Genomic DNA, 144,179 nt, shown 5'->3' on the forward strand with positions numbered 1-144,179 from the left:
TGTGTGGCGCACGTTAAATGTCAAAGCAGCACCGCCCTGATATGGCCCTTCGTGGTCGGCTGGGCGTTAAGCAAACAAACTGGTTATGAAAGCACAGTTCACTGCATTGCCCACACTCTCCCTGTTGTTACTGCAAATGGTATGTTCACTATTGTTCTTGAAGCCTTGGGTAGTAAGTTGACGTGACTTTTTTGTTACACTGAAATATGTTAAACAAGATTTGTTGTTGTTGCAGTTGGCAAACTGATGGAGTTGCACGGGGACGGCGGCGGTAGCACCACCACCGGCGGAAAGTTCACATCAGAGTCAGGCGAGAAGGTCGACAGGCCTGAAGGTTACGAACCCCCAGTGATGGAAAATGTCTAAAGACTATTAGCCACCATGTGAAAAAAGTTACTGGGAATAAAAGAAAGAGTGAATGAAGCAGTGTTTAGCCTTGCTGTCTTTCATGTGATATGGAACCTGGTCTGGAGAGTGCATGGTTCCTGTGCTTTTTATATTTAGTCAAGTTTTGACTAAATATTTTAACATCGAGGGGGAATCGAAACGAGGGTCGTGGTGTATGTGCGTCTGTCTGTCTGTCTGTGTGTGTGTGTGTGTAGAGCGATTCAGACTAAACTACTGGACCGATCTTTATGAAATTTGACATGAGAGTTCCTGGGTATGAAATCCCCGAACTTTTTTTTGATAAATGTCTTTGATGACGTCATATCCGGCTTTTCGTGAAAGTTGAGGCGGCACTGTCACGCCCTCATTTTTCAACCAAATTGGTTCAAATTTTGGTCAAGTAATCTTCGACGAAGCCCGGGGTTCGGTATTGCATTTCAGCTTGGTGGCTTAAAAATTAATTAATGATTTTGGTCATTAAAAATCTGAAAATTGTAAAAAAAAATAAAAATTTATAAAACGATCCAAATTTACGTTTATCTTATTCTCCATCATTTGCTGATTCCAAAAACATATAAATATGTTATATTCGGATTAAAAACAAGCTCTGAAAATTAAATATATAAAAATTATTATCAAAATTAAATTGTCCAAATCAATTTAAAAACACTTTCATCTTATTCCTTGTCGGTTTCTGATTCCAAAAACATATAGATATGATATGTTTGGATTAAAAACACGCTCAGAAAGTTAAAACAAAGAGAGGTACAGAAAAGCGTGCTATCCTTCTTAGCGCAACTACTACCCCGCTCTTCTTGTCAATTTCACTGCCTTTGCCATGAGCGGTGGACTGACGATGCTACGAGTATACGGTCTTGCTGAAAAATGGCATTGCGTTCAGTTTCATTCTGTGAGTTCGACAGCTACTTGACTAAATATTGTATTTTCGCCTTACGCGACTTGTTTTGATTTGAAACCGATTTAACCCTCACCATGGGCTAAGAACTATACGATTTGTGGCAAGTTGAAAGAAATTGAAGCCAATTTAACCTTCACCATGGACTAAGAACTATACGATTTGTAGCAAGTTGAAAGAAATTGAAGCCGATTTAACCTTCACCGTGGGCTAAGAACTATACGATTTGTGGCAAGTTGAAAGAAATTGTCTGACCTGGTGGAAGGAAATGCCGCATCATTCACTTTGCAACATGATTGCAAACTTATCGGTTTGTTAAAATTAGCATTCACTATTCTTCACCATAACAACTGCACACAGCAGTCAACCAGATCACAGGGTCAATGAATGAAACTGTCAACATTCTTACTACACAATCTCAGCAGAATTGGCTATAAACAGACCTGCTAACCCTTCTGGTACTTTGAGTAGCAATTTACTTCTTTTTTTTTCAGCGTAGCATTGCGTAAAATGTATCCGCAAATCCCCATATAGGCAATTTCGTGCAAGAATATATACATTTTAAAACGGTTAATTTAGAATAGAAAAAAAACTAGCCAATAATAGAGGGTGTCTGCTGTGCCACATTTTAGTGTGGACAATGTTTTATGACACGAATTATGACCGCTACATGTTCAAGGGTCAGAAGCACGTACCAGGACTCTCAAGAAAGCAAAATGTTGCATGCTTTGTTTGAGTGTAGCAATTCTAAGCTTGACGTAACAGTGTAGACCGGCACGGTTGGCCAAGTGTTCAGGCGTCCGCCTCGTGATGGGAGGTCGTGGGTTCGAACCCCGGCAGGGTCATACCTAAGACTTTAAAATTGGCCATCAAGTGGCTGCTCCACCTGGCGTCGGGCATTATGGGGTTAGTGCTAGGACTGGTTGGTCCGGTGTCAGAATAATGTGACTGGGTGAGACATGAAGCCTGTGCTGCGACTTCTGTCTTGTGTGTGGCGCACGTTAAATGTCAAAGCTGCACCGCCCTGATATGGCCCTTCGTGGTCGGCTGGGCGTTAAGCAAACAAACGTAACAGTGTAGCTATTTGATTAAAGCGTAGCATGCTAGGCGTAACGGTTTGCAGCTCTGTATAAACAACAAACGCTCTCATACACGCACAGAAGACATTTCTCAATAGCTTGCACATGATCAATGACAACAGTTGATCTTGCATAGGACTTTTATTACTATGTGATGTCAATTGTGAACGGACTTCAGCACAACATGGAAGGAAAGCATTTTCAACTTGTCTAGGTGAAGTCAATCATGGCGATCAATCGGACCCACAACGTAAATGTCACAACACTAGAAGCTTGCACACAAGGAGTAATGAACCAGGTAAAATTACTCGCCTTAAAATAATGGTACAGCATGTTGGCTTCAGCCTGCACTAGACGGGTCAAACCGTTTGCGTACTCTGATGCCAACAAAACGATAGCTACAGCAAGACACACCAACTTCACTGAAGATAGCCTGCTTTGCATTTGGGATACATGCTTATGGAAATAACAAGAATAACATAATCTGTTTACGCATAACAATAATGTTCTAGGTTGGACATGAAAATGAGCCAAACTTTGTTTCACACTCCTGGAACAGGACGACTGAACCAAATCGGTTTTGTCAAGTTTTCACTACTGTATTGCAAAAAAGGTGTGCCACATACTAAAAGAGATTTAGAAAAATAACTTGCCTTAAACTGATAGCATTAAAAATGAATCTTTGTTGTACATAAAAAGAAACAAAGGGTTCTGCAGTTAAAACCAAATGCTAAGGTCTTACGGTGGAATGGAAAAGCAGAAAACACAGTGACACAGAAACATCGCAGTTAGAAACAACACCCAGAGACATTAGAGGTACAAACACAGCACTACAAGGCACATGTGAAATTTCCTGGGCTCAGTGACAAAAAGAAATGATTTGACCAATGAATATTACACATCTGCTGCACTGACGGACACAAATTGCTTGAACCATCTTTTTGTAAGATAATGAAACTTTGATAACTTAAATCTGTGTCGCATCTGTCAATATAACACTTACCTCGACAGTACTATTCTTGCACATTATCTATTATAGGCCGAAAAAATTGGACAAAACGCTGAGTGGGTACAATTATCTCCCATAACCATGCGCCACCGTGGATCCCAAGCACTGTCCGAGTGCTTCCCCCTTACAGGATGTAGGTGGCGCGTCCTTTTTCTTTTTTCGCGCGTGTCAGACCGGCTGTGTTTCTGCTACGCTCCCGGATTATTTTGGACTAAGAGGCTCCTTTTCTGTGTGGACTATCACCTGTTGGATTATTGTGTGTTATTCCACTTCTGGCTTGAGGCTACGTTGTGTTTCCTTCAACTTGTGCCTCCGTTTTTGTGTGGCGGACTCGGCGTGCCTCCCGTCCTACTTCGTGGTGACCGGTCGTCTGCTTCTCGTTTCGCCGCATTCACTTGAGTATTGACCTAAATTTTCTTTGAATTTTGTTAATTCTCGGTCTTTAAGGGTACGTACAGGGCGAGGTAGGATGTCTCGTCCTGTTTTGGGCTCTGGTTCTACGGAACCAGAGTCTGCCGGGGGCAACCCTTCTCCGGGCGCCCAGCGTCATGTTTTACGCACGGAGAAGGGGATCTTTCGGCGCTCCGACTCTCCCTCCCCAAACGCTTTGCGTTTGCGGCGAGGGAGGGCGGAGAAAGCCTGTTTGAGCAAGCTCAATGCGAGCTTGCTCAAACAGGCTGGGCTTGAGCCTGGGACTTCGGGCGGGGCTGCGCCGTCGAAGGTTCGGGGAAGTTCGAGGGGAAAGAAAAAGCTTCTTTCTCCTTCTCCTTCAGTGGAACAGGCTTCCCCCCCTTCGACGCCGTTGTCCGGCCCTCAGTCTCAGGCTTCAGCTCCTCCCGGTTTCGAGCCTGGGGGGAAGGTTTCCTTCTCCCCCCTGGCTCGAATCCGGGGGCAGGTCGATTCCCAACCCTCTTTGGGGGTTGGTGAATCCGATCTAGGGGCTACTGGAGAGACTCAGGTTTTGACAGCCAACGGCCATACCACGTTGAAAACACCGGTTCTCGTCCGACCACCGAAGTTAAGCAACGTCGGGCCCGGTTAGTACTTGGATGGGTGACCGCCTGGGAACACCGGGTGCAGTTGGCATTAAAATCTTTCTTTTTCCGGTGCCTCTCCTGTGCCCTCCTCGGTTTCCACCGCTGTGGAAGCCAGGAGGGACACGGGTCCTCCTCTGAACTCCCTCGCTGGGTCGTCTGCTGCTGTTTTGACAGTAGTTTCGGCCTCCTGGGGGGGGAGATCGGAGGAGATGACGGGGTCTCTGAATTCCCTCCCCGCTGGGGTTGGGATGCGAATTGACCCCGTTCAGGGCGGTCCTGTGGGGGCAGGGGTTTCAGGCTTCGTGCCTACGACCACTGCTACTACGGTTCCCTCTGACGTCCGTGTGACTGGTGGCTGTCCCTCTTGAAACGCTCCGGCCGACTAGTTACTGGACGTGGAGGTGTTCGACAGAACGTGGTACTTCTGTCGAATGGTCAGGGCGACGGGAACATTGTTTCTGTTGCTCAGACCGACACCTCCGACCGGACCGTCTTGACCCCACGCCATTCCTTAGCGTCTGGTGTTCGGGTGACGGATGGTCCGGACCAAGGGTCCGGAACGTTCCAGGCTTACGGGTCGGGATCGAACCGGACCCACGGGTCCCGACTGGACTTGACCTCCGGGTTTGGTCCGGACGGGACCCATGGTACGGGACCGTACCGGACCTTAGGGTCCGGTGCGGGACAGTACCTCTGGCCCTTGCCGGACCCCCCGGACCTACGGGTCCGGATGGTACGGTACGGGACCAGTGTTTCGGTCGGGACCGGACCACCCGACCACCTCTGTTGGTCTGGGTGGTCTGGCACCGAACCGGAACACACCGGACCTACGGGTCCGGAGGGTACGGTACCGGACCAGTGGTCCGGTCGGGACCGGACCACTCGACCACCTCTGTTGGTCCGGGTGGTCTGGCACCGAACCGGACCATGCCGGACCTACGGGTCCGGATGGTACGGTATGTCCACGTCCGGACCGAGCCACCCGAACACTTCTGTGGGTACGGATGGTTCGGTACCGAACGGGACCTCCGGATGGTACGGGACCGGACCGAATCTACGGGTTCGGATGGTCCGGTACCGGACCACCCGACCACCTCTGTTGGTCCGGATGGTCTGTCACCGAACCGGACCATACCGGACCACCGGACCTACGGGTCCGGATGGTACGGTAGGTCCACGTCCGGACCGAACACTTCAGTGGGTACGGATGGTAAGGTGCCGTACGGGACCTCCGGATGGTATGGGACAGGACCGGAACACCGGACCACCCTACCGGATCGGTCCGGACCACCCGACCACCTCTGTTGGTCCGGATGGTCTGGCACCGAACCGGACCTACGGGTCCGGATGGTACGGTATGTCCACGTCCGGACCGAGCCACCCGAACACTTCTGTGGGTACGGGTGGTTCGGTGCCGAACGGGACCTCCGGATGGTGCGGGACCGGACCGGACCTACGGGTCCGGATGGTCCGGTGCTGGACCGGTGGTCCGGTCCGGACCGGACCACCCGACCACCTCTGTTGGTCCGGATGGTCTGGCACCGAACCGGACCATACCGGACTTACGGGTCCGGATGGTACGGTGTGTCCACGTCCGGACCGAGCCACCCGAACACTTCTGTGGGTACGGATGGTTCGGTACCGAACGGGACCTCCGGATGGTACGGGACCGGACCGGAACACCGGACCGGAACACCGGACCACCCTACCGGACCGGTCCGGACCACCCGACCACCTCTGTTGGTCCGGATGGTCTGGCACCGAACCGGACCTACGGGTCCGGATGGTACGGTACGTACGTCCACGCCCGGACCGAACCACCCGAACACTTCTGTGCGTACGGATGGTTCGGTGCCGAACAGGACCTCCGGATGGTACCGGACCTACGGGTCCGGACCTACGGGTCCGGATGGTCCGGTGCGGGACCACCCGACCACCTCTGTTGGTCTGGATGGTCTGGCACCGAACCGGACCATACCGGACCACCGGACCTACGGGTCCGGATGGTACGGTATGTCCACGTCCGGACCTAACCACCCGAACACTTCGTTGGGTACGATGGTTCGGTGCTGAACGGGACCTCCGGATGGTACGGCACCGGACCGGACCACCCTACCGGACCGGATCGGCACCCCCGACCGGACCGGACCATTTCTTTTCTGATCAGACCCCATGGGTTCCTGTTCAGTCTATAAATGGCGGGAGTTCGTTGGCTGGGCTGACCCAACAGTCGCAGGGTTGTTGTTTTTCTCCCCCTTCGGCTGCTGGAGACGTTTCGTCTTTGGGGCAGGGGTCTTCGCGGCCTCTTGCTTCTGTGGGCGTTTCTTCACAGCCTGCTTCATCGCTTTCGGCTCTTCCCCCTCAAGCTCCCTACACTCCTGCTTTTGAGGAGTTGTCGGGAAGTGAAGAGGAGAGTGAGTCGGAGGACGATAGGGAGGAGGATCAGGGTCGCCCTGAGGTTAACACTGAACCTCTACCCTTGCCGGTTTCTGATGGAACTTCCGAAGCTATGCTTCGTACTTTCCAACAGTACATGACAGACATCACGCGGCGTCTTGACGTCACGGATGCCTCTCTTAAGCGTCTGTCGTCTAGTGTTGACACACAGGACGTGGACCCGGGGTCTGAGGACGAGAGGCAGGAGGCTCGTCCTCGCACAGCTAGAAGGACGTTTGAACAGTTTCAGGACGTCCTTCCCTGAGACGCCCTCTCGTCCTTTGAGTCCGCTTCGGCCCGGGCGCGGGAGGCTCACGCCGCGTCTGCCGGCGGCTCGTTTTATGAACGATCCGACCGCCGGCAATTCGCGTTCCACCCTAGTCTAAGTGCCACGGTGGAAGCGGCAGCACATCGCCTGAGGAGTACAGATTCACGTGCAAACGCGACCTATGTTCCTCGGGAGGACGCGGGTTCAGTGCCATGCTTTCCTTTGGGAGGCGCACCTCCACTGTTTCCTCGTGTCCAATCTGTTTCGTCCCTCCCTTTTCCCTTTGACTCTCGAACTCTCCCTTTCCAGACTTCGAGTGTTTAGGGTGGGGCTGACGGTGATGTGTTCGTTGGGGAGGTGCCTTCGGTCAAGAAGGTGGAACTGAGCTCTGCTTCGTTCCACAATCTTGAGGCCACCGTTTCGTCCACAGTCGAGGCCCAATCACAGGCCTTGACATGGATGAGCACGCTGTCCACACTGTTGGACCCTCCCAATCGGGCAGAGTCCGATTCCACTCGGGTCCTTGACACGGTTCGAGTGGATCGGGCTTTGCATGCCGTGCGATCGTGCGTGACGTCTGCGGCAGAATTGGCCATTGGAACACGGGTCCACTTTATTGGCCCTGTTCCGTGATCATTTTCTGCCTACTTCTATAGTGCCTCCGGATATGAGGAAGAGTCTGAGGAACACGTTTCCTCAGCCTTCTTCCCTCTTTCATCCGGACACTGTTCGTTCTGTGGTGGAGTCCACACGCCAGAGGAACACTGATTCTCTGATGGTTGGCCTCGCTGCTTCGGCGACGGCGGCGGGGAGTAAGAGAAGTGCTACAGTCACCTCCAGCTCCCAGCCTCAGAAGAAGAAGAAGAAGCCAGTTTCACTGCCTCCTTCTTCCTCCTCTTAGGCGCCTGTTGCGTTCCCAAGCAAGACGAAGGGTGCTCAGACAGGTAAGGGGAAGCAGCACCACCAGGGGGGGTGGTCGCAAGCCTGCGCCTGCCCGCCAGCAGAATTTTCAGTGAGTCCCGGCCCTACGTTGACGCCCCCTCAAGTTGCCCCTCTTTCGTCCGGCGGTTCCCTTTTTTCGGGCCCGCGGCATGTGGGGCAGACTGGTCTCCAACCAGTTTTTCTTGAGGGTGGTGTGGTCGGGGTTTTCTCTACCGCTGTCGTCACAACCTCCATTGTCCGCTCTACCTTGGACGTTCCCCCCTCCTCGAGAGCCTGCCAGATGGCAGGCTCTTCAGGACGAGGTGAACTCGTTGGTCGAGAAGAAGGCGGTCTACCCCCTTTCTCAGCCTTCTCTGGGGTTCTGCTCCCGCCTGTTCACCGTCCCCAAAAAGGACGGCCGGTTCAGGCCGGTGTTGGACCTCTCCACCTTGAACTTGTACCTTCACAGGTGCAAGTTCAAGATGGAAACCCCTTCGTCGGTCCGGTTGGCCATCCGGCCAAACGATTGGGCCATGTCTGGGACCTCCAGGATGCTTACTTCCACATCCTGGTGGCCCCGGGGTACCGACATCTGCTCCGGTTCGTTTGGGAGGGCACGGTGTTCGAGTTTCGGGCCCTCCCATTCGGCCTGTCCTTGGCCCCTCTGATTTTCAACGGGGACAACAACACCACATGCTTAGCTTACCTTCGCCACCAGGGGGGCACCAATTCTCGGTCCCTCTCCCTGTTGGCGGAGGAGATTCTGCTCTGGTGCCAGACCAATCAGGTCCGGATGTCAGTCCAGTTCGTTCCGGGGAAACTGAACGCCCTGGCCGACATTCTCAGTCGGGGCGATCAGGTTCTCTCCACAGAATGGACCATCGCTCACAACGTTCTACAGCGTCTGTGGGCAAGGTGGGACCGTCCTCTGATCGATCTGTTCGTAACTCGATTCAGCGCTCGGCTTCCCAGGTACGTCAGCCCCTTTCGAGACATGAATGCGTTCCACTTGGACGCATTCACTCTCTTGTGGAGGCTCCTCGATGCTTACGCCTATCCCCCGACATCTCTGATTCCGAGGGTGCTGGCAAAATATCTGCAGGAACGACCAAGACTGATTTTGGTCGCGCCTTACTGGCCAACAGCTCCGTGGTTTCCAGATCTTCGCGGTCTCACCCACGTAGACCCTCTACCTCTGGATCTGGACGGGGGAGGTCTGCTCCAGCCTCGATCATGCCTCCCTCATCCACGTCCAGAGAGTCTGTGCTTGACCGCATGGCTCTTGTGCGCTCCATACTGCTTGCACTAGGATTGCACAAGAGTTCAGTAGAGTTTTCCTTGAACGCTAAGAGGCGATCAACTAATCAGCTCTACGACTTACGCTGGAGAGCTTGGGCCACCTTCGCCTTGTCCAAGGGGATAAAGCCGCTTTATCCCTCAACACAGGACTTGGCCAACTTCCTGGTGGAAGTGTATCAAAAGAAGAGTCTTTCTTCTAAGACTCTTCTTGGATACAGATCTGCCATCGCTTCCACGATTGCGGCCGCTACTGGTCGCAGAACTGAACACTTGATCAGGTCCTCCCTCATCGCTAATGTCCTTTCGGGTATTAGCAATGCAGCGGTGTCTAAACCTCTGGTTTCATTTCCCAAGGGGGATGTCTTTCTGGTCCTCAAACTCCTGCGTAGCAATGAGTTTGAACCCCTGGCAGGCATCAGTATCAAGTTGCTGATTTTTAAGACTAATTGTTCCTCATCGCTTTAGCCACTTGCCGTAGACTCAGTGGTATTCAAGCTTTGAGTGGCCTGGACTTTGACATTGAGTTCACCACACAGCAGTGGTTGCTAGCATGGTCACGTCAGTCTAAGGTATGTTTCTTGGGTATATTTTCTTTTACGGTAGTACTGTTCGAAAATTGCCTGGGTATCTTAATCCTTGGATTTAAGTGATTTTGATTAAGGAGTTTAATACTCTACATATCACCCTCACACCACTCTGGTATTCTGTGCAAGAATAGTACTGTCGAGGTAAGTGTTATATTGACTGTAAGGCTTCTTTTTAAGCCTACTGTCTATATGATACTTACCGAGACAGTACTATTAGAGTTTCCCTCCCGCCTCCCCTCTTGATATGTTATGGGCTTTTTGAGGGTCTGCAGCTCATAAAGAAAGAGGACGCGCCACCTACATCCTGTAAGGGGGAAGCACTCGGACAGTGCTTGGGATCCACGGTGGCGCATGGTTATGGGAGATAATTGTACCCACTCAGCGTTTTGTCCAATTTTTTCGGCCTATAATAGATAATGTGCAAGAATAGTACTGTCTCGGTAAGTATCATATAGACAGTAGGCTTAAAAAGAAGCCTTACAGTTTTCTTCATAGAACCAGCGTCATCTCCACAGATTGACATCTTACACCAGGAAGCATATCGCTAAAGCATTTCTCTAGCATAACTAGTGCAGTCACACAGGACTAGTTAGCCGAAGCGTTCTCTGAACCTATTCAAATATCTTCGTTTTTTGTGGCATCAATTTTGTTCTTCCTTAGAATGCAAATTCTTCCATTCTTTCATAACAAACTGCCTGACAACACAGAGCAGAATCACAAACACCCTACTTTCCACCCCCTACCTCCTCACAATTAAAAAAACACAAAACAATGCTCAAACATTTTTTGCAAAGAAACAAACGTAAAAAATATTACATTAAATAAAAAAACAAAAGATTCATGTGCACAAATCTATTCACTTTCAGTCCTTTTCACATCCCGAATTTGATAAAAAAAAAAAAAACTTGTCTGATTCAACTTTCTGTGCAGACTCTGGTGTGTACAAAAAGACACTCCTAGTTGTACATGCATCACATGTTAAACATTTTGTCTGGTGGTTTAAAAAGAAAACATGCACGCACACAAAATAGAACAAGTCGCGTAAGGCGAAAATACAACATTTAGTCAAGTAGCTGTCGAACTCACAGAATGAAACTGAACGCAATGCAACGCAGCAAGACCGTATACTCGTAGCATCGTCAGTCCACCGCGCACGGCAAAGGCAGTGAAATTGACAAGAAGAGTGGGGTAGTACTTGCGCTGAGAAGGATAGCACGCTTTTCTGTACCTCTCTTCGTTTTAACTTTCTGAGCGTGTTTTTAATCCAAACATATCATACCTATATGTTTTTGGAATCAGGAACCGACAAGGAATAAGATGAAGGTGTTTTAAAATTGATTTGGACAATTTAATTTTGATAATAATTTTTATATTTTTAATTTTCAGAGCTTGTTTTTAATCCAAATATAACATTTATATATTTTTGGAATCAGAAAATGATAAAGAATAAGATGTACGTAAATTTGGATCGTTTTATAAAAAAAATATTTTTTTTACAATTTTCAGATTTTTAATGACCAAACTCACTCATTAGTTTTTAAGCCACCAAGCTGAAATGCAATACCAAACCCCGGCCTTCGTCGAAGATTACTTGACCAAAATTTCAACCAATTTGGTTGAAAAATGAGAGCGTGACAGTGCCGCCTCAACTTTCACGAAAAGCCGGATATGACGTCATCAAAGACATTTATCAAAAAAATGAAAAAAACGTATGGGGATTTCATACCCAGGAACTCTCATGTCAAATTTCATAAAGATCGGTCCAGTAGTTTAGTCTGAATCGCTCTACACACACACACAGACAGACACACACAGACACATACACCACGACCCTCGTCTCGATTCCCCCCTGTACGTTAAAATATTTAGTCAAAACTTGACTAAATATAAAAACAATAACATAAGTAGCTCTGTATTATGGCAGTTAGCCTTTCACAGGAAAAGCAACCAGAGTTTCTATGAGTTCTGCATAACATCACATGACCGTACAAAGGGCACACAATATCCATAACACAATTTCTTCATAGATGCTAAGGACTGAATATATAAAATGCCAAAAACTTTTCTCTGCATATGACAAGCACTTTAAAACAGCTTAGACTGGGCCATTTTTGTTGAAATTTCAGGGGAGTGAACTGAACTTTTACAATGTGTTGCCATGTTGTGATTTTTTTACTGTCAGCATTGTGGAACAAATATTCAGCAGGTTTTGATAAGCACCCCCAAAAAATGAATAGTATAATCTAACAAACAGTAATGCATCAGTATTAACAAAATATGACAAATGTTCAAGATAAAGCAGAGAGAAGAAACACGATTCACTGATCTATATTTTAACTCTACAAAAGTGAATGTGAGGATTAAGTAAAATTATGTGACCTACGAAACTTATACACAGTGGTGCAAGGATATTATTCGCATGAAAAAACATTCAGAACATTTGTCACATGTATTAACAACATAACTGAACACAAATTGTCTCTTGTTGACCAGTAATACAAACAGAAAATCTTGGAGAAAGCGGACAAAATCATAAGAAGCAGGGGCTGCACAAACCATGCATAAATTATGCACTGGTTTGTGACTAGATCATGCAGATATGTTGGTGAAATACAGCCATAAAGAACCATGAGAAGGCTAACATTTGTCCGAGATCAACCAAAAAACTGTACGGATTTTCGATGTGACTAAAAGCCTGATAAAGGACTTGCAACTCATGTAAATACACAAACTATGATTCACAAATTTATAGTAATAAAGCATTTCTTTCTTCAGTCTTACATGTCGGCAAAGTTAACAGTTTGAAAATACAGATGAATTTTGTTTTCAAAAACTAAGAGATGACCCAGTAAAGAAAACGATTAGCAGTAAAAACAAAGTTACTGTTATGATCATACTGCAGCCATACCGAATTTACATAGAAATCAAATAAATCTGTCCATGTTTAAATGTCATGACAGTTGTGTAATGCCCGAAAAATCTGCATCAACTTCAGAACGGAGTTTTAAAGAAGAAAAGACTTGACCATGTTCTAGTTCTCCACATAAAGCAGTTACTTCAAAGATTAACAAAATTACTTGCATCTCCGTTAACACCATCCCTTCTGCTGATCAAAGACAATCCCGATATCTTTACCAATGCTTTGTTCAAACTGTTATTAACCTGAATCTCTCACAAAAATTCATGCCTTATCCCAAAATGTAGAAAACTGATAGATCAGCTAAGGAAGATTTAAAATAGTGTCGGATAAAACGATTTGATTAACACATTTGGAAGACCTCGACAAAAAGAAGCAATAAGGGCTGCATCATAAAGCAAGCTCATCATTTCTTATTCTGTTTTTACAACCGACTCCTCGTCAGACAGCACCAATGTTGAAACCAATCTTTTCACTGTGACATTTCCAAAAGTCTTTCACTAGTAATTATAACTAATCAAGAAACAAAATCATCAAATATGCAAAATTATCCATTTTCACTCATACAACAGAAATACATGCGAATGGAACAATGAGGTATGAAGTCAATCCCAAATGAACAGAGGTAAGACATTTGAATCACAAGCGCAGACATATTCCAATGAGCACAGCAGACTGTGAGCAATTATGCCATCTACAGAAAAAGTTCATCAAATACAAAGCTTTCGAACTTGACAGACAATGACCACACACACCTTTCTGAAACATTCACGATGCAACGCAGTAACCATTAATGTACAAGATATGAACTACATGTATTGAACTCCTTATGTTTTGCAAGGTATAAAGATATTTCCTTTTCAATTCAAATTTATATAACTTTATGTGCATTCTACTGCACGCACTCTTCACAAAAGCATCACAATCGTCATTCAAAACTAAAAGAGTCTGGCTACTGTACTCATTAGAAGACTCCATTCACATGCATCAAACAAAACTGACAAGTTTTGCACATCAATTAGCTGCTTGAGGAAAGCCAGGCAGTGGACACATTGCAGCCACAACTTTTCCTGTATTTGTGTGCATAGACTTGAATAGTGTAACGATTTCTCCTTTCACTCTCTGTATGACAAAAATACTTCACCAGACACCATTAGCTATCACTACATTAGTACCAAAATACTTTCTGCTAGAGGCATTCATTCTTTCTACAAGCAATTTCAACAAGAACATCGGCTTAGTTGAGTGGCAGAATATACTTTCAACCCTGACATTTACAAAGTGCAGGATTTAGAGGACTACATAACCAAAATAAAACCACAACATATACATTTCTACTAAACTTCCACCTAACAGTAAGTGGTGACTACAGCCCATGATACTTATGAAAAGAATGCCACATAAACTCTCAACAGCAGCATTTTCTGCCTATAAGAATATTTTAGATGAATGCTAAAAACAAAATCATCCAATACACTACAGCATATGGATAAAGTTTGGTACCACATTGTATTGGTATAGGGGCCTGTATGGGACCAAACACAACCGAGCGTAAGATCGATGAAATGTAAATGTTTCAGAAAAGTCAGGCTACAGTTTCCCACAAAAGTTAGTCGGAGATCACTTTCGAAATACATGGACAAGCAACTGGTAGGTTTACAATGGACAGTTTGGCTGACTTTCGAATCAGTGAAAAAAACTGCAACACATGTACAAAGCTAGAAACTGATAAAATGAAACTGAAACTTACTGATTCACTATCTGCAGTTTTCACCCCTGCAGTTTGTGTGCGATATTAGCAATGGAATAACAGCATACAAAGTATGTTAGTACAATAAACTAGGGTCAGAATATAAAAGCTGCTATATAAAAGCAGTCATCAGAGATAGCTGAAGGGGCTGTGATGGTTTCATTACCATGGGTGTATTTTACAATGGCATAAGCCTAGCACTGAACAGGTAACCAATGAAAGAACTTTTAATCTTTATTGTTATTTATCTTTAAGAGAACCATTTTGCCTGCATTTAAGCCTAAACAAAAGTCAAATCTAACGTGTCATGGTTAACAATGCCCAGCAGTTGTAGAACAACATTAAGTTCAGGATAAACCATGCATGGTTCTGAATAAACAAACAATTCTGCAAAGAAACCCATCAGTGACATCAGAGTGTTAAACCAGTGAGTCAAGCTGGAGAGGAATGGGGTGAAGAGTGAATGGGACTACAGATGAGAATGTTACAAGCCTTATTTTAAATTTAATGCCATTGTTACAAAACAAATTAAACAAATCTTTATTATCTGCTCTGATTTGGACAACTTTCACAAATGTTCAAATAAACTTATTCTTCTTCCATCTGTTTTTTTTCTTCTTCTCCATAGCATATATACAAAAATTACCTGTTTCTTTGTACACTCTTTATAAAATAAAACATACATAAACTGATTATTTAGCATAGTTTTCTCAAACTGAATACATCAATGCAGCTTTGGAATTTGTACACTCTTAATTTATAAATTAAAACATATATAAAGAGATTTGTTTAACATAGTGTACTCGAACTGAATTTGTCGGTGCAACTTTGAAATTTTCTGCATGCATATAACACATTTTTCCCTACTCATTTTCTTCACAGGTAAAACACATATAAGCATGAAAAGTGCTTGTTTGTCCTTTCTGAATAATATACCACCCACACAAAAAATTTCAAAAAAGAAGAAGAAACAAAACATTTTAAACAAGCAATCACAAAAGTAAACTTTGGCAAAAGCGATTCTGGACAAGCTGAGCTAAGCATCTAGTCAGGACATTTTCTCCTCAAAGCGTTCCAGTGCATAGCAGAATCACAGGCACACACCACCATGGCAGGTTTCTTCACTACAACCAATCCCTGCGGGGTCAACTGCTGACGTAGCCCTCATCGTAATACAACACTGAGTGCTCCAGAGACAGCGCGGCTAGTTCCTTCAAGAACTCCTCAAGCAGTAGGGCGCAGTAAACGGCGTTCCACTCCTTGAGGAACTCCTCCGGGCTGTCTGAGGTGTCTTGCCGTCGGCTGTTGATGAAGCGATAGCCCACACCCCCCCCAACCTGTACCTTCTGCAACTGCTGCCCTCTGCCTCGCTGACCCCCTGGTTTTTGTTTGGGCGACCGCCGGAACAGGTCTGCCAGCGACAGCTTTTTCTTCTCTGAAAGAGGACAATAAAACCATACAGTTCAAGGTACTGAGGTCAAAGAAGGAGGTATAAGCAGTCAGTCTGATTCAACTTTTGCAACCAAAGAAACTGGCTTGTAAGAGACAAATGTCTGAGGTTCCCAGTACCTTCTGTTCAAGCAAACAGCAAAGCAGACTTTCTCGTGTGATCATGTTAGCCACCTGCTACCCAGTTAATAGACGATTTTCGAGAATAACTCTGTCGGATTTGCATGGATTCTAAAAGAATGAGTACCCTTGCATTTGCACAGACAAACATTGCCATGTGCTTCCTCTGCATGCGTTTGAGACGCGCCCTCTCGCTAGTGACTGGCATTTTGTCCATCAGTCCATCAGTAGGCTACATGTAGTGTATTTGTTGTTTTAGTGATAATGTGTATACACATTTAGGGCTGTTTTTCAGTATTAATAACATGTTCTGTTTGATTAAGGGTATTCAGCTGGTATTTCCTTGTTTTTACTACCTATTTTATTCATGTTTTTATTACTTAATTAGTGGAAGAATCTGTTGTAATGTATGTTTGATGGTGTATGCTTTTAATCAAGCGTTGCTGACTATGAATGTAGATGTAAATGCTTGTATAACTGTGTTTGAATTTTAAATGTGTCAAGCGCAGAGCATAATTGTAAAGTTATGATGTTGCGCTATATAAATGCTCATTTATTATTATTATTATTATTAACCTCACATGGGAAATAATGTCACATGGGGGAACTTTCCCATGTGACATTACAGGCCAGTCACTAGCAAGAGGGCGTGTCTCAAACAGGTGTACAGGAAGCACATGGCAATGTTTGTCCACGCAAATGCAAGGGTACTCACTCTTTCACAACCCATATAAACGTGACAGAGTTATTTCCGGAATTCGTCTATTAGCACCAACTTTAACTTCAAATGAAAAATGTGTTGTGTAAATTATGTATCTGGTGAAGGAAAATTGTCCGTGAAAAACTGATTCACTAAATCTGACCAGTGTATAAGTATAACCCTCTTTCTGTAATCTCCACGATTCATTTGGTACAAACATGGAAATTACCAGTAAAGTTCACAAACTAATGACAACAAGGACTGTGACACAGACAACAAAGAGAACAGACAGCTGGATCATTACCTGAAGGCATCTCGCTCATAGTGGCTGCTCGGGGCTTGCTGAATTGTCCGCCAAAAAAATCGGCGGTGGGTGGGGCCTGGGAGGGAAAAAGCAGAGTGTCTTCCCTCATCTTCAGGTTCAGCCTGGCCTTCGGGATGAGAACACTGAAGTTGCGAGTTGTCACTGCGTAGTTGTCTACTTTCTGCCGCACTGACGATAAAACCTGCTCACAAGAAGAGATTTTCAAGGTTACCGCACTTTTTCAGAACAGACAATGCACAACATAATAAACCTACCATGGTATCTGTAACATGAGGCTCCTAATTGAGTGGAACACTCCTTTTGAAACTGCCAAAAATCTGAGAAAATCAAGACTTAAACTTGAAATAGTTTTGGAATGGAGGTGAATTTACAAAGGTTATGAGCAGAAAAATATATTAAAAAAATATATAACAAGAAGGGCAAAGCCCATACGACTCACATGCTTGACCTTGACCTTTACATGACCTTGACCTTCAGGGTCAAGGTCAAATAACTAAACCTAGCAATGACATACACTAAGAACTGCTTTACACATTTTTCCTACCAAAATACATGTGACCTTGACCCAAGGTCAAGGTCATCCAAGGTCATGCAACACAAAGCTGTTAATTCAAGACATAGGAAGTACAATGGTGCTTATTGGCTCTTTCTACCATGAGATATGGTCACTTTTAGTGGTTCACTACCTTATTTTGGTCACATTTCATAAGGGTCAAAGTGACCTTGACCTTGATCATATGTGACCAAATGTGTCTCATGATGAAAGCATAACATGTGCCCCACATAATTTTTGAGTCACTTGAGAAAAAGTGACTCTATGTAATCGGTCAGTGTTAGTCTGTCCGGCCGGCCGGCCGTCCGTAGACACCACCTTAACGTTGGACTTTTCTCGGAAACTATCAAAGCGATCCGGCTCATATTTTGTTTAGTCGTGACCTCCAATGACCTCTACACTTTAACGATGGTTTCGTTGACCTTTGACCTTTTTCAAGGTCACAGGTCAGCGTCAAAGGAAAAATTAGACATTTTATATCTTTGACAAAGTTCATCGGATGTGATTGAAACTTTGTAGGATTATTCTTTACATCAAAGTATTTACATCTGTAGCCTTTTACGAACGTTATCAGAAAAACAAGGGAGATAACTAGCCTTTTCTGTTCGGCAACACACAACTTAACGTTGGGCTTTTCTCGGAAACTATAAAAGTGACCGGGCTCAAATTTTATGTGAACGTGACTCCCAGTGACCTCTACACTTTGACGTCTGCTTTGGTGACCTTTGACCTTTTTCAAGGTCACAGGTATGTCTTGAAGGAAAAAAATTGAAATATCATATCTCTGAAACTATTCATCGGATTTGATTCAAACTTTATAGGATTATTCTTTACATCAAATTATTTACATCTGTATTGTGTTGTGAATAGCAATTTCTTCCTGTCCATCTGATGCCTCATATAATATTCAGAACTGCGAAAGTGACTCGATCGAGCGTTTGCTCTTCTTGTTAAGGTTGAAACAGTTATCTTCCATAGTTCAGGGTCAAGGTCACTTCAAAATATGTATACAATCCAACTTTGAAGAGCTCCTGTGACCTTGACCTTGAAGCAAGGTAAACCAAACTGGTATCAAAAGATGGGGCTTACTTTGCCCTATATATCATTTATAGGTGAGGTATTCAATCTCAAAAACTTCAGAGAAAATGGGAAAAATGTGAAAAATAGCTGTTTTTTAGACAACATTTATGGCCCCTGCGACCTTGACCTTGAAGCAAGGTCAAGATGCTATGTATGTTTTTGGGGGCCTTGTCATCATACACCATCTTGCCAAATTTGGTACTGATAGACTGAATAGTGTCCAAGAAATATCCAACGTTAAAGTTTTCCGGACGGACGTCCGGACGGACGGACGGACGACTCGGGTGAGTACATAGACTCACTTTTGCTTCGCATGTGAGTCAAAAATAAAATAAAAAAAGCAAGGTCCCGAAAGAAAGAAATTGGGGGTTCTGACCAAAGGTCCGTAAGTAGTCCCCTCTCCTAGGTAGTACTGTGGTAGGATCTATGACAATTCAATACATGTCAGTTATCAGTATTCAGCAGTTAAAAGGGACAAAAAGTAGGGACGCACACTTTGTCACAACACCGTCTTCAACATTTACATCAACACCCACCTGAACCAGAGACTTGACAGACGGTTGAAACACCAGGTTAACGTTCAGTAGGAAAGAGCGAAGCAAGGGGTGGGGGTAGGCGGCCAGTCGTGACACCAGGCTCGTCAACAGGAGGTTAGAGTACAGAGAGTTCTGCACCATGCCCTCCAGTCGGCCAAACACTGCAGCTAAAAAGGGTCCTGCAAGAAAACAACATTTAAACTTTTTGTTAAAATAGGAGAACAGAATATCCTATGTTCACCATAATTATCTTAAAAGTTCACCCAGTTTAAAAAAAAGAAAGAAATTACAACTTTCTGTAAAACTAAGAAATCCAAATATCCGTTATTCATCATGCTTTTTTCTTGATATTTCACTAATTTAGATTTTTATACATGCGTGAACATTTGTGCGGGCATATAAACGTACAAAATCACTTGAAACTTGGCTTTTGAGGTATCATTTAAAGGTTGCTTACAACACACTTTTGTTTGAATTTCTTTCTTTATTTGGTGTTTAACGTCGTTTTCAACCACGAAGGTTATATCGCGACGGGGAAAGGGAGGGAGATGGGATAGAGCCACTTGTTAATTGTTTCTTGTTCACAAAAGCACTAATCAAAAAATTGCTCCAGGGGCTTGCAACGTAGTACAATATATTACCTTACTGGGAGAATGCAAGTTTCCAGTACAAAGGACTTAACATTTCTTACATACTGCTTGACTAAAATCTTTACAAACATTGACTATATTCTATACAAGAAACACTTAACAAGGGTAAAAGGAGAAACAGAATCCGTTAGTCGCCTCTTACGACATGCTGGGGAGCATCGGGTAAATTCTTCCCCCTAACCCGCGTTTTTTTGGTTTTTTTTAATGACATATAACAAATGAGTACAAGTGCAGAATTATTACTTTCTGAGAGACAACTTGAAAAATATTGAAAATTAGACATTATACATACATGTAATTACAAGATCTTGTACAAGGTAACAATAATCAAAATTGAGTGCATTAAAATAAATATAAACTGAAACTGACAATAACACAATCAAGTATAGATCTAACAAAATTACAAAACAATATTCACATTCAATACAAATACAAGTTAAGGAGCAAGTAAAAATGTCGCATGTGGCATTACAGTACAGCTTAAAATAACATGATCTGAGGTGAATACAAACTACAGAATAGTACTTGTGCTAAAAGCAAAGACAGTAAAGAGACAATAAAAATATAGTGTACATTGGACATGATTGACTGGCTGTCTACAAAGGCTGAAATAAAGCAAATTAAACAAACAACTGAAGTAAAAGAAAACAGGATTTTACTGATGAAGAAAAATACATGGGTAATACAAAATTAACAAAGCTTTGCCATATAAAAGTTAAACGTGAGCTGCAAAGGCGGTGCACAAATTTTAACATCACAATATTACTTCCGTTAACTTAAAAGCCATTAAATCTAGAAGAAGAAAAATTAACCATAAGTTCATCTAAAACGTAATGTGCTGTTTCAGAATAAAAATGTAATGAAAAATAAAGTGTGCTCTAACAGCAGGATACAGTGGAACCGCCTTTTAAAGACCCCCATTGAAGACTCCCTCTCTTAAAAGACCCTCTTTTATGAGATTTTCTATTCATATATTTCATAACCTCTGTAATATTTACCACCAATAAACTGACCCCCTCCTTTATAAGACCTTTTTATTTGTTTGTTTGCTTAACGCCCAGCCGACCACGAAGGGCCATATCAGGGCGGTGCTGCTTTGACATATAACGTGCGCCACACACAACACAGAAGTCGCAGCACAGGCTTCATGTCTCACCCAGTCACATTATTCTGACACCGGACCAACCAGTCCCAGCACTAACCCCATAATGCCAGACGCCAGGCGGAGCAGCCACTAGATTGCCAATTTTAAAGTCTTAGGTATGACCCGGCCGGGGTTCGAACCCACGACCTCCCGATCACAGAGCGGACGCCTTACCACTAGGCCAACCTACCACTAGGCCAACCGTGCCTCCTTTATAAGACCTGGTTTTCTCTGATTTTAGAGGTCTTAAAAGGGGGGTTCCACTGTACTACATAAATTCATTCATTAGAACTAAAAATCAGAAACTGCACAGGAAAATAGAATCAATGTTTGATGCTATGAGGCGGTTGCAACAAAACTGTATGTCAGCACAATGAACATTTCAAGGAAAATTTGGCCCATCTCTAAGTTGTCCAAAATGACTAGGACAACCATTATCATGATAATGATCTCATGAAAGTGAGACGGAATACACGCAGGAGACTGCTATTCAGTATGAGCAACAAAGAACCGCCAGAAAAAATGGGTCGGTGGTGGGGGGGACAGAAACAAGGAGTAGGGGAGAGGAAATACGCAAATGGGAAACCCCAGTTACATGGCCATAGCTAGCTTGGAGGTAAAATGGCAGTTAATTAATTACATGAAGCTAGCCTGAATATGAAAGCACATCAGATAAAATGGAAGGTACAAATTGACACATCTAGGAACTGAAAGAAAACATGACCATGAACAGTGCAGGGGTTTTGTGTTTTACAAACACCAGTTTTCTCCTAAAATGTTCACTTCACACTTAAGAACACTTATAGACACATTCCTCATGTCACACACCACATAGCTAAACCTACCATAAAGCATCCAGACCTGACAGTTAAACATATGTTGGCACAAAAAAGGGGGGCAAGGAAGACCAACAATTTCATATATATTCAAGTTGTGCACACAACTAGAAAAATGTTGAACAGCTCTTGCAGCTACTTGTTAAAGATTTGAGAGAGCTTAGTGATCACTGTTTGCAATTGCCAGACATTTCTGGTAATTTACGTGTGTGAAAATACTGGAAAACAAAATCATCAACTAGTCAGTCCTGGTTTTGATCACATTTGACAGGTAACCAAAATTCAAGCATGCCCCATTCTCCCCCTCTCTCTCCTACTCCCCCATCTCTCTTCCCCCACCCATTTAATAGAAGCAAGTACGTGTACTGCAAAAGCTGGAACTGCTCAAATGTGTTGAAGCTGCCAAAAATTAGGCTTACAGTAGTACACTGCAAGCAAATCACTTCTTTCTTCACTTCTGCCTGCAAACACGACATTAAAATCTCCAACCCTCCAATCCAAACTGTTGTACATATATAACATTACCCTGTGTCAATTTAAAATATCACCTGGTACCTTTGTGGGCCAAGTAAAAGCATGCGACAAAGACAACAGCTTACGCTACAAAGACGACACGAGGAGAAAGCCGAAGGAGTTACAAAGCCACAAGGAAGCCTCAACATCTGGACATGGCAGCAATGAAAAAAGAACAGCAAAGGCGTTGCTTGGCGACTGGAAGAGAAAAAGAGGTAACGACAAAGCCTGGCTTACCGATGTTGGGGGCAGCATTAGAATACCTCAGAGCTGTCGGTAAGGGTCGCAGGCCTGCAGAGTAAGATGAAGGTGACATTAAAAACCCAGGGCTCATGGGGCTCATGAGAAATGCCCGTGACATGTCGTCAGGAGTGCGATTCAGGGGTGACAGGATGCGACATTTACCTCCAAGAGAGACATCCTTGCCGGGGTTCAGGCCGAGACTCTTGGGGGGCAGCGCTGTTCTGACCTGGGAGGAGGAGGTGGGGGCTGGATTCGTTGTAGTCGAAGCTGTTGCAGAAGTTGATGTTGCAGTAGATATGTCAGAAGACTGAGCTGGACCTGTCCTCTTCTCTGAACTCATCCCATCTTGCGCTCGAGAACTGAGGGCAGCATCCACTGACTTCTTTGCACTGGAGTCTTGCCCTGCTCCCTGCTTGCCCGTCAGCGACTTGAGCAGGTTGTCCAGGGAGTTCAGACTCTCCTCCAGGGACACGCTTGAGGACTCGGCAGACAGGTTCATCTCGTTCAGAAAGGCCAGGAAAGAGTCCAGGTCATGGAGGCACGAGTGCAGTTTGTCATGGTCGATACTGGGGGGAGGGGGCTGGGAAAGGGCAGAGGAGGAGGAGGAAGGGACTTTATTGCACTGCCGGTCTGCTATCACAGAAGAGGAGGAGGAGTCTGAGGGGCCTTTGGCTAGAGCAGCGTTGTCACCGCCACCCAACCTACTAGCACCGCTGGGTCTCTGGTCACTGTTTGTCTGCGACTCTAACGTCAGCGAGTCTGGGGGGTGAACACTTCCTGGGTCCGGCACGTTTCCATGGGACAACAACTTCACCGTAGAATTGCTCCGCTGTCTCTCCACAGCAGTGTCCGAACCAGCATCCTTGCTGGTATCTTTACCGCTTTCTCTGGAAGCAGTCCCCTCAACCTTCACTGCTATGTTGCCGTAAGCAACAGACGGGACTGGGTGGTCCAGGACAGCATCGGGCGGGGGATGCTCACCGTCGTAAGGTGCTGACCAGTTGCGACACGCACGTGCACACTGCTCCAGGACTGCACGCGCCTGTAGGAGGTACTCTGTGTAACAGCTCTCAGAGAAAGAGCTGGCCTCTTCAGGTATAGAAGTTGTTAATTCCATGCTGGCAACAGAAGCCGTGTCGCTGCCTGGTTTTCTGCACAAAGGATGAAATCGAATTGCATTTAATACATGCAAAGTTAAGCTACACCTCTCTCTCTTTCTCTCTCTTTCTTTCTCTCTCTTTCTTTCTCTCTCTCTTTCCCTCTCTCTTTCTCACTGCTTTACACATGTGAATGTTTTCCAAAAACAATAAGTGAGGTTAGAACTAATATACATATTTTACTGTGTCTTAATACAAGCAGGAATGTAAGCATGCACACACGAACGTAAACACACACACACACACACACACACACACACACACACACACACACACACACACACACACACACACACACACACACACCATCTCTGTTAGTATCAAATAAATCGATCAGCAACCGACTGTACAAATGAAACTGTACATGGTTAAAATATATTCTCAGCACCACTGTTACACATTTTGCTAAAAGCAATGATAAACACAATAACACTAATAAGTAATATACAACCATACTACTTTTTTTAAACCAATTTCATTGACCCCTACATTATCTAAAATCATCTTTTTCTTTTCTTGTCCTTTGTTCCATTATTTCTTGTCCTTTTCCGTAATAGTCATTTTTCAGAGTGAACACACTTACTGCTCAAACTCTGGCAGAGTTTCCAATGTTTTGTTCTCTTTCTTGGATCGGAAAAAACTTCTCCTTCGAGGTTGACCTCTTGTTGGTACCTTAACCAGCTCAGCAGGTGTGCTAATACTAGCACTCCTACCTGCATCAGTTCTATCAAGAAAACACACACCAGTGTCAGTACAGCATGCATGCAATGCTCACTCACACGAACAACAAACCATGCCAAAAGCAACCCCATGGCCCAACAACCAAAAGCAAAAGGTACCGTCCTTCAAACTGCTTTGTAAGCAATCACATGCAACAACACTGATCTGTCCGAGCTTTCAATCAATCAATGACGCTTATATCGCGCATATTCCGTGGGTACAGTTCTAGGCGCTCTGCAGTGATGCCGTGTGAGATGAAATTTTATACGGCCAGTAGATTGCAGCCATTTCGGCGCATATTTACCTTTCACGGCCTATTATTCCAAGTCACACGGGTATAGGTAGACAATTATTAACTGTGCCTAAGCAATTTTGCCAGGAAAGACCCTTTTGTCAATCGTGGGATCTTTAACGTGCACACCCAATGTAGTGTACACGGGGGGGAGGGTTCGGACACCGAAGAGAGTCTGCACACAAAGTTGACTCTGAAATAAATTTCCGCCGAACCTGGGATCGAACTCACGCTGACAGCGGCCAACTGAATACAAATCCAGCGCGCTACCAACTGAGCTATATCCCCTTTCATGTGTGATCAGAGTATCCTTCCACATTGACCAATACCAAAACTCTACAGAGATTTTGTGTGTGGAGTGGGATTTTTTGTTGCATGAATTAATTTTGAAACAGTCACTAATGTCAATCTGCAAAATTAATTTGTACAAAAATTCCCACTCGGCACAGAATATGGCTGTGCTGTTGATTTTTGGTATGTGTTCAAGTTAAAGCATGCTCTTATCCTATGTAAAAGCCTGCACAGATCTGTGGTGGTGTACATGATTGCTTAGACAAGAAGGAATGTACCTTTAAGATTAGACAGCAGCAAGATTTAGTTAAGAGGAAAATAACACACAGAAGACATCTTCAAACAGTAATTTTGAGCAAACAGCACTAACGGTTGGCCTGAAGGCAATCTGTAGTACAGTAATAAACAAGCTCTCACTCTCACAATGCCTTGTGTGTTCTGGTGCTAACAAAGAGACACAAACTATGAATATGCAAGACATTTCTTTTCGTCATGACTTTGCATTCATATTCATATACTCTGTTAAGGTGTCAGTACCTAAAAACAGGAGGCATACACGTTAGATTGAGATTTTATTTCACAAAATGTGATTATGATAAAGAGAGTGTCTCTATAAGTTATTGTAAACTTTTGCATCAAAATGAAGCTACTATATTTGAAGCTGGAAATACACTGTCAAATTCTTTGAGTTAACATAACTTCAGAATGATAATTAAGACTATCTTGTGCAATAATGCAAATATAAAAGCACATGACTTTTTGTAAGCTTTTCACCCATACCATATTGGCTGCTGTTACTTGTCCAACGATCTAAAACCTTAGCAGGGATAATCACTGATTATCTACTATAGCCTCTAGAATATGTTTTTTCAGTAGGAAGTGTGCTTCTAGAGTACAGTCGAACTCGCTTAAGACGAATCACTGGGGATCGGAAAAAAAGTTCGTCTTAACCAAAATTCGTATTAAGAAAATTGATTGATTTTTTTTTATTTTTTATTTTTTTTAAGTCTTGTACATTTTATGGTGTTTCAATTTGTTTCTTTCGCAACTTTCATGCTGCTTCACGTTTAGACAATAAAGTGACATATTCAGTTACATGTTCATGTGTGTCTCATGTTGAGTGATGATTGTTGAGTTTGAGTGAGAGTGAGCACACAGATGTTTCATCCAGTTGTTACGTTTTTGGTCACACACACGCACACACTGACACTGTCCACATTCGCGGTGTTCCTATCATTTGTCCGGAATCACTTACCTTGGCGACGGGTAGCAAACCTTGGCCAATTTAGTTTTTGTTTGTTTGTTGCAACATGATGTTCAAATCCAAATCGAAAGCACTGACTGACTGATAAACTATCGCGAACCGGCGAACGCAAACGTTGAGAGTGTGGTTTCCCTTGTCCAAGGGAAACCACTCTGGCATCTATATTTTTTGGCAATGGCTTCCTAAACATTGATGTTTCGTTTTTGGTATTCGCGAAGGAAATAAACGTCAGTCAGTCATTCATGTTCAGTGTCTGAGCTATCAATCACTTTGATTCTAAATTTGAAATTGTTTTGTGAGTACAGTGTAATTAGTTTAACTTTATTCAGTGATCGGTTGAGCAATGGTTCAAGCAGTCGACGCAAGGGAAGACTTTGACACATGTATTCAAACTTCTCAAATTCCCATGATATGTCGATCTCGGGACGAGTTTAAAGATTTCGTCATAAGCGTGAGTAAATTACAGACATTATGCATGCTTGGGAATCCAAAAAGTGCTCGTTATAAGCATAAATTCGTTATAAAGAATTCGTTTTAAGCATTTTTTTTAAGCATGAAGAAAGAGGTATTCAGTTGGGAACTTAAAACTAATACGTTATAAGTCAAAATTCGTAACTAGCGTGTTCGTTTTAAGTGGGTTCGACTGTAAATGGACTCTTCTGCAGATTTCACAGCTCACATACAAATACAAAATATGACATATAAATAAACTATTACTGAAACAAAGCCAAAATATGAGAAAGGTAAAGATTTTGACACAAACACATCACAAGCCTGTTGTGAACTGAGAGTTTTAAAACAAAAATAACCATCCAAGAGTCCTCAAAAGAAAAAGAAGTATAAGCAAGACCTGATGTAAATACCAAAATAAAACAAAAACAATAGGTGCAGCATTATGCAAGCTCTGTTTATTAAAGTTTACACTCTCATTCTCAAGACTGCAAAATAATTCTTTTAGCGAGCTAATTACTTTTTTTATTCCAGTGCTCATGCACAGTTTCCACGGTAGCATAAACATTCCATCATGCAAGCAAAATGCTCCAAGACATGTTTATTAATATGGCACTCATGACTACACTAGCCTAACCAACCTTTTCATACTCAGTATTGGCAGGATACAGCCGTAACTGGTACGAACAGACAGCTGTAATTTCACAATGCAATTAGCCACTCTCTGCACTTAAACTTCTGATTCTGATAGTACCGACAGAGCATATTCATCAAGCATTTACAAAATCATGCCATGCAACAAAAACATGTCATGCAAAGTAACAGGTTTCTGGCCAACCTCCATCATCTTAGCTCCAGTGACCAACCCAACCTATTGTCAATATATCCATGCAAGAACCCACATCCTATAACCAAGTGCCTTCAAGCATGTTAGAAAACACACTCACACACACACACGAATCAAAAGAGCACAATCTCAAGATGCACTTCATACCTGCTGAGTGGCTGTGAGCGGCCAGTGAGTACAGGTGAGGGTGTGCCTGTGGGGGCGGGGCCTAAGCCCTGGGGGGCGGGGCTGGGAGAGGGGTAACTCATGCAGCAGACAGGCCGAAGGGAGAGAAACTTCTCAGCGCTCTTGCCGTACAGGTCAAGGTCACGGACAGCCCGCCGCTGACTGACCATCACATGGGTACATGGAATCAGGTACCTGAAGTCAAGAGAGCAACATGTAAGATACAACACAAACAAAAAAGTCATAACAGCACAGAAATCACAGAGTAATATTCCAAAATGACGTGTTGGCTCTCTTAGCATCCAGCAACTCTGTCATGCAAGAAAGGTCATACAAAATTAAAACAGAGGCACACACGCACGCACACACTCACTGATGCATGCACACACACACACACATATTAAAAATTTTAGTAATAAATTTTCATTTGATTAATATACTTACCCAACTCACATATAGCAATTAACCCATAGTTCAGTGCTGATACCGCTGTACGCGTCCCCTTAGCAACAAGGAAGACGCCTCTAAAAAAGAGTGACCGAGACCCGTAAGGGTATCCAGGCCAGCCCGTAAGGGAGGCTGCCTTCCATATGCGCGCGCATATGCCGCCATCTTGTCATTCTACACGAAGCCCAACTCACTACTTTTTTAGACCCCCATACCCCCCACAGCGGGGAGGCGGGAGGGAATAAACGATGTGAGTTGGGTAAGTATATTAATCAAATGAAAATTTATTACTAAAATTTTTAATTAAATTACATATCTTACCCAACTCACATATAGCAGATTGCTACTATAGGAGGAGGGTACTTACCAACTTAAGACCGCAGGACCTGCCCTGCAGCCACGAGAGCAGGCAAAGCCGCACTGCCATCTTGCCGCCTTGCAGCAATGTCTCTCAAATAAAAATTGATGAACACGTCCTCAGATTTCCAATAAGCCGCCGCCAGGACCTCTGATAGGCGCCCTGAGCGAAGCACGGCCACAGAAGACGCCCAAGCCCTCGCTTCGTGCGTCCTGGCTGACGTAAGAGGAAGCACCGCCCTGACCTCGCCAGACTGGCGTTGCCACCATCCATAGGCTTGCTTAATGGTCAGTGAAACCCATTTAGTCAAGGTGACCTTCGAAATATCCTTCGCCCGCACAGTGTTGAGGGATATAAACAATAATTTCTGAGTTTCCGAGCGAATCGGCGAAGACCTAGACAGGTAGCTGCTTAACGCCCTGACAGGACAATTTGACAGATCGGGGTCTCCAGGAGCGAGTATATCGCTCAAGGGTGGAATACGAATGCAAGGCGAAGCCTGACCAGGCTTTTGATTTTTAGCGAGAAAATTAGACGTAAATCTCAAAGAGTAGGAGCCATCCCTCTCCAGGGAAATATCTTTAGCGAGACCAGAAAGAGCGTGCACCTCGCTACCCCTCCTAGCCGTGGCAAGCAAGACCAAAAACAGAGTTTTTCTCGTCAAATTAGGTAAACTAGCCAACCGGAGAGGCTCAAAATCCTCCGATGCAAGGAAACGGAGAACCACAAACAGATCCCAGGCAGGGAGCTGTGATCTTGAGAGAGCTGCGTCAAGGGCAGCTCCCTTAAGCACGCTTGAAATGACACCGTCAAGATTGATCTTGCGACCGAGCTGTCTAAGAGTGGAAGAAATCGCAGACCTTCTAACTCGCAGTGAAGAAGGAGAGACCCCCCTACTAGCCAACCAAGAGAGGTGGTTGGCTACCTCCATGGACCTTGGGGAAAGATGTTGAACCTTATTCTCAGAGCACCATTTGGCCCATGCAGCCCAATGAGAAGAGTAAACGGAGCTAGTTGAGTCTCTGTGTGCTTTCTGTACCAGTTTCAGAGTTGTGGCCGAGGCCCCGGCACGACGCAGAGCGATTCTGACAGAATCCAGCCGTGAAGCTGCAACGCTTGCGGATTCTCGTGCGGGACCCCTGACCTGGGCTGTAACAGGTCGCCCCTTCGAACGCCTAGAGGAATGGGTGGGCGCACTGCCAGCCGCAGAAGGTCCGGATACCAGTGCTGGCTGGGCCAAAGAGGAGCAACCAGCACCAGCGCTGGTTTTTCCAGATCCACTTTTCTTACCACCTTCCCTAGCAGGCAAAACGGAGGAAAAGCGTAAGCCTGCAGATTTGTCCAATCCAGATCCAACGCGTTCACCGCCCACGCCAGAGGGTCCGGGAACGGTGAGACGAAAAGGGGAAGCCTGGTGGAGAATCTCGTTGCAAACAGATCTATGCAAGGCTTGTCTACTTGAACCCAAAGACGGTCCAACGCCTGGTGGGAGAGAGTCCATTCTGAATGCAGAACCTTGTCCCCCCGACTGAGGGCATCCGCCAAAACATTGAGCGTGCCCTTCAGGTACTTCGCTGAGAGAAGTATGTTGTGCGAGCTGCACCAAACCAACAGACGGCAAGCGCTCTCCGACAGCTTCTGCGAGCGTGTGCCCCCCTGCCGATTTATGTAAGCGGCCACAGTCGTATTGTCCGTGTGGACTTGAACATGACTGCCCCCCAGAAGCGGCAGGAAAGCCTGTAAACCCAGAGACACAGCCTCCAGCTCCAGCACGTTTATGTGCTGAGGAGCTAGGGAGAGATCCCACAGACCGGAGGCTGTCTGATCGGCCAGATGAGCACCCCAGCCTGTCATGGATGCATCTGTAACTAGAATGTTCTCCGGCGCCGGAGGAACGATCGGAACACCCTGAGAGACCCAGGGGAGCAGCCAAACACTCGTAGTGTCGCTGAACCAACTCCCCAGTCGTATGCGAACATTCCAGCCCTGAGAGGCTTGGTCCCACTGCCTCCTCAAAGCCGCCTGAAACGGCCTCTTGTGGACCCTGCCTAGAGGCACAAGGGGAGCCATCGATTCCATCTGTCCCAGTAGGGAGGACAACTCCCGGGCCGTGGACACACTCTTTCCTTTCAACAAGCGAACCAAGTTCTGAAGCTTGTCCACCCTCTTTTGAGAGGGACGGACTAACCACTCCACCGTATCGAAATCCATGCCCAGGTAAGTGAAGCGTTGGGATGGTTCTAACTCTGACTTCCCTAGATTGACTGTAAAGCCCAGCTGAGCCGCCAGGTCGAGAACCCTCGCAGTCTGAGTTCTGCACATGTACTGGTCCTGATGCAGATTCAACCAATCGTCTAAATACGCCCGTCTGACAAGGGAGCAAAGTTGGCGAACGACCAGCGTGAAGATCCAGGGGGCCAGGGAAAGCCCGAAGGGGAGTGCCCGAAATTGAAACACTTTCTCGCCCCACAGAAAGCGCAGCCATTTCCTGTCTTGAACATGCATGAGCACATGGAAATATGCGTCGGTGAGATCCACCGACGTGGCCCAATCTCCCGGACGCAGAGCTTCCCTTACAGAGAGTGGAGTCTCCATGACAAACTTGACTACCCGTAGGTATTTGTTCAGGGTGGACAGGTCCAAAACAGGCCTCCATGCCCCTGAGGCTTTGGGCACCACGAACAGCCTGCCGTAAAAGCCGAGGGACTCTCGATCTCGAACTTCCTCTATCGCACCCTTCAGGAGTAGGGAAGCCACCTCCGCATGAACGGCTGACTTGGCTTCCGGGTCTACGGGATATCTGAAAGGCGGAGGTATCCTGGACAGAGGTGCCTTCCCCTCTGCCCAGAGGAGACGGAATCCCGAACGCACTATTCCCAAAATCCACCGGCTGGACACCAGGCGTGTCCAGGCGGCCAAGGCCCTGGAGGGGCCACCCGCCGCCACCAAGGCGGGGGTTACTGGGAATAGTGGCTCGGGAGACCCTCATTGGGGGTGAGGCTTGTGCCCCGACCCCCGAGAACCCCCAAAGGAGCCTCTCTTCTGGTAAGGCGCGCCTCGCCCCCTACCCCGAAAAGAGGTGGACTGATTTTGCATCTTGCCCCCCCAGACGAAGAAGGCTGTGCCTTATTCTGAGAGGTAGGCTTGCTCTGAACCTTCTGAAAGCCGTGGTGAGCAATCCTTGCAATAGCCAGATCCCTAGCGTCCTGGGTTTCCTTCTGCAAAGCGTCCAAAGAGGAAGCACCCAGCAGCGACCCTTCCGTAAAAGGAGATACCTTAAGTCTGTCAATGGTACCCCTGTCTCGGATCTTTGAACCCGCCAAAAAGGCAGTTCTGCGGGAATGCACAGCATGCCCGTAAAGCCTGGCTGACAAGCTCAATTGTTCCTGAGAGACCCTGGCAAGCGTCGCCAACAGAGTTGTCACATCCTCCTGGGAGGCGTCGTAACGGAACTCAAACGGGTCTAACGATGAAGCGATAGACCTAGACAAAGAGCGTTGGAGAGAACTAGAGACGGAACCCAACTCGAGCAGAGATCTACCCGTCTCCTCCAAAGCCTGAAGAGCAGACTCCGTGTAAGGGACTATTCTATCCCTGGCATACCCGTCCTCCCGCAGAGAAAGCAGTTCCGGAGTCACCGGTAGAACTGATCTCGGCAAAGCAAAGGAGTCAAGTAGAGCGACGGGACGAACCAACAGTTTAGAGCTCTTTGAGAGCGCAGAACAAGGAACGTGTTGACCCGCTTTAGCCAACCAGGGGCCCACCACCTCCGGAGCCTCCCCATGCTGTGACAACAGCGGAAAGGCATCGGACATAGCTCGACCTTTCGCAAAAACCTTCGACATCTCGACCGCCACAGAGGGGGACTCCCGGAATCGGAACGAACTTTTCGGTTCCTTAGCACTCCTGAAATCCCCTAAGGCAGAAGGAGGATGGACAAACTGAGATTTGTTCACCGCCACCTCCTCCTCGAGATATTTCGAAGCCACTCCAGCCGCCAGAGCCACCGCATCTGGCAGCTGCCGTGGCAAAAAGAATCCAGCACCTTCAGCCTGAGAGGCGGCACCGTCATCCAGGTAGCCTTCGTGCCCTTCCGTGCACTCCGGAGGCTGGTCCCCGTACTGACTAACAGAGTCAAGTCCAGAGCCAGCCATACTACCACCAACTTCCTGCCCCCTGGGCGGAAGCAGATGCCTTTCAACCTGACCACAGTCTACTGACGAGGCGGGAAGAATAGGAACATCTGTTCGCTTGTCAGGGCCCTTAGCACCCACTGACACCCCGACTAAGCGGTGGATATCAGCCAGTGTTTCAGAACTTTCACCTGGGATTAGACCCGAGGCTACTCCCTCAAGACAACGCTCACGTGGAGTACACATACCTTGTGAAGAAGAACGGACACCGGCCGGAGACCCCACGGGAGCCTGAGAGATCCCATCCTGAGACGCATGCACGTCCGCCCTCGTAACAGTAGCAGAGGGAGGCAAACGCACACTGGCCAGCGACGACGTACCCCCGACACCTGCCGGGAGCGCACGTAGCTCCGCCTTAGTTGACGAAACTTCAGCCGCTAAGGCCGAAACCTGAGAGCTTAATGTCAAAAGCAAAGAAGCAAAATCCGCAGATGCAAGCCCAGAACCTACAGGCGAGACATCCCCTACAACATGCTTAACCCCGAGCACGGGCTTCTCCGTAGGCTTAGCCGACGAACCGGAAACTCCGGGCACGCCAACAACAACATCACTACATTTTTTGGATTCTGAACCCGAAAGAGACACGGGCGTATCGCCGTGCGTTTTAGAACTTCTAGAACTTCTAGAACTTTTCCTAACAGGAGAGGGCGAAGCAGCTACATGTTTAGATGTTGACCTCTTCCCGTCCACATTGTCGGCCATGATGAAAACAACTCACAAACAAATTTGGAAAAAATTTTGTAAGTCCGAAAACAAGCCAACAATGCCGCCAAAATTCAGGTAAAAAATGGAAAGATCTCACCTCAACAGCAAATGCGAAGTCCGGAGACAAGAAGACACCAAGGGGAACACAAACCAGGTCTGGAAGACCAAGCAAGTAGGCTGAAACACAGCCGGAGCGTACCAAACACGACCAGCTCCACTGAGCGCTGAGAGTAGAATGACAAGATGGCGGCATATGCGCGCGCATATGGAAGGCAGCCTCCCTTACGGGCTGGCCTGGATACCCTTACGGGTCTCGGTCACTCTTTTTTAGAGGCGTCTTCCTTGTTGCTAAGGGGACGCGTACAGCGGTATCAGCACTGAACTATGGGTTAATTGCTATATGTGAGTTGGGTAAGATATGTAATTTAATACATATATAAACACACACACACATCACACACACATACACGTACACACACACAAACAAACACACACACACAAACTGAATAACTCACTTAAAAACCAGTTGAAACATGACCTCCTCACAGTTCATATCCACCAGGGTGTGAAACAGAGACAGAGACACCAGGTTTAACTGAAACAATGCAACCGTGAAACAGTGAAATGTTTAGTCTGTCTGTGTGTGTGACTGTGTGAATGTGTGTGTGCGCGCGGTTTTCTTTGTTTACTTTGTTGTCTTTTTTAATACACATGTAAAATCATAAACATTGACCCATTCAGAGCAGAAAGTGACCGAAGTCCCAGAAAAGATTCAGTGCAACATTACTGCTGAGTATAAAAAAAAAGCACAAAAAAGCACAGCATGTCAAAGGCGAGATAGACCTACCATGGAGTTTGAACTGATGCGTGTAATGAGGGACTCGAGAATCAGTATCTCATCATGACGCTCTGTCAGCACGAAGCGCAGGAACGCCCGGATCAGATGTGGCTCCGAGATCCGTCGTAGGAACAGATCCAAGTATGCTGTGGCCGTCATCACTTCATCACGAGAGTTCTAAAACAAAACAAAAATAATTCTTTTATTGCACTGCATCATGTTGTCATAATGTTTTTAATAACAACATACACGCCGTATCTTCTTCTAAGTTTAAGAGTACTAAATGTGTCCATGTTATACATTGTTACCAAACATGAGGACTTCCTTCACTGAATAACATGTCACCCTACATTTCCTGAATAAAATATTGTTAACGCAAACTGAATAAATTTGACATGTCAGAGAGAAAAAACAATCAATTTTCTGTGTAAAACAGTCAATTCTGTTCAGCTATCTCGCCTAGCAATGATGCTATGGCATCCTTAGGCGCGCCACATTTATGAAGGTGGCCACACTAGATGCGTTACACCTTAGGAATCTCTGAAGCAGCGCATTGCGTATGGGCTTACATTAAAATCGTTAAGAGCTAGGTGTTGTTTTCTGATGTAAAAAAAAAAGCAGGTTTGATGCTGGTTTTAATGGGTCATTCAACCTAAAACGTCACATTTCAGTAACTGCTCAGCGTCGTTCAGAAGTATTCAGAATTCCGTCAGCATCTGTGATATGTTCTGGGCATATTTACCATGCTAAATAATGTAGAATGTACTACAAAGTATATACATGTATATATGCATGTCAAAATATCACATATCAAAAACATGCATACTTTTCAAAGACACATACACTGCATGCCTAAACATTTGTTTGTTAAATCCAACCTGCTGTTTATTTTAGAAAGTACAGGTGAAAGAAAAAGATGCAAACACCCACACATAAACATGAACGTACACACACACACACACACACACACACACACACACACACACACACACACACACACACACACACACACACACACACAATCACACACAGACACACACACACATGATCTAAACCAGAACCAAAACAATTGCATTGCTTTATAACAGACTGAACCAAAACAAAGCAAAAGAAAAGATGTCCACACAGAATTGCCATATACATCAGAGGTAATTGTTTGTCGCATTGGCAGACTAAAGCTGGTCAGCAGCCTTGCTAGTTGTTTCACCTCGCTTTGAAAAGCTTGCATCAGTGAAAGGGGCTCTTACTCTGCCACAACGCTTGGAAATCCTAACAGAGTTATTTCCAAACATCGTCTTTTCTGTATGGATGTCTTGAGTGCTCTTGATTTTACACCATTCTTTGTACATTATTTTTGGAAAGCCTAGAACTTGTGGTAGTGAATGCCTTAATGGATTTCAGACAGTTTCCACAATATGATATACACAAGAGGAACACATCTGTAAAGGCTCAGTACAGAGATAAAAACAGAATGTCAATATGGAGGCGTCCTGTTCCAACTTATGTTCTACTTAACCCCCTATATACCCTCAATGAAAAAACAAACATAACACATAATAAGAACAATGACATGAAAACTAATACACCAATAATGAAACCACACACTGAGCAAAAGCTGCAAAAACTAAAAAGAAAGCTTCGTACAAAATGTAATGAAAGTCAAACTTTTGAACAAGTCACAAGAACTCAGTGACCAAATCATGCTTTTTTGACATAAGAAAACCAGTGGGGAATACAAAAACGACAACATTGACACTAATTTCAATGTCATTGGTGTAAAACATGCATTACAGAATAACCATGCAAGGTTATGTAAACTCACTGGCCCAAGTTAAGAAACACAAGGAAAACTAGGACATCCTCCATTTGGGATTAGACATATTGGTGTCTTTCTTCTCATGACATGTACATCTATGGCAACACTTGCAGCTTAACTCCAACACCGCCTAAGTGCTGTTCACAAGGCTGAGTTTGAACCAACTTTCAGTAGGTTTCTCCCTGAGTTTTTTCACCTCAACATTTTTGAGAAGATGTTGCCATATGAACAGCTCAAGTGGCTCACTGGTTATCATCCCACTTCTCCTGACTAGGCCTAATAGGCACAACAAAGGCGAGCCAATGGCGAGCACGCACACAGTTTGCTAAATATAGCCTCCAATATAAAGTGCGTCAAAGAAAGTCACTTCAAAATTGACAAGAAAGTTGAGAAAGTTAACAGTATTCTACTCGTGTTTTAAGTTGGGTGACAATGGGGTTAGACTGTTAACATGTTACATGGTCGAGGTCGATAACCCTGATTTGCCTTGCTAACTACTGAGCGACTTCTAGCTGACCAAAGTCAATTGAAATTCAGTTTAAAATCGGCCATGTCTACAGCAACAAACTACAACAAAACCACCCAGCAGTTTCACAACTTCTCAAGCAAAATTAGTAGCTCTGACAACACTGTCAAAACACAAATGAACATACACCTGGCCACCTTCTAAAAAAACCCTCTAAAACAAAACAGATCAGCATGCTGAATGAACAATGGCCATTCAGCCGAGAAAACATGACAAGTGAATCAAAACAAAATGAGCATGACAATGTGTTGTGCTTGGTAAACTTACTAACCATAAACATGGCTGTGTCCAGGAGAGGTATAGGGAGACCAGAGATGTCCTGTCATAGTAAGATAGCAGTCAGATACAGAAGTAAGATACAGTGAGAATATTTGTCATTGTTATACAGTGCTCCACATCATGTCAAATTGGACTTGTTGTGTACTTCCTAATGCCAAACACTTCATAAAATAGTGAAGTAAAGAGAATTAAGTGTATAAATGTTTTTTAGTGAAGGGAGGCATGAACATAATTAATGTTCCTGCTTAGGATGTATGAAGCTTGTCTGCTTTGGATCAAAAACAACAACAAAAATTCTGGAGCTACGCTTAGATGCAGGAAATCATTTGTAAAGACATATTCTGGTTGACAGTTAATTCCATCATTTATTTCAGAGTCATTTACTGTAATGTGTACAGTACATGTACAGCACATAGTAACAAATATTTTACAACTGTTGTTACTCCTTAATTTTTAGGCATGAGTTATAAAGCCCTCTTGTTTTCTGGATGATACTTCTGAACATTTTGAGGATGTGGAACGCTGGTTATATAATAGCAGTGAAAAAGTAAGATAAGTTCTAAAAGACAGTGAGAAAATTGATAACTGATAAGTGATATTCAGTAGTGCACTGAGAAGAAATGCTGGCAGAATGATCAAGTAGAAACTAAAAGACTGAAAAGGTAAAACTTTGCTACTTTTGTGCCTTTTCTATTCACACATTTTACTTAATGTACACTGTACAAGCAACAACTGGCCTTCCAACATTTAAGGCAAAGATATTAGGAAGATATTTTCTTTAAACATATATATGTCAGTATCGAATGGAAACTTCTGTGTATGAGCAGCATCTCAGCACAACAATCCTCAAACAACGCAGAGCTTTACAGTTGGAACAATCATGTCTTTCACAAGAGAAGGCTACCCAAGAACATAACATACAAAATCTATGTACTTCCAACATTATTTGTTGAATGAATCTACTAATTTTAATAACAAACTAAATACAAATAATAAGACAGCATTTGACTGAGCAAAAAATAAACGCACTAAAAAAAAAAAAAAAAACCCATCACCCTCAACCCAAGGAACAATGGATAAAACGGAGAGGCAAAAGTACCAAACCCCCATTCTCAAGTGTTACAATCTTCACAAAAGGTCGGCAACAATCTCCAAAATGTGTGCAAGTTTGGCATTAATCTTTTGTAGTCGCACACAGACAGACATGAACAATCTTCTGATCTTAATAAAAGAGGCCGTCACATGGGGTTGACGCCTGTCTTGTCTTTGACATTAACACACACACACACACACACACACACACACACACACACACACACACACACACACACACACACACACACACAATTTGATAACAAAATAGAGTGGCAGATGGCACAAAGTTGCACCCGTTTAGACAAAAAATTAGGGCACTTATATTATACTTGGCGCCTTCGGACTTCAAATATATCATCAGTATATGTCCCATCTGAATTTGGTTGAGGGTGTCAAATAACACAGTCTTTTTCTCTGGGGCTGAACACTACACGCCAGGGCCCTCATTGCAAAATGTTGAATAAATGTTGCTTTTGTTTTTAGTGAAGTATAACCATTTTAGTCATATCACTGCACAAAATTGTTCTTTTTTTCTCTCCATCAACCAATGCAAATTATTCAAAGTCAGCTCAACCCCTGTACACGTATAACAGATTATTCCTTGTCCCACACACGCAGAGTGCCGTTTCAGCTATACTGTACATACGTACACTGGTCATCCTCTGTCCCATCCATACTGCTGCTCCACATGGACACAGTTAAGCACCTTGGGATTCAGCAAAGCATTTAGCAACCCGGAGCCCAGACAACAGACAAAACATAAGCCGTTATAATCCAGGTAAACCCATAGAGTGAGGAAAGGTGCTGTGCAGCACTTACCTGATGCAGTGCCGGGCCTAGCACAGGAACAAGAAATCCTGTGTAGATGTACTTGATCAGTTGATCTCGCACCAGGGGGTGGGCCACCTGAAGATAATAAATGCACATACAGTGATACCTGAGAGGAGAGAAAACCATTGGGACTATAAAACCCACCTGAAAATAACAAATGCACATACAGTGATACCAGAGAGGAGAGAAACCCATTGGGACTATAGAATCCACCTGAAAATAACAAATGCACATACAGTGATACCTGTGGGAACAGAAAACCCTTGAGATTATGAAATCCATCTTAAAATAACAAATGCACATCCAGTGGTACCTGTGGGGAGTGAAAACCCTTGGGACTATGAAACCCGTCTAGAAATAAAAAATGCACATACAGTGGTACTTGTTGGGAGAGAAAACCATTGGGACTATAGAATCCACCTGAAAATAACAAATGCACATACAGTGGTACCTGTGGGAACAGAAAACCATTGAGATTATGAAATCCATCTTAAAAAACAAATGCACATACAGTGGTACCTGTGGGGAGTGAAAACCCTTGGGACTATGAAACCCATCTAGAAATAAACAAGTCGCGTAAGGCGAAAATACAACATTTAGTCAAGTAGCTGTCGAACTCACAGAATGAAACTGAACGCAATGCAACGCAGCAAGACCGTATACTCGTAGCATCGTCAGTCCACCGCGCACGGCAAAGGCAGTGAAATTGACAAGAAGAGCGGGGTAGTACTTGCGCTGAGAAGGATAGCACGCTTTTCTGTACCTCTCTTCGTTTTAACTTTCTGAGCGTGTTTTTAATCCAAACATATCATATCTATATGTTTTTGGAATCAGGAACCAACAAGGAATAAGATGAAGGTGTTTTTAAATGGAAAATTTCTAAAGTAAATTTTCATTTCATTAATATACTTACCCGAATCACATATATAGCAGTTGACACCGTCTGGTATGCTAAGGTACTGAAAGCGCTACCCATCTTTAAAGTAATTAAAGGGAAGCAACCCCACACCAAAAAAGCTGGAACTAGCATATGGTAGTGAGCTACCCCCTGGGAGTTACCTCCCATTAGCTACTTCCCATCCCACGCACGTGGCTACTTCATTCCGGCTCAGAGAAAAACCGAAACAAACAGCGGGGCAGGCGGGAGGGACTTCGATATGTGATTCGGGTAAGTATATTAATGAAATGAAAATTTACTTTAGAAATTTTCCATTAAATTACATATTCTTACTCCGAATCACATATATAGCAGATAACATCAACATGGCGGTGGGCAAGAAATAAATCAAACTCACCATCACATTCTGGACAGGAACTGGCCGGCTGCTATAAGGGCAGGTAGACCGCGAGATCCATCCTGTCTGAGTGCAGCCACGTCTCGAAGATAGTAATTAATGAAAATATCTTCTGAGCGCCAGTAAGCCGTCGAGAGCACCTCGTCAAGCCGTTGCGAGCGAAGGACGGCCAAAGATGAAGACCACGCCCTAGTCTCATGGGCTCTGGCCGAGACCAGGGGAAAGGCAGGCTGAGCCCCCCCCCCACTTGTGTGACACCAACTGTAGGCTTGCCGAATAAGGGACGACACCCACCGGGCCAACGTAACTCTTGAAACGTCTTTCTCCCTTGAAGTGAGAAGAGAGATAAACAATAGCTTTTGTGAGGAGGAACGAACCGGCTGAGTCCGAGCCAAATACAGACGTAAGGCCCTAACTGGACAGTTGACCGAATCAGGGTCATCCGGAGCCAACGCGTTGGTCAAGGCCTTGACGCGAACCAACGGAGAGGCCTGCCCCGGAGCCTGATTCTTGGCCAGGAAGTCGGGACGGAAACGAAGAGATACTGAGCCGTCCGACTCGAACAAAATGTCACCTGGCAGACCCGACAGAGCGTGGACCTCGCTACCCCGTCGGGCCGTAGCCAAAAGAACCAGAAAAAGAGTCTTGCGAGTGAGATTGTAGAGACTCGACTCGCTCAAAGGCTCAAATTCCGCGGACCGCAAGAACGCTAAAACAAGGAACAGGTCCCACTTAGGAGCGGGCAAACGAGACCGGACCTCCTTGAGAGCAGCGCCCTTAATGACAGCAGCGATCACCCCCCCCACTTGAACAGATCGGCCGATCTGCTTGAGAGTAGCAGAGATCGCAGAGCGCCGGACCCTCATAGAGGAGACGGAGGCACCCTGCGAAAACATAAACGAGAGGTGGTTGGCGACCTGCATAGAGCGAGGAGCCACTGCAACCACCCCTTTAGCGGAACACCAGGAGGCCCAGGCCCTCCAGTGCGAGGCGTATACGGACGAGGTGGAAGCCCTATGGGAGCTGCCCACCAAGTCCAGCGTCGGAGAAGACGCACCAGAGCGCCTCAGTGAGTCCCGAACAACATCCACACGTGAAGCTTCAGAAGACTGGGCTCCTCGTGTGGAATGCCTGTTCGGGGCTGCACTAATTCCCCTCTTCGCAGAGAGAGAGGAATGGGAGGACCTTGGGCGAGCCGAAGCAGGTCTGGGAACCAGTCCTGCGACGGCCAGAGGGGCGCGACCAGAAGTAGAAGGGCCGGCCCCTCCAGCTCCGCCTTTCGAATTACTCGGCCGAGTAATGGGAAAGGCGGAAAGGCGTACGCCTCCAGACCCGTCCAGGGAATGTCCAGAGCGTTCACTCGCCAAGCCTGAGGGTCCGGGAATGGCGAGACGAACACCGGGAGCCTCTTCGAGAACCTGGTGGCAAACAGGTCGACGAGAGGCTTTGGGACTTGGGTCCAAAGGCGAAGCAGTGCCCCGTGAGTGACTGTCCACTCGGACTGAAGCACCCTGCCGGAGCGACTGAGAGCGTCCGCCAGAGTGTTCAGCCTCCCTGGAAGGTACCTGGCGGAGATCGAGATGCGGTGTTGGTAACACCACCTCAAGACCTCGCAGGTCCTGTCCGAGAGAGACGGGGACCGCGAGCCTCCCTGCTTGTTGATATAAGCTGCCACTGTCGTGTTGTCTGTAAACAGACGAACATGCTTGGCCTGCAGGGAGGGCAGAAACCGGGTGAGAGCTAGAGCTACTGCTTCTAGTTCCAGCCGGTTGATATGCCACTGGCTCTGTTCCACCGACCACAGACCTGACACCGTGTGTAGGTCCGTGTGAGCCCCCCACCCCAGCAAGGACGCGTCCGTGAACAGGTCCAAGTCCGGGGGAGGCAAGGCAATCGGAACCCCTCTGCACACCCACTCCGTGTCCAACCACGGGAGGGTGGTAGACTGGAACCATCCCTGGAGAGGGACGAGGACGTTCCAATCCACCCGAGTCGAGCCCACAAACGGCTTCAGAGCTGCCTGAAAAGGACGCTTGTGTACCCGACCCAGAGGGACCAACAGAGCCATGGATTCCATCTGTCCCAAGATGGAGGCAAGAGAGCGAAGGGGCGCCTGCAGGAGGGGCAAAGTCGAGCGTATCTGAGCTTGGAGCTTGTCCACCCTCTTTTGAGAGGGGCGGACAGTCCAAGCGACCGTGTCGAAGGACATCCCCAAGTAGGTGAACGTCTGCGACGGGGTCAGCTCCGACTTTGACGCGTTGATCGAGAACCCCAACGAGTGGGCTTCCCGAAGAACCGTCTGGGTATGCTGCGTGCAGCCTGCCTGGGACTGGTTCAGAACGAGCCAGTCGTCCAGGTAAACCCGCAGGCGGATACCCTGAGACCTCACCAGAGCGCCCAGCTGTCGGACCACCATGGTAAAAATCCATGGTGCGAGCGACAAACCGAAAGGGAGGGCGCGGAACTGGTAGACCTGCTCGTCCCACCGGAAACGAAGCCATTTCCGGTCGGACGGATGCACCAGGATGTGAAAGTATGCATCTGTCAGGTCTATGGAGGTCGCCCAATCTCCTGGGCGGAGAGAGTCTCTGACCTTGGCGGGCGTCTCCATCTTGAACTTTATCTCTCTCAAGAAAGTATTGAGAAAAGATAAGTCCAAGACCGGACGCCACGCCCCTGAAGCTTTGGGCACGGCGAAAAGGCGCCCGTAAAATCCCAGGGAGCTTTGGTCCAGGACCCTCTCCACTGCCCCCTTCTGCACCAGGGAGGCAACTTCCGTTTGCAGAACGGATCTTGCCTCCTGAGAGCAGGGGGGCTTGAAGCGTGGCGGATGTCGGGAAAGAGGAGCCTTCTCCTCCCGCCATAAGAGACGGAAGCCCGATCTCACAACTCCCACTATCCATTGGCTGTCTACTGAGACCATCCAATGGGTGAGTGCCCGGGAGAGGCCCCCCGCCATCACCAAAGTGGAGGGCGGGGGGGGGGTGAGACCGGGGGCGCTTCATTGGGGGTGAGGCTTGCTGTTAGAGCCGCCACGCCCCCTTCCCGACACTGTCTTCTTCTTGCCACCTCGAGAGCTCTGCTGAGCAGGCCTCTTTTGAGCAGGCTTGGGCTTGGAACTCGGCTGAGACTTCCCCTGCTGGGAAGGCTTAGCCTGCTTCGCGCCCTGTAGAGCCATGTCCAGGAACTGAGCGTCCTTGTTGGACTGAATCTCTGCCTGCCGAGCGACAAGCGCCATGTGGCCGAGCAGCGATCCCTCTACAACCGGAGACACACGTAGTGTGTCTCTGGTAGCCTGATCGGCAAACTGAGAGTTGGCAAGAAACAACTCCCTCCTTGTCAAGACCGCATGCGCGTATTGCAAAGAGGAGAGACGAGTCTGTTCCTCATTGACCTTCGCCAGGGCCGTAAGCAGGGAGGAGACATCATCCGCATTTTGCTCCTCACTGAGGGAAAAAGGGACAAGAGAGTCGGTCAACGACCGAGACAGTGCCCGCACCAGCGTCTCGGAGATGGAAGCCAGCTCCAAGAGCTGACGACCGATCTCCTCCAGGGAGATAAGAGTACCCTCCCGCACTGGCACAACCGAGTCAGACTTGACTGGTTTGACAAGCAAAGCCTGCAGCTCCTGCGTCACCGGTAAGATGGCACGCGGGAGAGCAAAGGAAGTGGTGAGGTTGCGGCTACGGACAGGGAAAGCAATCCTCTTCTGTGCAGAATGCACAAAGGAAGAGGACTGCCCTTCATCCGCAAGCCAACCACGAGCCCGTTCCGGAACCGGCCCAAAAGGTGCCAGAAGAGGGAACGGCTCAACCGGAATACCACTGCTCCGTTTGTTCGGGTGCACCAGAACTTGGGACAGGTGGTATGAGACAGACGGAGATTCCACAAACCGGAAGGAGGAAGCGTCATCCTTATCCGGCAGGAAGTCTGCCATAGCTGAAGGCGCCGCCGAAACGGAAGTAGCGGACGTCGCTACACCTTCTGCAAAATACCGCGAAGTCACCTCGGCTGCAGAGTCAAGAATGGACTTGAGCTGAGAGGAAAACACAGTACGGGTGTCTTCGCTGACCACTGACTGCAGTTCAGACTGATCCATCAGCGAAGAACGACCGTAGTCATCAACCACAGTGGCTGAAGGGTACTCTGGATGACCGGAAACCGGAAACCTGTACCCACGAACATCGTCCTGGTTTAAACCCTGCCCAGTAGGGAGAGGGTAAACCGGAACACCGTCCGAGAACGCCGGATGTGGTTGGGCGGAAGTCAAAACCTCAGCAGAGGAAAGAGACGACCGTCCGTGCTGAAGCACCGGAAGTGCAAAAGCATCACGCTGTTGTTCCCTCTCCGCCATCCAAGAGGAAGTGGACGGTAGAGGGACAGCGTGTCCGGCCGAAGCCGGAAATGCAGACACCATAACCGCCGGGGGCGGAAGCGGTGAATGCACGAACTGCGGCCGGAAGCCGTGAAGCCCGTAGGCCAGCTCATGATCCATCCCATCGCGGCTGGCATTGCGAGCAAGCGTGGGGGGACCTATGCTTCCGGCGGGAGCCGGAAGCGCAGTAACCGTAAACGGTCGCCGCTGCTGGCTAACAGAGTCCTGCTCTACAAGAGGAGGCCTGCCGCCAGCCGAAAGCAGGGAGTGACCCTGCGCACACGAACCGTTGCCCGCACGGGGCTGTCCAGGCGCTTCACGAGAGCAAGAGGACCGGTTCAACTTACTTGTAACGTCTCCACCCGAGACAGGAAGTTGAGGAGCGGAAACAGAAGAAACCTTCCCGGAAGAGAGGGACTGAGTGTCCCCCCCCGAAACCGGAACGGCAGCGCTAACTGGAGTAGACGAGCGCTGCATCTCTGTCTGTACCAGAGAGCGAATCTCCGGGATAAGAGTCTGCAAGAGAGAGGACACAATCGTCCCCTGGTCCGACGCCGACAAAGCAGAGGGCGCAGAAACAACAGTAGAACTAGCACAAACGGGGGTGCTAGAAAGCGGAGGTGAAATAGGCACTGACAAAATTGTGTTGCGTGCAGCGTCTGACACCAATACAACAGGCTTAGAGCTAGAGGACTTGGGCTTAATCTTGCCCTTAATGTCTCCTTTACCCTTACGTTTATCCTGGTCTGCCATGCTGACCAACAACAAACAAGAAACAAGCGAAAAAATTTCACAGAAAAAGTTACTGAAAACGAAAGTCCTAACGGACAGCTAAGCAGTAACTACAGCAAAATAAAAACGAACCAAGCTTGCAACACACAATGCACAAGCGTCAGTGAACACGCCACAAAATACAAGCCAGCAAAGCTAACTGTAAACAAAATGGCGAAAGCACAACAGGTTACTGACGAACAATGTCCAAAGGACAACAGACAGCAACCAACGCACAAGTTCGAAAACAGAAAAATACAGAACGAGCTCACCAAAACAGGCGCCCGCACGGGAGACAAGATGAGTTACGTGGCCGGCAGGTGAACGAAACAGCACAAGGCAGCCACAGTAGCGCACAGAAAATTCAATGACCTCTCACCAGGACAGCTGAAGTCGGAATGAAGTAGCCACGTGCGTGGGATGGGAAGTAGCTAATGGGAGGTAACTCCCAGGGGGTAGCTCACTACCATATGCTAGTTCCAGCTTTTTTGGTGTGGGGTTGCTTCCCTTTAATTACTTTAAAGATGGGTAGCGCTTTCAGTACCTTAGCATACCAGACGGTGTCAACTGCTATATATGTGATTCGGAGTAAGAATATGTAATTTAATTGATTTGGACAATTTAATTTTGATAATAATTTTTATATTTTTAATTTTCAGAGCTTGTTTTTAATCAAAATATAACATATTTATATATTTTTGGAATCAGAAAATGATAAAGAATAAGATGTACGTAAATTTGGATCGTTTTATAAAAAAAATATTTTTTTTACAATTTTCAGATTTTTAATGACCAAACTCACTCATTAGTTTTTAAGCCACCAAGCTGAAATGCAATACCAAACCCCGGCCTTCGTCGAAGATTACTTGACCAAAATTTCAACCAATTTGGTTGAAAAATGAGAGCGACGTGACAGTGCCGCCTCAACTTTCACGAAAAGCCGGATATGATGTCATCAAAAACATTTATCAAAAAAATGAAAAAAACGTATGGGGATTTCATACCCAGGAACTCTCATGTCAAATTTCATAAAGATCGGTCCAGTAGTTTAGTCTGAATCGCTCTACACACACACACAGACAGACAGACAGACAGACACACACACACACATACACCACGACCCTCGTCTCGATTCCCCCTTCTACGTTAAAATATTTAGTCAAAACTTGACTAAATATAAAAATGCACATACAGTGGTACTTGTTGGGAGAAAAAACCACTGGGACTATGAAATCCCCCTGAAAATAGCAAATGCACAAGCAGTGGTACCTGTGTGGAGTGAAAACCCTTCGGACTATGAATCCCACCTGAAAATAACAGATGCTACCTTTAGGGAGAGAAACCCCTTGGGACTTTGCAACCCACCCAGTGCACATACATGTACAATGGTACCTGTAAGGTGAGGACACCCTTGGGATCAGACCTTGTCCCAAAATAATAGGTTGCCTCTCATGACAAGCATACCTTAGTCAGTTAATAGATTTACAGACAACTGTGTCAATTTGAAGAAAATGTCCATTCTTTGGATGTGTCCTCTAATCAGATAGGACTTTTATTACAGGTACCCCTGTGACTCATGTTGAAAGGGTTTGCAAATTGAAATCATTCATTGTGAAGAAAGGGAATACTTGCGTTTCTTCAGCTTTACTGGGGGGAGACTGGGGACAGTCTCAGCCACTCGGATTAACCCACAGGCGAGACAGCCATAAACATGTCACATAAAATGGACATAATGTTCATGTTCCATCACATGACAAGACTAAATGAACTCGGTCGCCTCCACATTCACAGCTGAATAAATCTTGAGTCACCAGTCCTTAAAAACACAAATCAAAAACCTTTGCAGGTATGGCAATTCATTTGTTTCTTTTCTGCTACTGGTCAGAACAAAGGCTAAATAAATGTACTGAGACTTTTCGCAAAGCCTAAACTTTCTAGGATTCATGAGAAAAGAGAAAAGGAATACAAACAAGTCGCGTAAGGCGAAAATACAATATTTAGTCAAGTAGCTGTCGAACTCACAGAATGAAACTGAACGCAATGCCATTTTTCAGCAAGACCGTATACTCGTAGCATCGTCAGTCCACCGCTCATGGCAAAGGCAGTGAAATTGACAAGAAGAGCGGGGTAGTAGTTGCGCTAAGAAGGATAGCACGCTTTTCTGTCCCTCTCTTTGTTTTAACTTTCTGAGCGTGTTTTTAATCCTAACATATCATATCTATATGTTTTTGGAATCAGGAACCGACAAGGAATAAGATGAAAGTGTTTTTAAATTATAAAGAGACCAAAAAGCAATGTACTCACGTTAAAATGACGAACACGGAACGAATAACGGCGACGTTTCGACCTAAGGGTCTTCTTCAGGCACAAAAACACAAAAGTACACACACAAAAAAGAAGAAGAAAGACGATAGAACAAATAAAGAGGAGAACAACTGACAAAACAACTGCACTGCACAAACCGACAAATGACAAAGACAGAGAAGCAAGGGAAGCTACTCGAGGAGAATGAAAAGCGGCAGTTTTGAGGTCTGTAGACCAAACAAAATGTGGGGGGGGGGGGGGGGGGGGGTGCGTGAAAGGGAACGAAAGAGGAGACTCGCGTACCCGTGCGGACACACACACACACACACACACACACACACACACACACATACACACAAGGTGAAACAGCGGGGGGAAGGTTGAGATGAATGAATTAACGGCGAATGTTAATTCCATCGGGGCAGGTAGTGCCAAGGGATGATATGATTGTCGCCAGATTTATATCGGAGAAACCGCGCGCACCCTTGAGGTGCGTTTCTCCGAGCATCTGGCTGACATCCGTCATTCCCGCAATAGGCCAGTATCCCTTCACTTCACCGCCGCTGGTCACTCACTTGATCATGTCAGAGTCATGGCTCTGTGGCAAGTACGTGGCGACTCCTTCGAGCGCAAACTCAGGGAGTCCCACATCATATCATCCCTTGGCACTACCTGCCCCGATGGAATTAACATTCGCCGTTAATTCATTCATCTCAACCTTCCCCCCGCTGTTCCACCTTGTGTGTATGTGTGTGTGTGTGTGTGTGTGTGTGTGTGTGTGTGTGTGTGTCCGCACGGGTACGCGAGTCTCCTCTTTCGTTCCCTTTCACGCACCCCCCCCCCCCACATTTTGTTTGGTCTACAGACCTCAAAACTGCCGCTTTTCATTCTCCTCGAGTAGCTTCCCTTGCTTCTCTGTCTTTGTCATTTGTCGGTTTGTGCAGTGCAGTTGTTTTGTCAGTTGTTCTCCTCTTTATTTGTTCTATCGTCTTTCTTCTTCTTTTTTGTGTGTGTACTTTTGTGTTTTTGTGCCTGAAGAAGACCCTTAGGTCGAAACGTCGCCGTTATTCGTTCCGTGTTCGTCATTTTAACGTGAGTACATTGCTTTTTGGTCTCTTTATTGTTCCCTCTCACATGCAGTCGCCATTGTTTAATAAATGTTTTTAAATTGATTTGGACAATTTAATTTTGATAATAATTTTTATATATTTAATTTTCAGAGCTTGTTTTTAATCCGAATATAACATATTTATATGTTTTTGGAATCAGCAAATGATGGAGAATAAGATAAACGTAAATTTGGATCGTTTTATAAATTTTTATTTTTTTTTACAATTTTCAGATTTTTAATGACCAAAGTCATTAATTAATTTTTAAGCCACCAAGCTGAAATGCAATACCGAAGTCCGGGCTTTGTCGAAGATTACTTGACCAAAATTTCAACCAATTTGGTTGAAAAATGAGGGCGTGACAGTGCCGCCTCAACTTTCACGAAAAGCCGGATATGACATCAAAGACATTTATCAAAAAAATGAAAAAAAACGTTCGGGGATTTCATACCCAGGAACTCGCAAAGCGCATGTCAAATTTCATAAAGATCGGTCCAGTAGTTTAGTCTGAATCGCTCTACACACACACACAGACACACACACACACACACGCACACATGCACATACACCACGACCCTCGTTTCGATTCCCCCTCGATGTTAAAATATTTAGTCAAAACTTGACTAAATATAAAAAGGAGACTAGAGAACTGACAATACAACAAAATGTAAAAATCAATCACTGACAAGAGTCATTAAAAAAACTCTGTCTCAACTTACGGTTTGTTTGTTTGTTTGTTTGTTTGTTTGCTTAACGCCCAGCCGACCACGAAGGGCCATATCAGGGCGGTGCTGCTTTGACATAACGTGCGCCACACACAAGACAGAAGTCGCAGCACAGGCTTCATGTCTCACCCAGTCACATTATTCTGACACCGGACCAACCAGTCCTAGCACTAACCCCATAATGCCAGACGCCAGACGGAGCAGCCACTAGATTGCCAATTTTAAAGTCTTAGGTATGACCCGGCCGGGGTTCGAACCCACGACCTCCCTATCACGGGGCGGACGCCTTACCACTAGGCCAACCGTGCCGGTTCTCAACTTACGGTCCCCATATACACACATACAGACACACAGAAAGAGAACACATTAACTCACACACACAACACACACACAAACCTGCACAACAGCGTTGCAAAACTCCAGCGAGTTGAGAAACATCTGCAAGTCCACAATCCTCTGGCAGTCGCTTTCCGTCAGTGCGTACCAATCGTCTGAGGGTGGCGTGATCTTCCTGGGCAAGGAAGAGTACAGTCCGCTCAGCCCTGTCGCCAACACCTGTACAAATAAAGACTAAGATTGGTCATTTTTATCATTCTTATTGTCTCCAACGGTTTCCAGAAGGCCTTAACCCTGGGAAGAGCGAGTATGCAGCATCAGTGTCCTGCTATCTGTTTCACTTCTGCCTGAGTGTTTTTGAAGCCCCAAGACCTCTCACTGTGAAGTTGGGAACATTATTGTGCGAGTTCATGCACACAGGCGTGTTCAGGTACCGACAAGAGAGTCTGTACTGAAAACTGACTCTGGAAAATACATTTCTCTTCAACCCAGGGATCAAACCAACAGTGGAAACAACAAACTATTAAGCCAGTCTGAGCTAAAACAGGAGAGGCAATAACCAGCTGTGATAACCACTGACTAGCTTAATTCCACGCCAAAGTCAAAATCAACTCACAGGACAGAAGTCAGAATTGTCAGCGATGTAGTGACCAATGTGCGGGTGGACGGCGGACAGGGTCATGAGCAGCAGCAGAGCGTCCCTGGCTCGCTGACCGATAGGGCCCTCCTGGTGAATGTAGGGAATCAACAGGGAGAAAATAAGGAACTTGGCAGGACCGTGATCAGCCTCAGTGCTAAAGAAACTCTCCAGAATCACCGTTTCCTGGGAGATGCAGGTACAGATCTGGTGCAGCACCAGCACCAGCCGGAACTGCAACTCCTCAGAGCTTGAACCGGGTGGACGTGGCTCGGCACAGGCCATGAGGAGCCGGAGCAAAGGGCGGATAACTTGGCGGTGGATGAGGAGGAGTTGCCTGCTCTGTGAGATGAGGAGCTCGTAGACGCGGAGTTGCTCCATGCACAGCTTGTCCTGGTGGTCGCGCTGACCGCTGCACCAGTTGCAGAACGTCTCCAGCACCTGAAAGTACCAAGGCTCTGCTGAGAATCTATGTGACAAGCCAATAGACGATGTTGGGAAATAACTCTGTCGGGTTTGTGTGGGTTGGAAAAGAGTGAATACCCTTGCTTTTACTCAGACAAATAAACCAGACATGCTAGTGATTGGCCCGTGGATTGTTTGTCTCAGCAAAAGCATGGGTATTCACAAGCAATACAAACCTAAAGAGTTATTTCCGGACTTTGTCTATTACTAGTATTAGTAACCAGGCTAGTTTACTTCTGCCACAAAAGGCCATCCTCTTTGTAAGCTTCCAAGTTTGAGTGTATTCTCACCTTCCATCGACACTCTCCAAGACTAGACCAAGCTTTTTTTACTTCCTTCCACCTCCTACCTAAAATGTGTCTACCCCCCCCCCCCCCCCCCATAACTATTGCATTGATCCGCCGATGCCCCCCTCTCATTCTATTTTGTCAGTTTTGTTTGCCACCCATAGGTCTTGCAAATGTTTTGTGTATTTTATTAAATAAATCAGTCATTAGCCTATGCTGATTTTGGAACGTTAGCGTACTAAAGGTATCAGATTTTTGACGACTTAGGTTTACCTCTTTCTCCAGCAAGAAGTGGAGAATGGGGCCTGGCATTCCATCGATCCCCTCCTCTCCCACCAGCAGTGTCATCATCTGCTCGAAGTTGTGAACCACTGTCTCCACATCGTCGTTGGAACATGTCTTCTTGCTGCCCGCACCGATCACGTTCAGTGCTTGCTGCCAGTGGTTCTTGAAAACCTGTTCACAAAAACGACACAAATTGGCATCTTGATTTTGAGTGGGATAATAATAAAGAGCTAAAATGCTAAAGAGTCAAGACAGCAGGAAACTATTCAAGGACAAAAAAGCTTTTGTCATACTTGTGTGAAACCTATTGTCATTTTGCTTCCGACTATCTTGACTTTCAAGAAGCAACATCCGAAGCTAAGTAGCCTTTTGTCATTTTTGCATTCCATCATCTTGAATTTTATTGTTTCAAGATGAAGAAGCAATATCTGAAGCTAATTAATCACTCCTTCATTATTATTTTCCTGTTCTATCTTGTTCATCCACTTTAATGATCGAATTAGACAGAGGTTCTAGTAAATGTTTTATTTAACACAGCCAACAACAAAAAATGCTCTGCTTACTTATATTATAAATGCAACTTGTGCTGATGTATAGCAAACTTAAACACTGCATCACTGCATCAAGTACACATGGAACATTGCATGGTTCTACGTTTGTCTCAATTAAACTTGAATATATCACACTTACATCATACATTTTCCCTTGTACACCGGATGCGAGGAGAGCTCTCAACAAAATCCAAACTTCCTCATTTCTAAATGTACTTCCTCATGTAAAAAACAAGGCATGCTTTATATGATGTCGTATACACTCATATGTATACGTGAATCTACATTTGAGTATTGCTGCTATGTGAATGTGTACCCACATTACGAGTGTGAATATCATATTCTGATGAAGCCTTGTACGTCAGATACAAATTTGATTCAAGAGGCCTAGAGACACCCCAAGTGCTTAATGCACCTTCTTTTCCTTTTCATATAGAAAAAAAAATTACTCTAATCATCGTTTGTGTTTTGCTAACTTGACTTGTATGTTTATATACCAGCTTTTTAGACTAAATTATGTTTTTCTGTTTACATGTGTAGGTTACATTATAAGCGTTCTTTCTACAATTGTGTATAAATCTACAAATTACTTAAGTGTCGTTACCTCGAAGCATGTGTCAGGGTCAGTATCTGCCCGGTCTCGACTGCTTCCTCCATTCCCCTGTCCCGGCGAGCTTTGTCCATTGACGGCCACTCGGCCATCTTCACGGACACTTGACGAGCGCTTGAACCAACTCATCTTATCATGGCTAAAAGACTAGGCTGATCTGGATGCATCATGTTTTCCCTTGAGGTTAGTGCTGAGTGAAGATCTATGTCATAACTGATGTGTCAGATGTTCAAAGCAGCTGCAAAGTCCAGTCAAGAAGTGATCTGAAAATACAAAGAAAAAGGAACTTTTAATAAAGCTCTAACTTACAAACAAATACTGAACATAAAATACAGACATAGACCCTGTACACACATTTAGACACATATACACACTAGGAGTTAGACAGACAGACATACACACAGAATACCACCGTCACCACTTTCACAAAACAAGAAGGGCAAAGCTCATACGACTCACATGCTTTACACATTTTTCCTACCAAAATACATGTGACCTTGACCCAAGGTCAAGGTCATCCAAGGTCATGCAACACAAAGCTGTTAATTCAAGACATAGGAAGTACAATGGTGCTTATTGGCTCTTTCTACCATGAGATATGGTCACTTTTAGTGGTTCACTACCTTATTTTGGTCACATTTCATAAGGGTCAAAGTGACCTTGACCTTGATCATATGTGACCAAATGTGTCTCATGATGAAAGCATAACATGTGCCCCACATAATTTTTAAGTTTGAAACAGTCATCTTCCATAGTTCAGGGTCAAGGTCACTTCAAAATATGTATACAATCCAACTTTGAAGAGCTCCTGTGACCTTGACCTTGAAGCAAGGTAAACCAAACTGGTATCAAAAGATGGGGCTTACTTTGCCCTATATATCATATATAGGTGAGGTATTGAATCTCAAAAACTTCAGAGAAAATGGGAAAAATAGCTGTTTTTTAGGCAACATTTATGGCCCCTGCGACCTTGACCTTGAAGCAAGGTCAAGATGCTATGTATGTTTTTTGGGGCCTTGTCATCATACACCATCTTGCCAAATTTGGTACTGATAGACTGAATAGTGTCCAAGAAATATCCAACGTTAAAGTTTTCCGGACGGACGGACGGACGGACGGACGACTCGGGTGAGTACATAGACTCACTTTTGCTTCGCATGTGAGTCAAAAAGCACAATGTTAAAAACAAATCACAAACACGCACCGTTGCTTGGATACGGAAGGCCAAAAACAAGGCTGAATTCAATAATAAATGAGTAAACTCTGCCTGTCATGTATACCCACCAATAGTTATGTGCGCGCGCCATCTCATGGTACTCAGGCAACTGCATCCACGTGACAAAACACACACACACACACTAAAATCAAGTGCTTTCAGTTTCACAAAGCTTACACTACAGAGGACTTTTTCTTTAAATACACGTAGTGTACTGTACAGTCATGTTCTATTGTTCAAACTGTCAAAACAGATGTGTGGAGACTGATGCAGGAAAACATACAGGCAGCTGTTTCTGCACAGTGGGTGCAAAAGACTTGCGTTATCTCACATTTGTAATCATTATCTGCACATGTAGTAATGTATGCTGCCTTTATCTGTTGCACGTAGACTCTGGTAACAGCTGCTATCTACTGGGATCATTCGCACTGAAAGCATCATAGCCATTAATCACTTTACACAAGAAATAGGTCACTTATTCCATTAATCACACATTTTACACAGACCTGTTCTCAGTTTGGGGCTTTGTCTGAATGTGCAAATAAAGGAGGCTATGTGTAATATTCACAATATGTTAAGTTTGTTCATTGATGATGAAAATAAAATAAAATCTGGAACAAAATTTATGTGCTACAGCTTGTCAGTTATAAAATAAAATCTGGAACAAAATTTATGTGCTACAGCTTGTCAGTTACTTACTTAACCTGGTTCAGTACATCACAATCACTGGTTTGGTAACTTCCAGCAAATACTAGCAACCTATTTAGAAAGTATGTATACCTGTATGGCACCCTGGTAAATTGTGGGAGGAAAAGTATTGGAGCAAATCTTTACAGAAGTTCAAAGGATATGATCAGTGATGTGAATTAAGCCCCCACAATGTTGTCGGCATAAAACAGCTTTAAGTGTTGTGAGCCACCCAGATGGTCTGATCATAAACCATGCAAATATTCTGTTGTGGACTGAAAATCATAGAATTCTTCATGCATCAAGGAACAACAATGCCATCATGTAAGTAAGTTATCCCTTCACCTCAGTCAGACCATGTAAAGAAGGGAGCGGCCCCGGGGTTGTCTGTGTTCTCAGGACTGGGTGGGAGTAACAACACCAAGGTGGCATGTATTCAGAAATACAGTGGACCCCCCCCCCCCCCCCCCCCAACATTTCAAGACCGCCCAAAATATGAAACATTCCTGTTTTAAAGATAAGTCTTTAAATGAGGATACATTTACAGTCCTTAAGAAAAGAAAATCGTTAGCCCAAGGTACTCTTAATCTTTAAAAAAAAAGGTGTGGGGGGTGGGGGAGTCTTGAATGGGACTGGGATGGGTGGGAGGGGTGAGATGGGTGAGGGGGTACCAATCACAGCTGAGTGTGTGAAGCTGTCAATGCATGGGTTAACACAGGTTTAGGAGGTAAGCCCTGTGTAAAATGAACCTCACTTGAGCGCTGTCAGCCCATGTCCACACCTACTGGACAATAACTAGGTCAGCCTAGAGTTCTCAAAACAGTGTCAGCATGGACAAAAGTTGTTTAGTCACTGGACAGCTTCAAAAACTGCAGTCATTACTAAGTCTTTCTTCCTTAATTTGGCTCTGTTAATTCATTACTACTAACTAGGGTAATGTTAATCATACATTACATGTAACAAACAAAAAAATAAACTATACTGGCCATATTTGTGTGACACCTATTGTATTTCAAGACTCAAAAATAAACTTGAAAGTCAGCATAATGTCAAATAAATCTATAACAAGTAACATACTGTTTTTTGCAGCAGTTGTTTGAATCAAATGTCATTGTTACCATTATTTTTAATGTATATAAAAAAAAGTGTTCCTAAAAAGTCAAATAAAAAATAAAGAGATTCCGGTTCCCTGACCAACCCTATTTTTTCCTCCGGACACTAGTACTTTCTTCTGGCAACAGTGACATTTTAAAAACAAAAAACAAAAAACACCAAAGTTGTCTTCTTCCACATCTAGGGGACACAGCTTGAAGGAGTACGAGTTCCAGGCAATTATAATAACCCACAGCTGCATCTGTGTAAAAAAAACACCCACACACACAAAACTACTTTGTATATAATCCTAAAAATAAATCAAAAACATTTCCTTTTTTGTTGCCTAAATTGCACTTTTTCATTTTGGTGATTTACACAATTGACATTATAGGTTGTGTAACCCATCAGAATGCACTTAATCACTCTCAGGATAGTTGCTTAATACAACACACTCAGCAGCATGAATAATTAACGAATTGGCTCGACCTCCCTCCAGCCCATAATATTCATAATTCAGGAACTGCCAGCAACCCAAGTGGCCTTGGTCCCGACAACAAAACATAACACTCACCACCCAAGCTGTAAGCTCAACACATTACCATGCCGACACTGCCACTGCCATTGGTGGGAAACACTAAAAACAGAACAGCAGCAGTAAACCCGCTGATCACTGCCTCCACAATCAATACACAATTCATCCCACAGATTGGGGACTGGGGGAGGGAGGATGGACACCTGAGGGTGGAGGGGCAGCTAGTGGACTAGATTTCTGAGATGTACAGACTGAGGTTTAAAAAAAAAAATCTGTGCAAAAGGAATGGGAGGAGAGAAACAGGAATCTGTGCAAAGAGGAAAGGGGATTGAGACAGGAATCTGAGGAGATCCCCAGTGCCAATGTGGCTAAAGGGGGGGAGTTAACGTCCTCTCAGAAAATATTTCTATTTGGGACAAGAATTGGTGATATGCTAAAGCCAATGTGGGGAATCAAATCCTCATAAGTGACAACAGATGTTGGGGTTTGTAACACCCCTGGGGGTCACAGTGCTGTCAGCAAGTGGCAGCTTCCAAACTCATCAGTCAACTGTGGTCTCTACACAAAAAGTTTTGACTCATGTCCACCGCTAACAACTCATCAATATGTTAGGGTTTTGGGTGTGTTTTTGTTTGTTTGTTACTCTGTGTTAAATGTACATGCAGCGTAGTTTCCAGTTTCAATTTTAAAATAGAAATGTATTCTGCAATATACAAAAAGTCACATGGGTGAAAGTGGAAGCTTGTACTGTTGAGTTTATGAAAGTTCATAGTAAGTTTCAGACAATGTCAGCTAGGAAAACCCACTGTCCAGGTATCACAGAAATTAATAAAAAATCAAGGTTTGATTTTTTAAATATTTTTTTTGTAATTACACTCTATACCAATTCTTACATCCTTGTCCAACCCTTCCCCTTTCAAGTTTGATATATATATTATATGTATTTAGACTTACAGTTACACACAAGATGGAGTGGGCATCCACAATGGAACACAGACTATGAACATCAGTAACAAACTTTCAGCACACGCTCACGTACAGTGCAAGATTTCAAATACATTTCACTGATCTTTAAAAGCCTACTTGAATGTACATTGTATTCTTCTAGCTGCATTAACACTATTTTTTTCCCAGCCTGTTTCATGGCTTCCCAATGGAATACAAATAAAGTGTTTTATGGACGAAACGCTGAGTTGAGACAGAAAGAAGAATAAGAAATTATGCATAATACAAACTTTAACAAAACATGTACGTGCACGCCCAACTAAGACCAGCAGATTATTACAGTCCTGATGTTTTGAAGAACCAATTGACCACTCAAGACAAATGCAAATTCCAACTGAAATAAAACAACTTGCCTTTCTAAATTATGACCTCACTGGGGCCAACATCTTAAATCCACAAGAATTATTAAAAAAAAAATCTATTGTTCACAGCTGTGCACACGTACCACTAACTGCTGCCTCCTAAAAACTGGTCTCTACAAAGGCAATACATACACTTTTGTCTGGAACGGTCACACTTTCTCTTTTTTCTTAATGTTAAGAAATATCTGGGATTTGCCATAGGGGTACATATTTATGCACAGCAACCAAAATAACATAAAAAAAGTCGCGTGAAGCGATATAAAAACATTTAGTCAAGCTGTCGGCATTAAAGTAACAGATAAACACAATAAACAGTCATCGCCGAGACTATATATATATATATATATAAGAAAGCCTCTGCTGACTTTCAATTGTTTCTTTCACAATTTCTGATGTTTTATATATTTAAGATAGTCTCGACTAATCACACCCAAAAATAGAGACGGGTCATGCTCGTCTCCGGGTAGCGTGCAAACGCAGTACTTACAGTACTTAACCTATTTTCTGTCATTCTGAGCACATTTTTATTTTTAGAGTAAACATGACACATGCATATATTTTTGAATTCAGGAGAAATTGAGGAATACGATGCAATCCCTTTTAAATCTGTTAGTGAAAATTCGATTTTAATGACAACTTTAATGAGCAAACTAATTAACTAGTTTTTAAGCCTCCAAGCTAAAATGCAATACCATTGTCCGAGCTTCGTCGAAGATTACTTAGGCAAAAAAAAACCAAGAAGGGCAAAGCCCATACGACTCACATGCTTTACACATTTTTCCTACCAAAATACATGTGACCTTGACCCAAGGTCAAGGTCATCCAAGGTCATGCAACACAAAGCTGTTAATTCAAGACATAGGAAGTACAATGGTGCTTATTGGCTCTTTCTACCATGAGATATGGTCACTTTTAGTGGTTCACTACCTTATTTTGGTCACATTTCATAAGGGTCAAAGTGACCTTGACCTTGATCATATGTGACCAAATGTGTCTCATGATGAAAGCATAACATGTGCCCCACAAAATTTTTAAGTTTGAAACAGTTATCTTCCATAGTTCAGGGTCAAGGTCACTTCAAAATATGTATACAATCCAACTTTGAAGAGCTCCTGTGACCTTGACCTTGAAGCAAGGTAAACCAAACTGGTATCAAAAGATGGGGCTTACTTTGCCCTATATATCATATATAGGTGAGGTATTGAATCTCAAAAACTTCAGAGAAAATGGGAAAAATGGGAAAAATAGCTGTTTTTTAGGCAACATTTATGGCCCCTGCGACCTTGACCTTGAAGCAAGGTCAAGATGCTATGTATGTTTTTTGGGGCCTTGTCATCATACACCATCTTGCCAAATTTGGTACTGATAGACTGAATAGTGTCCAAGAAATATCCAACGTTAAAGTTTTCCGGACGGCCGGATGGCCGGACGGACGGCCGGCCGGCCGGCCGGACGGACGACTCGGGTGAGTACATAGACTCACTTTTGCTTCGCATGTGAGTCAAAAATTGTCTGTTTCTGGTCACCCGACCGACCCTAAATTTCGGCGCCGACCCTAAACTTTTTTTTTCCAAACTCAAAATTTGTTTGTTTTCTTTTTTTGGTGGTAAAGGACAGGGTGAGAAAATGAACAACAAAAACGTGTGAAAACGAAAGTCCGCTGACGATTTGTAAATGTGTTGAGTGTCTTGTCTCTATGTATAGTGAATCCAGTCTCTTTGCGCGATCTTTAAAGTTAGTTTTATTGGTCTACATTTGGGGTAAAAAAAATAATTAAAAAAAATAAAAAAAAATCCCGACCTACCGACCCTATTTTTTTTAGCCATGTTACCAGAAACAGACAATTTTTTTTTTTGGCCTTAACCAAAATTTCAACCAATTTGGATGAAAAATGAGAGCGTGACAATGCTGCCTCAACTTTCACAAAAAGCCTGATATGACGTCATCATGGACATTAATCGAAAAAATGAAAAAAACGTTTGGGGATAGTATACCCACGAACTCTCATGTGAAATTTCATGAAGATTGATCCAGTAGTTTTCTCTTGACTAAATGTAAAAAGGAAATAATTCCAGCACATTGTAATTAACTTATTAAGGATGTGCGCGAACAAATAGGAAAAAGAGAGTCTGAAAGAGTGTGTGTGCATGTGCATGTACAAGAGTGTCTGCTCGCATGTGTGTGACTATGAGTATGGGTGTGAGAGAGAGTGCATGTGTGTGTGTGTGTGTGCTTGCATGTGTTCTGGTAAATTAGTCTACACCTGGAATTTGTCATACATGTAAGTATAACACCTGCAGATCCTTTACAAAAATATACCACAAATTAAGAAACATTTAATGTAAACAAATTGGGTTTTTTTTAAATCAAGACGCAAAAGGCACAAGTACAACTACAAGGCAATGTTTACAGGAATACAATTAAATTTGTGTGTATAACAATATTTTACATTGCAATACTATAGCAAAACGAGGTTGTTACCAGTTCGGGGGTTTTAGGGCATATTTTACAGTGCTGTTGGTGCCTACTTGCCGAGTGGCTATCTGGGGTCATATTCTAAATGAAATATAGAAAGTTACATATCAAATGAAAGGAAAATGAATAAGCTTTTCATATTTGCAAAGAGAATTGTGCTATCTTTAAAGGTAAAAAATATTATGGGGGTGACAACATGATTTTTGTTGAAATTTGTACGTCCATTTTTTGGAACACGTGACAAACACAAAGAAGATATTTTTTTTGTGTTCAGTTTATTTTAGATATGCTGCTAACTAGTCTGTTTTGGCATTCATTTTACATAACATAGCAAAGTTTTATTGAGTTTTGCTGATAAACAAAAAAGTTATTGTCACCTGAATACCCCCACCCAAATTTCAAAGTTGGACGTTTCATGACATACGCATGCCTAAGGCAAAAAATAAAAAAAAGTCTGTTTACGGTATCCCGATCGACCCTATTTTTTCCTGCGACCCTAGACTGTTTTTTGGTATTTGGGAGAAAAAGAACAAAAAAGAAAAAAAAAATTGGGCAAAATAACTTAAAAATATGGGGTTTTTTGAAGAAAAAAAAGTCTTTTTTTATTTGGCAAAATAACTTAGAAATATGTTTTTTTGGGGAAAACAAAAACAAAAAACAAAAAAAGTCCCGACCTACCGACCCTATTTTATTGGCCTATGTTACCGTTAACAGACTTTTTTTTAATTGTTTTGCCTAATAACGCATTCCTATAACTAACTTATAACAAAAACCCAGCTTGTTTTTGTCATAAAGTGTGTCTAACATATGACTTTATCCACTGTCCGACCCATCCAATGTAAAATAACACATTTTTTTTCCGATAATTAGATAATTGGTCAGTGGAAAACTACAGGGTTAAGTAACATGCCGCAACTTTATTTTCCTATGTCTGGAAACGCCTCCTCCACGTTATTTTCAACATGCAGAATGTCTGGAATTTACTCCCTGTGCGCAAAGAGGAAAAGAAAAAAGGAAAAGAAAAGAAATTTACAACTCTGCCCGGCCTTTCCTCAGCATCCCAAGCCAACAAGGTAGGAAGGGAAGCAAACAATTAAGCCACTGCAACTTGCTGGCTGCAGTGCATACTGATTAAATTGACTTCCGTTGGAGCACTGCTTCAGGAGATAGCTTGACTGCATGGCTTCCACAATCAATTCAGTTTTCTATTTTTGGTTTTATAAACCTCACGCTCACAGTCCTGCATACCATCTTTCGCCTTTTTGAAACTGATTGGCTTCCACATATATATGTGCACGTCCGTGATACTGGGTAACATTAACAGTTACAAAATCAGTGAGTGACTAACTTTGCTGGTCTATAAACTTGCTCTCACAAAGCCTTGTCCAGACTCTGTTGATGGTTTCATGTGATGTATGACAACTTTGTTCTGATGAAATAAAACGTGTTTGCAAAATTGGAATTGAAAAAAGCCTTGTCGTAAGTTACTTTCGTTTCCATAAACGCTGCAGGGAGAATGAATTGTCTGAAGTACTAACGCGCACACTTTATAGCAACAACATTATTTTGTATGCTGGATCATAACTTACTCAATTAATTGAGCAATAGATCTTTCAAAAATATCAATGATCGGCCATAAACGCAGACGATTTTCCGATCTCACTTGGCTTTGTTTCCTTCTGTAATGTACGCAAAGCACGATAACTCATGACCCCAGTCGACCCCCCACCCAATTGTCAATGTGTTGTGATGAAATAGATGCTCGAGAACCTTCCACTTTTTGTCTTTGGAATATCTGATTGAAAACAGGTCTTTTGTATACATGTGGACAAGCCTGTTTAAGATTGATTATTAACACTTTTTGTCAAAGTGCTCATGTCCCAATACTGTTACCCAGTATTATGGACGTCCACATATATATTTGTTCAGTTTCTTTTTTGGGGGTTTGTAATCCTCACAGTTGCAGTGTTGCATACCATCTTTTCGTAACACAGCAACTATCACTGTCCCTCAAACTGGGTACAGCTGTATTTTGATCCTTCTGCTTTGTTTTATTATCAAGTTCTCAGATTAAGTTCATTAACTATTGCAACTACATTGTTTCCTTTTTTCTAATAGCAAATTTATAGCAAGCACATCTGCAATGCTACTCTAACCTGACTCCCCCCCCCCCCCCCTCCCAAATCTCCTATTCAGTTTGACAAATCTATAAATATTAATAAATTTCTATCTGTTCAGTTTTTGCTGGAATATGTATACTGTTACTTACATAACAAGTCCTAGTATTTTGCTAACTGCAGCATGACAACATACAAACTACAGTAAATGCGAGAAATAAACATATCATACTTAATACTAATAGCAAACACTGCTTTCAAGTTTTACTACATGTACAGTAGTACGTTTCAAAGACTACAAGTATATGTGCACATCCTAGATACTGGGTCACAACTATGGGACATGGACACCAGGAAAAAAAGTAGGACTGAATTGAGTGAAATACTCTTTTTTAAGTGCAAAAGACATGCCTGTATCTTTTTCTGTCAAAGAGAGGACCTTTCATATCGAGGTTTCTTTAGAAATGACAATTAGACACATGCAGTACGCTCTATGTCGTGGGTTACATGGTTTCCACTTTAGGCTTCAATATCCCACAGGAAAGAACTTTAGCTCAGTTATTGCATGTGGCATGTGGACAACATTGATAAATAAATATGCAAACATGAAAGTTTGAAATTACAAGTTTCCATAAGTTAACTAGATCGAAGTAGAAAGTGGAAACCGTAACCCACGCAATTTCCAGGCGCAAAAGTTTTTTTTTGTAGGTCAAATGTAGCAACTAGCCTTTTGGGCACCCTTTTGGGTTTTAATACATGATAGAAAGATTTAAGTGAGCAAAAAGTTTTCGATCTGTGCTCACTGGGTTTATGTGTATAGAGATAATACTGTCGTGAGTTACATGGAAACCATAGTTTGTAATGTCTTTTATTTCCAAAGAAAAGAACTAAAACTTGATTATTGCAATTTGCATGTGGACAACATTGATAAATAAATATGCAAACATGAAAGTTTGAAATTACAAGTTTCCATAAGTTAACTAGATCGAAGTAGAAAGTGGAAACCGTAACCCACGCAATTTCCAGGCGCAAAAGTTTTTTTTTGTAGGTCAAATGTATCAAACTCATTAGGGAAGACTTCAGTTACCATCAAACAGTTGGGAAGGCCTACTGTGATTCGAAATCGGCGTTCGAACAGTGAGGATACGATGACATCGAGCGTGGGTTTCATTCCAAAAACCGGAAACCGACGCGTGTTTGTAGCAAAATTCTCAGTTAGTATTCACGTGACCCGTGTCAAAACGTCATCAGTGGAAATTTCCACTGGGCTGTTTTGGTCCAACGCACGACTTTCACGGGACAACCGAGACTACATGTTAACACTGGCTGCGTTGTCGTGCGTTACTGAAAAAAACGAAAGAGGAGTAGGTTACCAACATCTGTGATTAAAAGCTCAGATGAAAGGGTTTCATAACGCTGTGTTGTTTTATGAAAAGAACATGTCTTTGAAATGATTAAATCCTAAAAGTGAACTATTTGAAGGGTTCCCGTGTAGGGGGGATCATACTTCGTACTGACGTCGAAACTGGAAACCAATGTAACGCACGATAACGCGTTTTCTTCACCGATCAAACTCCCAGAAGAAGAAAAATGGATGTAATTCTTGAGTGTGTATGTCGAGAATAATCCTTCAGCTGACCCATAAACATCACAATAAAAGTCACAGAGCTTTATTCTCCATTATGTACAGCTGCAACACAGACTGGTGTATTTTTGTCCCAGTTTTAGGTGCTGTTTTGGGGGCATTTTGGCTAAAAATTAAATCGTTTAAAACCCACAGCAATGTTTGGAAACCCAAACTTGGTTGTTACAGTAAGTCAAATCCATCCCCTTTGACATCAAAGCATCCCCTTTGTCATCCATTGCTCAGAGATATTGTGACAGTCATTCAAAGTTGACAACCCATAGTATTTCCCAGTATCTAGGACGTGCACATATGATTGATTCCTAAAACATAAAAAGATATCTAGATCTAAACAGCATATATTATGTGTGTCCTTGTTTAAGTATTCAAGAGATCAGCAATCTATAGGCCTATATCATGGATGAAAAAAGAAACCAAATAAAAATAAAATGAACAAAAATAAAACCAGCAGGTGAGGTTGACACTCGAATTTCTGTCAAGTATAGTTTCACTTTCAGTATTTCTATTGGGTTGTCCAAATTGTTTACAACACATGACATTAGTGCTCTCTTTTGGTCTATCTGTTTCGGCTCCTCTTGCTTTGCTTTCAATAATCTGTCGAACTGTACAAACGGGGGGAGTAACAGGTTCTGCTGGAATGTAACCTGTTTTGCAAATAACCCAATCGTGTGTTTCTGTCAGTGTCAATGTCAATTCAAAGGAACCTGTTCACTCGTAACATGAAAATCTAGCAAGATGAATATATACACATCAAACCGTGACCAAAAGTCGGTGCTACATGCAAGTGTTGAGAGGAATATGTGAGGATTCCCAAAGAGGGTGGTGACATTTGTGACATAACACACAACACACACAACTGACACCCTGCTGTTAGCTACTGTTTGTTAAAAATCTCATCAAGACATTCACCGATTTTGCAACTCGCGGTTTACTCACCAGTCACTAAACAATCCACACGATATCCTCGTCATAAACACCCAAGAGCTTTATCCTTAAAGAAGAATACGGACGATCAAGGCCAAAAATCACGCAGAATCCTTCCAAATTCCACACCATAAACAGTAATACGTCGACACTGCTCTCTCACTCCCAACACTCGCTTCGTCACCTGCTTCTCTCTGCTTGTGGGTCAAGGTAGCAACTGTGTCAAATTATGGATCGTGCGCGAAAAGAGGTCACAAAAATTATAGAGGAGGAGTAGCCTACAACACGCTTTAAATTATTGTGACAAATTCATCCATTTACTTACATATATACATATTTCTACTTATTCTTGCAATATGCGTTTGGTCAGGCTAAACTTGAACAATGGCATCACACCGAACAAACTGTCACGGCTTGACTGAAGAGAGATCGAGGGAGAGAGACAAAGGGGCGGGATGGGGAGGAGGGGGCTCGGAAGGAGAGAGGGTGTGTTTAATGTTGACCTTTACCAAAAGAAAGAAAAAAAGATAAGTAAATTAAGAACTGGTTAGAGCTTATAGAAACTAAGATTTTGAACAGTTCTGCCCATCTAATCAAAATGGCTCATTTGTTTACAAAGTTGTACCAGCAACACAAGTTGAAACGCAGCCTATTTTTGTGATATATGACATGACCGGATATAATATGATATAACATGATATTTTATTGAAAAAATTAATTCTTGAAGAAATCTAAAACAAGATTCTTCCTGTTTTGGGGTCAAGCGGGGACCTATCTAATATAGGTCTATGGGTCAAGTTTTGGATTATTGTATTTTTTAACGTCAGCGATATATTTGTTTCAGATTTATCATGCAAAGTCCAATTTGCATTTCGTTATTTCGTGCAGGCTGGCATGACCACAATGAATTAACCACCGTCTTTTCATCACAGCATTAAATTAGACTCTGTTTTGCATTTGTCAAAACTATGATAATAAGTTCCCTAGATACGACTAAAGTCTAACAGCGCGCTCGCGCCTATAAGCACATCAGCTTCTTTTTTCTTTCTTTTTTTTTTAAATATATGAGGATTTATATTCTTAGTCAACGTATTCATTATGACCAGACATGCCAACCATACAATTCACGAACACTATCAACGTAATCAGAAATGGAGGTCAAAGGCCAAATTATTTTCACGGAAGCTGGTTGCCATGAAATACAACAACGCTGAACTTGACTTTTTTATTATTATGAAATCGTAAAATAGCTACTAACGAAAAACTTTGACAACTGATTTAGTGTAAATTGAAGTAAGAAATAACAACCGTGGAGACAAACAGTGTTTGCATTCTTTTGCTCGTAATGTTTACAAGTTTATTATTCCGCCGCGACTTCCGGTCATCATGGCGGCTTGATAACTAGATGAGAGTACCAGTCTCACAGATGCAGAAATATTGGTCTCAAAGCACACATTTCATGTGACGATGAAGTGTCTGATAGCTGGTGTTTAGTAGACTGCTTCCTAAATGTTCAGAGAATTACGTCCCAACGATCATTCTGGAGTATGATCACGTCTGGAAGTCTTCTTGAACAGCGGAAGTGTGCTGTTCCGAAAAATCGGTCTGCTTCCAAATTTCTTATTTTATCGCTGTTTTGCCTGTGTGAAAACACGATATGAGTGCATGACTGTGATAATATGGCTTTGTCGCGAAGAAAAATGTGTTTGGTATAGTTGATGTTGAAGCAGAAACGTACTGTGGTAGGCGGCTTCTACCATAACGATGCCGCACCTTGCTGACGAATGAGTCGTCTGCACATGCTTCCTTGAGGCTTGAGTAAGCATGGATGAACAGGCACTGAGCGAACTGCTCGAGTGTTCAGTATGTCTGGAACGGCTGGACCACACCAGCAAAGTGTTACCATGCCAGCACACCTTTTGTCGGCGGTGTCTTGAAGAGATATTGAGTACTCAGCAAGAACTGAGATGCCCAGAATGCAGAACTTTAGTGACTGTACGAGTTGAAGACCTGCCTCCAAATATTCTTCTTGTACGATTGCTGGAGGGACTCAAGACACAAAGCTATGTCCTCAGTTCAAAGCCATCATCATATCAGAGAAAGCGAGACACCTCGGCTGACAGTAGACCGCCACATCCTGCCAGAACTGGATGGGATGTTAGTATACTGTCTTAGTGTGTGTTTCACTGTTTGTAAACTTACCAGTTGAGATAAAACTTAAATAACTGCTTGAGAAGTTGCCAATGTAAAAGCATAGATCCATTTGTAACACTGAGGCACACAGTTATATTTTTGTAACATTGTGTGTGTGTGTTCGAATCAAACTCAAAGTACAAATTGCTTTGCTTTAGTTTTAATTATAATATTCAGTCTACATTGTGCTTTGATAATGTTAAAGTTTTTGCCTCTGAGTGTTTCTGTAAGGCCAAGAAATATTTCCTCAGTTTATTTCACTTTTTCAGATATGATATATGTACGGCAATGTTGAGTTTTACTTCAACATATTTATCATCTTCTTAAGTTAAACAACTTTTTGTCTGTCTTTTTCAGGGACCACAGCCTTGTGCAAGGGCCTTGTATTCTTATGATGCAAGCGAAAAAGAGTATGTATTCATTTGAAAGACATTCCTTTTTTCTGATAAAAATTTATTAAAGTCATACAAGTGCATAATGATTTTTACATACAATTAATGATAATATGCACACACATTATATTATGCACATGGATGGGCACATGCACACATACCTCTGAGCTGTTTCAGTAAGACTTTCAAGTTAAAAGTCAAACTGAAATATTTGTTACCCACATGTTATTACCATACTTTCAGGACTATAGTATACAGTGCACCTCTTTTCTCACCTTAAACCCCTGCACCCTATTGACCGGTATTGCCTTGTGTATGACTAAAGAAGAGTAAATATGTACCCACATCATTATGCAAGGAACCATGACAGTTAACATGCCCTATCTAGTGATATGCATGTTTCTACTGCTATGAGCTTGGCAAAGTTTCCTCTCAGACTTCAAAAGGCTTGGGTCTCATAATTGAAAGCTCGGGTCATTGAGGTCACAAAGCCAAACAGCTATTTGAATGCAGTGGCTTTGATCTTGCCCCACATCCGGGAGCAAGCATATTTCCGCTCTGTAAACTTCCTTTGACTTGCGACAAATGCACAGGAAGCGCTTATTGTGTGTATTTTTCTCATTTTAACCGTAAATGTGCAGGGCTAACACTTTTCCGGTTCTCGCCGGAAATCCGGTTTTTGAAAACTTTTAAAACCGGAAAACCCAGTTGCTTGAAAAAAATAAATTTGAAAATGAAAATAAGAACATTCGGAGATGCCTTTTCGCTGTGCGACCGATCTAAATGTTGTCGTTACTCATACCCACAGGAAGAGCTCTCATGTAATTAGAGGCGCAAAGATTAGCGTCAATTGCCTCCATATCTCTATTATCTATACACGTGTGAACTTCGAAAATTTACCGTGTCTATGCGATGGGAAAGGACATTGTCTCCAACAATTAAAAGAGAAGTCCTGAAAGCAAATAAAAAACTATGGCAAACATTTGGAGACCCCTTCTTTTTAGTTTGGATGGTTGATGAAGGCAAAATGTGTATTTTATCATTTATTAACGTACCTTTGGTACTAGGAGAGGCTGTTCTTTGCCTCTACAAGATAACATTTTAAAAACCTCAGCTTCTTGGGGCCAACGCCCCCCAGACCCCCTAGCGGGCCCTTAGCCCAGTACAGTACCCTACCAGGGGCCCCTTGGATCCTGGCCTTTCAGGTTATTCACTTTTTTGAGGTGTTAGCCCTGAAAGTGGGGGTTGCACATTTTACAACAAAGCACCTTGTAATCCTGAAAAAACAGCACATTCTTGTTAGTGTTATCCACCCCTAATGTACCTATAGTAGAAGATAGAGATGTACAGTATGAACTTGCTTCTCTGCAGCGACCTATCCTTCAAGAAGGGTAGTACAGTGACTCTACGGCGACAAATAGATGACAACTGGTATGAGGGGGAGCTGAATGGACTAGTCGGAGTCTTCCCTGCCAGTTACGTTCAGGTAAGCTCTGTTTTATGTACAACTGCAAGTGATGTCGGCAGATCAGTTTTTCATATCTTCCTTACAATTAATGCCTGGTATTATTTTGGCAAAGTTGACTTCGCGAACTCTACTTCACCAAAGCTCACTGCACGAAGCTTTGGCACTGAATTTTTGATAAAGTCGCAAAATCAATTCCGGGCTCAAATTAGGACAGCCTTTAGATCCAGGTGGGCACTATTGCAGGAGCTGCACTGACAAGTCAGTCATTTGTGTCAGTTTTGCTCAGATGGGGAACAAAACATTCTCTCCTCTCCTCTCTCTTTGAGTCTTTCTCTCTTTCTCACTCTCTCGTGCACACACACACACACACACACACACACACACACACACACACACACACACACACACACACACACACACACACACACACACACACACACACACACACACACACACACACACACACACACACACACACCCTGCTCATAGGGACACATACTCATAGATATATGCAGTGTAATGCACACAGTCCCTTCTGTTGCAGACATGTAAACAACAATATCTGGTCAAGCGGAAAAATGTGGGAGAGGAGGGGGGGGGGGGGGGGGGGGGGTTGTTATCTTAGTCAACCAGTTTCAGAGATCATTAGTTTACTTCACTCTGTGTACCAGTGATTTATTAAAGCTGTGGTCTATTTATGACTCTCCGGGGCTACGAGGTTATAAAATCATGTACATAATTCTGTACAGCAAACGCTACCCGAAACCCCACCTATACGGCGTGTATGACCTTGAGAGCTTCAGTCAACGCTTGAATTTTGCAGGGATAACATCCGGTTTGCTCTCTCAAGGCTGATCATATTTTATCTTCAAGAGAGATCAAGGGGAAAAAATAAACGCCCCGGCGAAGATTCGAACTCTCGACCTCAATTGAGAAAAAGAAGGAAAAACATTGATATGATTTCATGTTATGTTATTCTTGAAGCAGCATGATTTATATCTCTATCCGCCCATTGTTCAGAAGTGAATACATGTATAACTATTTCTTAGATGTCTGTTTTCAACTGCACAGATCTTTGGAGAGATTCAATTGCTGTTCTTGTCATTTTTCTTGCATGTAGTAAATAGAGATATCGCAGCTATTTGCATGGCGCAAATGTCGTGTAGCATGACGGTGTAAACATGTACTGCGATTCCGTGAAACATGTTTGCAAATAAAGGCAAATTTTAATGGTAATTTTTACGTTTTTGCAACGCATAATGGTCATTCAAGCGTAGAATGATATAAAATTATCATTTTTTTAATCTTTGACAACGCTGGTGGAGTGGCCTAGCGGTTAAGACATCGGCCCCGACATTTTGAGGCCCCGAGGCCTTGGGTTCGAATCCCTGCCAAGTCGTTTATTTTTTCTGCTCGATCCTTCTTGACAAATATGCTCAGCTCTGAGAGAGCAAACCGGATGTTACCACTGCAAAATTCAAGCGTTGACTGAAGCTCTCAAGGTCATACACGCCGTATAGGTGGGTTTTGGGTAGCGTTTGCTGTACAGAATTTTGTACATGATTTTATCCCTATTTTTCAACCTCGTAGCCACGGAAAGTCATGAATAGACCACAGCTTTAATGATTGAATGTGTGCAGGTATTAGTTCCTTTGCCTCAGATACCACAGTGCCGAGCACTGTACGACTTTCAGTTGGATGATGAGATGGAGAAAGATTGTCTCACATTTAAAAAGGTAACCCTTTGCTGCATTTATGTTATCTGTGTGTGTGTGTGTGTGTGTGTGTGTGTGTGTGTGTGAGTGATTCGTGCTATTTTTCACTTCTGGTCATTTGTATTTTGTCAGATTTGAGATAATAAATTTAATTTAATTTTATTTGTATCTGATTTCAGGATCAAGTGATAAATGTTATACGAAAAGTGGACACAAACTGGATAGAGGGAAGGAAGGGAGACAAGATTGGTATACTGCCTCTCGCCTTTGTTGAGGTAAAATTATTTCCAAGTGTGTGTGAGTGCGTGTGTGTGCAGAGACGTGTGCGATCCATTCTTTAATTCCTGCTGTTTCATTTAATGAGTTCGTCGTTCGGTGCATTTTTGCAACGGTTTTATTTGTTCTCTGTACACAGTACATGGATAATGTGAGAGTCACAGGAAGGTTGGATGCAGAGGAAGAGCTATGGAAGCTTTTTATTTATTTCTTGTGCTGTGACGTTGCTGGAAGTCTTGAGGGGACTCTGCCTATCACTGGCCTCAGACATTTTTGTTTTCATTTGTTTTACATGCATTATAAATTTATATATCTTAACCAGTAAAAAAGGCTTTCATGGAAGTAACAGAGACGTTTTACAGTATAACACTTCTTTTGTCTTTAGATTAACTTAACTTGTGCATGTGTGTGTTTTTTTGGTGGTAATATTCATGTAACATTCATAAAATTAATGTGTTCCCTGCATAAACAAGCAGTTTATAATGAGGATGTTTTTCAACTCTTGTACATGCATACAGTGAATTATTTTCATTGAACCATGAACAGAGGATAAATTTATGTGTTGCAGTTAAACCACGCTGCCAAAATGCTGATCAGCTCTAAGCCCCCATCGCTAGTGTTCCACCGTAGTAGTCGCAGCAACACAGCCACCACCGATTCTGCCTCCCTCACCACTGCCACCACAACTGCCACTCCCACCCCCTCCACCTCCTCCCAGCGTTCCTCATCCCCCGCACGCCAGAGCCAGACAGCAAGATCTTCACCTCAGAAACGTCATTCGTTCACCCCCAAATCAGACTCGCCCTCCCCTCCTCCCCAGGTTCAGCGACACTCCCTGGAAGTGGGTTCCAGTAACGGGGGTGGAGCGTCCACCACGGTCACCACAGCAACAACGACGTCATCAGCGTCGTCACTATCCCCGTCATCAGTGTCGCCTTTGATGACCACCAGCATGCCAGCCGTGCTGACCTGTCCTGGGAGACCCCCCACCTCCAGATCTGTCTCTGCCACTGCTGTAAGTGTTCACAGCGCTGTGAGAAGGATCTCCCTGGATGTCTGCTCTTTATAAAAAAATCATGAACACTCGTGTCAAGAAGTTCTCTCAAATCTCTCTCTCTCTCTCTCTCTCTCTCTCTCTCTCTCTCTCTCTCTCTCTCTTAAAATGGGCCCCTGGGCTGGTAATCAAGAGTTGAGGTTAGAGACTTTAGTCTGGGATAACCTGTACCCTCAATGCAGTTTATCCTTAACTCCTGCATATCGGCCCTGGTCTCTTCCGTAGAATATTTCAGCCCTCAGCTTTCTCTGTCTTTCTCTGCACACATTTATCTTTTACATCTGAGTGGTTAACACTAGGATTCAGATCCGTTCAAATCTAGAATGTCTACTGGCAATTTTAATCGATTTATTTTTAGTGAGAGCATTATGTCTTGTAATTGCAGAATGGTGCGTCAGGAGAGGCAATATCAAGCAAGGAAAGTAACAGCAGCTCTGCCAGCAGTGCTTCCGGTGCTACTATAACCCCTCACCCCAGCAGTGTGTAAGTTGGATGTTATTAAATTCATGTCATATCAGTTATGCTTTTGTTTGTAATTTATGTTACGAGTAAACTGTAAATTTGACACCCAGACAATCCTTTTTGTTTATGACAGTGGGGTAACAACCATCCCTGTACTTGTGTCTACCTGAATACGAGCTGAATTTAGACCTAACTATCGCTTTTTCTGTTTGAATCAGATATGTGGCGATGTACAACTACCGGCCACAAAAGGAAGATGAGCTGGAACTCCGCAAGGGAGACTACTACACCGTGAGCGAAAAGTGTCAGGATGGCTGGTTCAAGGGTCAGTGCCTTCGCACAGGTGTCGCTGGCGTCTTTCCAGGCAACTATGTGCAGGTCATCAGGTAGGTAATTCACCTGTAGGGTTGCATGCTGGTGTTGTTGTTTTTTAATCTGTTTTTGGTGGTAATTGCTCATAATTGATGATTTTGGAAAATAACTGGGGTTTGTATGTGTTGTGGAAGAGTGACCTCTTCTTGCAAATCCTCTGCCAAACAATGGAAGGACCAATCACTAGCAAGGGGTGTGTGTGAAATACCTGGACGGGAGAGGCTTGGCAGAGGTTTTGCAAGAAAAGGTCACTCTCCCACAACACATACAGACCCGAGTTATTTTTAGAATTCGTCTATTGCAAACCTGTTTTTGTGACTGTGGTAACTTCAGAAGCTGGTTTAGCAAGTTCAGACAAAGTGAAAAAGATGAACTTTTTTGTGAGAATTGTCTTTCATGCAGGCTACGTCGGATCCACCCTTCCAACCCCACCCCACCCCACCCTTATCAGGCCAATCGCCAGTGTCATTCTAAGTGTAGAATGTCTTGTATGTTTGAAGTGGAACCCACTTTCAAAACCAACAAAATCAAGACTTCCACTCTGTTAAAACCCTTCTTTCTCAGATTAATTAGTCACGTGTCTGTAAATTCACCTCCATTTTTTAACTCGCCCTCTTTCAAGGCCTGAGTTTCTTAGATTTGAGACAGTCTCAAAATTTGTCTTCCATTGTATTACACTGTAGTTTGATTTACCAGTACAGTTGCTCTTTTCAGCATTTGTGTGTGCTTGGATTTCAGGCAAGCTGCATCGTTCAAGCCGCAGAACCCCAACATCCTAAACATCCGTGCCAAGGTGCCATCACCACACAACCACCACTCCCACCATCACACCCACCACCACCACGCCCCCACCCGCTCCTTGTCAGATGTAGGCAGCTCTTCTCCCCCCATCCCTCCCCACATCAAGACCTCCTCCTCTGCGGCCCCTCCCCTCCTTCCCCGTGTGGCTCGCATGTCGTCCTCGTCCATATCATCGTCAGCCTCCGCAGCTGGTCACAGTTCACCGCAATCATCCCATGGTCATGGCTCCAAGTCCATTTCAAACACTCACGTTCCTGTGACAATCACTAGTGGCAGAAGTTCTCGGTCAGCGGAATCTAGTTCATCGTCCACCCAGGACCCTAATCATGTTCATATAGGAGTAGGGGCCACAGGCCAAGTGTCAAAACATACATCATCGTCTTCATTGTCATCGTCATCGAGCTCCAAGTTGACGCCGGGATCATCAGATTTGCATCGCCGCACATCGTCACCCCACAGCGGGTTGATGTCTGTTCACCATTCTATGTCTACGTCAAGCAACATCACACCTCCCAACGTGGTCATGGGCCCCTCAGAGAGCAGCAGTGCACCTCTTGCTGTCGTTGCCAAAGATAAAGACAAGGTGTGTATAGACATCACGCGCACCACACTAAAACAATGACAAGGTGAGAATAAAAATCACAGACACTACATAACATGAAAATCTCCATCATTTTTAAACAGCAGAGTGTCCGGAAAAAAAACCCCACCAAATCTTCTTTGGTTTGCATAATTGTCCACATCAGAAGGATAGGACCCATGCCATCCAATTAGGGATAAACTTTCTCCCGCCTCTTTGCATAGTATAGGTCGTAACCGACTCACGCCATCCAAATAAGAATAAACAACATAAAAATTCCGTCTTTAGTTTCATAATCATATGGATCTTCCACGACCGACAAAATCCGGACTGCGTAGTTCATATAACGTCATCATTTATTTGTTTGTTTACAAAGATTATCTTTCAAAAAGAGGTTGTTATGAAGATTCTATGGTGTTTGAGGATTACATGAAGTCTTAATCGTCAATCAATCAATCAATATGAGGCTTATATCGTGCGTATTCCGTGGGTACAGTTCTAAGCGCAGGGATTTTTTTATTTATTATTTTTGTATGCAATTTTATATCGCGCACATATTCAAGGCGCAGGGATTTATTTATGCCGTGTGAGATGGAATTTTTTACACAATACATCACGCATTCACATCGGCCAGCAGATCGCAGCCATTTCGGCGCATATCCTACTTTTCACGGCCTATTATTCCAAGTCACACGGGTATTTGGTGGACATTTTTAGCTATGCCTATACAATTTTGCCAGGAAAGACCCTTTTGTCAATCGTGGGATCTTTAACGTGCACCCCCAATGTAGTGTACACGAAGGGACCTCGGTTTTTCGTCTCATCCGAAAGACTAGCACTTGAACCCACCACCTAGGTTAGGAAAGGGGGGAGAAAATAGCGGCCTGACCCAGGGTCGAACACGCAACCTCTCGATTCCGAGCGCAAGTGCGTTACCACTCGGCCACCCAGTCAATGACCCGGGAAGCACGGTGAAAGTTAAGGGGAAAACAAGTCGCATAAGGCGAAATTACTACATTTAGTCAAGCTGTGGAACTCACAGAATGAAACTGAACGTAGTCCGCCGCTAGTGCAAAAGGCAGTGAAAGTGACGAGCCTGTTTGGGGCGGTAGCGATTGCGCTGTGCTTCATAGCACGCTTTACTGTACCTCTCTTCGTTTTAACTTTCTGAGCGTGTTTTTAATCCAAACATATCATATCTATATGTTTTTGGAATCAGGAACCGACAAGGAATAAGATGAAATAGTGTTTAAAACGATTTCGGAAATTTAATTTTGATCATAATTTTTATATTTTTAATTTTCAGAGCTTTTTTTTAATCCAAATATAACATATGTATATGTTTTTGGAATCAGAAAATGACGAAGAATAAGATGAAATTGGTTTTGGATCGTTTAATAAAAAAATAATTTTAATTACAAGTTTCCGATTTTTAATGACCAAACTCACTCATTAGTTTTTAAGCCACCAAGCTGAAATGCAATACCAAACCCCGGGCTTCGTCGAAGATTGCTTTGCCAAAATTTCAACAATTTAATGGAAAAATGAGGGTGTGACAGTGCCGCCTCAACTTTTACAAAAAGCCGGATATGACGTCATCAAAGGTATTTATCGAAAAAAAGAAAAAAACGTCCGGGGATATCATACCCAGGAACTCGCATGTCAAATTTCATACAGATCGGTCCAGTAGTTTAGTCTGAATCGCTCTACACACACACACAGACAGACACACACACACACACACACACACACACACATACACCACGACCCTCGTCTCGATTCCCCCCTCTATGTTAAAACATTTAGTCAAAACTTGACTAAATGTAAAAAGGGAGAACAAGAAGAGAAGTTTAACCAAATTTATGCAGCTGAATCTTTTGTTGTTTCAGAGGGAGAAGCGAGAGAAGGAGAGGAAAGGTTTGGTCAAACTGTGGCCAGGCAAAAGCAAAAAGTCCAAGTCAACAGCAGCAGATGGTACACCTGCACATCTTACCGCTGATCTTGTTGCTCACACACGGTGAGTACAACTTTAGGCAGATTCATTTTCAGCAAATCCTTACTCGTATTATTGGGTTTTTGTTTTTTTGTTTAGCAGATGCTGCTGCCTATTAGTGTATTTTACACTTAGCAATGCGATTGGCAATAAACGCAATACAGTAGAGCTCCAGGCAACGCTCAGAGAGTCTGTTAGTATTTTGAAACAAAAACTATATTACAATTCTGTCAAATCTCTGATTTTGTTGTTGAAATGTTCCTTAAACTTACCCTTCTTGCCTTTTGATTCTTTTAGTTAGCCTTCCCTTTTGGTTGAGCTCCACTGTTTTCAAAGAACAGTCACTTGGGGAAATGTCAAGCGTTGGACCTAACACAGAATATGGTTTCAGCTTTTTGATAATCAAATGATTAGGAAGAGTTTGTGCCCAAACTGTAAATTATTATCTCTCTTCTATAATGCTGGGGACAAACTGTGATTGTATGGTATGAAAGACAAGTAGGTCTTGCATCAAACTTCAATGTGGAAAACATGGCACATGTGTGTCGCATTTACTGTATTGAAAGCAGCCTTGTAAAGGCATGGTTTACTTCAGTGTTAATGGTTTTTATGCTTCCGCTTAACATCAACAGTATAGCTTCATTTTAAAGTTTGTTTATTGCAACTGTAGTATTCACTAGTGTGCCTTGTATTCTGGATTTAGCAATATGGAGCTGAGCTGACTTTAAAAAAAAGAAATTAAATTATTATTCTCAAAAGATGCTTGTTTGTTGTTGTTAGGTCTGGGTCGTTTCCATCAGAGAGGAACAGCCCTGGCACGCCAAGGGAGAGCAGTCAGCATCGTAAAACTGCCTCTCTCGACTCCACCTCCACCTCCCCCCTGCCCAAAGTTAGGTCAAAATCTCAGCTACGTGAAAGGTAGGAACTTCATGTTGTGTGTTATATCTGAATATACTGTCCAGAGTGATTTTGTTTCTACTGTTAAGTCCCTGGTTAGTTTTAGAAGTTGTATAACTGAAACAAACGATTATCTATCAGTATGAAGCTTAGACTTTGGAGATAAATGATGATCAGACATTTTTTTAAATTTGAAAAACGCCATGTTGTCAGGGTAAAATAGAAAATATTTTGTTCCATGATCAAGTTTCACTGTTTCTTACAAGGAGCAATATCTTGCCAATAGTTTTTGGTTAATGACTTAATCTTGATTTAATTTCATCATGTCATGCCCTTTTTGTCTAATACATGTATAAAATACTGTGTTCATGTTTCACGGTTTCTCCCTCTTGCACAATACAGTGGAACTCCTTTTTTGGGACCCTGCTTTCTCATATTTTCTGTTCATAACCTCTGTAAATGTACCATCACTTTAAACTCCCTCTCTTTTAAGACCTGATTTTCTCAGATTTTTTTTACAGTCTTTAAAAGGGTGACTGTTAGTGAGATTATTTTTACAGTCTTTAAAAGGGTGACTGTTAGTGAGATTTTATTTACAGTCTTTAAAAGGGTGACTGTTAGTGAGATTTTTTTTTACAGTCTTTAAAAGGGTGACTGTTAGTGAGATTTTTTTTACAGTCTTTAAAAGGGTGACTGTTAGTGAGATTTTTTTTTACAGTCTTTAAAAGGGTGACTGTTAGTGAGATTTTTTTTACAGTCTTTAAAAGGGTGACTGTTAGTGAGATTTTTTGTTACTACATATTATTTTGCTGGTGATACATATTGTTTGTTTGTTTGTTCGTTCATGGGCTGAAACTCCCACGGCTTTTACGTGTATGACCGTTTTTACCCCGCCATTTTGGCAGCCATACGCCGCTTTCGGAGGAAGCATGCTGGGTATTTTCGTGTTTCTATAACCCACCGAACTCTGACATGGATTACAGGATCTTTTTCGTGCGCACTTGGTCTTGTGCTTGCGTGTACACACGGGGGTGTTCGGACGCCGAGGAGAGTCTGCACACAAAGTTGACTCTGAGAAATAAATCTCTCGCCGAACGTGGGGATGAACTCACGCTGACAGCGACCAACTGGATACAAATCCAGCGCGCTACCGACTGAGCTACATCCCTGCCGGTGATACATATGATTTTGATGTTGATATTCAGGTACCGATGTATAGTACCCTACCCACCTCAGACAGAACACGAGCTGGAACTGGAGTCGGGTGACATCGTTCATGTTCACAAACGCCGCGAGGACGGCTGGTACAAGGGAACTCAGGAGCGGACATCAAAGACCGGTCTCTTTCCTGGAAGTTTTGTGGAGAAATGTGATTGACTGCTCCTCATCTGGGAAGATAAAACAAGAACAGAATTTCCGTCTATTTTGTGCACCTTTTTTTTTGGATCACTGAAAATGAAATTTTGTGGGCTGAAATTGAACAAAAGAACTCTTTTTAATCCACTGGGGCAGTTGATTCAGTTGTGTTTGAAAAAATAGTTTTGTCTTTCAGGCTTGTCTCTTTTTACTAGTGTTAGGGTAGGGGACTAAACAGTTTTTGTTGTTTTGTTTTTGTTTGTTATGTTTGTTAAGCGGTAAATACATGTAGTATTTTGCATTGTGTTAAATGTTACAACCGGAAACCTTAGGCATTTACCAGCATTTTGTTTTCCACGATTAGGTGAGAAAACAAAAATAGAAGTGTTCATCTGTTTTTTCCTACCTGTTTTTGGCCATAGTGTTCTTTGGTAAAGATATATGTTGTTGAAAATGGCAAAATCATTGTTCTACAAAACTAGATCTCAGATTTTTTACTTCTTCTTCTTTTGTACTTTTTTCTGTTTGGCCAGAGAGCTGGCTAAACATTTACTGTCATAATTATGAAGCAGTGACAATGGGAATCTGCTGAATGTATGGGATATGGAGCTCTCAGCTATGGCTTTAATATCACACGTCCACACGAACTTTGAAGATTAAGCTGTGCTTTGATTGTCTACATGTCCTCACCTATGTACATTTTTGAAGCAAAGTGGATCCCCCTCCCCCCTCCCAGCACCCCCCACTCCTTCAGAACACCGCCCCCCCCCCCCCACCCCCTTAACCCCCCTGCCTCACATATTTTTCTTTGTGCACATGGCAAACGCCTTCTTTAAGTTTAAATGAAAAAATGTATGTTCTCCTCACTGAAATCAAATGGAGAAAAAGAGAGAAAAATTCAGTTGTGAGACATATTATATGCGTGCTTGTCTCTTCAAGCAGGAGAAAGATGACTACAAATGTTCACTTTGTTTTAATGTGAATCTCTGTGTGTTAATAATTTAAACAAATGACTTGCTTGCTGTGCAGATTTTTGAAAAGAGATTAACATTGCGTTGGAAAGCATTAAAAGACGAGCATGCATTGCCGTGAACAATTTTCTTAAGTACAAAAAAGAGTATGGGACTGGTTGTATTGTATCAAGATGTTTAGCACAGCTTTAGATGAATAAGACATACAGGGAAAAAAATTCCCTTCCGGCAAATCATGCAGGAATTCAAGGGGACAAACAAATCGAGAGAAAACTTGGTAGAAAAAAAAATCAATCAAAGCCACAGTCATTATGCAATTTTTTTTTATTTTTAACATTTTTATCTTTCATCCCCAAATTACCACATGATAGCAATGAAAAATAGCTCCATCGTAAGGCCGGCTCAGAGCAGTGTTCTTTGAGGTCTCTGGTAGTGCAATCTTGCCTTAATGCTCACTGTGCACAGGCTGGCTTTGAACCACGCTTCTTTGGCAGTATTAGGCCAGTGTCTGTGCAAGTACATGTACTGAAATATTACAGGGTGAGAGACAGAGAGAGATTGTGTGTGTGGTATGTTTGTACAAGAACATGTATACCCTTTTAAGACAGAGAAGGGGAGAGTGTGTGTGTGTTCCTCTGTGTGTGTGTGTGAGAGAGAGAGAGAGATAGTATACATGAATGGATTATTACAAAAGCCCGGGCAAGGAAGTCTGTTGAGTGATTTTGATTTTTATTTGCACAAGTAGTCATGATTTTATACTATTGTAATACATCTTATGCTAAGTGAAAAATTTGACATTTTTGAGGAAATTCAACAGGCTTTTAACTATAGGTATAACAGACCTATGTATTATCATACACCTTACATTTATGATTCCCATTTCATTTTTATTTTGTAACTGAAGTGCAAGGAAGAAGACCACTTAGTTTTCAATAATCAAAATGCATAAATCACCTTATGTGTATTACCATAATTATCCTTTTTTCTTTCATTGTAACTGACTTTGTCATATGTGTGTGATTGCATGTTGCTGTGAGGAGTATGAATGCATGAACAGCGCTTGCTTAGCTGTTTGTGTTGCTGTGTGTTCATGCTTTGTTTGTAAGACAAAAAGGTAGGGTTGTAGGGGGATAACTGTTATTGCCATTACAAAACCATTGACCAATGTTGTTTGTGTGTTCTTTTTGCATCAGCCATTTTGACAGGGTGTTTTTGTCACAACCCATTTGCCATACATCATTTGTGCCTGACCAAAATCACCACACTTAAGTGTTCATGCAGCATTTGTTGCTTTTTGATGTTTCACATATAGGTTCAACTTCCAGTGTCTTCTCCTTTTGAGCTAGCGTTTTGAATGTTATCACGATCGACAGAAAGGTCACACTACAATTTTAAATTTGTAGGAGAAAAGCACACCAGTATTTGTTCATCCCTGCCCACCCAATTCCCTCTACCCCCCTTTGATCGCCCTCCTTTCCTCAACACTCGTGCGTGTGTGTGTGTGTGTGTGTGTATGTTTGTTAGCTGTAAGAACTGGCAGTCGTCTGAAACAGGTTGTCTGCTTTGCTTTGTTCGAAGTCAGCTTTTTCCGAAGTCAAGTGCCTATGGAAAAACATGACGAGTGAATATCATTTATTCATTGGTGAAAAGTTTATATTGTGCATTTCTACCTGGAAGGGTTGGGATCGGGTAGAGTGGGAGAAGACGGGAGTCTGTCAATTAGATTCATAAAATAATGTTGAAGACCTATATTCTCTCTTCATGACTGCAAAATACTTGTCAGTCTGTGCTTGGGAAGTAATTTCTGCTTTGTCAAATTAAATTGATTGTGAATTGCTGCATCTTTAAGTTGTGGCAATTCAGGTTTCAGGTTTGTTAAATGTGTCTTTGTTTTTGTCATTTGCCATTTCGATTTCCAGTGTACTATGCTGTTATTAGTAGATTGAGTTCATGTTCAGGGGTCACACAAGCACTGTATTCTTCTTCATGTTTTGTTTGGTTTTAATTGTTTGCAATTCATGTTTCTTCTTCATCTGTTTTAGTCTCATGTCTCTAACTTTTGCATAGGTAGTAATTGTTTGCAATGAGAAGCGGTGACAGCGTGGGTTGAGAGAAGATCATATCATGCAGTAGAATGTAGCTGATTGTGTTTTATTGGATTTTTTCCTTATAGTGTTTTTTCCTCTGAAAGGTCTGATATGTCTGTCGAAAGTTTGTTGTTGTTGTGACAAAACTATTGTGTTCTTCAAGTGTTTAGCTACATTGTGTCTACACAGTAGCATGCTATGTTAAGCAGTGTGGGTGTTTTTTCCCGTCTATTTAGTAATAATAATAATAAAAATAATAATAATATTAATGATAAAGGTATTTATATGGCGCAAATCCTAACATAGCTCTTAGCGCCTTACAAAAACAATACAATACACAAAAAATAGAAATCACAATCATGTATATGATGAATATTTTAATAAATCAATTACATGTACTCACAATTACTACATCAAAAATTGTTACATATGCATTAAAAACTCTACAAATAAAGAAAAACACAATCACATGCAAGAAACATTTTTTTGTTATACATATATGGGACACCTCACATAGACACACACACATACACACAGAGGCAGGCACGAGACATTTTAGCAGAGAACTGAGCATGCATTTCTTTCCTGCCACATCTACTTCCTCTCCTCTTCAAGGTAGGTTAGAAACATGTAAAAAAAAACAAAAAAAACAATTACACATATAAGGGAGATGAATAGGAAAAATGCCCAAGAATACTTTGACGTCTACTGTTCAAGTGAATAGTGGTAAACTAAGAAACTAATCTGACTACTGACATAATTATGTTTACATCGGCTAAACCTGTAGCGTTTTAACTCGGATATATATGGGTCACAGTCAATTTCAAATTTGTTTAGATCACAACAGCTATGCTAAGGTTTAGCTTTGGTTAGCTGTGAATATTAGTACCTAGTTTCAGTATGTTTACGAAATGCATGCGTGTGAATACATGTGTGTATGTTGATCTCATGTGTTTTTAAGCTGCAATGTGTAATATGTGCAGTAAGCAAGAAGCTTTTGTTTCTGAAGAAGTGATAATAATTGTTTGCTTTAACCTGATCCAGAGCCACCCTTGTTGAATGTATGCATGATGTAAGTACCCTGTACAGTTGTCTTGTGGAATAATGCACTTTCAGCTGATTTTCTCTTGCCATGAAGTCGCATGGCATAGCTTGTGTATTTGTCCCTTTGATAGTAATGATGAAATAATCTTGAACACTATGCTTTCAAGAGAATGATCATTTTCTTTGTCTTGAATAAACTGTGAATGAACCCTACTTTTCCCCCTAATTAGACAGTGTGTGTGTGTGTGTGTGTGTGTGTGTGTGTGTGTGTGTGTGAAAGGTGAAGCGCTCCCATGGGGTCGCCTTCACGTGGCGAGAGCGTTTAAACAGAGTTACCCCACCCCTTTACTTCTCTTCTTTTGTCTTATTTCTGCCTTACCAGTCCTTTCACCTATATTTCCTTCCAAGAAAACTCTTCCTACTATTCCCTGCAGTTTTCTTGTTGTCTTATTTCTACCTGACTGGATCCATCACCTTTATTTCACTTACCAAAAGTCTTCTTTTCCACATCCTTATTTCTCTGCACCCCGCATGTCGTAAGAGGCGACTAACGGATTCTGTTTCTCCTTTTACCCTTGTTAAGTGTTTCTTGTATAGAATATAGTCAATGTTTGTAAAGATTTTAGTCAAGCAGTATGTAAGAAATGTTAAGTCCTTTGTACTGGAAACTTGCATTCTCCCAGTAAGGTAATATAGTGTACAGCAGTCCCTCTCATGAACGGACACCCTTGGGCCATAGCAAAACTGTCCGTACATTGCAGGTGTCCGGTCACGGGAGGGGTGACCACACCACCCCCTCCCCCATACACACACAAACAACAGCATTGAGTCTATGCTAATCACTTCTTGTGACTGCTAAACAATAAACTCCTAATACTTCTTTCAACGTTCTGTAAAAATGATTTGTATGAAAAGTGTTGAAAAGAAGAGATAAAATAAATCCTCAAGGCAGTGAATACACTCACCATGCACTGACATACGAAAGCAGCCACACAAACCATAGGTCCCTGCACAAACACAGCACAGAGGAGCGTGTGCAGATGCCTTGCAAGAATAAGCTTGAAGACCAGTTTGAATAAATAGCCGCAGATAGAGCTGCATGTCATAATCATGTAATTTATTTTCATCTTGTCTGGCTTTATTGACTGCATGCCGATCATGTGGCATGGCAGTGACTTTTCACTCTTCAGTCGGAAATACACTGTACATAACACAGCTCTCACTCTCCCTCACTAAATGCCTACCCCAAGCCGTGACAACTGATGCTTGGAAATTGTGTGGAAGAGTACACCTCTCTATTTCTCTCCAATGCTCTTCCTGCTGACAAGCAGTGACACCGGACACCCCACCGAGTTTAGCCAGCTACCCCTCCCCCTCCCTCCCTCTCTCTCTCACTCCCTCCAGCCATGTACTGTTTGGGGCTGTGGCCAGAGAGGTCAGCTCCAACTGTTCACTCAGAGCAAAACCAGTTGACTGTGTCGTAACTTTTGACAAAGCAAGACAACTGAAGGGTTCACAGATTAGGCAACCGACTCACTGGTCAAGGCTGAGGAGAAACAAGAGTATCTTGTCAATGAAAGAGGTTACACACAGACACACGATGCTGAGAACTGTGGCCGGTTTTTCACTCTCTTTCGCTCAGGACCTTCATCGTTTACGTCCAACAGACAAGAATAAAGAGCACAGTGCAGTTTCATGTTGGCATCTTCGCATGTACTCCACTCCTGACCAAAACTACCCCCCCTCCTGATGGGTACAGGTGCACTCAAGTTACCAGTGACTGGCGTCACGCCATTGCGGCTGTGATCTTTGTACCAAGAGCCGGACTGCTCTGTTATCGATTTTGTTGTGGTGAAAATTTGACGATGGTCTGTCCGTACATTGGAGGTATGACCTGCTGTTGGGACCGAAAATGAGTGTCCGCGTCCACGTTTTGCAGGTGTCCGTTTAAGGGGGGGCAAATATAGAAGGAAAACACTCCGTACCGAGCAAATGTGTCCGTACATGTCAGGTGTCCGCTCACGCCGGGGGCCGTACATTGCAGGGACTGCTGTACTACGTTGCAAGCCCCTGGAGCAATTTTTTGATTAGTGCTTTTGTGAACAAGAAACAATTAACAAGTGGCTCTATCCCATCTTTCCCCGTCGCGATATAACCTTCGTGGTTGAAAACGACGTTAAACACCAAAGAAAGAAAGAAAGAAAGGTGAAGCGCTCCAACCCCAACTACCAGTCTTGAATTAATTCTTAGAAATACTTGTACATGTATGTGTACAAGTATAAGGTAAATATTTTCTGATGTTCAGAACTTTGATACATGTACATTTTAGTTTGCTTGCTGACTGTGTGTGGAAAGACGCACAAACATTTAACAGGAAGGAGGAGAAAATAACCTCAGGTAATACCTTTACTATTAGTCATTACTTGGTTAATCTGTGATTCAGTTTCAAAAAGGGGCCAAGAATGGAGGTTTTTTTTTAAAGTAAGAAAAACCCGGAAAAGAAGAAAATCTTTGACACAGAAATGCAGGCATTGAGAATTTAGAAACAAGATTCAGCTGTTTGTATTAAAAGCACTTTATTGCATATGTTATCAGTCAACATTTTTACATGTATTTTAAATCTTTACAATCTATTCAACATGTGGTTCTATTTTTTCAATAAATTTCAACATTCAGCAGTTTTAGCAATGCGGTGGGAACAAAATCAAACGCACAGAAGTAAACCAGGTTAACAAGATTTGATTTCTACTGTCAGAAATAAAATCTTCATGATGAAGTATATATAATATCGATCCCAAATAAAAACGGCAACAACAACATGAGCAACTGCATGTGTTATGCAAAAGACAGCAAATTAAGAATTGCAGAACTGATAGGTGCTTGGCAGCTTGGTAAATGTGTATATATTGTTCTCATTTTAACATTAAAAGTGGTGATTGCGCCATTAACAACGAAGTCCCAAAAAACACAGTAAGCAAAATGCAATTAGAATTGCAAAACTTGAATTTCGATCTAATATAAAACAGTCATGTTAACCCCTTCAATGCTACATGTACTATGGAAGGCTTCAATTGACAATAGCAAAAGAGATTTTAACTTTGCTCATTTTACAACGAGTTGTCTAGAACTGGTAGGTCAGTAAAGCAGCTAGGAGAGAAAAGTGTTATGATGAAGTACAATGCATGCCCTGGCATTAATTACTGTCTGTAACTGGGTTCTCAGCAAGTACATACGCAAGCATTGCGAGGACATTTGATGTGTATCTACACAGCATTAAACTACATATCTTATCCCAACAGCATTTTCAGCTTACGACAGAGGATGCACAAAGTATATTTACAGTGCAGAGAAGGGGTTAACAACAAAGTAAAAAGTGTCTGCCTATGTGTGTGTTTTTTGCACAGCTCACCGGTAATTTGACCACGCCATTTTCATAAAGGATCCTCCCTTAGCTGCGACACACTTTAACATTCCGTAGAAATACCTTTCAAACATGTCGGTGCGAGTGTTTTTGCCGATACCCTCAAAGACCCTTGTTTACTCTTGGACAGCAGCATCAGGGCTCTCGTAACGGTTTCCTTGGAGCTTTTTCTTGAAATTTAAAAACAGTAAAACGTCGAAAGGGGCCAACTCAGGAACATAAAATGAACGGAACATCAGGCAAACATCCTAATCTGTTAGAAATTCGATTGATTTGGAAGCTGTGTGAAACGGGACATTGCAATGGAATAGCATCAACCCTCAAGTACCTGTGTTTGACGCCAAGCTTTAAACACCAAGGGCAGGCAATGATACATGTACTGCTCTAAGGTAACCGTACGCTGCTCACCTTTTAAAATTGTGGCAATTTGTCCTTATTTTCAAAAACAAATTGGACCACCTTCTTCTTAATTGCGACTTTTTACAATTAATTTTCAGATGAATATTTGTATGGATAATGTAATACTGGCCAGCAAGACAACCAGAGGCAGAGAAAAAGGGACAGAGAGAGACTGGGAAGAAGACAGACAGAGGCTGAGAAAAAGGGACAGAGAGAGACTGGGAAGAAGACAGACAGAGGCTGAGAAAAAGGGACAGAGAGAGACTGGGAAGAAGACAGACAGAGGCTGAGAAAAAGGGACAGAGAGAAACTGGGAAGAAGACAGACAGAGGCTGAGACAACTAAAATCGAAAATTTTTAATTAAATTTTCATTTGATTAATATACTTACCCGAGTCACATATTTAGCATATTTAGCATTGACGCAGTCGAGATGCTAGGTGCCTGAAAAACGCTATCCCGTCTAGTCTAAGGGAAGCAACCCAAGCTAAAAAAGTAGCAAGCTTGCTACCCTGGGTTGCCTCCCGTAGCGTATCACGCCACAGATCTCGTACCCAGTACGAGACACCCTCATTCGACTTCTAGAATACAAAGAAACTAAAAGCGGGGAAGGTGGGAGGGAATTACCTATGTGACTCGGGTAAGTATATTAATCAAATGAAAATTTAATTAAAAATTTTCGATTAAATTACATATTCTTACTCCGAGTCACATATTTAGCAGATAACTCCAACAAGGTGGTGGGTAAGAAGAAAAATTTCAAACTCACCGTTATGATCTGGAGAGGCATTGCCCCGCTGCCACCAGTGCAGGGAGGGTCCGTGAGCCATCACGGCAGACCGCGGCGATGTCTCTCAAGTAGAACGAGATAAAGACGTCGTCCGAACGCCAGTACGCTGTGCGCAGGACATCGTCGAGTCTTCGAGACCTCAAAACGGCCAATGAAGACGCCCACGCCCGAGACTCGTGCATTCTAGCTGACTCGAGAGGGAAGGCAGGCTGAGCCCCCCCTTTTGTGCCAGACTCCACACATAGGCTTGTTTTATGAGAGCTGACACCCACCTGGCCAAGGTAGTCCTCGTAATATCTCTTTCCATAGAAGTATTCAAGGAGATAAATAGGAGCTTCTGCGAGCTCGACCTGATGGGCTGAGTACGAGCTAAATAGGCCTCCAGGGCCCGAACCGGGCAATTGACCATGTCTGGGTCATCCTGCGCCACAATATGGGACAGAGGCCTCACAAGGACACAGGGAGAAGGCTGATCCGGTGTCTGATTCTTGGCCAGAAAGGCCTCCCGGAAATGCAAAGACAAGGAGCCGTCGCGCTCTCGGCCAATGTCCTGCGGACTGCCTGAAAGAGCGTGGATCTCGCTACCTCTGCGGGCCGAAGCCAGAAGTAGCAAGAACAGAGCCTTACGAGTAAGGTTCGCGAGGCTAGAGCCCTCCAGAGGCTCGAAGTCCGCCGAGCGCAAGAACTCAAGGACAAGGAAAAGATCCCACTTGGGCAGAGAAGAGCGCTTGACGTCCTGCAAAGACGCGCCCTTAATAACCCCAGCGACAACCCCGCTAACATTGATGGTATGACCAATCTGTTTAAGAGTCGAGGCAATGGCCGACCTGCGAACCTTCAAAGAGGAGGACGAAGCCCCCTGGGAAGACAAATCCGCTAAGTGATTGGCGACGTGCATAGTACGAGGGGCCACCGGGTTCAGCCCATGAGCCTGACACCAGGTGACCCAGGCACGCCAATGCGACGAATACACTGAGGAGGTGGAGGCCCTATGTGAGCGCTGCACCAACTCCAAAGTGCGGTCGGAAGCTCCAGACCGCCTCAGAGCGGACCTCACAGTCTCCACACGTGAAGATTGAGAGACTGCGGGTGCCCGTGAGGAACTCCGGTGCGAGGCTGAACGAGTTCGCCTGGTACCAGAGCGAGAGGAATTGGAGGGCCGCGTGCGAGTCTCAGAAGGTCCGGAAACCAGGGCTGAGACGGCCACAGAGGGGTGACCAGAAGCAGAGACGGCCTCTCCAATTCCGCCTTCCTGAGGACTTGGCTGAGAAGCTGGAAGGGCGGGAAGGCGTAAGCCTCCAGCCCTGTCCAGGGGATGTCCAAGGCGTTGGTCGCCCACGCTTCCGGATCGGGGAAGGGGGAGACAAACACCGGAAGGCGCCTGGAGAATCTGGTGGCGAAGAGATCCACCACAGGCTTCGGGGCCACAGCCCAAAGGCGGAGAAGGGCACCATGCGTGATGGTCCATTCTGCCTGCAACACCTCGTCGGAGCGGCTGAGCGCATCCGCCAGTGTGTTGAGACTCCCTGGCAGGTAACGCGCTGAGAGAGAGATCCCCCGCTGGGAGCACCAGGTGAGGATCTCGCACGTTCTGCGGGAGAGAGTGGGGGACCGCGAGCCTCCCTGCTTGTTCACATAGGCAGCCACTGTCGTATTGTCTGTGAACAGACGCACGCGCTTGGCCGCCAGGGAAGGGAGGAACGCGACCAGAGCAAGAAACACGGCCTCCAACTCCAGCGAGTTGATATGCCATGTGCTCTGTTCCACAGACCACAGTCCGGAGGCCGTGAGCCGGTCCGTGTGAGCCCCCCAACCCAGCAGGGACGCATCTGTGAAAAGGTCCATGTTGGGAGGGGGGGAAACAATGGGAACCCCCCTGCATACCCATCCCGAGTCCAGCCACGGGAGGGTCGCAGCCTGGAACCAATCCCCAAGGGGAACCAGAGTGTTCCAATCCACACGAGGAGAGTCCACGAACGGCTTCAGCGCGTGCTGAAGCGGGCGTTTGTGAACTCTCCCTAGTGGAACCAGAAGGGCCATGGACTCCATCTGCCCCAGGATGGAGGCCAGAGTCCGAAGTGAAGCCCGCAGGAGAAGCGAAGTAGAGCGGATGAGAGCCTGGAGCTTGTCCACCCGCTTCTGCGAAGGCTGGACAGTCCAGGTGACCGTGTTGAACGTCATCCCCAGGTAAGTGAATGACTGAGAGGGCACGAGCTCTGACTTCGTATGGTTGACCGAGAATCCCAGCAAGCTGGCCTCCCGGAGAACCAAGAGAGTGTGCTGCCTGCAGAGAGCCTCGCTCTGGCCCATGATGAGCCAGTCGTCGAGGTATGCTCGCAGCCGCACTCCCTGTGACCTCACCAGCGCGCAGAGCTGCCTCACCACCATGGTAAAGATCCATGGGGCAAGGGACAGCCCAAAAGGAAGTGCGCGGAACTGGTAGACTTGACTGGCCCACCGGAAACGGAGCCATTTCCGGTCGGCGGGATGCACCAGAATATGGAAGTACGCATCCGTCAAGTCTATAGAGGTCACCCAATCTCCTGGGCGGAGAGCGTCTCGAACCGAGGCAGGCGTCTCCATTTTGAACCGAATCGTTCTCAGAAAGGTGTTGAGAAACGATAGGTCCAGAACAGGACGCCAAGCCCCCGAAGCCTTGGGGACCGCGAAAAGCCGTCCATAAAACCCCGGGGACCTGTGGTCCGAGACCGCTTCCACCGCGCCCTTCTCCAGCAGAGAGGCAACCTCCGACTGGAGGACGGCCCTTGCCTCTTGCGAGAAGGGTGGCTTGAAGGCTGGAGGACGCCTGGTTAGAGGGGCCTTGTCCCCCAGCCAGAGTAAGCGGAATCCCGACCTCACGACTCCCACTATCCATTGGCTCTGTATGAAGGTCAGCCAATGTGACAGTGCCCGAGCAAGGCCCCCCGCCATCACCAGAGTGGAGGGCGGAGGGGGGGTGAAGCCGGGAACGCTTCATTGGGGGTGGGGCTTCGCATTGGAAGAGCCCCTACCCCTGCCCGACGAGGATCTCTTGCCCGACCCGCGGGAAGGGGCACGAGGTCTCTTCCGGGAAGCAGGATGCGCCTGAGCTGAGGACCTAGCCCGCTGAGGCTGAGCCTGCTTAGGAGCAGCCTGCTTGGGAGCAGCCTGCTTCTGCTGCTTCAAGGCCTGAAGCGCAAAAGAAGAGAACTGCTGTTCCCTGTTGGTGTCGATCTCCTGCTTCCTGGCATCAGAGGCCAGGTTGCCGAAGAGAGCACCGTCCACCACGGGTGAAGACCTGAGGGTGTTCCGAGTCAACTCCTCAGAGAACTGAGAGTGGGCAAGGAACAAGTCCCTCCTGCACGAAACCGCATGGAAATAGTGCAGAGAGGACAGCCTCATCTGTTCTTCGTTCACCCGTGCGAGAGTGGAGAGCAGTGTGGCCACATCCTCCGCGTCCTGCTCTTTACTAAGAGTAAAGGGCGCCAAGGACACAGTCAGAGCGCGAGAAAGCGCCCTAAGCAAGGTCTCGGAAATGGAACTGAGTTCCAGCAGCTGTCGGCCCACTTCTTCAGAGGAAACCAGGGTCTGCTCAGAAATAGGCAGAACCGAATCTCTCTTCAAAGGCTTCGTCAGAAGCGGAAGAAGGCCCGGCGTGACCAACAAAGGTCCCCGCGGGAGGGCAAAAGACGACAGAAGGTTCCGAGACGCCTTAGGCCAAGGCAACTTCCTCTGAGCCGCCACGGGCAAAAAGGAAGAAGCCTGCGCAGGAGCGGCAAGATAGTCCAGAGCTGAATCCGGAGCTGTACCGTGCGGCACCAGCAACGGGACCAGCGCCGGTGGCAACCCGCTGCCAGGAGGAGCGGGTTTGGCAAAAAGCTGAGAAAGCTGAAACGCTACAGAGGGTGATTCCTCAAACCGGAAGTAGCCGTTTTCTTCCTTTGCCAACCGGAAGTCAGCCATCGCCGACGGACCAGCAGAACGCAAGGCCGAGGACGAAGCACCCTCCGGAAAATAACGAGAAGTGACCTCTGCGGCGCCCTCCAGCATAGCCCGGAAGCTAGCAGGGGCCTCCACCAGCGTCTGATCGTCAACCAAGGACCTGGAGTTCGAAGCGACGACAGATGGGGAAGGCTCGAAGCCGAAATCCGTTGAATGACGCTGAGGTCCTTCCTGTTGGCAAAAGATGTCACCCGTGTCCTGGCTGAGAGGAAACTGAGGTGCATCAATCACCGAAGGCAGAGGTCTAGAGGGGCTAGCAGCCACCACCGAAGTGTGTGACTGTAGTCCCAAAACAGGCCCAAAGCCCGTATGCCCATAGGGCAGACCATGTCCACAGTTCGCCGGCAACCCAGCGGAAGCAGCGGGAACCGCGGAAAACCCCGGAGGAACCGGAAGTGAGGCAGCAGCAGCAGAGCTAAGCCATAGCTGCTGCTGAGCCGCCTGTGGGCTAAAGCCCGAGAGCCCGAAGGCAAGCCCTAGGCCGGAACCGGAAGTGACAGCGTCATGAGAACTTCCGGCCAGACCCACACTTCCCGTCGAGGACGGAAGCGCAGCTACCGGAAACGGCTGCTGAGTAAGGGCATAGCTCAAACCGGAAGGGGCCATGGGCTGCCCGCGAACCGGTGAACTGACACTTCCGGCCGGAGCCGGAAGTGGAGCTGTCGTAAACGACTGCTCACGTAAGGAGCTGCTCGAGCCGGACGGGACCATGGGCTGTCCGCGAACCAGCGAGTAGCTACTTCCGGAGACCGGAAGTGCAGCTGCCGCAAGCGGCTGCTGCGAGCACATACCTTCCCCGAGGGGACACGCTCAGGCGTACCTCCGCAAGCGGAAGCCGCCGAGTACCGGCCAAGGAGGGAAGGAAGTCCCGGTGGGTGAAGTCCATGAAGGTCACGGACGCCGGAACCCGACGGCAGAGGCGAAGATCCGGTGTGAGCACATCCGGAAACGGCCGACATCGGAAGCAGAGACGCCAGCGAAAACTGGTCACCCACCCCCGGCAGGGGGGCAGAGCTGGCAAGAGAGTCAGAATGACCCATTTCCTCCCTGACCAGTGTGCGAATCTCTGGAAGTAGAGAGGAAAGCAACGAAGACACCAGAGCACTAGACTCCGGTGCCGGCAAAGGCGTGCGCGTAGGAGCCCTAGGGGCAGAAACGGACGCCTGAGAGCCCGAAGGGGTCACTTTAGGAGGAGAAATCGAAACGGAAAAGACAGTATTAGTCTTAGGATCAGAGACGACTACCACGGGGTTCTTACCAGAACCAGAAGCAGAGGATTTAGGCTTGCCGGGGCCCTTGCCCTTACTCTCAGGCTTCCCCCCCCTCTTTTTCTCACCGTCCGCCATGTTAAGACGGCGTGAGCAAAGTAACTACTGAACAAAACTAAGTCCACTGGACGAAAATTCAGCAGAAACAAACGGACTAGCACTAACTTAAAAGCAGCAAAAACCCGCTACCCAAACAGCGCTAAGCAAACATTCACAGTCCGAAAGCGGACAGAAACGTACAAGTGTAATCAACACGTGCTAGTCACAAAATGGCGACCGAAAAGGAAGCCACGAGCAAAGTAACTACTGAACGTAACTAAGTCCACCGGACGAAAAATTCAGCAGAAACAAAGAACTAGCACTAACGTAAAAACGGCAAACAGCCGCTAAACAAACAGCACTAAACGAACGTTCGCAGTCCGAGCACGGACAGAAACGTACAAGTGTAATCAACACGTGCTAGTCACAAAATGGCGACCGAAAAGGAAGCCACGAGCAAAGTAACTACTGAACGTAACTAAGTCCACCGGACGAAAAATTCAGCAGAAACAAAGAACTAGCACTAACGTAAAAGCGGCAAACAGCCGCTAAACAAACAGCACTAAACGAACGTTCGCAGTCCGAGCACGGACAGAAACGTACAAGTGTAAACAACACGTGCTAGCCACAAATGGCGACCGGCAAGGCGGCCACAACGAAACTACTGCAGCAACTTCTAAGTCCCAAGGACGTCAGAATAACAGTAGAAACGCGAAATACAACAACAAGGAAAGATCTCACCAACTGGAAACCAGCTAAGAGAAGAAGACGGGAGCCGAGGCCGGAGGGTGTCAGGCTGACAATCAAACGGCCTAGGAGCGCTAGCGAAAAGACGACCTGTCTCTCTGGCTGAAAGGAGTCGAATGAGGGTGTCTCGTACTGGGTACGAGATCTGTGGCGTGATACGCTACGGGAGGCAACCCAGGGTAGCAAGCTTGCTACTTTTTTAGCTTGGGTTGCTTCCCTTAGACTAGACGGGATAGCGTTTTTCAGGCACCTAGCATCTCGACTGCGTCAATGCTAAATATGCTAAATATGTGACTCGGAGTAAGAATATGTAATTTAATCAGACATGAGAAGAAAGATCAATGAATAAAATGACCCGAGCAAATGAGAGTGTAAAAGTAATGGCAACAGCTAATTTTCCAGCTGATTTTTTGTCCTGATGTCATGTTTATTTTATCTACATCAGCTATATTTTCAATAACCACAAAGAAATGAGTATATGAGATAGAAACAAGATCATCTTTGCAAATAAAAACTATTTCCAGAACAATTTACAATAACAGTAAAGAAAAGAGCAAAGGACAATGAAACAAGATCTAAAAATGTTTGCCAATAAAAACTACTGACAAAAATGAACCCAATCACAGTAAATGGAATGCCCATCAGCAAAGATAATAAGGAAAAAATCAGAACAGCAAAACAAACTTTCAAAAAACTGTGTTTCTTGTACCAGTCTGACAACTATAAGAGAGGATCGAGCAATGTTGCAGGCTCCGATGAATACCCAAAAGACTGGAATGTACTAACACAGGAAAGTGGATGGAGCATCTAGACACCCCTCCTGCAGCTCTCCATGTGTCACCGAGCAAAGAAGTTCTACCTTCACCAGAAAACTACAGTGTTTGGTGGGACTGTACAGACAAAAGATTGTAAAAATTGAATACAATTCTGCTTGACATCTTATACAGTTCACAACAGGCAGCAACAGAGTTTTAACAACTTGAGCACTGACTGCATCATGGCAAAACGTCCAGTAGCATTAAGAAGACCATGTCAGCGTAATTGTGCTATGATTCTCACAGTCTCATCTAACTTGCGCTATCCAGCCTGCAGCGTTTACAAGCACTAGGTTTGTCTGAGATACCATACTGCCATGTGACAATGATGAATCATACTGGTTTTGAAAACAGTGCTGAATGCAAAACATTTCAGATTTCAAAGCCTGAGCAACTTCTGCACAGTAGGCAAGTCAAGTTTACTCCAGAAACTCCAGTTCTTTGTGTCTCTGGGTTTCTGCAGTTGGCAGTCCCCAGTTTTATACAGCTGAAGACTCTGAGTTGATTTCTGAGCGAATGACGATGAAGAAAATATAGCTGCTACCATTTTCGTAGCTGTATACAGCAGTCCCCAGTTTTATACAGCTGAAGACTCTGAGTTGATTTCTGAGTGAATGACGATGAAGAAAATATAGCTGCTACCATTTTCGTAGCTGTATACAGCAGTCCCCAGTTTTATACAGCTGAAGACTGAGTTGATTTCTGAGTGAATGATGATGAAGAAAATATAGCTGCTACCATTTTCGTAGCTGTATACAGCAGTCCCCAGTTTTATACAGCTGAAGACTCGGACTTGATTTCTGAGTGAATGACGATGAAGAAAATATAGCTGCTACCATTTTTGTAGCTGTATACAGCAGTCCCCAGTTTTATACAGCTGAAGACTGAGTTGATTTCTGAGTGAATGATGATGAAGAAAATATAGCTGCTACCATTTTCGTAGCTGTATACAGCAGTCCCCAGTTTTATACAGCTGAAGACTCGGACTTGATTTCTGAGTGAATGACGATGAAGAAAATATAGCTGCTACCATTTTCGTAGCTGTATACAGCAGTCCCCAGTTTTATGGAGGTCTCCCTATTGACGTCATCACTTCGTGCGCACCGGGGCTTGGAGGGCAAGAAGCCACCGCGCCGCTTTGCGAAAACATGGAAGCGTGGTGCCGATCGCGAAGTTTCGCTGCGGCGATTCCGTATTTGCGTCGACGATTTGGCTAAATTTCATTCAAGATGGTGAATACTTGTTGCATAATCGGTTGCACAAGCCGAAGCAACAAGGAAAATGCTCTTGCATTTTTCAGAATTCCGAAAGTCGACGCTGGAGGAAGACACCGAGATTTACTCAACAGCAGTATTAATTTTGCTAATGATTGAAACACCGATTCACTCGCTTTTTGACTGAAATGTGCAGTTTGAAACAAGATTCAACACTGCTTATGTTAATGCCATAGCTTTTTGACTCAAGTGTGTGCCTTAATCAATGCTGGTTAGCATGTCTGTATAGTTTATTGACAAGTGTGTGATTTAAAACAGAAACAAAACTGTTTGTGTGGATGCCAAACCTGAAACACAGTATTGATTTGACTTGTGTACAGTATCTGTATGACTTGTGCTGGCTGGCATGAGTGTAGTTCCTTTGCTTCCTGACTCAAGTGTGTATAATTCAAAGCATTTTCAAGACTCAACACTTTTCCTTATTTGATTTTGAGATCTGATGCCAAGTGTGTGTGTGTACAGTTCTTTTCTTTTTTTTTCACTTTTTTTTCAGTTTTTATATGTAAACAGTTACCGTTCATTGATTGGAAACACTAATTCACTCATTGTCAGACATGTGATTTTTGACTGAAGTGTGCAATTTGAAACAGATTCAACACTGCATATGTTGATGCCATAGCTTTTTGACTGAAGTGTGCAATTTGAAACAGATTCAACACTGCTTATGTTGATGCCATAGCTTTTTGACTCCAAGTGTGTGCCTTAATCAGTGCTGGTTAGCATGTCTGTACAGTTTATGCTCTTTTTTTTTATTGAAGCATGTGATTTTAGTAAGAACTAATAAATACATTGTTGTTGCAGTAACGTTTTTGTTCTTAAGACTTTTTTTTTAAGCTTGCGTGTGTCTTATCTGAGAAATTTCTTAATTGTGAAGAATCTGGTGAGTGATTGTCAGAATGAATGTGTATCTGTGTAATGGCTCCTTTGTTTAGTCAACAAAGTTAATATGTTGAGCCCAGCTGTCCTAAACGGAAAAATATGTGTCTGGTTTGTCTCAAAACAGTAACGTTTCACAAAATTGAACAAAACTGTTGAAAACACACCTACTGGAGCTAACATAGGCAGAGATTAGGTACAAATCAAAAGTAATGTGTTAAATATCACACTCACACCAGCTTCACATTCACAGAGTGACAGATTGGTAAAAATTAAAATACATATAATGTGTTCAACGCTTTATTTAACTGAACTGTCATTGTCAACATATATATAAAAATTAAAAACAAAAAACACGTAACACTGAATTCAGGGAAATTTTTAGTTACTGTCTTCCGCAGCACTAAAGTAAAAAGAAATAGAAAAAATAAACCCCTCGATGTTAAAATATTTAGTCAAAACTTGACTAAATATAAAAAGAACAAAAAACACACACACACATTACACATTTACAGGTTCACAATAAATGTTCTAAGGTAATATCAAAGTAAGCACTAAAGCAGACACCAGACTTGATCCGGCCCAAAAAGGAAAAAAGAATCGCTTCTCCAAACATAAACATACAAAGTTAGAAATACCATTTCTCGAATAACAATGAAATGAAAACTCACACACACTGAAGCAGAAATAATAGGTAATCTAAAACTAAAGAGCTTCACACATAAACATACAAAGTTAGAAATAGAACTACAAGTTCTTGAATAATAACAAAATGAAAACTCATGCACACACACTGAAGCAGAAATTATATGTAGTCTGAAACTAAAGAGCTTCGGTCAATTTCTCCAAGTATCGCACTTTAGCAACGTCACTCAATGATGTAATGTACTTCTCTTTTGGCTGGTCGACCGTTTTTGTTCCTGATTTTGACATTATTCAATTAAAACACTCCCGAATCATCGAGCGGCGCACTGACGCTACTAGCCGTTCCGCTTCTTGCCCTCCAACCCATTTCTGCGTATCACGTGACACCGCTCCGAAGTACGCAAAAGGGAGACCTCCATACAGCTGAAGACTGAGTTGATTTCTGAGTGAATGATGATGAAGAAAATATAGCTGCTACCATTTTCGTAGCTGTATACAGCAGTCCCCAGTTTTATACAGCTGAAGACTCTGAGTTGATTTCTGAGTGAATGGCGATGAAGAAAATATAGCTGCTACCATTTTCGTAGCTGTATACAGCAGTCCACAGCCGAGAGTTTTCACAAACTGCTATAACTCTTGAAGTCTTGGTGCAACTGTGGTTGGGAGTGTAGTGTTTCCACCTGTAGCATGTTGGCTTGAGCAGACAGCATTGTCTGGCGGCTGTGTGAAGGCATACATTGCCATCAGCAGAAAGTAGATGACTACCACAATGAAGCCTGCAAGCACACAGTAACATTTCATGATAATACACACAGAGAGAGGTAACAATAAAAGAAGAAGTTAATTAAATTATTATGACAGGGAAGTCTGCAGCTACACAGTTACTTTTATGGCTCATACCTAAGTGACAGTGAGTTTCTTTCTCTTCTTCTTCTGCGTTCATGGGCTGAGACTCCCTCACACACTTGTGTCTTTTGAACGAGTGGGATTTTACGTGTATGACTATTTTAACCCGTCATTTAGGCAGCCATATGCCGCTTTCAGGGGTTGCATGCTTGGTATTTTCGTGTTTCTATAACCCACCAAATTCTGACATGGATTACAGGATCTTTTCCGTGAGGGCTTGGTCTTGTACTTGTGTGTACACACGAAGGGGGATAAGACACTAGCAGGTCGACCTGCACATAAGTTGACCTGGGAGATCAGAAAAATATCCACCCGTCACCCACCGGCGCAGCCGGGATTCGAACCCATGACCTTCCCCTTGCGAGGCCGATGTCTTAACCATTAGGCCACTGCGCCCATCGACAGTGAGTTTAAACAACATCAAATGCCCATCAAACAAAACATGCAGTCACACAGCCAGACTTGATTCTGAAAAACTGGGGGAGCTGGAAACAAATGCAGTGCATGCAATGCAGGAAATAAATTAGCACTGCATTAAATATATGACATTTTTTGGGAGACATTTGACATTTTCTACTTTTCCATGTTTGTTTAAAGCCCGAACTTTACAAACATTAATTCTCAAAAGCAAAAACACAATTTTTCCATCCATAAATTGCTAGACAGCCCGTCAACCAGAAAACCTAACACCAAGGAATGCAAAGACTCTTTATATTACATACCTTGAAAGTAGTTGCTTTTTCCATCCTGAAAGATGTAGTTGATGAAAATGACGGAAAAGATGACAGCCCAGAAGTGAACTTCAGCAAATATCAGGTGGAAGCCCATTGGCTGACATTGTGAGAGAGAAAAAAAGCTATTATAATAACTGAACAAATGATCTGATAATTTGTTTATTAAATGATACAGTCACCACACCAATGCCAAACGGAGTGGCATAAAGGAGGAATATAACATTATTATCTCTACAATAAAAGTGCTTTAGAACATGTTTTTTTATTTAAATATTTATCTTAAATTTATTTCCTTATATATCTATCTCTCTCTGTCTCTCTTTCTCTCTCTCTCTCTCTCTCTCTTTTTCTTTCTTTCTTATTTACATATTTGCCCATTTCTCTCAATTTCTTCAGTTATTTACTTATCTATTTATTTACTTATTTAGTTATCTGGGTAGATGAGTCAAAGCATGAAATAGGATGAGTTCTTCTAGTTCTAGAGTATATATTATTAAATTTGACACTCTGGCGGTTGATGTGTGGCAATGTTTACAAGTCTACTCACATAAATAACGTCGATCAGCACCAGAATAGGCACTTGCACCAGGCACACCTGTATAGCTGTAGAGCTGCCTATCTCAATCCTGCAATGATAGTCAGACATGGTACTTCACAAACTTTCAAATCGAAATGCAAACACATCACTGCTTATGGACACCCACAAAGTTTACTTAGTGGAGGACAAACAGTTTAATTCTTAACAGAGTTTGATTCTTAACAGAGTTTGATTCTTAACAGAGTTTGATTCTTAACAGAGTTTAATTCTTAACAGAGTTTGATTCTTAGAGTTTGATTCTTAACAGATTTGGATTCTTAACAGAGTTTCCTTCTTGTCTTCTGTATTCACACTTTCAACAGCATTGCATATCTGACTCAGATTTCTATATCTGTCACATAGAAAAATCATAATCTTGTTTTGCAGAAAAGTGCATGTGTGATTTTTGATGTTGTACATGTATTCATTTTGTTAGCTGTTAATTATGCCTTCATCTTCCAGGTCAATTAGTATGAACAGCATCCACAATCATGAGGCATGCTATGATTATAAAGCCAGGTAAGGTAGTAACAAGTCGGCACATACCAAAATGACTCTTCAGAAAATTAACAAAATCAAGTACACATATGTAAAAATGTGTAAACAACAATTTTAATACAGTGGAACCCCTCTCAAAAGACTCCTCAATTTAAGACTTCTCCCCTTTTAAGATTTCACTTTTTTCAGATTCTCGGTTCATAACCCCTGCAAATTTATCTCCATTTTAAAACTCTCGGTCTCTTATAAAGACCTGACTTTCCTAGATTTATGTATGGTCTTACAGATTTATGTATGGCCACATCACACAGGTGCAACTATATTCCAAAACTGAACAAAATCTAATTTAACAAAATCACGTTCGCAATGTATGCAAATAGACACACCAAAAACAACATGTTTGTGATTAACACTTACGCCAAGTTGACGTTGTTCTGCAGAGCAAACTGAATGCCATTCACAACCTCTGGAAGTTCTGCCACAAGCGCCAGCATTGTCACACCTATGAAATACTGAAATCCCATCAAAATACTGAAATCAAGATGAGAATGCAGTGTTCGCATTAACCAGAAATTTCCGGTACATGAAAATGTAAGAAAAAAAATCGTCAACCTATTTGTCCTACCTGTTCTGATTGCACTTAACAGTTTTTCATGTTAGATCAAAGCTTTTGTTACATAAAACTTTCAGAAAGTTAATAAACTGGCTTGGAATAAATCAAAAACGAAAAGAATGGCTATTGTAGCTTCCATTAAAAACAAGAGGCGAAGCCTTCAAGGCTCACGTAAGAAATAGACAAACAGTAACACAAACTCAATCACTCCATCACACATACACACACACACACACAGTAAGCATAGGTGACACTGTGCAAGAAAGCGAGACACTAGATCTAGATCTGTCTGTCTGCATGTAGCCTACTTACAGGGACACGACTAAGAGTAATACCTAATATTCTGGACTCGCAACGAAATATACAAACAAATGACAATGAACAACGTTTGGACCTAATGGTCGTGAACAGGTTAAAAAAAAATGAAAATAACAATACAAATATCAAAACGACTTATCAGAGAAGATGATGTCCTCCAAGCGCAAAAGAAGGGGGAAAGGGAGATAAATCAAAAAGAAAAATGAGCAATGAAAAATGAAACCAAAACGAAACAAATCAGAATAATAACGCTTGAAGGGCCTGAAGTTGAAAGAAAGAGAGAGAGAGTCTCGGCCCGCTCAAGATAACAATGACCAAGACTTTCAGAAATTCCTTCGCGTGACGTCTATCCCTCTTACGCCTTAACACTTTCGCGACGGGACACTGATAAATCAGTAACCGCGCTGACACGCCCATGGACGGGACGCGCATTTTTCAGTACCAGTCATACAAGGTACAAGACTCGTGATTGCTTCCCGGTTTTTGAAGATTGCAATAAATTGAGTTGTTTCCCTTGATACACGTGGTTTTCTCTTCCGGCTTGATCAAATTAGTGCAGATTTGCGTGGTGTTTTCGAACAAAAAAAATGAATCGAAGGCGAGCCTTGTCACGTGAGGAGATTCTCCGGATGTTGGATCTTGAGGATCCTGTAGATCATGATACATCGTGTCGTTTTAGCCTCAAGAAAGCGATAATAGCAGTGATATTGAGGAAGAAACAGTCCCGTTGTTGCTAGTACGAGTCGGCAAACTACACGTGGTAGGGGGTGATACTGCTAGACGAACATGTATCTCGGAATCGTGCAGGAGCTATGGGGGCGTGGCAGCACTGATAACCATGGATGGCTGGAGCCTTCAAATCCTTTTGGAATTGTTCATAGGTGTACAGTTGGTACTTTGTTGTGAAAATGTGACTTATATTCAATATGGATTACCTAGACATCATTTGGTGAGTGTTACAGTTTTGTTTCATTTGAGTCAGGATGCTGTGAGTGAATGCATGATTTGCTTGTTTTTTTCTTTGTACTGTCTCCTTATTTCTGTGTACAATGTTAACAATATTTCAGCTAATTCATAGGTTTTACACCTTGTTTGGTTATAACATTATTTATAATACTTTCTGTTAAAAAATAACTTTTAAAAAAAGCAGTGGAAAATAAAACACACACAAAAAAACGTTAAAAAACACAAATTATCCCCCTTTCACCCCCCTTTGCTAAAACAAATCGCGTGACAAACTTATAAATAGCACGACTGAACTGGGCATCCATTTTTGAATTAGTACACAAAATTTGGTGGTGATTGGACTTAATTCAAGCTTGCTAGACAGATTTCTTTACAGTTACTGATTTTTGGGAAGTTTCTTGGTGGCAAGCTTGGGCAGGCAGGACGTTAACGCCGTGGCAGTGCTAGTCACAATAGTGTTAATGTGACGTCTTCAAATGACGAAATGTTAAAGTTTCTACCAAAGACATACACACGCACACACACATGCACGCACAGACAGACAAAGTTACGAACGCATTGGCTACACTTCGTGAGCCAAAAATACATGTCAGTTGGTCTACTGGTTTAACAGATGTAAGCATTTCAAGACCAAAACTAAGATTTTTGGGGCAGGCAGTACTGTAGTACAAATGAAATGGGGCTGAAACTACCTCTGATATCCCTGATTTTTCCAGAAGAGGTTGTATGTTATTGGAGATGATGTCACCACACAAAGCAATGGCTGTCGCACACAGCAGCAAGATGATCACACTCTTCACACGAGACCACTGGGCTGAACCATGGGAGTGACCTGTGCAATATGAATAAAACGTTAAGATGATGTTACCGCACAGAGTAATGGCTGTGCAACCCAGCACCAAGATGACCACACTCTTGACAATACGCCACCGAGATGAAACAGGCAAATGACCTGAACAATTGATATGAATAAATCTGATGGTGTCAGTGCAAAGAGTTATGGCCACATCACACAGGAGCACGATGATCATGCTCTTAATGCCAGGGGGTTAACATCACAGTGATCAAAGAAGGGTCTCACTCAGAACAATACACACACACACACACACACACACACACACACACACACACACACACATCATACCTGCACCAAGCTCGATCTCTTCTTTGAGATGTGTTTCAAACTCCTCATAAACTTCAGCAGAGTGCGTCTTCATGCTGAAGACCAGCCCGACAATGTAAGCCAGCGGCAGAATGATGGCACAGCAGTAGACCAACGGTCTCACCTTGTTGTCATAAAGAGTCCTGTCTCCATTAGGTCCAAACTGGGCGAAAGAAAGTCAAAATAATAAATAACTTTTCTACAATGCAAGTCCCCTAAATAGCTCAAAGTGCTTTACCACTGCAGGGGAACACTCTCCCCCCCCTCCCCCCTTCAAGACCCCCCCTCCCCCCTTCAAGACCCCCCAACTTAAGACCTCCCCCTTACGAAGACCTTGCTTCCTCAGATTTTCTGTTTTGGACCTGACTTTCTCTGATTTTTTTACATTTAATAAAGAGAGGGGGGTTGCCCTTTTATATTGTACAATGCCAAAACATACAACAACAACAACAACAACAAATCATTAACAGTTTAAAGTGAATGAATAACACAAACATACAGACAAACATATGCACACATGCATCCCCCATCAACCAAATGTGCGCACACACACCAACTCCCCTCCCCCCCCCCACACACACACACACACAAAACTGACCACAGATGATGTGCAGACTTTGCAGTAGTATCCAGAAGAGTTGCTGGACTGGTTAACTGGTTGCAGAGTTGCAGGACCATACGTCTCTTGACAATCCTCACACGTCTGATGGCCGTACAGAGAGGAGAAAAGAGTGGGAGAAAATACTCCTGGAAATTACAAAGAAAATAAACGTTACAGTCAGTGGAACTGCCCTCTCAAGATCATGCAGTTGCTATATACTCTACAGTTGAGTTTACTAATGTTGCAAACAACACTACAAATACTCTTTAAGGAACAGAATTTCTTTGCCATTCAAAACGTATAAACTATAATACCTGCAATGGAAACAAAGAGTAGAGCTGTGCTAATGCTGGCTGACTTGGGGTTGAAGGATTGAGTGCGGTACTTGATTCCTCCCATTATCATGGAGATTCCCTGTGAACACACACATACAGACATGTACATTAACATAAACACACACACACACTTACACACACACACACTCACACGCACAGAGCATCTTGGTATTTCATAAAAAGAAACATAGCACACTCTTACTGTTCAAAATCTACTTTAACCTGCAATTTTGATATGTGTATGTTTGTGTGTGTGTGTGTGTGTGTGTGTGTTTTAACTGCTCTCATAGTGAGGTCTTAGGTGGTCTACACACCTACACACTGAGGTCCTACAGAAGTCCTCACTCAGTGTGAGGACTTTTTTCCCGTTAAGTTGACTTTTTTGACGGAAAGAATGTCATAACAATGTTCAAAATGACATTCTTTCCGTCCTCTATAGGCGACGAAATAGGTCAAATTTTGTGCCTTTTTTAGTGAAAATTCTTCGATGCCGGAGCGAGTACTGCACTCAGTGCCGTTGTAGTGCAAGTGCACTAGAAAGGCACTGCACCCAGTGCCGTTGTAGTGCAAGTGCACTACAAAGGCACTATCCGTGTGTGTATTAGCAAGTCCTCACTATGAGAGCAGTCCAAACATGTGTGTGTGTGTGTGTGGGGGTGTGTGTGTGTGCACTGTGTGTGTGTGTCTGTGTGTGCATTTTTTTTTTCAGTTCAATACTCCATTTACTTTTCTTCTTTCATTCTGATTTGTCATACAGTGGAACCCCCCTTTTAAGAACCCCCAATTTCAGACTCCCCCTTTTTCAGACCTTGTTTTCTCAGACTTTCTGTTCTTAACCTGTAAATTTACCCCCATTAATTTTAGGACTCCCTCCTTTCTAAGACCCGATTTTCTCAGATTGTAGGAGGTCCTAAAAGGGGGGTTCCACTGTATTGGTTTAATTTTGTGCTAAAAATATTAATTACCGGAACAATTTGCTTTTACTGAAATAAACAAGAAAGTTCAAAACTTGTTTTACTTACAGGTATAAAGAGTATGCTGACGAGGATTGCACCTGTGGACAAAACATATTACAGCTCAGTGTTTTCATCATACTAGACTTCATTTCTATTGTCTGCGCTTATTTCTTACTTTGGTGAATTGACCAACAATAATGACAAGGCTAAACTTTTTCAAGTAACAGTTTGTGAAAGAGAATTCTATCTTTAGCACACACACAAAATCTAATCACATACCCCCATCCCCATTTCTAACCCTCAACCAACCCTCTCTCAGCTTCCTCCCTCTCTGTCTCACCCCCCCCCCCCCCCCATAAAAAAAAAACCCACTTCTTCGACATCACAGAATCACCTAAGGATAACCTTCTGCTTCATTCCTAAAATCCCGCTTACCCACAGTTGTGTACCGTTCCTTCTTGTTCTTCTTCTTCAGCGTTCCAGAATTGTCTGGTTACGTGTGAGCTCGTTTGCCCATTTGGGTTCCCCACACTATACTCTGAGAGCATAGTCAGCTTCACTCCGCTTTCGTTGAGTAGGCATGCTGGGTATTTTCGTGTTTCCATAACCCACCGAACTCTGACATGGATTACAGGATCTTTTCCGTGCGCACTTGGTCTTGTGCTTGCGTGTACACACGAAGGGGGTTAAGTCACTAGCAGGTCTGCACATAAGTTGACCTGGGAGATCGGAAAAATCTCCACTCTTAACCCACCAGGCGGCAGCGACCGGGATTCAAACTCACGACCTCCCGATTAGGAGGCCGACGTCTTACCACCACGCCACTGCGCCCGTCACGTGTACCGTTCCATATTCAAGCAGCTACATTCTGTCTTCATTACCTGCAAGAGATGATCTGACAAGCTCTGCATAGCACTCTTGGTCTGTGTCCAGGCCTTTTTTGAGCATGATGACAAAGAGAATCACTTCCACCATCGACCCGAATGTGGCATTCAGTATGGCACCCACTGCAAAGCTGCTCTGGGCAGAGATGCTGAAACAATCCATCGGTATTGTTGTCATTGCTGACTCTAACAAAAGCTCACATCCAATGTTGAAAAACTTATTGACTACTTGTGATACTGACAGAACTCTGCTCATGCTTGAGTGTGGCGTAGAGCCACATCAAGCGTCGATTAGAGACGAAAACAAACATGCACAAAAAAATGAATCGTCACTGGCAGATAAGATTGGCAATCCTCAATAACATTCTCTCATTGACAGAGATAACTAACACAATGTTTGAAATAAAAAAAAGTGTATCTGAAAGCACACATCTAAAAAAAAATTTAAAAAATTTTAACGTCACAAATTTATACTGTTCTCATTCATAGGATATAGAAAAAGGACTGCTGTGCACTTAAACTCTTCTGTTTTATAAAATCCTACCTGGTGATTCCCATTCCAATGTAATATGTCAGCGGAACAATTGCAAGCACTCCCAGAATGCATTTCTGCCAACAGAAAATAAAAACATGGCATGAAATGGTGCTGTTGGTAACAAAGAACACTCTTAACAAGATCATGGCTTTATTCCATGCACTCTTTTCATCCTGTTTCAGCAAATCAAACTCAATTTCAAGTGTGAACATTTATTTCATCAACTGTTTTGCATGCTTCCTGCTGTGAAACAAGAAGTTCAAGCTGTGTCTTTCAATTTATGTCTGTATTCTCTGAGTAAACACTGTGCCTTAAGACAATGTAGCTGATATAATTCAAAGTTTTTTTCAAGTACATGTATCTAAACGGACAGATCTATCAAAATTCACCCAAAAACAATCAAAAAAAGTAGAAAGAAAAAACACCAAAGAGAAACAAATCAGCAAGACGATGGACAAAAGAGGAAAGAGGATAAGAGAATTCAAGACAGTGATACTCACCGTTACAGAATCTGTGACAACGTTGTCTTCATCCGCATAGCCAAGAACAATGGACAACACAACGAACAGCAGCAAATCTTAGATGGGTTAAAGAACAACTTTGGTAAGTGTAATAGCAACTGCTGAGCAGAAATCAACAGAAAAAATGTCAAATCTGACAAAGATGGGTTTTTTCAAAGAAAATGTTATCAATGCATTTTTTATGAAAAGCATTTGCTTCTAGCATTTTATCTTTCCTCAAGATGGTTTACAGAAGAGTTCAATAAGTAAGCCTGCATAAAATTAGCTAGTCTCAGACAATCAAGTCCGCGATAAAAAAAAATATATATATAAGAACAGCCAAAACGACTTCCTGAGACATGTGTCCCCCCCCCCACACACACACAAAATTCACACACATACCAGATTTTTTTTTTAAACAAAAAAACCACAACACATTGTTTGCAGAGCAAAAGGATACTGACAAGGATAACGTTGACCCCATCCACCGTCAGCTTGTAGTAGTAGAAGTTGAATGCCTGGTGCGTGTACATCACAATCTCACTGTACCGCTTCTGGGGGTTCTGCCAGTACACAGCAAAGCTCACACATGTCAGGCATATAAAACACAGTGAAACAGCCACTTTGAAGACCCCCCCCCACACCTCAATTCAAGACCTTCCCCTGCCTCAGTTTAAGACCCCCCACCCCCATTCAGACTGGGAGAGACAGTACTGGTCAAGTGTATATGATGACTCAGAGACGGTATCTGTGTCTCGTGTCCCTATCATCGCCAGGGCATGTCGAAGACCTTGACCATTCTGCCAAATGCAAATCTTGAGAGCTAAAACACAAACTTCCAGCAACATTTGAACTCTCAGTGGGAGGGGGGGGGGGGGGGGGGATCTGGTAATTTGGGATCTTGTGATTGTCAGGTCACAGATTCAAATTCAGGCCGACACAGACACTGGCCAAGTTTATGTGATGACTCAAGAGTCAGAGATGGTATCCATGTCTCAGGTGGCTGCATGATTGCATCTAAACACACACACACACACACACACACACACACACACACACACACACACCGGGATGCTTGTTTTCCCCACGTGTGTTCTACTGGGAGGAAGCAAACTGAATTTCCAAGCAACGGGATAAATACGAAATGGAAAAAATGAAGTATCTATTGGCCACTTACCAGCGTCAACACGCTCTGGTCTTCAACGTGTATTTCTGTGGGAGCCATGAACAGTATTCTTGTCAACACCTTGGAATTCACCTGCAACCCGAAGAAAAGCTGTGAACAACGGCTTAGCGTAAGAAAGGAACCTTAACACAAAACATTTTTCTACTCACCGACATTTACATTGTTTTTACATGTATAAATTAAGCACACACAAAATCTGAAACAGACTGCTAATGTTCTAAATCAAGAATAAAGAGACAAAAAGAGCCAGTTTTACGTTCATTTTAAGACTTCTTCTCAGACTTTTCCCCTTAGATTTCAAATGAGAGACTACTGTGTTTCAAATCAACTCACTTTTGCAACTGGAATGGAGACAACAAGGAACCAAGAAAGAAACCAAACTATGGCATGGACTGGCCACAAAATGGGAATTCCCAGCAGTAACCATATGTAGGTCTTGGGCTCCTTCTGCAAGTAACAAACAAACAAACAAATAAATAAACTGTGCATTGCAATGTATTACTCGAAGAAAAGCATTCATGCAGGATACTGGGACGTTAAGTAATCAAAACAGACAATATTTGGTGCACCTAACTTTTACCTTCGCTTTTTCTTGCGATAACTCTTTGCCTCTAACAATTTAGATACCGGACTTGACTTTGACTAAAAATCCAATGTGTTTTTTCTGTGAGATGTATGTGTACCAGACAGCACTGTAAGAACAACAATTCCACCACCCCGTTTCTTTCCATCTGTAAACTAGAAGAGGTGTGTATAATTCATTTTATTCCCCCCTCTGCTTCTTTACCTCTGTAAACTTGTAGGGGTAGTTATTTTTCGATAATGACCCAGCAACCAAACAAATAACGACCCAGCAACAGCCTGAATCCTCGATAGTGCAATGGGTTGAGAGGTTGTTCTGTTTCGGTACTACTTTTTGCGACTGAAAAGTTCCGAACGCTCTAATGTACGAAGTATACATCTCTGGAGCAAACAATACAAACATACCGCATTTAAATTAACAACTACAGGCCTGAACACATGAATCTCCATATAAAATCCATGAGTTCGGTTGTTTTCTGAATCTCATCTGCCGTGCCGTCAAGCCGTTCATCACAAGCAATTTCCCAAGGCAAGTAACTCATACTTTGTCTAGCGACAAGAGTAGTTCCCCTTCTTTTCACTCAGTTCCTTCGACAACAGACTGCAATCCGACGGTCAGTTTTCAACAATATTTCATTTAATAAACAGATCACACGCAACCAAATGCACACATCTCATCAATTTAAACAACATAAAGGGGTTTCATACACTATTTTACCCAGAAAACTGAACTTCCTACAGTTTTTAACGTTGGAACACGGGTGCAAAAGTTCGTCTGCTAGTCCCATTTGACGAAAAAAACATTATCCTAAGCGATACTAAAACATATACAGAACACACAATATCTGCCTTTGCCGCCACGGCAGAATAACAGCATATCTGTGTACTTGATTTTAGCCCAAAATAGGAAAACTGACAAGAAGTGTTAACAGAATGGAATAATTTGCACGGAACTATACAACCGCGCATTAATCGATCGCCTGCGCAGGTTGACTGGTTGAGAGAATAGGATTCGATCAAACTTTCGCAAAAAAACTCCTCTTTTCTTTGAATAACTGAAGAAAGGAGGAATAAAGAGGTTACACACCTCGTCTCAGTGATTATAAAAAATAATGGTCTCAGTTCGCGGTCATGAAAAAGCTCGCTAAAGCTCGCATTTTTCATGATCCGCTAACTTCGACCATTATTTTTGATAATCACTGAGACTCGGCGTGTAACCTCTACGTATTCCCCTAGCTACAAGGAAATATTCCCCTAGAAACCACTCTGAATCTTCAATAGCTCCTGGGGAGCAGTCATGGCCTATGGGAAACATGTACTTTCCTGAGATGGACAACATACATTTCTTGTGGTAACACCACATACATATTTCATTTACACTCACACCTACACACTTAAACGCTTGAACACATTTACATTGAATATAAAAACCATGAGGTAGGTTATTTCCTGAATCAAAATCGACCTCCTATGAAACAGTTTCACAAGCATGCTCAAACTAGTACAGATATTGATACACAACTTGATACCAAGGCATGTGTGTTTTAACTATGATTCAGCAGGTCACCTTCCGTCATCTTAACGTCAGACTGGCCAGAAATTTTTTCCTATAGGGTGGGAGCAGGCAAAGCTTTAAAAAGGAGTATAACAATCAGCAAAAAGACTCTCACCCAGTAAGAAGAATGACTCTTCGGTGAGCTTGGTTTTCTGGTATCTCCTGTGTAAGATGCCGACAGTGTGTTGTTGTTTCCATTAGGTATCAAGGCTTGGTCTTCATCATCTAAACTCCTGCTTCTCTGTGGTCCTAACCCCTTGTAGCTGTGAGCCACAGAACCCAGTGGAACATGGTGCACCTGTCCCCAACAAGGTCATGCATAATAATAAAAGTGCAGGTGTACTAACTAATGAATGATCAAACAGTGCACATGCATTCCTGCAGTTCACAGTTCTTATTATATGTTCTCTCCATGTTAAATCAAAAATTTTAAAAGTAAATTTTCATTTGATTAATACACTTACCTGAATCACATATAGCATTGACGCAGTCTGAGATGTTAAGGTCTGAAAATCGCTACCCGTCTAAAAACTTTTAAGGGAAGCAACCCCACCACAAAAAAAGTGTAAACGGATGCGTTGGTAAGGACGCCAGACCATGGGAGTTACATCCCCTTGGTGTGTCCTACGTCACTACCGCTCCCTGACACGTGGTAAATCATACGGCTTTTAAAGAAACTAAAAACCATAAGCGGGGTTGGTGGGAGGGCATAACCTATGTGATTCGGGTAAGTATATTAATCAAATGAAAATTTACTTTTAAAATGTTCGATTAAAATACATATTCTTACTCCGAATCACATATAGCAGATAGCTTCAACAAGGCGGTGGGAAAGAAAAATCTAACTCACTCTTAAGTCCTAGACAGGAACTGGCCCGCTGCCACCAGGGCAGGAAGGGACCGAGAACCATCCTGCCGGACAGTCGCGATGTCTCTCAGGCAAAAGTTGAAAAAGACATCGTCAGAGCGCCAGTAAGTTGTGCCCAGCACTTCGTCCAATCTCCTAGACCGTAAAACGGCCAAGGAAGAGACCCCAGCCCTGAATTAAAGGACCCGAGCCGAGTCAAAGGGAAAGACAGGCTGCGCCCCCCCCCCCCCTCCCCCCTTTCTATTGGAAAGGAAATGCCAATGCCCTGGAACGATCAGTGCTTAAAGCCGCAGTTTTGAAAGAATGTCTGCTATGTGCTACAGCCACTCTTTCTCCAAGTCTGTTATCATTAGTTATCAACACCCAGCTTCCCTATGCCCACAGGCTAATTTACAGGCCGTCTCCAATTTCACAGTAAGACACGAAAGAGAACGAAACAGTGACTTCCCCTTTTTTCTCGGTCCAGTAATCAGAGATACCACCGTCCTACTGTTTATCTAAACAGTTCCAGACACTTGCTGGATGGAGGGTGTGAGTGTCAGTTGCGCATCTGGAGGCCATAAATCAAATCTTCCTACAGGGAGAAAAATTCCTCCCGATCTTCGCCTTTAAGGTTGTCCACTCAGTGCTGAGTAGGATGAACTCTCCAGGTGACTGTAAGAAAATCATGCCAAAGTATGCGACACCTTGGGATGGAGTGCGGCCCGAAAGGGCCTGGGAGATAGAAGTCAGCTCCAGAAAAGCGTGACCGATCTTCTCACAATGAGCGAGAGTTGCGTTAGGGTCCTTGTCGAACCAAGACAAGAAATCCATGTACTCCTGGGTTGTGACAGAAAACGTCAAAGAAAGAAATGGCTGTGATTTTTGATGTCGTTACCCGTCGAGTATGCTGAATGAAGCAGAAGGCGAATAAGACGGAGGGAACCGAGCAAAGAGCAAGGCAAACCGGTCACGAGAGCGAAAAATATCATGACCACCTCCTCTGAGCTGAAAAAGTCGTATGGTTTACCACGTGTCAGGGAGCGGTAGTGACGTAGTACACACCAAGGGGAGGTAACTCCCATGGTCTGGCGTCCTTACCAACGCATCCGTTTACACTTTTTTGTGGTGGGGTTGCTTCCCTTTAAGGTTTTTAGACGGGTAGCGATTTTCAGACCTTAGCATCTCAGACTGCGTCAATGCTATATGTGATTCGGAGTAAGAATATGTAATTTAATGAAATGCCCTGAAATTTAGTTTAAATGCCCTGTTGTAGCTGCAAGCACTAGGAGTGGTGTAAGCTAAACAATATTTTGCTGTACATGCAACACTGTTGTTTATACATGTGTGATATCACTGCCATTCAAAGCACACAGACATGCCAGAAATTAAAAAAAAGTGTGTCAAAGTTACCTGATGCACAAATTTCCCAAACGGCCAGATGAAATACTTTGCCATCTTGCAGCAAAAGAAACCTGAAATAAAAACGAAATATTACTGGGTGTGACTGGTTTCATATATATGCATGGCCACCTCAAAAAGGCACAATAACAGCAAGATTTTAAAAAACAAGTGCACACAAACACACACACACACTTCCAAGGGCACAAACACTAGATAATGCTGAATCCTTCCACTACTATCTTCCATCAACAAACAACAACAAACAAGCTGAGGGAATAAACACATACAGCATACATACCATAATCTCTGGCAATGAAAGTGAGAAACATTACTCCAGCCATTAAAATGTAGATCAGGGAAAGCCACCAGCCAAACATCACCACATACAGGATGTTGAAGGGTCTACATGTCAAAACTGTTCAGAAAGAATACAAGCACATCATCTTGTTACACATAAATAGCAATCATTACCTGCGCATGCGTGCATGTGTAACACAATTCATTTTCTTCCTTTTCATTACCACACATCGTAAGAATGTATAAATACATGATACATATTTGATAGTTTTATTCCAAACGGTTTTGAGAAAACGAAAATCACTTCACTTCAGTTTTTGTCTGTTTTCGTTTTGTTTTTGAGTTTGCAAGGGCCTCATTTCTGCACCACAACACACACACACACATACCCACACACACACTCACACTCACACACACACACACACACACACACACACATACCTACACACATACCCACACACTCACACACACACACACACACACAATGTCATACCTACACACATACCCACACACTCACACTCACACACACACACACACACACACACACACACACACATAACAAAACTGACTTTTTGATACTCACTTCTAGATGGCTTAACTTTGTTGATATCCGAGTACAGATCTTGAACGATTTCTGATCTTGTTGCAATGGGCCGAGCAGTCACATGGCTTTTCCATATTTTCATGCCAAACTTAAAAAGAAAAGAAAAAGTCATACAAAAGTTATTAGTACATGTACATGAATTAAGACTGAATAGATCAATAAGACCAGTCAATTAATAAGACCCTAATTCCTCAAAGTTGAATCCACATTAAAGCTAAAGAATAACCCTTTTGTCCAGTTGATTAACGTTTTAATAAAGAACAAGTCCACCTAAAATGACTACCCTGGATAATGTCCCTTCCATGTCCCAACTGTTTTCCCCAAGTCTCCCAAAGAGCCTGGGTAGACTAACGACTTCTTTGTCTACTTTCAGTTGCTGTGCTGTGCAATCCATGAAAAATTCTTTCAATGTGGCTTTTGATAGACATAAAAGATTGAAGGTTTGCAGTCAGACTGAGCACTTGTGGCATTCTCTTGATCCTTTAATAGTGCCAGCAGCGGGAGACTTGGGGAGGACAGCTGGGACTCACACACACATGCATGTGAGGCCTGACTAACTGACTAATTGATTTTTACGTCCTCTTAGGTCCAATTGGCCGATCTCGGGACAGGTTGAGGGATCATTGTTATAAATCTGAAAAGCTGTTGTTGCAATATTTCAACATGGGGTTGAGCGTGAATTGATGGTTAAAAGTCGTTAATTTGACAGTTTGTGAGGGATATGAGTCGGTTTTTATCTAATATATCTTAGAGTGGAGTGTTTTCGTGTGCGTGTTTACTTTTTGTTCATGTGTTATAATGAGTGACTGCACGTGAGAGGACACTACATCCAGGCTAGTTAAAAATGGACTTGGGTTGTTATGTGGCGGTGCACCCTTTCGGTTCAAAAGTTAGTTAATTCGACAAAAACATTATTCTTCAGCTTGAAGCTGTTACATTGAACTCTATGACTGCATGTCCTTCCTATTTCATTAAAAAGTTGCTTCTCTCTCCCTCCCCTCTACCCCCCCCCCCCCCCTGCCATTTGTGTGTTTTAATCTATTTATACACTGTACATGCACCTGCTTGAGCACACACTATGGAAACAAATGTGCACAGGAAATCATGCAAAAGGATAGACTTCAAGCAAAATGATTTACACATATTTGAGCAATGCTTACCTTATAATTGTTGGAGATTCTGGTAGCTTCAATTTCATTCTCTGGTATGACGACACCACTCTTTTCAAAGCTTTCATATAGATTGTGAGGACCTGCAGCCAAACTGGGACGAGGTCTGACTGTGCTGCTGGGAGCTCCATTCAATCGCTTTGAGCTACTGGTTATCTGTCGAGACTCTGTTTCGTCTTCAATCACCACACAGATTTCCTCATCTCCTGTTCTCTTTGTATCTCCATCTTTTGCTGGTTTGAGATTATAATCATAAGATCCGCCACTGTAGTCTCTGTTTTTCTGGTCAGACTCTGCCGTCTGCCCGTTTTGACCTTCACCTTGCATCTTTGAATGTCTTGTGATTTCAGATGTCTTTTTAAACCCTCTCTGGTAAGGGAAACTTGATATGTGGAAATGATTTTTCTTTCTTGCTTTTAAAAAGTTTGCATTACATCTCGTATATGCTGCATAAAGGAGACAGTCACCAGCCTGAAATAATGGGAAATTCGCTTGATTGCTTCAAGACTTTGTCCAGTATGTGCTTAATTCTGTCAGTTTAAATTCTGCTGGAAATATCCACAGTGCAGGTGACTAATTATTTCAGCTTCTTATATCTGTATTAATGCAGGATTCAGATCTCATCATCTGCAAAAGAGATAAGAACAAAGAAATCAACTGCATAGTCATGATAATGATGACACAATCACACATGTTACATGTACCATTACACTAGCTGTCACATGCTTGATAGTCGTCACCACAACAGTAAAAAGAATGAAAGAAAAATCTATATTCTTTCTCAATACATATAATATATATATAAATACCAACTTTCAATTCTAACTCATATTGTATGAATACAGTCGTTGTAAACATGCAAATTCACACTGATCTTGTAGTTGTACTTTTCTGAAACTCCACTCTAGTAGATGATGTACTGGAATAGTGAACTGATCTCTAAAATCAAGTAACAGAGCTAGCATTTGGACAATGCCAATTTTCTGTGGGAATGGACAGATGTTGTAAGAAGTGGAAGAAATAAGACACAAGGCATTTCATATGTGAGTCACTGATAAGACATTTTCATTATCTTCTATATTTGCAGGCTATTTATCTTGGCACAAAAACTGGGGCAAACCTCACATGTGCAGATTAATGATATCATCTTCAAATTCTGAACACACTTTATTTATCATCACTGGTTGGTGAAGTGCATGCAAATTATTCGTCAGTGTGACGAATGGAATTCGTGTATCGACTCCCTCTCTCATATTAATCGAGACTTCACTAGTTGCGTACACAAACCGAGGTTAAATGACCGAGACTACGTCATGACGACACTGTATACATATGACGTCAACGCTCGCGCCATTAGTCCAAAACTAGTGCAGCGTACAAGAAAAGAATTTGTTTATCTTCATGGAAAGAAATTTAAAGAAGAGAGCAAAAGGAAACAGCGTGCATTGGTATTAATTCGTGAATATGAACTGTACATATATTCAGTTGAGGTTGCTAGGATGCAATGCTCTGACCGTTTCATTGACTCCAAGATGGCAGCAATCAACGAAGCCACTTAGATTGCACTAGCATATGTTTCACCTTCCGTGGACGGATTTCCACATTTTTGCGATCTCCAAAGGTCCACTAACCGCAGGTAAAACACGCTAATACATTTTAACATTATTGATTCACAGGAAAACACAGGTATTGTTCATTTTCCATGTGTTTGTGTCAGTCTGTGAACTCTTGTTTCTGTGTTTGTTTTAGAGAAACAAATTGAATGATATCGATGGAAATCATACTTGATAATAACAGATATTGCACGTGTGTGTTGCAGAAGGTGCAAGTGTACAGGGGTGTACAATGCTTGTGTAAATGATGTCGTGTGAACACTGTGGGAAGGGCAACGTCAGCGGTAACCACGGAAGGAACCACCAACGTCCCAAGTGTCACCCAGATCGAGTTTATCATGATGAGTAGACTACTTTATATTTTGTGAACATTAACACACCATCACGTCTTCATTTGTGTAAACCGAAATACATTTTCAACGAGAAGAAGAAGTACGTTCCGCGCTTCGATATCAAACGTCTACGCAACAAGAAGAAGAAAGACAATGTTGTTACGTGTGTGTGAAATCACACCAGCGAAATCATAATCTACAAAACTTTCATTTGAAGATTCTAAGAGAAAGGGATTGATGTCTGCAAGAATGATCACATGCATGTTTTTGAAAGTACAGAATTATTAAATTTCTTATTACTTCTTTGCACTTGTCTCTGTTAAACACTGATCAGCCCTAGAACGAGAAGCAGACGTCACAGTCAGTGATTCAGTACTTGAAATGTACTGCTTAATCACCACACACTCTTTCCAAATCATGTGATAGGTTTCCTTTTTTCACAGCAGATCTCATAATGTACCTTCAAAAATCGTATTTCTTTTTCCTTGCATTTTTTATTTTAATTTTATACCAGCCAGGAACACATGCAGCTATAGAGAGCACGTACGTCAGCCAGCTTTGTTTATCTCACACAGACTTAATACTGACTATTAATCCCCTCCCCTCCAAAGTGCTGCTGATCGAACTTTGGACCATGTATTCACCCTTTGGGTTCTTATTTGTGATGAGAAATGGTATTTTGACTTTGAAATCAGCTTCAACGCAAAATATTTATTTTCTTATTTAAGGGACATATAACCGCTCGCGGTGCGTTTTCCGACTTTTCGAATAAATCGAATCTGGGGTAAAATCGACAGTTGCACGATCTTGACATGCTTTTCTCCCTCAAGATAATTGTACCACTTGAAATAAGCGGAGAAACATTCAGTCTGAAGTTAATTTTGGCTGACGCCTGGCTGACGTCCTCACGATAGTAGGCACATATATGCAGCTAAGATTAATAAGACAACTTCTGCGGAGTTATATAACTATATGACCTTTAGTTATTGCAACTGCCATCAAATCAAGCACACCTCTGTAAGCATTCACTATTTACTAATGAGTAATTACAGCCGGTCGGTCTTTCAAGATTTGTCGATGCGCAGATTCCAACATCTAATCCGTGCAAAAATCACGAGTTTCGCCTCGCAAAAATAAACTGCTGTTGAGGGGAACACAAAGTGTGTTTGCTATCGGAGTTCTGTAATCCTTGGGAAGATCAAGTTCGCCAAAATTCTTAAACTCAACAAAGATCACAAGTAATCAAATGCACAAATCATTCCATTACCTGTGTCTGTTCTCAGAGTATTGCGCCGAATACTTAGCTTCCAAGTCCATCATTTACAATCATGTGACAACCACACCACGTGACCATGACGATTACGATGTAGGGGGTCGTATCAACATCCTAAATTGTAGCAATAAAGCCTCTGCGGTGTTAGACTACAAAACTCGCTGTATAGCTATACCCTCGGGCAAACATTTGACATACAAACAAGAGTGTTATTGTCTTCTATATCTTCCAATGCAAAATGGACATCTTTTGCTGACCAGGTTTACGAACTGCATGCGACTTTCGATTTCAGGCAAGGCGATTGATTCTAGGCTAATTGCCCCCCGGACAACCGCGGACAACTGCCCCCGGACAACCGCCCCCCGGACAACTTCCCCCCCGACAACCGCCCCCCCTGGACAATTCCCCCCCCCCCCCCCCGCGCCCCATTATTTTGTTTGTGTTTTTTTATATTAGTCAAGTTTTGACTAAATGTTTTAACATAGAGGGGGAATCGAGACGATGGTCGTGGTGTGTGTGTGTGTGTGTGTGTGTGTGTGTGTGTGTGTGTGTGTGTGTGTGTGTGTGTGTGTCTGTCTGTCTGTCTGTCTGTCTGTCTGTCTGTGCGTATGTGCGGTGTAGAGCGATTCAGACTAAACTACTGGAACGATCTTTATGAAATTGGACATGAGAGTTCCTGGGTATGATATCCCCAGATGTTTTTTTCATTTTCTCGATAAATGTCTTTGATGACGTCATATCCGGCTTTTTGTAAAAAGTTGAGGCGGCACTGTCACACCCTCATTTTTCAATCAAATTGATTGAAATTTTGGCCAAGCAATCTTCGACGAAGGCCGGACTTCGGTATTGCATTTCAGCTAGGTGGCTTAAAAATTAATTGATGACTTTGGTCATTAAAAATTTGAAAATTGTAAAAAAAAAAAAAAATTATAAAACGATCCAAATTTACGTTCATCTTATTCTTCATCATTTCCTGATTCCAAAAACATATAAATATGTTATATTTGGATTAAAAACAAGCTCTGAAAATTAAAAATATAAAAATTATGATCAAAATTAAATTTTTGAAATCAATTTAAAAACACTTTCATCTTATTCCTTGTCGGTTCCTGATTCCAAAAACATATAGATATGATATGTTTGGATTAAAAACACGCTCAGAAAGTTAAAACGAAGAGAGGTACAGAAAAGCGTGCTATCCTTCTCAGCGCAACTACTACCCCGCTCTTCTTGTCAATTTCCTTTGCCACAAGCGGTGGACTGACGATGCTACGAGCAAGCTCCTGTGGCTACGAGTATACATGTATACGGTCTTGCTGAAAAATTGCAGTGCGTTCAGTTTCATTCTGTGAGTTCGACAGCTTGACTAAATGTTGTATTTTCGCCTTACGCGACTTGTTTAGTTATGAATTTGGTTTTTACATTTAGTCAAGTTTTGACTAAATGTTTTAACGTAGAGGGGGGAATCGAGACGAGATTCGTGGTGTATGTGTGTGTGTGTGTGTGTGTGTAGAGCGATCCAGAGAAAACTACTGGACCGATCTTCATGAAACTTGACATGAGATATCTGAGTATGATATCTCCAGATGTTTTTTTAATATTTTTGATAAATGTCTTTGATGTCGTCATATCCGGCTTTTCGTGAAAGTTGAGGCGGCACTGTCACGCTCTCATTTTTCAACTAAATTGGTTGAAATTCTGGTCAAGTAATCTTCGACGAAGCCCGGACTTTGGTATTGCATTTCAGCTTGGGAGCTTAAAAATTTAATTAATGAGTTTGCTCATTGAAGTTGTCATTAAAATCGATTTTTTGCAAACAGATTTAAAATTGATTGCATCGTATTCTTCATCACATTCTGAATCTAAAAATATATACATATGTCATGTTTACTCTTAAAATGTGATCACAATTAACGAAAATAGATTAATTAGTCTCAGTTACGATTAAAATTTAAGAAATCGATCCAAAAATGATTTCATCTTATTCTTTATCATTTCCTGATTCCAAAAACATATAGATATGATAGGTTGGATTCAAAACAAGCTCAGAAAGTTAACAAGAATACAGAAAAGCGCGCTTTCCTGCTTAGCACAATACCGTCTACCGCGCTAATCTGGCGTGTCAATATCACTACGTTTTGCAAGTGGGAAGTGAGCGATATCCTTCTCGCGGGGATTGACGAAGCTGTACTGTCTTGGTGAAAAAATACAGTGCGTTCAGTTTCATCCCATGAGTTCGACAGTTTGATTAAATGTAGTAATTTCGCCTTACGCGACTTGTTTAAACTGTTGTTGTTGTTTGTTGTTGTTTGATGTTATTTTGCGGTATTCGGCTTTAAGTTTGATATTTATATTACTCTGTATCTGAGTGATGCTTAGTGGTGCTCCCTGGTTTTCACACACACACACACACTCACCGTGGCACACACGGGTGCGCGCGCATACACACTCAAACAAACGCACAAAGGACTTCTTCTTCTTCTTCTTCTGACGCACTTGCGCTCGGAAGCGAGAGGTTGCGAGTTCGACCCTGGGTCGGCAGGGCGTTAGCAATTTTCTCTCCCCTTTCCTAACCTAGGTGGTGGGTTCAAGTGCTAGTCTTTCGGATGAGACGAAAAACCGAGGTCCCTTCGTGTAAACTACATTGGGGTGTGCACGTTAAAGATCCCACGATTGACAAAAGGGTCTTTCCTGGCAAAATTGTATAGGCATAGATAAAAAAAAAAAAATGTCCACCAAAATACCCGTGTGACTTGGATTAATAGGCCGTGAAAAGTAGGATATGCGCCGAAATGGCTGCGATCTGCTGGTCGATGTGAATGCGTGATGTATTGTGTAAAAAAATACCATTTCACACGGCATAAATAGATCCCTGCGCCTTGAGTCCGAGTCTGGAGATACGCGCGCGATATAAGACTTCATAAAACAAAACATATGCGCGCAATCACACAAATATATACACAGAGTAAAATAATACAGGATCAACATTTTTGTTGTTGATTTGATTACATCCGTGCGTGAACTAATTGCCACATGCGTGCACGGTAATTGTTGCCTATTTTTACATTCAGGAGCTAGTCGGCGTAATGCGTATTGTAGTAAGTTGCTTTTTCTAAAACCTAAATTTGTAAAACTCATTAAAAGTTTTAGTCAACACACACACACGCACACACGCACGCACACACACACACACACACACACACACCACACACAGTGACACACACACTCACACACACACACACACACACACACTGTCAGTAGTAAAACAGAAAACTTGGGAGCTGGGTTACTTTGTGCTTAAAATTGTAGGTCACAGTTTAAGGCAATCCATCTCAGGTATGTCAGGCAATTGGTCGGGGGGCAATTGTCCGGTGGGCAGTTGTCCAGGGGGATTAGCCTGCTACAGGGCCGGACTACCGGGGGGGTTATGGGGGTTGCGCAACCCCCCCCCCCCCCCCTAGCCTAAACATGTACCTCACTTATTTAAAACATTTTTTATTATTGTTTATTTTATGCCGTTTCATTCAAGGAGCGACCATTTTTCTATCTCAGAATATGACCTACCCATCAGCTTCAGGGGGCTTTGCCCCCTGACCCCCACAAGGGGCTCTGCCCCTTGACCCCGCCAGGGGGGGGATCGAAAACATCCCCCTGGACCACCACTGGCAACCCCCCCCCTCCTCTTAGCCTAGTCCGGCCCTGTGCTACCAAGGCGATTGTGTCAGTCCCCAGACATGTTTTTGCCGCCAGTCCTTCTTCCACCTCCGGCACCCGTGACCGCCCCAGATAAATGTAATGACAATGGCACGTTTAAGATCTTGGTCATTGTGCCATAAGTGATACACTTGTGTATCTCGTCAAAAGCCGTGAGGGCGTAAAACTCGAATAATATAACCCTTATCTTGTCCTTTAGAGGCGAAATATTTAGCCAGTGTAGGACATAAAGCATTATCTCTTTTCACCGGGCAGGCCACTCTGGCCTCTGCCATATGCCTCACTTGAGTGACACACATGCAGCAGCTCTAGATTTCGATGCTTGAGTATTAAGATTATAATTTATAAACACAAGCAGAACTGACGCGTAAGGCCGTCTGAAATCGGGCAGACTGCCGGGCATGCAGGCGTGGAGGAGGGAATGTGAGAGGGGAGTCGGTCTTAAAAGGGGGGCCGGTTCCAAGGTTCTCACTCACATTTCTCGCGGATTGAGAATTCGAATCTGCATTATTATCTGGAACTAAAAGGGTCGGGGTGTTATATCTTTTATTAGTTTTTTTGTTTCGTTCATGGGTCCAGCTAAAAAAGAAGAAGAAAAAACTTGACTAAATGTAAAAAGACAGGGGTAAAAAAAATCTAAGGTGCGTTGCTTGTTCAAGACTTTTACTTGGGAATTTGGTAAGATGATTCACCGGCAATATCTAAGGTCGAATGGCAATAGCACCATTTTGCTCCTTCGGACAAAAACTGAAATTTTGCCGCTGGCCGGCCGGCACTCGTCACACCTGGGCACTGACACACACACACACACACACACAAACCCACCCTTGACACTACACACACACTGACGCACGCGCGCTCGGCACGCACACACTACTGGCTCTCTCTCCTCTCACTCACACGAGCTCGGCCTCCAGTCGGTAATTATGGTTCTGGTTTTACACCTAACAAAAATTAATCGTTTATGCCGCTGCGGCACTGTCGATGGTATTGATTTGTTTTTGTTGAGCCGCACTTATCAGAAAAATGTCATCAACGACCATCTGAGTGTGATAAACTAAGACTGAGTACTTCTTTTATTAATTAGCAAAAGCAAACATTCTTGTTATTTTTACATTTAGTCAAATTTTGACAAAATGTTTTAACATAGAGGGGGAATCGAGACGAGGGTCGTGGTGTATGTGTGTGTGTGTGTGTGTGTGTGTGTGTGTGTGTGTGTGTGTGTGTGTGTGTGTGTATGTGTCTGTGTGTGTAGAGCGATTCAGAGTAAACTACTGGACCGATCTTTATGAAACTTTTACATGAGAGTTCCTGGGTATTATATCCCCAGACGTTTTTTTTATTTTTTGGATAAAGGTCTTTGATGACGTCATATTATTATTATTATTATTATTATTGTGATCATTTTATGCGCCCAATCTAGATATAGCCCTAGGCGCTTACATATTAATTTCTGCCGTTTGAAATGGAATTTTTTTACAGACAGACAGACAAACAGACATTTTTTACACACAATATATAACGCATTCACATCGGCCAGTAAAGCTCAGTAGCCTATTAGGCGAGCATTCACCTTTCACGGCCTTTATTCCAAGTCAAACGGGTATTTGGTGGACATTTTTATCTATGCCTATACAATTTTGCCAGGAAAGACCCTTTTGTCAATCGTGGGATCTTTAACGTGCACACCCCATATCCGGCTTTTTGTAAAAGTTGAGGCGGCACTGTCACACCCTCATTTTTCAGTCAAATTGATTGAAATTTTGGCCAAGTAATCTTCGACGAAGGCCGGACTTCGGTATTGCATTTCAGCTTGGTGGCTTAAAAATTAATTAATGACTTTGGTAATTAAAATTCTGAAAATTGTAATTAAAATTCTTTTTTTATAAAACGATCCAAAAACAATTTCATCTTATTCTTCATCATTTTCTCAGATTCCCAAAAACTTATAAATATGTTATCATGTTCGGATTAAAAACAAGCTCTGAAAATTAAAAATATAAAAATTAGGATTAAAATCAAATTTCCGAAATCGATTTAGAAACAATTTCATCTTATTCCTTGTCGGTTCCTGATTCAAAAAACATATTTTTGGATTAAAAACACGGGACGCTCAGAAAGTTAAAACGAAGAGAGGTACAGAAAAGCGTGCTATGCAGCACAGCGCAACCACTACCGCGCCAAACAGGCTCGTCAATTTCACTGCCTTTTGCACGAGCGGCGGACTACGGTCATTGTGACAAAATGCAGTGCGTTCAGTTTCATTCTGTGAGTTCCACAGCTTGACTAAATGTAGTAATTTCGCCTTACGCGACTTGTTTCCTTTTGTCAAAGGAGTTGCGTCCCTTCAAAGGCACTCTTTTATGGAGGCACAAAAGGACACAAAAGGATCTTCTGACACTCGAGAGTAGCAAAACATTGCAGAAAATGAAAGTACTGTAGTTCAAAGCGAATAGTTTTTGTCTTTCTGCTGCGTGTGATTAGAGATGCAAGCATCAAACGGCAGCAGAAGTGCATTGAAGGTATACGCAGGCAGCCCTATTATCGCCGCTTGCCGTGTGGGAAAGCTACGGTCTTTGTTTTCGCGGACAGCGTTCCATTGCCAGCTGCGGCGTCTGAGCGTGGTGAGAGAGAAAACGCTTGTGGCATTGTGTGCCCCGCCACGCCGAGCACTCCCATCCTGTGACACCCACACAAAAGACAATGACGCCGCGCCAGGACAGTTTCAGACGGTACACGTTTATCGCACAGAGAAGATTTAAACTGAAAGTTGGAATGACTTGATACTGTCTGGCCTGCGATTGCTACCTGCAGCAGAAACTTCGTTTCTCGTCTCATCGTCATTTGTCAGCAGGACCAACTTTAATATTTGGACAGAGCGCAGAACTATGAGACATATGGCTGCTTCCAGTCTGTTGGAACTGGTGGAAGAACAAGTGGAGAGAACTCCAGACGTGGTTGCAGTGATTTATGATGAAGGGGAGGAGAGATGCTGTGTCAGGATCACATACCAAGAGATGTGGCAGAGAGCATGTCAAGTAAGGTTCCTTCATTATGCGTCTCTACATTGTTACCTGCTAAAGTAACAAAATAATAAGAAAAATAAATAATTATGCCTATTAATTCTTACATTTTAACTATAATTAGAATTGTGACGTGTCAAAGGAAGAAAGTTTATTGCTAATACTAATAGTATTTTTAATTGTGCACGCATGACCTTCTTGCTTATACAAAGAGTTCAGGTGACATGTGGCTTCAGGTTTTTTTTATGTATTTGTTTCAGATCAGTATGGAATTACAGAAAAATACAGTTGAGAATGAAACAGTTGGAGTGTGTGCAGAACCTGGAATCAACCTCCCTTCAACTTTGTTGGGGTAAGGACTTTATGAAACATGTTAACTTCATTCTGGTAATCACAGAAATGAATTTGCAAAGAAAGTGAATCAGTGAGTCATTCTAATAAGCAGTGTCTATCTGTGTCTGTTTGTAAACAAAACTTAAGTTAAGGTTTTCTCAGATCTTTTAATTGAAGCTATAGATCGAGCTATGGAACTTTACAATTACACACTTCTTGGGTTTGATGAGCTCCTGACTTGACATAAATTTCCGTGTTTTTGTTCTCCAGAATAATGAAGGCCTCGTCAGCCTACTTCCCCTTTGGACAGGATGGAGCTGGGTTTGTGAAGCAGTCCCTTGCCAAGCTGGGCGTAAAGCATCTTCTTCTAGACGTCAGCAGTTTTCAGGTGTTTTTCTTGTTTGTTTTTGTGTGTTTATTTTTTGGCATTTTGTTTTTCTTGATGTTAAGATTATTTTTCGTGGTTAGATTAAATGGCCATAGAAGGCCATGAAGGAGGGATATTTTTTTCAACCCATTGATTTTTTATTAAGTTTCTTTTTGCAGCTTTTTATTGGTACATGTAGTGACTCCTTTAAAACAAAAAACTCAAGCCAGAAGAATTTGAAAGTACAGTGACTCGTATAAGTTTTGATTCACGGGAGTAATGTGTGAGTCATAGAAATCAGCGATGTTTGTCTGTTTTTCTCCCACCATTGTGACAAGTCAATATCTTACAACAGCACTTTTTGTTCGAAACCGCACCCCACCACTGCAAAGGGGGAGTCAATCAAGCGTTTGCTCTTCTAGTTTTTTTTTAAATAGACATTGTAGGAGTTAGTTCTGGCTGACACTGACTGTGTTTGTTTGTTAACAAGTCCTAACAATAACCTGTCACTTTTGCAGAGAATCCGACCTATGCTGCTGAAATTTCAAACCACTGTCCTCCAAAGCACAGAACTTCAATACCTGGGTTTCTACCTTGTGCGCCTGCAGCCACTCACTGGTGGTGAAGAGCACGTGCAGCATGTTTCTGGCCTTGCTTACTGCATCACTACTTCAGGAACTACCGGCACTCCCAAGATTGTGAGAGTGCCACACTCCTGTATTGCTCCCAACGTCTCTGACTTCAGGTAAGAACACTTCTGTTAACAAAGTAGGCGGGGACACATTTATGTGTACAGGGGTACCTGCGATGTAAGGCCCCTCCTATGAGAGAACACCAGGCAGGAAAGAACGACCCCCCGCGGGTTAGGGGGAAGAATTTACCCGATGCTCTCCAGCATGTCGTAAGAGGCGACTAACGGATTCTGTTTCTCCTTTTACCCTTGTTAAGTGTTTCTTGTATAGAAAATAGAATATAGTCAATGTTTGTAAAGATTTTAGTCAAGCAGTATGTAAGAAATGTTAAGTCTTTTGTACTGGAAACTTGCATTCTCCCAGTAAGGTAATATATTGTACTACGTTGCAAGCCCCTGGAGCAATTTTTTGATTAGTGCTTTTGTGAACAAGAAACAATTAACAAGTGGCTCTATCCCATCTCCCCTCCCCCCCCTTTCCCCGTCGCGATATAACCTTCGTGGTTGAAAACAACGTTAAACACCAAATAAAGAAGAAAAGGAAAGAACGCTTTCAGTCACCCTCTATCTTCTGTCTTGACCAAAATTACATGTTGTATACCTGTCATGACAATATGCCACCTGCAGTGTAGGGACATTTTCATCTGGTCCAAAGGTTTTTCTAACATCACATGTATCACTGTATCTATACTCGTAAACTTGTTTTATTGCTGCATTAAATATCATATTCTTACTCCGAATCACATTAGCATTGAGTCACCTGAGATGCTTATCACTGAAAAAACGCTTACCCGGCTAAAGAATTTAAAGGGAAGCAACCCCATCACCAAAACGAAAGTGAAAGTAGCTTTGGTAATGGGCCAGCACACCGGGAGTTACCTCCCATACGGGTGTATGCCACGTCACTTCCTCTAGGAACACGTGCCTATTATCATACGTCTTTTTCACCTCGGAGAGGACGGTTCACTTTTTGACGCTCTGTGGCTGACCTTGTGTGTTTGAGTGACACCCGCCGGCCACGTTACCCAGCTTTTCTGCTCGCCTTGCCTACAGTTTGGTGAGCTCGTTCCCGTTTGTTGTTGGTTGTTTGCGCTGTTTCGTTACTGTACGTTGTCCGTTTTTTACGGACTTGTGTGTCAGTGACTTGCGTGTTTCGCCATTTTGTTGTGTGAGTTAGTTAGCTAACTCGTGTGACTTTGCTAGTAGCTCTGCGTGCCCTCTTTCTGTTTGGGCAAGTGTAGCTTTAGTATTTTGTTGACGCGTAAGCGTGTGTGTTTACTGTGTTTTCAGTCGTTTAGACTTACGTTTCAGTAAATCTTTTCACTTTGCCACGTGTTGTTGACGTTCGTGTCAGTGTCTTGCGTGTCGCCATTTTGTTGTGTGAGTTAGTTTTCTAGCTCGTGTGACTTTGTTCGTAGCTCTCCGTGCCTCTGCTTTTTGTGGGGCAAGTTTAGCTATAGTATTTTGTAAACGCATTAGTGCGTGTGTTTACTGAATTTTCCAGTCGTTTAGACTTATGTTTCAGTAAATTTTTTCGCGTTGCCACGTGTTGTTGTCAACATGTCTGATTCAGACAAGCGCCGTGGCAAGTCGGACCCCAAGGGGAAAATTAAGTCTAAGTCTTCCTCTTCCAAAGCAACGTTACTTGTTACAGACCAAGAGCGTAACACTTTGTTGGCTGTACCAATTTCGGCGCCTAGCGCTGTTACTACTTCTGCTTCTTTTGCGGCGCCTAGCGCTACTGTTACTTCTGCACCTGTCTCTACATCGGAGACTTCGTCTTCATTGTTAGCACCTGGACAAGGTGCGTTGGTTTCCTCTCTGTTAAAGTCACTGGTTCCGGAAATCCGCAGCTTGGTGCAGGCAGAATTTCAGCGTTCCGTCGCCAGCAGTTCGGCGTTTCCGGCATCTGGCAGTGACGTCCGGGCATTGGCTTCCGTGTCTTTGTCCTCCACTTCCGGCTTGGAGCAGCGTCCTCCCTCTTCAGCGTCGGCTGGTAAGCAGAGCTGGTCCGATAGCCCTCGTGAGGCGCCTGGACGTTCTCCTTCGGGGGACAGCTCTTTCGCATCGGGTCACGACCGATACCTTGCTGATCTTTCATTTCCGGCGATAACCTACGAGGCCCCGGACTTGATCGAACAGCGGCGGCAGTCGGTTTCGACTGCCGCATTTCCGGCACTTGCCGGAAGTGATGATCCGTCCGCTCCGGCACGCTACGGCGGTCGCGGCAGGATGGAGTATTCACTGACTTCCGGTCCTTCCGGATCGCGAAGTCAACCAGTGCAGTCTTCACTTCCGCATTTTGCGGTTCCGTTGACTACACTTCCGGTTTCGGCCGGAAACGCTTCTTCCTCTTCTGGTGGTTCCTTCCGGATACCAGATAGTGGATTACAGCGTGCGCCTTCCGGCTTTCAAGCGCCTAGGCTTGAGCAGGCATCACTCCACTCAGTCGGGGGAGTGACGTCAGCTCATCCAGCTCCGGTTTTTGCGGATGGTCGTCCTGCTTACCCTTTACCTTCACAGGGTTTTGGGCGGCAGGATGACGTTAGTGCTCAGGCTTTTCCGGTTTCCGGTTTGCCAGGGCATGCTTCTGCTTCCGGAACTGGTGACTTCGGTCATGGTTCCACGTGTGACTATTCTGATGCTCCATCAGTGGTCAGCGAGGAGTCGCGGGGCGTGTTTCCGTCGAAGCTCAAGTCTGTTCTTGACGTCGCGGCGGAAGTAACGTCTCGTTATTTTCCTGAAGGGGTGGTGGCTGCGGACTCTTCCGCATCATTCGTTCCTTCTGCCATGGCGGACTTCCGGCCGGCACAGGAAGATGTTTCTTCCTTCCGGTTCGCCGAGTCTCCGTCAGTGGCTTACCAACTTTCGCATTCACTGGTTCGTCCAGCACATGCGGGGAGTGGTATTCGGCCAGTGCCTGTTCCGTTACTGCTTCCTTTTGGTCCAGTTCCGGAATCAGCTCAGCAGTGGGTGGCTTCAGCTGCTCAAGCCTCTTCCTTCGTGCCTACGGCCAATAGGAAGCTTGGCATGCCCAATCAGAGCCAGAGTTGGCTGGCGTCTTTTGCACTCCCTAGGGCTACCCTTCCGGTTTCCCGGGAATTGCTGCCTCTTCTGACTAAACCGATCAAGCGTGATTCGGTTTTGCCGGTTTCCGAGGCTTCCCTCCTCTCTGCTGAGGAGGTTGGACGTCGGCAGATCGAACTGTCCTCCATTGCGGAGACTCTCGTTCGGGCTCTGTCTCGGGCATTGACCGATTCGCTGGTTCCTTTCACTCTCAGTGAAGAACAGAATGCGGACGATGTCTCTGCGCTTTTGACCGCATTGGCCAAGGTCAATGAGGAACAATTGCGTCTTTCCTCCCTGCAGTACACCCAAGCGGTACTCTGTAGGAGGGATCTCTTCCTCTCGCAGTCCCAATTCACGGAGCTGGCTACTAGGGAGACCTTGAGAGTCTCCCCGGTCTCAGAGGAGTCTCTCTTCTGTCCGCTGGCACTGGATGCCAGACAGAAGGAGATTCAGTCGAACAAGGACAGTCAGTTCCTTGACTACACTCTGAAGGGGGTGAAACAGTCTCAGCCTTCTAAGCAGAAGCAGGCTCAGACATCGTCAAACCCCAAGCCAGCTCAGAAGCGGCAGGCTCCGCCGGCCGCTCGTGGTGGGAAGAAGAGGACGGCATCGGGGAGGGGGCGTGGCGGCTCTGGAAGTAAGCCACACCCCCAATGAAGCGCTCCCGATCTCACCTCCCTCCCGCCCTCCACCTTGGTGATGGCGGGAGGCCCCTCCCGGGCACTTTCTCGTTGGATGTTGGTAGTAGACAGCCAATGGATTGTGGGAGTGGTGAGATCGGGCTTCCGTCTACTCTGGCGGGAGGAAAAGGCGCCTCTTACCCGAGTGCCTCCGCGGTTCAAGCCCCCCTTCTCGCAGGAAGCACGTTCCGTCTTGCAGTCGGAAATTGCCTCCCTGGAGCAGAAGGGCGCGGTGGAGAGAGTTCGGGTCCACAGCTCCCTGGGATTTTACGGGCGTCTGTTCGCTGTTCCCAAAGCATCAGGAGGATGGCGTCCCGTGTTGGATTTATCTCTCCTCAATACTTTCTTGAGGGAGATAAAATTCAAGATGGAGACGCCAGCCTCTGTCCGAGACTCTCTCCTCCCAGGAGACTGGGTGACCTCGATCGATCTCACGGACGCATACTTTCACATTCTTATGCATCCGGCCGACCGGAAATGGCTTCGTTTCCGGTGGGGAGATCAGATCTACCAGTTTCGCGCACTCCCTTTCGGGCTGTCTCTCGCACCATGGATTTTCACCATGGTGGTGAGACAGGTCTGTGCACTGGTGAGGTCCCAGGGTATCCGCCTGCGGGCTTATCTGGACGACTGGCTCATCATGAACCAGTCCCAGAGCGGCTGTTCGCAGGATACCCTGACGGTTCTTCGAGAATCCAACTCGTTGGGGTTCTCGATCAACCGGGTAAAGTCGGAGCTGACCCCGTCACAGACATTCACTTATCTGGGGATGTCTTTCGACACGGTCGCTTGGACTGTCCAGCCTTCTCAGAGAAGGGTGGACAAGCTCCAAGCTCAGATTCGCTCCACTTTACCTCTCCTGATGGCTTCCATCCGCTCGCTCGCCTCCATCTTGGGGCAGATGGAGTCTATGGCTCTTCTGGTTTCACTGGGCCGGGTCCACAAACGTCCGCTTCAGTTCGCGCTGAAGCCGTTTGTGGACTCTCCTCTGGTGGACTGGGACGCCCTCATCCCTTTGCAGGGATGGTTCCAGTCTGCGACCCTTCCGTGGTTGGATACGGAGTGGGTCTGCAGAGGTGTTCCGATCGTCGTGCCCCTCCCCGACCTGGACCTCTTTACAGATGCGTCCAGGGAGGGTTGGGGGGCACATACAGATCTTCAGACTACTTCCGGTCTGTGGACGACGGAGCAGTCCTTGTGGCACATCAACTTGCTGGAGCTAGAGGCAGTTGCTCTAGCTCTGGCCAAGTTTCTGCCCTCCCTGTACGCCAAACATGTTCGTCTGTTTACAGACAACATGACAGTGGCGGCGTACATCAACAAGCAGGGAGGCTCGCGGTCCCCGTCTCTCTCGGAGAGGGCTTGCGAGATCCTGGTGTGGTGCTTTCAGCATCATATCACGATCTCGGCCAGGTACCTTCCAGGGAGGCTGAACACTTTGGCGGATGCGCTCAGTCGTTCCGGTACAGTGCTTCAGTCGGAGTGGACGATCACTCACGGGGCACTGCTTCGCCTTTGGGCCCAGGTCCAAAAGCCTCTGGTGGACCTTTTTGCCACAAGGTACTCAAAGAGGCTTCCGGTGTTCGTCTCGCCATTCCCGGACCCTCAGGCATGGCGAGTGAACGCTCTGGACTTTCCCTGGACGGGTCTGGAGGCGTACGCCTTTCCTCCCTTTCCGTTACTCAGCCGAGTAATCCGGAAAGCGGAGATGGAGGAGCCGGCCCTTCTTCTTCTGGTCGCTCCTCTGTGGCCGTCGCAGGTCTGGTTTCCAGATCTTCTTCGGCTCGCCCAAGGGCCCCCCATTCCTCTCGCACTCGTGCGAGGGGAACTAGTGCAGCCCCGAACAGGCATTCCACACGAGGAGCCCAGTCTTCTGAAGCTTCACGTGTGGAAGTTGTTCGGGACTCGCTGAAGCGCTCTGGGGCGTCGTCTTTGACTCTGGACTTGGTGGCTCGCTCGCATAGAGCGTCCACCTCTTCAGTTTATGCTTCCCACTGGAAGGCATGGACTGCCTGGTGTTCAGCTAGAGGGGTGAGTTCGGTGGCCCCGCGCTCTATTCAGGTCGCTAACCACCTCTCTTTCATGTCTTCACAGGGCGCCTCAGTCTCCTCGTTGAGGGTCCGGCGCTCCGCTATCTCGGCGACTCTTAAGCAGATTGGTCGTTCTGTTCGAGTCGGGGGCGTTATAGCTGCAGTCATTAAAGGGGCTGCTCTTAAGGAAGCTAAAGCTCGTTTGCCCGCTCCCAAGTGGGACTTGTTTTTAATCCTGGAATTCCGTCGTTCTGCGGATTTTGAGCCTTTAAGCGAGGCCAGTCTGTTCAATGTCACTCGCAAAGCGCTGTTTCTCCTTTTGTTGGCTACGGCCCGACGGGGTAGCGAGGTCCACGCCCTGTCGGGTCAGCCTGGAGATATCTCCTTTGAGCCGGACGGTTCCGCATCTTTGCGTTTCCGGCCTGATTTCCTGGCCAAGAATCAGTCTCCGGGGCAGGCCTCTCCGCTGGTTAGAGTTAAGGCTCTGACCAGCGCGTTGGCCCCGGGTGACCCCGATTCGGTCAATTGCCCTGTGAGGGCACTTCGTCTGTACTTAGCCCGGACTCAGCCGATTCGGTCTAGTTCTCAGAAGTTGTTGTTTATCTCTCTCCTTACTAGGCGCGAGAAAGATTTGTCGAAGGTAACGTTGGCCCGGTGGGTGTCCTCGCTCATCAAGCAGGCTTATGAGTGGAGTCGCACAAAGAGGGGGGGGGTTATGCCCTCCTTGCCACTTGACTCGGCCCGAGCCCATGAAACGAGGGCGTGGGCATCCTCTCTGGCAGTTCTGCGCTCCAGACGTCTAGAGGAGGTGCTGACAACTGCGTATTGGCGTTCCGAAGATGTTTTCATAAACTTTTATCTTCGGGACGTCACAGCTCTTCGACAGGATGGCTCCAGAGGCCTTCCAGCGCTCATAGCAGCAGGCCAGTTCCTGTCCAGAACTTGATGGTGAGTTTTGATTCATTTCTAGCCCACCGCCTTGTTGATGTTATCTGCTAATGTGATTCGGAGTAAGAATATGATATTTAATGGAAAATTTCCTAAATAAATTTTCATTTAATTAATATACTTACCCGAATCACATACTGTATTCCCTCCCACCTGCCCCGCTTATGGTTTTAAGATTTTTTAAAGCCGTATGATAATAGGCACGTGTTCCTAGAGGAAGTGACGTGGCATACACCCGTATGGGAGGTAACTCCCGGTGTGCTGGCCCATTACCAAAGCTACTTTCACTTTCGTTTTGGTGATGGGGTTGCTTCCCTTTAAATTCTTTAGCCGGGTAAGCGTTTTTCAGTGATAAGCATCTCAGGTGACTCAATGCTAATGTGATTCGGGTAAGTATATTAATTAAATGAAAATTTATTTAGGAAATTTTCCATTAGAGCTTTGAAAACCAACAATGGGTAATGAAGGGAAAGAATAAAACTTACGGTTTATGATTCACTTTCTGTAAGACCTTGGTAAGAAAATATGGTAACGTTCTTGTCTCAGAGCCATAATCTGATAAAGCTTACACACACACAAAATTCAAAGCTGTTTCAATATAAAAATTCTTGCTTAACTGATTTTTTTAATTTTGTTTGTTTGTTGTATTATTCTTGCTTCATCTAAATAGGAAACATTTCAAGGCAGCAGTCGGAGACATCACCTTACTGACTTCGCCTCTGACCTTTGACCCCAGTGTAGTTGAGTTGTTTATCACCTTGTCGTCTGGAGCTGCAGTGTTGCTAGTAGCAACAGCGGTGAAGATGTCACCTGACCGACTGTTGACCATGCTGACTGTTAGGCACAGAGTCTCCATACTGCAGGTAAGCTGCACTCTTCAATTGTGGAAGCAAAAGGTAAGATGGGGACAGACACAGGCCACTTGATTTGCACGCACTACTGACTGCTAACTACTACACCTGGCTCAGGACGGGCTGTGTGACTAATGAGGGGCGCGTGTACTGGGTAATTACAAACTTTGACAATAACTTGTAACAAGGTGAAAGGCATTATTGACCCTTTGTTGGTAGGTCGGTAATCTGAAAAACGAGGGCGTCGCTATTTAGAGGTTAGTTACAGGTTAGTTACAGTATAAAAGGCATCCGTGCCCAGAAAATTGGTTGGCAAATGGAGGGTGTCGTTTTTGAGTCACTTGAGAAAAAGTGACTCTATGTAATCGGTCAGTGTTAGTCTGTCCGGCCGGCCGTCCGGCCGTCCGGCCGGCCGGCCGTAGACACCACCTTAACGTTGGACTTTTCTCGGAAACTATCAAAGCGATCGGGCTCATATTTTGTTTAGTCGTGACCTCCAATGACCTCTACACTTTAACGATGGTTTCGTTGACCTTTGACCTTTTTCAAGGTCACAGGTCAGCGTCAAAGGAAAAATTAGACATTTTATATCTTTGACAAAGTTCATTGGATGTGATTGAAACTTTGTAGGATTATTCTTTACATCAAAGTATTTACATCTGTAGCCTTTTACGAACGTTATCAGAAAAACAAGGGAGATAACTAGCCTTTTCTGTTCGGCAACACACAACTTAACGTTGGGCTTTTCTCGGAAACTATAAAAGTGACCGGGCTCAAATTTTATGTGAACGTGACTCCCAGTGACCTCTACACTTTGACGTCTGCTTTGGTGACCTTTGACCTTTTTCAAGGTCACAGGTATGCTTCAGGTATGCTTTGTGTTGTGAATAGCAATTTCTTCCTGTCCATCTGATGCCTCATATAATATTCAGAATTGCGAAAGTGACTCGATCGAGCGTTTGCTCTTCTTGTTAGGAGGGGTTCTTATGGGAGGTTCTACTTTATTTCTGTTTTAATGAAATTTTTTTCCCCAACAACTTATAATTCCATGACATTGTGTGTCACAATCTTTCTCAGATCACACCATCCTTGTTCAGACGCTTCAACCCAAACACTGTGAAGAAGACACTTCTAGGACCTGACAGTCGTCTTCGAGTGCTGGCATTTGGGGGAGAGACTTTCCCACGGAAGGAAATGTTTGATGACTGCATGCATCCAGATAATGGAACCTCAGTCTACAATGTGTACGGAACCACAGAACTCTCCTGCTGGGCTGCATTGTATTGTGCAAGGCTGCCCAAAGGGTTGGTGCCTTTTTGTTCAGTCATGTTCGATTATTCAGGAAAAAAAGAAGGAAAAGAGAGAGATTCGGGCCGGGACGGACACGGGTGAACTTTATGTGCAGACCCAGAGACGGAAGCCATGTCCCACCCCCGTGTCATCACAATGGCACGTAAAAGACCTTGGTCATTCTGCCATAAGTGCAGGTGGCTGAATACACCTAAACACGCAGACACCTGGGTAGCGCGACTCTGTTGCTGCTAGCTTTCCACTGGGAGGAAGCGACCCGAATTTCCCAGCGATGGGACAATAAAGTAATGAAAATGAAATGAAAATGAAATGATATACCGTGGAAGTCCAATTTTAAGACCTTCAAAAATCTGAGAAAATCAGGTCCTAAAAAGTCACAAAATGGAGATGAATTTACAGAGGTTACGACAGAAAATATTAAAAGAGGGAATTCTTAAATCTGTGTGTTTCATTGTACAAATAAGTTATATGAAGTCTTATATGAAGTCTTATATCGCGCACGTATCTCCAGACTCGGACTCAAGGCGCAGGGATCTATTTATGCCGTGTGAGATGGAATTTTTTACACAATACATCACGCATTCACATCGACCAGCAGATCGCAGCCATTTCGGCGCATGTCCTACTTTTCACGGCCTATTATTCCAAGTCACACGGGTATTTTGGTGGACATTTTTTATCTATGCCTATACAATTTTGCCAGGAAAGACCCTTTTGTCAATCGTGGGATCTTTAACGTGCACACCCCAATGTAGTGTACACGAAGGGACCTTGGTTTTTCGTCTCATCCGAAAGACTAGCACTTGAACCCACCACCTAGGTTAGGAAAGGGGGGAGAAAATTGCTAACGCCCTGACCCAGGGTCGAACTCGCAACCTCTCGCTTCCGAGCGCAAGTGCGTTACCACTCGGCCACCCAGTCCAAAGTGTTAAATTTATAACTGAATGCCAAACTTCTTAGTAGCTAATCAGTTTTAAAATGTATCTAAAATTGGGGAGCACTGATATGACTGAATGCTGAACTCATGAGTGCATTTTTATGTTTGTAGGTGTGTGCAGTATCCAGTTCCTATTGGTGAAGCACTGACAGGAACAAAGGTCAAGGTTGTTGATGAGAAGGGAGAGGATGTGACTTGTGGAACAGGACACATCCTGATTGGTGAGCTTTGGCAACTTGCGCAAATTTTTGGCACTCCTTGGTTTCACCTTTTCCTCACTGTGGAACAGCTCAGCAATTGCTCCGAAATGATGGCAATACAGTTTTGTCATTGTCTGAGTTTATGGTACGACTTCCTGCCCTTTCCCCCCCTACTTACACCCAAGTAAGCTAGCTAAATAGATATATATCAATAAGTGGACGATGGTTAATAAATACACTGGTAGATAAATGAAGAAATAAATGAATATATTAATTCAAAAATAAGAACAGTTGTGTTACTCATTACATACATTACTTTCTCTCTCTCTCTCTCTCTCTCTGCTTGTCAGGTGGCGCTGAAAGGACTTGCCTGCTGAATAATGAGGATGAAGACCTGCTGAAGAGAGGCAATGTTTGGCGAAGAACGGGTGACCTTGGAAAGGTCGAAAGCGACGCAAACATTTTCTGTCTAGGGCGTGAGGATCGGCAGATTAAGCGAAATGGAAAACGGCTAGATCTTGACACACTGGAAAAGGTTTACTTCCTTCACTTCTACTTTTTTTTGGGGGGAGGGTACTTTTTTTGGGGGGGGGGGGAGGGGGGGGTAATTGCAATGCAACATCCTGCAAATAGACAGCTATATCTTGACACACTGGAAAAAGTTTACTTACATTTCTTCACTTGGAGAGATGTAATTGCTCTGTAACATGCAACATCCTGCAACCTTAAACCATATTTTGTCAGTTAAACGTTCCATAGGTTTACCAATCTTGATTTTTTGTAATTGATTGTAGGTTTTAGTTTTCTCTTAAAGACCTCATGCCTGCAAAACTGGCTATGGATTTGTACTCTCCGTTTCTAGTCACTACAGTTTTAGCTTTTCTCTCCTGTTTCTTGTGCGTGTGTTGTTTTGCCCAAAAATGAGATAATGTTTACGTTTAAATTTTTTCATACCATAATTTTTGTGCAGGTCTGCAGGGAGGTGGACACAGTTGAGGACTGCCATGCAGTTTACACTGAGGCAACACTGCATGTGTTTGTCAGGGTTGAGGAGCACGAAAAGGAAGAGAAGAAACAGCTGTGCAATCGTGTGAAGTCACATGTGTTGGAAACACTGCCGTCGCAGTATCAGCCTGACTGTTTGACCTTGGTGACAGAATTCCCTGTGAATTCACACGGTAATATGAGTACTGTGCAATAAATGCTATCTTTTTGCTTGCACAGAATGAGCTGATGCATTCATCAGGCTTACTCTTTTGCTTCATAGATTTGCAGCCTTTTTTTTACATAATGACTTTAGAACTGATAATGCTCATTCACATGAAATGTCAAACAGCAGGACATTGTCATAATTATTCACAAACAAGGCAAAAGGCGAATGAACTTGAATAATCTGTATTTGCAGTGCAACTTTTTTGTGTATGGTAATTTCTGAGGCGCATCCGTCCAAGAAAGTTGTGTTCTGTCTCAAATGAGACTGTCATAAATATTTATTGCATCGATTACTCACAGTTACTCTTCCTTGCTGTTGCAGGAAAACTGAATGCTTCAGAGCTGCTCAAACTTCATGGCAGTGATGGACCAGAGAATCAGCAACCTCTTTCTTCTGCAGAAAGCTGGGCCTCCAAATTGTGGCAGGTGTGTATCTTTGTGATTTTTGCCTTTGGAATGAATGATTTATATATTTCCTCCGAAAGTGGCGTTTGTCTGCCTAAATGGCGGGGTAAAAACGGTCATACAGGTAAAAGCCGTGGGAGTTTCAGCCCATGAACGAACAAACAATGATTTATATTTCTTGCATTACTTGTGCTACATGTAATTAAAAGCAGGAAGTTTAAGCTACAGCAGTCCCTGCAATGTACAGCCCCCGGCGTGAGCGGACACCTGACATGTACGGACACATTTGCTCGGCACGGAGTGTTTTCCTTCTATATTTGCCCCCCCCTTAAACGGACACCTGCAAAACGTGGACGCGGACACTCATTTTCGGTCCCAACAGCAGGTCATACCTCCAATGTACGGACAGACCATCGTCAAATTTTCACCACAACAAAATCGATAACAGAGCAGTCCGGCTCTCGGTACAAAGATCACAGCCGCAATGGCGTGATGACAGTCACTGATAACTTGAGTGCACGTGTACCCATCAGGAGGGGGGGAGGGGGGGGGGGGTAGTTTTGGTCAGTAGTGGAGTACATGCGAAGATGCTAACATGAAACTGCACTGTGCTCTTTATTCTTGTCTGTTGGACGTTAACAACAAAAACCACAGTCGATGAAGGTCCTGAGCAAAAGAGAGTGAAAAACCGGCCACAGTTCTCAGCATCGTGTGTCTGTGTGTAACCTCTTTCATTGACAAGATACTCTTGTTTCCCCTCAGCCTTGACCAGTGAGTCGGTTGCCTAATCTGTGAACCCTTCAGTTGTCTTGCTTTGTCAAAAGTTACGACACAGTCAACTGGTTTTGCTCTGAGTGAACAGTGCATCTGGCCTCTCTGGCCACAGCCCCAAACAGTACATGGCTGGATCGAGTGAGTGAGAGAGAGAGAGAGAGGGGGGGGGGGGGGGGGTGGAGGGTTAGCTGGCTAAACTCTGTGGTGTGTCTGGTGTCACTGCATGTCAGCAGGAAGAGCATTGGAGAGAAATAGAGAGGTGTACTCTTCCACACAATTTCCAAGCATCAGTTGTCACGGGGGTAGGCAGTAGTGAGGGAGAGTGAGAGCTGTGTTGTGTACAGTGTATTTCCGACTGAAGAGTGAAAAGTCACTGCCATGCCACATGATCGGCATGCAGTCAATAAAGCCAGACAAGAAGAAAATAAATTACATGATTATGACATGCAGCTCTATCTGCTGCTATTTATTCAAACTGGTTTTCAAGCTTATTCTTGCAAAGCATCTGCACACGCTCCTCTGTGCTGTGTTTGTGTGGCTGCTTTCGTATGTCAGTGCATGGTGAGTGTGTTCACTGCCTTGAGGATTTATTTTATCTCTTCTTTTCAACACTTTTCATACAAATCCTTTTTACAGAACGTTTAAAGAAGTATTAGGAGTTTATTGTTATTGTTTAGTAGCCACAAGAAGTGATTAGCATAGACTCAATCCTGTTGTTTGTGTGTCACTGTGTGAGTGTATGGGGGAGGGGGTGGTGGACACATGCAATGTACGGACAGTTTTGCTATGGCCCAAGGGTGTCCGTTCATGAGAGGGACTGCTGTATTGCATATGAAACTTTCTTTCTTTCATCAATTTCATACCACTAAAGGAAGGAGGCGGGGGTTCTTTCAAATGAAACGTTTTGATTCTTTTCAAGTGCTTGGTTTCATTAGTCCTTTTTTTAAAACTTTTAGATGTTAAAAGTGGCATAAAAAACTAAGAAACAAGCGAACAAATCACTGGACTAATAATCAATGGAGTTGAACCAGACTTGATGTATAAACTTTTCAAGAAGATCACCTTGCTTTTTCAGGACGCAACATGCAGCTGGAACAAAGTCCCCTCACCAACAGACCAGTTCCAGTCGTGCGGTGGTGATTCACTCCGAGCAGTAAAGATGGTGGAGCAGATTGACCTTCACCTTGGTCACCAGGTGCCTGATCTGCTGGACATTTTGCTGACCAGAACTTTTGGTGATGTGCTGTCCTTGCTTCAGCAGCACACACAGGAACACAAAACCATGTTTCATGAAGCTCAGACAACCCTTGCTGCGCATCTGATGGAACTCTCTCACAGTGGATCCAACAAACGAGAAATAGAAGAAACTAGAATGTCACATAGAACTCATAATAGGAAAAGAGCAAGAAGTTTGCTAGAAACGAGAAGGGAACTGAGGAAAGGAAGAAGGAATCAGAAAAGGACTAACAGAGCTATTGAAGATTTGGTTGAAGCTGCGAAACCGCTACCCTGCTTTTCTCACAAAGATGCGCCATCTGCTGGAGCAAAGAGACAACAATTTGATGAAGATGAGCCCATTGCAAAGGCCAGAAAATTAAACACAAGTGGTTCAGATCTGGGCACAGGTATTATTGCTACAGTTCGGGAGAAGGAAAGGCAAGCTGTCATGCTAGAAGAAGCTTTCACATTTGAGGAGACAGATGGTGACAGTCAGCAGGTAAAAGTTCTGCCTGAATTCAGCAGAAGTGCATTACCAGAGGCTAGCATGGAAGTAAAAACAGCCCCTTTGGTGTGCTTTTCATTAGAGCAGAAAGAACAGACACTTGCGGCTGAGAAAAACACACATGAGGAGATAACAGTTAGACAAGAGGACATTTCCAGTGACACTGTAAACAGTGGCATAGCAGTCAACAGTGACTGCAGTGGTGTGAAAGAAGATTTTAGCAATGATGGCGTTGTTATGAACGTTGGCAGAGCAAACACCTGTCTTCTGACAAGAAATGGTGAAAGAACATACCCTTGCAAGCATTGCCAAAACCAAGAATGCCATTGTGATCATGAAAGACATAGATCAAAAAGCATGAGCAACGTAGTTAATTATGGCAATGAAAGTGACATGTCCAGGCTAAATGATGCAACAAGATTCATTTCCAGCGCAGAGACAGCAGTGGAGAAAAGTAGTGTGAGACTAGAACTGCAATGGGCTGTGAATACAGGGAAGTGTGTTGATGCTTCTCCACTTGTAGCTACAACAAGGTAGGACTTAATTGTGATCTTGCCGTTCTTTTTTTCCTTAGAGAAGTTCAAACATGTGTTTTGCCTCTTTTAACATGTTGCAATGCTGTATTAAAGTTTATTAGCTGTTCAGTCAAGCACTTAATACAGCTCTTCAAGTTAAGGTACTGTGTTCTTATTGTTTGAGGAAATGCAAAGAGTGCTCATATCTTGTCAAAAACAACCAGTGTCTTATTAAGAGCTCTTGTGAACACTTTTTCCATTTGTCACTGCATGACTAGAAATTATTTCATGTATTATGTTTAAAACATGTGAACAGACAAGGATGCTTTGGCATATTTTCTGTCAAAAAGTGCTTCATCTGTCTCCTACTTATATTGACCTTTTTGATGAGTTATGAACTGAAGTCAACTAAAATATATGCCTTCGGTTTTCAAGCAAGAATTTAAAAAAGGAAAGGTTAGTTATTGGAACGTTTAATCAAAAACAAAGCAAAACATTATACGTTAATTGGATCTGTGATCCAAACATGGCTTTTGGTCAATCGAGATGGAAGTTTATTCCACGAGCCTGTAGGGCGAGTGGAATAAACTGCCATCGAGATTGACCAAAAGCTATGTTTGGATCACAGATCCAATTAACATATATATATATATCTCAACATTCACTGGTCTTAGGGTTTTTGTTTTCAAAGAAGAAAGAAACTTTCTTGAACACGGACCACTTCTCCGAGCAAAATCAACAAACCTAATCACTCGCATTCCATTCGACGTCACAGACATACGCTTGAAAAAGTAGGACCAATTGTATCGTGTTTAAAATTATAATGAATTCAATTTTCCTTGGGTTTCAACAAAAAAGCAATGGTCTGGAAGAAAGAGAATACAATTCTGAAACGGCAATCTTTCGAGTATGCGGACGACTGTCAAACTTGACCGCTAAAAAGTAGTCCTTTCGGAATCATTACGCCGAGTCTGAACATGAGGTCTGAACATTGTTTTTAGGCAGGATCTAGGTGAAAGCGAGGCTGTTCTTATCTATGTATACAGTCGAGAGAGAGAAATACATGTCGAGACATTCACAATTGTGTGGTGCATTGAATTTTCTGTGTTGTCTATGATTTAAATGTTCCAGTAACTTACCTTTCTTGTTTATTTATTCTTGATGTTTTAACCTTAGCAGCATTTCTATTTGGGATTTTAGTTTCCTGACATTTGTACTGCTTGGTTGCAGACATGGCAAGTCTATTGTGTACATCGGTTCCCATTCACACAAGTTCTTTGCCATTGACCTGAAGAGCGGGAGAGTGCTATGGTGCACAGAACTTGGTGATCGTGTGGAAGGTTCTGCATGTCGCTCACCTTGTGGCTCACTGGTAGTGGTGGGTGAGTTCACTGTTAAAGGCACCATTTTTTCAGCGTAAACAATTATGTTCAACATCACAGATCTGCCTAGGCTTTTGCTTTGAATAAGAGCATTATTTCTTTTGAGTACAGGTCCAAAATCAACATCATGGCTGCATTCTATGTCAAGTGATTTTTGTAGACAAATTAATTCATCGAGTTGACATAAGAATTACACAAAATAACCAATCAAAATGTTCTGGGTAGATAATTGATATGATTCTTCTATATATATATATATATATACGACTTGTGTCTGTCTGTGTGTCTGTGTGTCTGTGTGTGAGTTTGCGATGCACGGCCAAAGTTCTCGATGGATCTGCTTCAAATTTGGTGGGCATATTCAGGTAGACCCGGGACAGGACACAACCTGGTCGATATTTCAACACGTGCTCTCAGCGCGCAGCGCTGAACCGATTTTGGTTCCACCTCAGCTACCCGGGCCCCCATACCGACACACCAAAGCCGCTACACCACATCACAACGCCAAAGTTCTCGGTGGATCTTTTTCAAATTTGGACACCGTATTCAGCTACACCCCGGACACAATATCATCGATGAGATATTTCAACACGTGCTCTCAGCGCGCAGCGCAGAACCGATTTTGGTTTTTGTGTTCATTTCACCATTATAAGTTACTCTTCCTTATCTTCTCCAGGTTTTCAGCGTTTACCTCCCTTCCTTCGTATGGTGCACTATAGTATGAGTGGGGCATCTTCGAATATTCCCGGCGTTCTGTTACTATTTTTAGAAGGTCACCGCAGTGTCCAGAACGTAAATTGGACCCGTAAATTATCCTCACTGTAAAAGTGCAAAGGTCGAATCAATTTATAGCCACGCGAAAAATACACTGTCATCTATCTCTCTATATATACGGCTTCTCTGTGTTTGTGTGTGTGTGTGTGTGTGTGTGTGTGTCTCTCTCTATGTGGGCAACACCTGGGGATTGTTCAGTTCTGTTTGTGATGTGGTCTGGCGGCTTTTGTGTATTTGTATGTACTGGCCTTCCTTTGAGAAGCCATAACAGTTCAAAAGGGCTTAGAGATAAGCTCTAAATTGCTCAATCCTGTTTGAGTGGAGTTCGCCTCCAAAGGTGATTAACACGGTTACATTCGTCGACAAGGATGGGACTCGATATGGTCAGGAATGGCATTATGGCCACTGAATCATTTTCGTGCTGTTCCCATTCCACGAATCTGGGAGGGACCTAAGCTTGGCGGGTCCATTGTTCGGACCCGGCGAAGCCGGCGTACGGCTCTAAGTACTTCTTCCCGGCGAAGCCGGCTACCCGGCGAAGCGGGTATTCATTCTAGTTCCTCATATATATGTAAAAGTTGCCAAGCTGTGACCATCCTGAGTTTTTGTCGATGTTGTAATTGGCACCATCGGTTTTTGTCAGGTCAATTTGGGGGGTACCTTTATTTAAGTGGCAGTCACGTGACCCCAGTAAAAGAAATCTTTGATCCAAAAAGTGTAGCAGATAACCATAAATAATAAGTGCCTCTATTGGCACAGACATTTTGACTGAAAGTTTTTGTCATCTGTAGGCATCAGGATTTAAGCTGCAATATGTGTGCAGTGTAAATAATACATTCTGATTGTACCCACGCTCAGACGAGAAAGTTGAATTTTACTGTATTGTGTGTTATTGTATTGCATTGTTTCTCAGACTATTACTTTATTGTTGATGTTTCAGGTTGCTATGACAGCAACATCTACATGCTAAGTGCTGACACAGGAAAGATAGAGTGGCAGGTCAAAACAGGTGATGTGGTTAAATGTTCACCTGTGGCTGACTCATCTCACCTTGTTTTCTGCGGATCTCATGATGGCTTCTTGTACGCTCTTCACTGCAAGGTGTGTAGGCGTGGTATTCTTTTTGTTTTAATTTGTTGTAACTAGCTAACTTTTCCTGCAAGTTTGAGCAAAAGGAGACAAGTGTAGGAACACATTCTCATGTGTATTCCCACACTATGTAACACTAACATTGAAAAAAAACACCAGCAAGAAACAATGCACCTGCAGCTCCAATCCTCAGTTTTGCAACCATTGGTTTGCAGTGGCACACCTTGAACGCATACCACACCTCCAAAATGATACAGTATTCAGAGAAAAGAAATCTGTAAGTGCTTCTAATCCAAAAACAGATAGACTGCATGCTAACGTTTCAAAATTCAGAATGAAAAAACAAGAATAATAAGCACTCTTATTCTTTGATTATGTAACTGCTTCTGTTTATGGCATTTATTTGATTTGATTGTGAAACTGCATTTGAAGGGCATGTTTTAGTGTTCGTTTCTCTTACAGCTATCCATACATGTGTGCATATATGAGAAAAGGCACAGTGAGGAGAATGTTATTTTACAAGTCGAGTGTAGTGTATTCTCATGAAATCAGTTTTATGGGGACGGGTTAGAAAGTAGGCTAGCTATTGCTTTACTAAAGATGTCGGTGTTCAAGTGGCATTTTTCCTCAGTACCAGAGTGTGGTGTGGAAGTGCAGCGCAGGAGGTGGCAGTGTGTTTGCATCTCCGGCACTAAGCGATGACAGCTCTGCAGTATTTGCTGCAACATTGGGAGGTCGCATCACTGCTATGTCTGTGGTAAGTGGTTTCAACCTTTTCTATGGTACTTTACTTTAAACTTGATATTAATTGGGAGAACTTTATTTTCGCAAAGTCTACTTCACAAATCTCGCTGCACAAAGCTTTTGACAATTTTCATTGGTCAACTTTGGGCTAAATAAAGGACAGCCTTAAAGATTGTGAAACTGCATTTGAGGGGCATGTTTTAGTGTT

The 144,179-nt window shown here is 43.7% G+C and overlaps 5 protein-coding genes and 1 non-coding gene across 9 annotated transcripts in view; 4 read left to right on the forward strand and 2 right to left on the reverse strand.

Moving 5' to 3' along the window:
- LOC138969060 (small ribosomal subunit protein eS1) overlaps positions 1–423 on the forward strand; it is a 7,239-nt gene extending 6,816 nt beyond the window's left edge. Inside the window, exon 7 of the mRNA XM_070341764.1 lies at positions 236–423. Within this exon, the coding sequence (XP_070197865.1) occupies positions 236–366 (131 nt within the window). The 3' untranslated portion in view covers positions 367–423. The remainder of the gene's footprint in view (positions 1–235) is intronic.
- A 3,935-nt stretch (positions 424–4,358) lies between these two features.
- LOC138969778 (5S ribosomal RNA) lies at positions 4,359–4,477 on the forward strand. Its single transcript, XR_011456575.1, has one exon. It is a non-coding gene; the product is annotated as a 5S ribosomal RNA (ribosomal RNA).
- A 6,480-nt stretch (positions 4,478–10,957) lies between these two features.
- Positions 10,958–65,181, reverse strand: LOC138969058 (FHF complex subunit HOOK-interacting protein 1B-like). 4 transcript variants are annotated; one of them, XM_070341762.1, is made up of 15 exons: positions 64,850–65,181; positions 52,774–53,042; positions 51,607–51,789; positions 50,561–51,022; positions 50,005–50,163; positions 39,018–39,104; positions 37,096–37,143; positions 34,492–34,659; positions 34,160–34,239; positions 27,924–28,136; positions 24,496–24,636; positions 22,918–23,906; positions 19,370–19,548; positions 17,180–17,381; positions 10,958–16,041 (listed from the first exon to the last, which is right to left on the reverse strand). In XM_070341762.1, the coding sequence occupies exons 2-15, from the start codon at positions 52,906–52,908 to the stop codon at positions 15,752–15,754; spliced, it is 3,336 nt and encodes a 1,111-aa protein (XP_070197863.1). In that variant the 5' UTR covers positions 52,909–53,042; positions 64,850–65,181; the 3' UTR covers positions 10,958–15,751. The 4 variants fall into 4 exon arrangements, with proteins under 4 accessions (XP_070197863.1, XP_070197860.1, XP_070197862.1 ...); XM_070341759.1 differs by having other exon boundaries at positions 22,750–23,906; positions 64,850–65,180; XM_070341761.1 differs by lacking the exon at positions 24,496–24,636 and having other exon boundaries at positions 22,750–23,906; positions 64,850–65,180.
- Positions 65,182–65,872: 691 nt separating this feature from the next.
- LOC138969061 (E3 ubiquitin-protein ligase SH3RF3-like) lies at positions 65,873–79,149 on the forward strand. Its single transcript, XM_070341765.1, has 12 exons — positions 65,873–66,994; positions 67,388–67,440; positions 68,794–68,908; positions 70,531–70,626; positions 70,785–70,880; positions 71,450–71,896; positions 72,321–72,418; positions 72,616–72,783; positions 73,508–74,153; positions 76,040–76,167; positions 76,924–77,061; positions 78,246–79,149. The coding sequence occupies exons 1-12, from the start codon at positions 66,662–66,664 to the stop codon at positions 78,415–78,417; spliced, it is 2,490 nt and encodes an 829-aa protein (XP_070197866.1). The 5' UTR covers positions 65,873–66,661; the 3' UTR covers positions 78,418–79,149.
- Positions 79,150–97,175: 18,026 nt separating this feature from the next.
- Positions 97,176–117,248, reverse strand: LOC138969062 (uncharacterized). The gene is made up of 21 exons (XM_070341766.1): positions 117,194–117,248; positions 113,973–114,608; positions 112,792–112,900; positions 112,210–112,326; positions 111,921–111,982; positions 109,776–109,958; positions 107,857–107,970; positions 107,515–107,595; positions 106,798–106,900; positions 106,338–106,414; positions 105,847–105,911; positions 105,300–105,451; positions 104,485–104,516; positions 103,442–103,541; positions 103,125–103,273; positions 102,509–102,689; positions 102,057–102,196; positions 99,885–99,979; positions 98,940–99,018; positions 98,381–98,489; positions 97,176–97,528 (listed from the first exon to the last, which is right to left on the reverse strand). The coding sequence occupies exons 2-21, from the start codon at positions 114,306–114,308 to the stop codon at positions 97,380–97,382; spliced, it is 2,433 nt and encodes an 810-aa protein (XP_070197867.1). The 5' UTR covers positions 114,309–114,608; positions 117,194–117,248; the 3' UTR covers positions 97,176–97,379.
- A 6,082-nt stretch (positions 117,249–123,330) lies between these two features.
- Positions 123,331–144,179, forward strand: part of LOC138969064 (beta-alanine-activating enzyme-like) — a 24,082-nt gene continuing 3,233 nt past the window's right edge. Inside the window, exons 1-14 of the mRNA XM_070341767.1 lie at positions 123,331–123,951; positions 124,197–124,288; positions 124,540–124,657; positions 125,155–125,381; positions 132,725–132,917; positions 133,983–134,209; positions 135,265–135,374; positions 135,704–135,888; positions 136,324–136,531; positions 136,888–136,991; positions 138,820–140,000; positions 141,213–141,364; positions 143,079–143,239; positions 143,859–143,984. Of these exons, the coding sequence (XP_070197868.1) occupies positions 123,802–123,951; positions 124,197–124,288; positions 124,540–124,657; positions 125,155–125,381; positions 132,725–132,917; positions 133,983–134,209; positions 135,265–135,374; positions 135,704–135,888; positions 136,324–136,531; positions 136,888–136,991; positions 138,820–140,000; positions 141,213–141,364; positions 143,079–143,239; positions 143,859–143,984 (3,234 nt within the window). The 5' untranslated portion in view covers positions 123,331–123,801. The remainder of the gene's footprint in view (positions 123,952–124,196; positions 124,289–124,539; positions 124,658–125,154; positions 125,382–132,724; positions 132,918–133,982; positions 134,210–135,264; positions 135,375–135,703; positions 135,889–136,323; positions 136,532–136,887; positions 136,992–138,819; positions 140,001–141,212; positions 141,365–143,078; positions 143,240–143,858; positions 143,985–144,179) is intronic.

The sequence above is a fragment of the Littorina saxatilis genome, linkage group LG6 (assembly GCF_037325665.1).
Source record: "Littorina saxatilis isolate snail1 linkage group LG6, US_GU_Lsax_2.0, whole genome shotgun sequence".
Classification (NCBI taxonomy): domain Eukaryota; kingdom Metazoa; phylum Mollusca; class Gastropoda; order Littorinimorpha; family Littorinidae; genus Littorina; species Littorina saxatilis.

Bases quoted from the DNA above. Each gene is read 5' to 3' on its own strand.
- LOC138969061 (XM_070341765.1), top strand. From the start codon at position 66,662: ATGGATGAACAGGCACTGAGCGAACTGCTCGAGTGTTCAGTATGTCTG. The intron at 66,995-67,387 runs GTTAGTATACTG...TGTCTTTTTCAG, and splicing joins CTGCCAGAACTGGATGGGAT to GGACCACAGCCTTGTGCAAG. The intron at 74,154-76,039 runs GTGTGTATAGAC...TTGTTGTTTCAG, and splicing joins TTGCCAAAGATAAAGACAAG to AGGGAGAAGCGAGAGAAGGA.
- LOC138969062 (XM_070341766.1), bottom strand. From the start codon at position 114,308: ATGCAAGGTGAAGGTCAAAACGGGCAGACGGCAGAGTCTGACCAGAAA. The intron at 107,971-109,775 runs GTGAGAGTCTTT...TGTTACTTGCAG, and splicing joins AGAGTCATTCTTCTTACTGG to AAGGAGCCCAAGACCTACAT. The intron at 106,901-107,514 runs GTAAGTGGCCAA...GTGTACTGGCAG, and splicing joins ACCAGAGCGTGTTGACGCTG to AACCCCCAGAAGCGGTACAG.
- LOC138969058 (XM_070341759.1), bottom strand. From the start codon at position 52,908: ATGAGTTGGTTCAAGCGCTCGTCAAGTGTCCGTGAAGATGGCCGAGTG. The intron at 37,144-39,017 runs GTAAGTGCTGCA...TTACTATGACAG, and splicing joins TAGGCCCGGCACTGCATCAG to GACATCTCTGGTCTCCCTAT. The intron at 17,382-19,369 runs GTGGGTGTTGAT...TCTTGTGAGCAG, and splicing joins CTGTCAAGTCTCTGGTTCAG to GTTTTATCGTCAGTGCGGCA.